Consider the following 144,179-nt stretch of genomic DNA (forward strand, 5'->3'; position numbering starts at 1 on the left):
TATTTGTAGTTAATGCTTTATCAAAATTTTCAAAACGGATATATTAAAATCACATCTATAATTAAATTATCGAAAAAGGATCTAATGCATTTTGTTTTTGTGTTGGACTTTTGGTACAACTACGGAAAAGGGGATATAATTGTATTTGAAAGTGTTGTATACGAAGAAGGAACGACGTCCACCACAGTTAGCATTCGAAATGATAAAAATAATGACACAATTGGCGCTAACCGAGGCAAAACTCGAGTTGGAGGAACATGGGGCGGCACTGCAGGCCCAATTGGAGGCAATGAAGAAGAGGCAATTTTAGATGGAGGAGCAAATGCGACAATTTATGCAATGACAAATGAGCGGTAATTAAGAGTTTGGTGGAAATGAAGAAGTTGGTGGTCTAGGAGGATGAAAATGACGAGCTTGAAGTCTTGATTTATTTTTTTAACTTATTAATTTTAATTTTTGTAAATTATTAAACCTTTTTAATTGAAATTTTATAAAAAAATATTCATTAATTATTAATTTTTATATATTATTAAATTATTATTTGGAAATATTTTCATTATTTATTAATCTTTGTGCCATAAAAATCACGAGGCTAAAGACATTTTTTGTAGAGTGAATTTCCGCTTACAGACTGTGTTGTTTAGATTGCATGTAATTTTCAATGATTTGGCATGTTGTTTCTCCTCATCTCTAAAGATGGAACCATACTTAATATACTTTATGGCTTGTTGAGAAGCGTGATTGGGCCTAACTCAACCCTACAAAACCGGTTAGTTGGGTAAGGATTGTCCCCACTTATAAAGACATGTTCAGGTCATATATTGTCTAATGTGGAACTCTTAACACACTCCCTCACGCTCAGGATTAGACAACTGGAGCGTGGAAATAAATGGTGGGTGTCCCGATAGCGGAAACCATAATAGGTGGCCCACCGGATCTTAAACCAGACTCTGATACCATGTTGAGAAGTGTGGTTGGGCCTAACTCAACCCTACAAAACCGGCTAGTAGGGTGAGGATTGCCCCCACTTATAAAGACATGTTCAGACCATATATTGTCCATTGTGGGACTCTTAGCATGCTACACAGAAAAATTAAAAAAAATGTATATCTAAAGCATTTTTTACCACATCATATTTGTAATTGACATAGTAGCTTGGGGTATTTCTTTTTTTGCAAGTGTTAAAAGCAAGTGTATGAACAAAAGTTCCTTACTTTACAGCTTTTTTCACAAAGATGAAATATTTAAGATTTTTATGCAAACGTTTGCGTGAGTTCTATCAAAAGTTCTTGTAAAAAAAATATTATCTTTCATTCTTTCAAGTCTTCTTTATATAGGCGTAGAAGGATGCGTTGGAGGATTGAATAGTAATTCCATAACTCCTGCATAACTGCCAGTGAGAGTGGTAGATAAAATCGTACCATAGTACAGTCCTTACGCCACAAAGTTAATGTAATGGAAAGAATATTTGATCTTGTACCATGTACTATTCACTCATGTAATTTTTTTATCCTATCTTCTAATCTTCAGAGGCTTCAGAATATATGTGTTGATGAACCATGCTTATAAGGATCCAAATCTTAAAGAGAGTCTCTAGAACCTTGTCTTCAGAGCCTTCTAAACTTGTTCTCCTGGACCTTGTCTTCAGAGTCTTCAGAACTTATGCCAAATGTCAGAGCTTGAAAATATTCAGAAGCTCCTTTATCAGAATTAGAGTCAGAAGCCATTTGATGAACATTCTATCAGAAGCATTGTCAAAGAGCATTCTATAACTTGACTTTTCTTTGTAGTCCACTCTTAGTTATCTCTTCAGAGCTAGAGTGTGTTAGGTTCATAAGTTGATGACGTAACACGCCACTTGATTAGAGCCAGAACTTGATAGCAAAAACTACACACTAGACAAAAATCATTAGGGTACAAATTTGTTCTCTAAGAAACAATGTATTGTTATCATCAAAACTAAAGGCCAGATGGAGAATCAAATCTTGATCTTACACAAAACTAATAAACCCAAACACTAAGAAGCTTAAAGAAAGAGGAAAAAATTAAACTAGAAACAAAATTTGAAACTTTCACTTTAAAAGCAGGAATAAATAAGTTCATGTTACACATCAAATAAGGAAGATGCGGAAAATCAAATGGTTGTTTATTAAAACCAAAAATAAATTTAATTCATAAAAGAGTATAGTTATTGAAACCAAACAATGTTAAATCATAAAAGAGGTTAAGAAAAGAACTTACATACATGTGGAGAAGAAGATAGTTGTTCTTCAAATTTTAAATTTAAACCCAAAAAAATGTTGGTTTGTAGAAGGAGATATCGGTAACAGGGGATGAAATCATCTCTTCACCCTCTTCAATGGATTTGTGACAAAGAAGAGAGAGGGGGATTTGAGATACGTTAATTTGATTTAATGGGAGAAAGGAAAAATTGGAACCAATCTGATAATCACAGGTTGCCGAAAAAGGCACTAAGTGGAGAAAAAACTTGCCTAATATGTTAACTATAATTATGGACATTTTATAGTGTATTTGTGAAAATCGAGAAGGATAAAATAAGGAGTATGATAATTGCAGCGGAGGGCATCACAAGTTTGATGCGAAATGCGTGCTCCTTGAAATATTTTCATCATTTCATTCTATTAGAATATTAAGAGTTTAGCTTATCACAATTCGTTGACGACACAATCATTATTGGCAATGCGTGTTGAGAAAATATTTGGGCTATTAAATCAGTGCTTCGTGGTTTTAAAATTGCTTTAGGTCTCTGTGTATGATTAGACTTTCTGCAAGAAACTTCAGCTTTCCTGTCGTGCAGAATTAGTTCATGCCCCTACTCTTTTCATGGGATTCCAATCGGAGCAAGTCCTCAAAGACGCTCTACTTGGGACCCCATTTTGGTTAAGATGCGTAACAGACTCTCTTCATGGAAAGGTAAAAAAGGATATCTCTTTGTGGTCGTGTAGTTGTCATTAGTTCAGTTTAGAATTCAATTTCATTAATCTATTTTTCCTTATATAAAGCTCCCAAATTATTTGTTCAAGATATGATTAAGGTTCAACATTTCTTTTTTTTTCAAGTGGGCTTGGAATATTATCTCCTATTATGATTCTCTTTGGAGCAGACTGTTGGCGTTCAAATATGGTGACATCAAAGGTCTCCTTATTAACTCATTGTGGTGTGTAAATAACAAGAACTCATCCATTTGGTGGATAGACCTTAGAATGTCCTTGGGTGTTTGGGGTGAGGAGTTAAACTAGTTTAGACACAATGTCTCGTACAAATTGGGAAATGAATCTGTTGGAAGTAATTTTATTGATATGATTACAACTTTTATCAATACAGTTATATATACTTTAATTTAAAAACTAATAGAAAACTAAAAGTCCATTTTAATGACTCTATTGAAAAATATCCTAATTAAGAATTCGGTTACAGACTTGAAAGGTCAACAAAATAGAAACAACACAGTAATTACTAATTTTAACACTCCTCCTTAATGTGTTGTTCTCTAACTCCCCTTGCTTCTCTTAGTTGTTGCAATCTTTCTTTTGGCAGTGCTTTCGTAAATATGTCTGCTAGCTGGTCTTGAGAATTGCAAAACGCTGGTTGCACATCGTCATCTTCAATCATACTTTGAATGAAGTGGTGCTTTATATTAATATGTCTTATTCGACTGTGGAAAAATAGGATTCTTCGCCATGTCTATTGCTCATTTTTTGTCACATTGGAGCACCACACTTTCTTCTTGCTTTTCTCCGATATTTACAAGTATTCTTCTCAATCGTAACGATTATTGTGTAGCCAAACCAGCTGCCAAATATTCATCTTCAGCTGAAGATTGCGCTACAATGTCTTGTTTCTTCGAACACTAAGAAATTACTCCTGAACCCAGGCTGAACACATAACCAGGAGTTCTTTTCATGTCATCAACACTTTTCAGACCAATCATTGTCAAGAAGCCTTTAACTTTGATTTTATTATTCTTTACAAATTTTATTTCGTGCTCCAAAGTGCCCATTATGTACCTCAGAACTCTATTTGCTGCTCCAAGGTGTAAGTGACTCGGTTTACTCATAAACCTTGAAAGTAAACTGACAGCGAACTCATAAACCTTGAAAGTAAACTGACAGCGAACATTAAGTCGGGTCGTGTAGCTGTTACATAAAATAGGCTTCCGACCAAACTTTTGTACAAGCTTTCATCTACCAATTTTCTGCCGTGTTCCTTCTTTAATTTTTCATTTACTACTAAGGGGATATCGACTATTTTCTATCGCAGCCACCATTGGGTCAAATCTTGTTGTCAAATTGATCATAATTTTGTCGACAATTATGTGATCTGCTATCGTATCACCATGCGACTTAATCTGATTCACCAACTCGGAGAGTCTATTGAAGTATTCATCCAGGCTCTTGTTCTCCTTCATCCTTTCATTTTCATAATCTCTCTTAAGAGATTCAATCTTCACCGTTCGTACCTTTGAGTCTCCTTCAAACTCTTGTTGTACGATACTCCATGCTTCCTTCGATGTTTTAGCTCTCATAATTCTTGGAAAAATGGATAGAGAGACTCCTCTTTGAATCATCCTGAGGACGCCAGCATCTACAATTTTCTTCTTCTTTAATTCTTCGGGTTGTTGGCTCGATTCGACAGCTTTTGAAGCTTCTAATCCTCCTGTTTCTGCCGGCGCTGGTTCTTCATACCTATTTTTGACATACTCTGGAACATCCAAAGATGTGAATAGAGTTTTCATTTTGACGACTCAAATATCATAATTCTCTCATTTAAACAGAGGAACTTTGACATTGTATGTGGCGACAATGTTGTTTGTGGAAGCTATTTTCCTTTGTGATTATTTTTTGCAGCTACCGGATTTGTAGCTCTGATGCCAATCCGTTGGAAGTAATTTTATTGATATGATTACAACTTTTGCCAATCCAGTTATACTGATAGAAAACTAAAAGTCTATTTTAATGACTCTATATTGAAAAGTATCATAATTAAGAATTCGGTTACGGACTTGAAAGGTCAACAAAGTAGAAACAGCACGGTAATTACTAATTTTAACAGGATCCCGCATTGATATTTGGAGAAATAGATGGGTGGAGCAATGCCTCTCAAACTATTATTTCCAGATTTGTTTGAGTCAGTTTAGAGTTCCACGCTTAATGTTGAAGATGTAGGGCATTGGATAAATGGCGAGTGGTTTGGAGTTTTAGAAACTCTGATGATATTAATGAGGGCAGAGAGGGGAGTTCTGTGTGGGAGGACTTGGAAAACATTGTGTTGCATACTAATCCTAAATTGGAATTACCAGATTCCTTTGTTTGGTGGCACGATACCTTAAAAAAAATTGTGTTTTATTCTGTCTGGAATTGTTGGTGCAAGATTCCAATGTGATGAAGACAAAGCAAAAACATTTGGATTATTGTGGGCTCAATTAAAATGATATCCTATATATTTATTATTTTCATCTTACTCTACCACTTACATACATTTAAACACATAAAAAACAAAAATTAAATGTATTTGCCATAAGACTCTTGATTTCAAAATAGTAGTTTTTATTTAGAGATAATAGATATTTACTCCTGTCATATAAGTCAGATTCGGGTTATCCTCATTAAATTTTTTTTTGAATTACCTCCTTAAAATATGAAAAATTCTATGGTTTACACACTTAGGGATACCCTTAAAATACAGGGATAATCCAAAAAAAAAAATTAATAGGGATAACCCGAAGGAAAATGTCTATTATCCCTTTTATTTATTTAATAATATAACTGTCAAAATTTTACCATTTATAATAAAAAAATAGAAAGATCATAAGAGAAAAATAGTAAACCAAAATAAACTGAAGAACAAGATAGAGTTTTAATGGTTGACAAGCGAGGCTGAAACCAAATATTTTGTCTTTTTTATTTTGTACTAACTTTCTAATATAACAATCCAATTTGGAATTGTGCACTAACTCTTACTTTTATTTATACACAACTTACATTTCATTTCTTGAACCTCTTCTATTCTATCACAAACAATGGGTAGCATAGATAGAGACAATGATTTTAATGACACTAGTCTTATCCAATCTCTCTTGCCAAAAGAGGTTTCAGAGAAAGAAGAGGAAAATTTTGGGAAGAAGCTATGGATTGAAACTAAGAAACTATGGCTGATAGTGGGTCCCACTATCTTCAGCCGCATCGCATCATTCACCATGAACGTCGTTAGTCAAGCTTTCGCCGGTCACCTTGGTGAAGTTCAACTGGCCTCCATCACCATCGCCAACACCGTCATCGTTGGCTTCAACTTCGGCCTCCTAGTAAGTCCTTCTTCCTAATCCTAACATTATTTTATGCTGCAACTTTCTTGATAAATGATGTGATCATATATAGTTGGGGATGGCAAGCGCGTTGGAGACACTTTGTGGACAAGCGTTTGGTGCAAAACGACATAACATGTTAGGAATATATCTACAAAGATCATGGATTGTTCTCTTCGTATGTTGTTTTCTTTTGTTACCATTCTATGTTTTCGCTACTCCATTTCTCAAACTTATAGGACAACCTGACGACGTAGCGGAATGGAGTGGTATCGTAGCTATATGGCTTATACCTTTGCATTTCAGTTTTGCATTTCAGTTACCTCTTCAGAGGTTTCTACAGTGCCAGCTGAAAACAAGTGTGATTGCATGGGTTGCTTTGTTGGGTTTGGTGGTTAACGTGGTAACAAGCTGGTTGTTGGTTTATGTTTGGGATTTTGGACTTATTGGTGCCGCTATTTCTTTGGATATTTCTTGGTGGGTATTGGTTTTTGGAATGTTTGGTTACACAGTTTGGGGTGGTTGTCCTTTGACTTGGAATGGTTTTTCAATGGAAGCATTTTCTGGTCTTTGGGATTTCTTCAAACTCTCTTTTGCTTCGGGGGTCATGCTTTGTTTAGAGAATTGGTATTATAGGATACTGATACTTATGACTGGTAAGTTGGAAAATGCAACAGTTGCTGTTGATGCATTGTCTATATGGTAAGTTATTAGTCACAAACAAGTATTTGAATTTTACAAGTTTAATATTTATTATAGTTGTTGAAGAATGAATATGGGGGATTGAATTGGTTTTGCAGTATGACTATAAATGGATGGGAAATGATGATTCCTCTTGCTTTCTTTGCTGGTACCGGGTATGCAATTTTTATTTATTTAGCCTATATATTTTTACAACATCATTTGCATTGAAATTTTTAAGTAAAATACTAGTATAGAATAGAAGTGTGTATGAAAATTTGGAAAAGAAATTTTGCACCTAATTATTTTCTCTTTCTCGTAATCTTTTTGATATATTTTTTGGGCATGAAAAAGAAGAAAATATATGGTGTGGTGTGGCAATTAGCCATGTGGCCAAGCAAATTTCCGATATTTTTTTAAAACATAGATTTCGGAATTAGATTACTGCCAGCAGCACTCCAGATCCAATTTTGTGAGTGTGAAGAGGGAGAAATTGGAAATCAAAAATAAAATTGTCACGATGAAAGAGAAAAAAATGATGAGAGAGATTGGATCTGTAGGGAAAAAGCAGTAGGTTATCCAATAGATTTCGGCTTTTTACTGGTCATTAATTAATGCTGCTGGACAAACGTTGTCTTTGATTCTAGCCGCAGTTTTGTCTGTCCTAGTTTTACTTTAGAATAGGAAAAACTTTTTCATTAATCCGGCGTTCCCTACGAGTCTACAGTACAAACGAGAGAGTTAGAGCATAAATATCAGTTAGCTTTTCAACGTTTCTACTTTCTACACAATATTTTAAAGTAACGATTGTGATGCTGCATACAAATTTTTATAGTGAAAATACATATTTTCTTATATACTTCCCTCATAATAAATTATAAACAAATTTTATTTTTTAAATTCTTTAAATAAATATAGATCAAATACATCAATTATTTAATAAATTTAAAAAGTGAGTAAATCAATGACAATTTATCGAGGAATAAAGTGAATTAGTGGTTATGATTATTAGTTTCAATTATTTTAGCCTAATTTCAGAATAGACTAATTCATAGCTAAACGGATTACTTTCGACAAAGTGATTCAAAGTTTGATTTTTTTTCAAATGAAAGTTACCAAGTGATGACACAAATTGCAGGGTGCGGGTGGCAAATGAACTTGGAGCGGGAAAAGGAAAATCAGCAAAATTTGCAATGCAAGTATCAGTGATACAATCAACAGTGATTGGATTAATCTTCTGCCTTCTAATAATTATATTCCATAGACCGGTTGCATACATATTCACCTCGAGCCCTTCTGTTCTTCAAGCTGTTAACGATATGTCAATCCTTTTGGCAGTCACCATTCTTCTCAATAGTGTTCAACCTGTTCTATCAGATAAAAAGGATCGATCAACTTAATTCAAAAAGTAATTATGATTAATAATTAATTACAAAATGCATGCTTGCAGGTGTAGCTGTTGGTTCAGGATGGCAAGTATTTGTGGCATACGTAAATATTGGATGCTACTATTTAATTGGACTCCCACTTGGAATTATCATGGGATGGATCTTCAACACTGGTGTTAAAGTAAGTAATAATATATTAACGATCACTAAATTAGTTATAGTGTGTTTGAGCTTTGAATAATATGTTAGTATCTATATGGTGACATTAGGGCATATGGGGTGGGATGATATTCGGTGGTACAACAATTCAAACATTGATACTCATCATAATAACAGTTCGGTGTGATTGGGAAAAAGAGGTATACTTTATACACTTCAATTTAAACTTTAAGTATGTTATGTAACTCTTTAGTTTAATATATTCTATGGTATTAATTAATGTGTGTATTTGTTTTGATTGTATGAATTTGTGCAGGCAGAGAAGGCTGGTTCACGTGTAAACAAGTGGTCTGTAACGAAACCTAATGACCAATTGCGGATCACTGATTAATATTTGAATTGAGCTAATTAGTGTATCAGTTGATTTATTTATGAAATTGTTGTTTTAGTTAATCAAGCCGTTGGTGTTTTAGTTAGGTCATCACTTATCAAATCTACTATAAAAATATGAATTCCTCCTAAAATAGCTTCTAAAAGATTTTCTTTTTTGTGCATTTTGTGTGTAATCTTCTTCCCACTTCGTGATGTGATCTACTTTGTTTGGATTCTTTTTTGTTCTACAAGAATATCCTAAAGAAGAAAAAAAAACTACTACTGTAAGACTCTAAATTGTCTTTTAATGTTTGTATAAATTTTTTATTTTATCTATGTAATAAATATGTGGATCGGAAATATGTGTTTGTTCTTCAAAAGAAACTTAAGATGTTGTAACACCCCATATTTTTTATTGTTTAATTTAATTGAAATTTAATTATTTAATTGGAATTATTTGGGAGTTGGTGATTTATTGGAGGAATTATGAAAAATAAGCAATTGGGCTTAGTGTAGTGGTTAGGAAAAGGGAGGTGTTAACTATGTAGGCCTTATTAGATATTTTCTATTTTTCATAAAATAAATGAATTTGGAGAGAAAGGAGATTAGAAGCAAAAGAGGAAAACTCAAGAACACGTGAAAGGGGAGAAGCAGAGGAAGAGGAAGAACCCAAAAATTTGGCTAAGATAAGGGGTGACTAATTCCTTTTAGCATCTATTATCGGTTTATGGATAATAGAATTGATTAGGTATATTGCTTCTCTATATTGTATGTATGGTGGGTTTTGGGGTTTTGGAACCTATAGGATGAATTTGGATGATTTAGGTGTGTTAATATGCAATAGAATAATAGGATTTGTGTTAAGATGATGTGGTTAATAACCATAGTTTTAGACATGTATTCAAAGACTTAAAATTGTTTAAAATGATGGAAAAAAAGGGTTTTGGGTTTCGTCTTCACTACCTTAACAAAGACCATACTTTGGCTTTGGTACATATTGTTTGTGTAGATATGGAAAAAAGTACAAGAAGCATGAAGCTATGATGAAAACTTCATCCACCTTGTATTCTTCTTCATAGCTTCACAAACAAGATGTGACAAATAAATTTGCGTTTTCACATGTTGATAACTTTCATGGTTATTGTAGGACTCAACAAGAACAACACATTTTAGCCAATGAAGAAATAACAGCGGCAACAAACTTCATCTAGTTTGAGATACAATGAGAAGAAATATAAGAAGTATAAAGTTGTTGTGTAAGCTTCTTCCTCATATTTCTTCTTCATTGCTTCACAAAGTAAATGAACTTCAGAATTGATTTATGTTCCACGATTAGTTTCAATAAAAGGTGCGTCCTGGAAATTTATAATATATCTTTTTCATTGCTCACAAATTTATAATATCTGGTTCTGTTGTATGATGTTGTTTGAGTTTATTATATTTTATGTAGATTGTTTATTTCTCTAACCCTCACTTAAAATACATTCATTTAAATTGACATAGATACTATAATCTAAAAATTAAATTGTATTTGAAAACCAATTTATAACAATCATTGTTTTCGGATTTCACGGGTCTCATCGTTCATTTGATGTTCTTTTACATATAGATTATCAGGGCCGGCCTTGGGCCAGGGCAACCAGGCCCACAGCCCAGGGCCTCAAAAAATCGGGGGCCTCGAAATCGAAAAATAGTTAAACTTTTATAATAGATAATAATTAATATATAAGTAAATGCAACTCTAGTATCACAAAGCAATTGTGCCCCAGCGGTAGCAGTGTTGGATAGATAATCCTAGATTGTGTGTTCGAATCCTACTTAACGCAGTTTTTACAATTTCACTTAAACATAAACTAAACAAATAGATAACTTGTATGCATAAAGTCAAAAACAAAACAAAACAAAACCATATAAATTATTTATTATTTTAAATAATACTGAAGCGTTTTTTTACAATTGCACTGAAATGAACTTTTTTAACATAAACAAATAAACTTCTATGCATAAAGACAAAACCATATATGCATAATTTTTTCAATTTTCTTATAAATGAATTTTGAATAATATACATTAAAATTTAAATTATTTATTATTTTAAATAATACTGAAATAAACTTTCTCAACATAAATAAATAGATGATAAATTAAATTATTAAAATTAACATTATTTTGAACAACTTTATTAAAGTTAATGAATTTAATTTGATGTAATATTTATAAGATTTTATAATTTTATTTAACCAGTTTAGTTTCTCTTATATTTTATATATTAATTCTAATAAAATCTCGAGTTTTTGAATTTTTTTATTGTTTTGTCTTAATGTTTTGAAAGTCTCATTAGTTTTAAATTATAAATTTTTAACGTTTATTTTAAAAATCATAAAATCAATAGGTATTCTTATAATAAAAAAAAAAAATTCTTATATTTTACAATTTTGAAATTTAGTTGTTTAATAATTAAAACACTTCCACGTTAACAATAGTGATATAGAAATCATAATTGGTAGCTTCGTGTTACCACCGGTATGTTTCTTTTCGTACTCCGTTTGGTCCATCCAAAAGGTTTGAGGAGGCTTTGGAAATTGTTTGGAAATTGGAGGTCCCTTATAAGATTAAAGCTTTTGCTTGGAGGCTTTTTGTGAATAGGCTACCCACTAAAGATCTTTTAGTGTATAGAGGTATTTCTTTTGCTTCTTCTAATTCTAGCTTAAATTGCATTTTTTGTAACACACACTTGGAAGAAAAAGATCATATTTTCTTTAAATGTGTTGTGATCAAAGTTGTTTGGAGGGAAATTGGTGTTTGGTTGGATTTTCCGGATTGGAGAGAGGAGGAGGGAATGTCTTCTTTTATGGAATGGTTACTCTTCGGTCGGAGAAAGGGAATTAAAGACGGTAAATTGGGGGTGTTTTGGCTTGCCGTTTGTTGGAGTATTTGGTTAACAAGAAACGGTTTTTGTTTTAGGAATGAAAAGTGGAATATAAACAATATAGTTTGGAATATAAAGTTTTTGGTGTGGAGGTGGGCTTCCATTGGCGACATTGCTTATTCCAATTGCAATTTTTACGACTTTTGCAAGGATCCTTTGTATTTTATGTCGTAGGTGGAATTGGTTTGTAATTTTGTCTTTTTGTCGGACTTTTCCGCTCTTGTGTATCAAGGTTTGGAGAACCCTTAGTTCTCCCATATATGAAATTCTTGCTTACAAAAAAAAAAAAAAAATAATTGTATTAGTCAAATTTTAATAAGATACTTAAAATTATTTTTTGTTTTTAATGTTATTTATAATTTAAATATAAAAAAACATCTCTCTTTGAATGCATCAATGCCAAAATAAAATTCACATCTCATTTCTTAATATATTTTTACATTTTCACGTATTTATCTTTCTTTTAACTCTTCACCGTCAAATTTTTGCGTCCCACGCGCCAACCACCGCAGTGCCAGTGTGCCACCACCTCTAATGACATCGAGAATCACCACTCTTCCCTTTGAGCTGATACATTGTCTTTTTTCTCTCTCTAAAACAAAAGAAAAAAACACAAACCAAGAAGAAAAAAATTCACGATTAATTGCTCAATTTTTTTATTAAGACTACTATTTGCCCAGGGCCTCTAAACACCCAGGACCGGCCCTGTAGATTATGGTATAATGACCTGGCTCCTCAGATGCATCGTTGTTTTCGATTATAGTTAAGTTTCATTAACTATAAGAAATTTAACTATAATTGAAGACAACGGTGTGTCTAAGGAGTTAGACCAATAAACCACAATATATATGTAAAAGAGCATGAAATGCTCGATGAGACGCATGCAATTAGAAAATAATGGTTTGTTTAAGTTGGTGTTCAAGAATAGCTTAATTTTAAGATTATAGACTTCTTCATCAATTTGAAAGCTTGTATTTCTTTAGTAAGGTGTATGGAAAATAAGCAATCTACATATTATATAGTAAACTCTGGGCACTTTTCACAACGGTTATATATTGTAACCGGGATCAAAGGTCATTTATGATTTACATAATTGGTGCTGATGGGTTTCGAAACCCAGTACCTATGTGTAAGTATCAAAATAGTTTAAAAGTAAAACCGTTGTGATAAGTGGCACGTGTCCTGCCTTTCAATAATGGTTTCCAAACCGTGATAAAAACAACAAACTTACAACCTCACCCTAGTTAACAACAGTATGACCCGCGTGAAGGTACCCCTTTTCCAACCGTTGTAAAAGGGGTTTTCGTAGTAGTGATTAAATTTTTTATTAGTGCATATGCCTTTTATTTCAAGATCAGATAATGATCTCTGATAAGTAAAAGTTTTGAATGAGCACGTGAAAGTGTTTTCATTTCTCACAACATCAATAATCAATGGTTTAAGGAGCTGCCTCACTGCTTTTGCTTCATCTGAAAGTGAGATCTTATGCACATTACAGGATGGAATAATATCAAGAATGTTAAACAATGTCCATCCAATTTCCTTCTTAAGTTCCTACAATGATTTCTCTTCCTTATCAAATTCAATCTTTGATGAATAGTTTAAATCTTTAGGAAGTGATTCAGGCTCTAAAGAATGTGGTTGTCCAATGGATGGTGCGGTTGGGCAGCATGATTTCAAGAGTTTCATCACCAATTTTTCCTTTGGGAAAAATGTTAACATGCTGAGCAAATGTTAGTGTTAGTACATAAATCACAAGAGTATGTATAATTAAAGTTAGACAATGATGGAAAATTAGCTGAAAACAAATCAGAATAAGTACCATCAACCAACCATAAAGCAATTCAATGTGAAAAACAAAATGTTCTTTCACGGGATGTTTCATAGCATTAAAGAAGTTAAATTTAATAATTTAAATGGATCAAAAATAAAATTTGGTAATTTTATAGAGACCAAAAATATACTTAATCCATATATATTATAATTAATATGGAAATGCAACAATGGTATAACTTGAATATCTGATGACATAAAATTAAAATGTTTCTTTTTTTTTTTGGTTTACCACCATCGGTAGTCCGGTTCGGGGGTCAGTTCTGACATCAAGTGATTTCAGCCTCCTCCGTACCAAGTTCACCGTCAATCACCACTCATTATGAATTATGCAATGTCAATAAATTAGTGAATATGCAATGTATATAACTTACATAACTGTAATTTATTTTAATGAATTTACTGTTTTAAGTATTGAATGTCATTAAATTAGTGAATATGATTTCAACAACAGAGAAAGAGTATAAATAGTTAAAGTGAATTTCTTAATACACTCATATATAGGTGAAATAAATCTTTGAAAATCTAAAAATGTCCTTCAGAGATCCATCTCCGAACGCACCCAAAATCAATTTTTAAGGTGTTTCAAAAATGCATCTTCGAAAATACCTTGTTTACACAAAATTATCATTTGAACGTTGGATTTTAACATTCAGTTGTATTTTCGGATAAGCATATCCAAAAATATCATAAATATACCACCTTGCTGCATGATCACCCATACCACTATTTTATTCTCTTCATTCCCCCCCCCCCCCCCAACCAAAACCTACCACAAAACTTCAACCATTCTCAATAAACGTTTCCACTCCAAACTAAGTTTCAAGTATTTTATCAGATCAAATATGGCATAGAAAGCTGCAATTTAAGGTAAACTTTTCTCATTCCATTCCTCATTTCTTTCCATTGATGCTGATTTACGGATGAAAAAAACAACGTCACTTTGAATATGCATATCCAAAACCCAACAACTATATTTCGGATGTGCATATCTGAAACATGCCCTGTTATAGATACAGAATTTAACAAACTTTCTATTTTTGTGTGTTTTAGATATGGTGCACCCCGACAAGTTTCTCAAAGTTGTTGTAAGAGTTTCAGACAAGGTGAATGACAATGCTAAGCCGGATGAGGTGAAGGAACACGTTAAAACAATTGACGTTGAGATAAATGTCCGACAATAATTTACAATGATTAAATTTTCAGTGCTCCTCAACATATGCTTGAATGGGTCTGAATGGAAGATAGCAAACTCGAGTTTGGCATTGTGATAGGAAGGTCTGACAATGGCACTAGTAGAAAACAAACATTTGTAACGATGAGATGCGAGATTAGTGGAAAATATATTCCAAAAATTCGAAGTTAAAACACGATGACACTGAATCGAGAAAAAGTGTGTGTCCGTTAAAATTGTGTGGATATTGTAGAGTGGATGATATCTGACGGTTTAATGTCATTTTTGGTATACATAATCGTGCCTTGGACACCAAACTACAAGGCCATCCAATTGTATCTCGGCTTAAGCCATAGGAGAAGGAAATTATTTCGGAAATATCGATAATCAAAGTTGCACCGAGAAACATACTTACCGATTTTGAAACGGAAAATACCACAACGTGTTTCAAATATTAAGAAGGTACACAATGAACATTATCAACAAAACATGGCGAATAGAGGTCCGAGATCCGAAATGCAACAACTTTTGAAACTTTTGGACGATAACCACTATGTTTCAAGGTACAGAGTGTGTGAGGATAAATTCAGTGTCCTTGACTTTTTTTGGACTCATCCAGAAAGTATTAAGTTGTTCAATACATTTTCAACCGTCCTTATAATTGATTCAACGTACAAGACCAACAAGTATAGGCTCCCGCTTCTAGAAATTGTTGGTGTCACTTCTATGGGGAAGATATTTTTTGTTGGATTTGCATTTTTGGAATCAAAGGTGAAAACCAGTAAAAACCAAAGATGTCCATAAAACGGTGAAAAGTACACAAGATGACAATTCAACAATTCGAACCTCGTCTTACCATGAAGTTGTTGATTCACATTTCCCAAATTTTCAAACCCAAAAATCGCAAAAAAGGATATTCAGTGGAGCTCTCATTTTCAAACCACCGCGTACACCGCCTATTAAAAAACCCCCCACTTACACCTCTGATTACAAAACCAATACTTCCACTACCGATTATCCATATTGATGAGATGCCACTTTTTATGCACAAACACATTGAAAGGATGGTAGATTTGAGGGTGATGGTAATTGCGGGTTTCGGGCCGTGTCCCGATTACTTTGTAAAGGAGAGGACAATCACACTCTTGTACGCCAAACACTTATTTCGGAGTTAATGCCGTACAGGGAACTTTACACACGACTATATGGGAAAAAAGGAAGAATTCAATAAAATTCACAATGCTTTCGTTCAATGTGTTAGCGGTCTCGTACCAATTGTAAAGTGGATGTGATTCCCTGAAATTGGTCATCTTATAGCAAGTGTATATGATAGGGTGTGCATCGATCTGATGAGATATGGCTTTTGGAAGACATTTTTCCCACTTCGGAGTCGCCCACTTCAAGACTCATCCGACCGCATCATTTGTATTGGGTATCTTAGATCGCTCCATTTTATTCAAGTTTATTTGAAACAAGGGTGTCCTATTCCGGGTACATCAGTAGAGTGGAAGGCACATTCTGCAAAAGAGGCGGAAACTTGGCCGGATCATTTTTTGAAAAGGAAGGCAAAGTTCACCAAATTGAAGGAGCTTGAGAGAGAATCAAATCGGGAGAAATTGAAGAAAGGACCAATTTTAGATTTAAGCAGTGACAATTCGTTCGTTGCATTTTAGAATGTAATCGAACCATTTTTTGAATGTATAGTCGTGCACAATGTAAATTTTATACGACTCAATACATATATAATACATTTATTCAACATTTTACCGTTTTAATTTTGTCATGTTTCTATGGTATTGATTATGCTAAAACAAATTTTGTTTTTGTTTCTGCATAATTCGGATATACATATCCGAAATAACCTTCATTTAAATAAAAAATAACATCGGTTATTACGGATATACATATCCAGAATAAATTTCTTTTTTTAAAAACACAACTGGGATTATTTCGGATATGCCTATCCAAAACCCTATATTTTCATTAAAAAAGAGTGAATTCAGAGGTTAATATCTAAAACATGTCTTTGTGGCAGGATAAGAATTCTTGGGTCCAAATTGCTCCAAGTCTTTTATAAATAGGGTCTCCAAACCATCTCTTTAGCATCACACACCACAAACAGAGATGAGTCAAACATATCCTCACCTTGCTTTTTTTCTACTTCAGTGGTGAGATGTCGCCACTTCAATTTAAGCTCCAAAAATATTCTGAGTCTTTATCTTTGTTTAGAGAATATTGTCTTCGATAACACTTAACAAGATAAAAACCCTTCATACACTTGATATTTCGAATGATCCTCGCAAGCTCGAATTTGCATCTTCCTTCGAAATATCTTTCATCTTCAATAATCTTTATCTCACTTTAACTGTCGAAATTCCCAGCTAACACATATTGAATTCTCTCATGCAAGATCCAAAAAATCGAAAGGTGGTCAATCTCGAGTATCGTTCGCCCTCACTTGACACTCAAGAAAAGATAAAGTTCACCCAGTTTGCACTGAAGACAGATGACAATTTAAAGGTTATGTGGAGTACTTTTCATTGATACTCTATCCGTTTATAATAATATATAATGTTAAATTTCTATTCCACTATTTATGTAATTCCGATTATCTATGCTAAATCTATGTTAAGTTGCTTTAGTTTTAAGGTTTTTGTTTTTGTCTAATACTCTATTTATTTCAGATATGTATGTCCGAAAGTTACCATTTATTGCCTTCAAATATGCATCTCGAAATCTATACGATAAAAACTGAAATATAATAAATTTGGAATGCTTATCCGCATTTGAGATGTATGACAGGAATTTCATCAAAGACCCTTGAAAACTCATAAGGATATATTAAAATTGTCATAATTAAATACACTGAGACTGTTGTACGTGTTTTTTCTTATAAAAGAAAACAATGTTCAGTTTTTTTAAAAGAACTTTTGTTTGGTCCTTATATCCTCAAAGCCCAAAATATGACCGACCCAATCTTAATTTTTAATCCAAAATTAAATAAATAAAAAATGAAACAGACAACTTTGTAAAATGAAATCATATATGAGGAAAAAATCATTAATTTCATTTCAAATAAAATTTAATATAGGTAAACTTGATTTGAAATAAAATTAATAATTTTTTATTATAAATTATTTTGGAAAAAAAATTGTATTTAAATATATATCGTTTTATAATTTCAATAAATAATTAATACTATTTTTCTTATTATATTCTTAAATATTTATTATTCTCACTCCTTTCAATTATATAAATTTATCTTCAAATTAATAAAGAATAATTTTATAAAAAAAAAATTAATTTCTCATTATCATACAATAACTATAATTTTTTTTTAATTTTTTACTTATAATAAAAAGGGAGAGAATAATAAAAAAATTAATGACTACCCTCGTAATGATATGACAGCTTAGTCATAAACAACTCAATTCACTTAATATAATTTACGTCAAAGTTACCATTTTTATTCAACATATTCCGGTCACTGCAATAAAAAAAATATTTTCTAGATTCATCTAATAATGGTAGTACATTAGTTATTCCAATCAATATTATACAAAGATAGCAAGAAATACACGGATATAATCTATTTCTATAAAAGTCTTATGGAAAAGTCAAACCCTCTCTTTTTGAATTTGCCAAACAAATCCTAATTTATTTTAATGTACATGATGAAATTATAATCTATCTGTCTAGTTTTCCACTTTAATTATTCACACAACAGCATAGAAAACCCCACTCCAAAAAGTTCTTCACACCTCCCACAAAAAAGTGCTTATTCCAAAAGAAAAATGGAAAAAAAAATTATAAAAAAATTACAAAAGCCAAAAAAGAAAAATTCTTACAGACAAAAAAGTAAAACGACGTTGCCGTATGTCATCTTACCGTTGCAAAACTCAACTGTGGGACCGGAAAATATTGTCCCGGTTCAAGAAACGGGTTCGTACACCGAGTCAACTCAGCCGCCGCCGCCGCCGTGTTTCTCTTCCCCACCACCGTAAGCCACTTCCCTTCAATCTCCTCCTTCTTCTCCACCCCTCTCATCTTCATCTCTCTAACCATCTCCCAAAACCCATTATTCTTCCTTCTATTCACAAACAAAACCACCAGTTTCTCTCTACTCTCTTCCAATCTCCTCAAATAACTCACCAACTCGTTCAACTCACCCACATCCTCAACTCTCTCTACCCTCTTCCCAATCTCCTCCAATCTCATCAATATCTCACCCTGCACGTTTCTATAATCTTCTCCCACCATTCTCACTATCTCATAAACCAGTTCATTCCTCTGAAGATCCAACGATTCCGGAAAATCACTAATTTTCTCAACAAAAACAATCAATCCTTCAAGCTTATACAGCAAATCAGCATTCGTCAACTTCATCATCATAACCGAAACCGAATCCAAATCATTCTTTACCGAATTCATGTAATAACCTAATATTCTTGAAATGGTTAAAAACTGTTCAAGAACAGCACTGTACCAACGAACCCAAGAACTCAACTGCACCGATTCAAAATCCGAGTCATCGCGAAAAGTCGAGAGGTTAAGAAAATTCCGACCGCCGTAAGAAGGGTAACAGGAGAATTGATCTTTCAGCGTAAAAGGTCCTTTGAGGATTATGTTATGGAGAGTGAAGAGACATTTCATTGCGACGGTGGCGTTTTTGGTGCCGTGGAGACGGTCCATGAGGGAGATGATGCAGGCGCGAGGGAGAGTGTAGGAGGTGTTGCCGATGGAGAGGACGGCGGCGATTTGTGACTCGGAGGGTGGGGAGGAGAGGGTGTGGGAGGTGGCGCGGAGGATGTTGATGTGGACGGAGGACACGTGGCGTTTGACGGAGAGGGATGCGATGATCACTGAAGCTTTGTCTTTGAGAATGTTTGTGAGAGTTTTGAGCCTTTTCTTTTGTTGGGCCATAGCGGGAATGATGAAGAAGAAGAGTGTTTTGGAGAATTTAAAGGCTTGTGTAGAGAAAGGTTTTTTTTTTTTTTGTGATTTATTTTATGATTTATTTATTTATATTTTGATTGGTATAATATAGGGTCGAGTCAAATACCCAAATGTCACTCGTAATTTAACACGTCTAATTTTATTATTAAAGAAAATAATTCAGGTCGGTATTTTTGGAAATAATTTAATTTTGAGTGGGATATTATTTTATTATAATGATGATATGAATGAATTTTGACCATGTAATATTTTTTTGAAACACAACACAATTTTTTTTTTTTTTTTTTTGGTACAATGGAGGGCCTAAGCCCAAACAAGAAAAACACTAAACGGGATCAACAAAAATCCCACTGATCCCTAACGAATCCGCTGCCAACAAAGGCCAGAGGAAATCAGGAGTCACCGAATGAACCGAGTCTCTCTTATCCAAACAGCCCCTATTAGCTAGAGCATCTGCACACATATTTGTAGATCTAGGCGCATACGATATAATAACCACCTCATGTAACTCGATGAGTTCTATTATCCTCCTTAGAATTGTAACACAATCCACTACCCCGATAACTCCGTCTTCAATAGCTCTAACAACTATTAACGCGTCCACATTCACTTCCACTCTTCGAAATCCCATTGCGAGGGTATATTTTAGCCCTTCAAACACTCCCCAAAATTCAGCGACAATAGCACTGCATTTCCCCAAATATTTTGAAAAACTTCCTCGCCACATGCCACTGCTATCTCTAACGATTCCACCACATCCAGCTTCTTGGCCCCATTTGCAAGCCCCATCAGTGTTGAGTTTCCACATATCATTAGTTGGTGGCTTCCACCCCATGAATTTATTACTGCCTACCTCATCATTGTGTTGTTTATTAGCCATAGTTGCATTATCATATTCTTGTTTCCTCTTGAAAATACAACTTATGGGATTAAGAGGTCTTTCAAAAGTTTGATCATGCTCTTCAAGGTTTCTCCAATACCATAATGTATGGCATGCCATGATCCAAAATTCGCTCCACCAACGCATATTCGTATTTCGGTAGTTTAAGTTAAGATGAATCCATTCATCCAGATCTGAATCAAAAAACTCTTCCATTAATTCACTAGGAACAACACTTTTCCAAATAAAATCACACTTCCTGCAATCTCTTAATGCATGCAACGTTGTCTCACACACATTTCCACACAGCAAGCACCCTGCATGTCCGATACCTCTCTTTGCCTTGTTAAAATTTGTTAAAATCCTATCGTGCTTTACCAGCCATAGGAACGTTTTGCATCTCTCCGGAACCTTAGCCTTCCAAATCTTTTTCCAATTCTCGTCTGCTATACCAACTTCACTTTCCTCCATCTCTTGATACATGACTTTTATCGAGAAACTATCAGCTGTTGTACCTGCAAAACAAAAACTGTCAGCAAAATTATCCGTGCTTGGTGGAACACACGCACGAAGTCTGTCTAGCCATAACTGAGGAAGCCACACAGAAAGTTCCTCATAATTCCACTCGCCATTAACATTCATTAAGTCGCGCACTGTTGCTCCCCTAAAGTTTTCAGGAATTTGAACATCAAGATTACATAACCGAAACTCCTCCCCCAACCAGTTATCCTCCCACGCTTGAATTCTCCTTCCGTCTCCGACACTCCACTGTCCATATTGCATCATTGTCGTGACAGCTCTAGCAATATCCTTCCACAGGCTAGAATCTGACGCCTTTATACTCATGCAGTCCTTATCTTCCCTTATATTATACTTTTGACGCAAAACTCGACACCAAAGATCATCGGATTTGGTGTAGATTTTCCATCCCATCTTCATAAGACATGCTTCATTTAAAACATCCAGCTTTCGCAGGCCCACCCCACCTTGTTGTTTAGATTTAGTCACCATATCCCAAGAAACAGCATGTATTTTCCTCTTGTCTTCAGTGTCTCCCCACACAAATTGCCGCTGAAGACGCTGAATCTCTTCTATGCAAGTTCTGGGCAGCTTGGTTGTCATCATTGGATATAGTGGTATTGCTTCAATTACACTCTTAGCGAGAGTCAGCCTTCCCGCTAAAGATAGATTGTCACGTTTCCAACTCACTAACTTTCCCGCTACTTGATCAATCAGGTATTGGAAATCATTCCTTCTTTGTCGTTTGCCATGCAAAGGAACACCCAAGTATTTTCCAAAGCCCCTCGTGTGTCTAAACTTTGAAGCTTGCAGAATTTTCATTTGCATATTTCTCCCCACATTTTTGGAGAAGAGTATACTGGTTTTTTCGTCACTTATCTCCTGCCCCGAGAGTTTGCAAAAGGTGTCTAGTGTCTGCAACACACACTTGATTTGCCTCTCTGTGGCTTCCCCAAATAAGAGGAGATCATCTGCAAACATTAAGTGTGAGATTCTCACTCCATTCTTGCCAAGTTTCAAACTTTTCCAACGCTTGGCATCCACATCTTCTTCAATAAGATGAGAGAGTTTATCCATACACATCACAAAAATGTATGGAGACAAAGGATCGCCCTGTCGTATGCCTCTCTGTGGACGAAAAAATTCATTTTGGCTACCATGCCAATTCACATTTGTCTCCACACTTGTTATTGCATGCATAATAACATTACTCAACTTTTCAGGAAATTTTGCTTCTTGCATAGTATTCCAAACAAAGTCCCACCTGAGTTTGTCATAAGCTTTAGTTAAATCAACCTTTATAGCAAAATAACCGGTCTTGCCTTTCATCTTTTCCATTGTGTGCATTGCTTCTCTAGCAATAACTATGTTCTCATGGATTATTCGCCCCGGGACGAATCCTGTTTGGTATGGCGAAATAAGCATGCTCATGTGCCTCTTCAATCTATTCACAATTACCTTGCTTACCACTTTATACAAAGTGTTGCATAAAGAAATAGGCCTAAATTGTGATACTAGCGTAGGTTTGTCAATTTTCGGAATTAAGCATATGTTAGTTTGGTTCACCTGAGATATAATATCTGGTTGTTCCCAAACCTTTGTCACAAACTCATACACACTCTTTCCAACTGTACTCCATGTCCTTTGATAGAAACCTGCCGGGAATCCGTCTGGGCCAGGAGCTTTCCATGGCTGCATAGCAAAAATTGCCTGCCTCACTTCATTTTCAGTTATTGTGTCGTCCAGCCTCCTCACATCCTCATCATTCATCCTTGGAAATGTATATTTAGTTTGGAACCAATTGCTCCAATTCTTTCCTATCTTGAAAAGATCCTTGTAGAACTGACTCACCAGTTTTTTGAGATCTTCTTCCTTGTCAATCCAGTGCCCTTCATTGTCTTTAAGCATCACAATTTTGTTACTTCTTCGTCTTGTGACCGTTTTAATATGATAGTACCGGGTATTACGATCCCCATCGGCCAGCCACTTAGTTCTTGACCTCTGAAACCACATTAGTTCCTCTTGTTTCAAAATAACATTCAACTCATGCTGCAACTTACTTTCCATACGACTTAGTCCACGAGCATTATTATTTGACTGCATGCTTATTTGGATGCCATGCAAACGTGCCAATAGTCTCCTCTTGGTACGTTGCACTTGTTTTATATTACACATGTTCCACTCCTTGGCGTCGCTTACAATTCGCTTGAGGTTTTTGAAGATATCTTCACCATTCCTCCAACACCCCTTGACTCGATTAGCATAACTATGATCTTCCAACCAAGCACTTTCGAATCTGAAATTTCTCTCTGCCCTAATCGAACTGATATTGGAAAGAGCTATCATTATGGGATGATGATCACTGAAGCTTACTCTTGTTAACACTTTAATATAACTGTCAGGAAACAATAACTTCCACTCTTCATTACTTATGGCTCTATCCAACCTTTCATATATTCTTTGTCCACCATGATATATCCCTCCCCTCCATGTGAATTTTGGCCCACTGGATCCTAGATCATTAAGCTTGCACTTATCCATATTATCTCTGAACAAGGAACACTTTCTAGATGATGCTTGAGCTCCACCTTTTTTTTCCACAGCATTAGCTATATCATTGAAGTCTCCAGCTACAATCCAAGGAAACTTCTCTGTATTAGCAATATGACTCAGCTCCTCCCACATCCTTAACCTCCTTTGGTCATTGGGGCTGGCATAAACTGAAGTGAATCTCCAGTCCACGCCATTAGCATTTTGAATATTTAAATGGATCCATTGCTCCCTTTGTGCACACCACGTGACTTTTAAATTCTCATCCCTACACGCCACTACAATACCACCAGCATATCCGTCATTCTCCACCGTGAAAAATTGACTGAATCCTAACTTCTTCATTGGTTTGTATAGCTTCGCAGGATCACAACGAGTTTCCATCAACACAAAAATTTCCGGTTTACATATATCTACATAATATTTACTGTATCTGTAGAAATCTTTCCCAGCAGCCCCTCTGCAGTTCCAGAGAATGATTTTAATGTTGTCATTCATCATTAAAAACATCTGAAACAAAAAACTATCGCATCCTACATCAAACATAGTTCAGGAGTTTCCTGAACTTTTTCTTCTTCCATTACACCATCTATATCTTGAGTCTGGTCGTTTCCATGGCATAACAGGTCCGTCTCATCCCTTCTTTCCATGTACAATATTCCTCCATTAGACTTCTCTCCTTTAGTAGTATTAATATCCGGAGGTCTATGGAAACTTTTTCTATTTTGGAATAAGACAAGGGATATGTATTTATCACATCCTTAGATATTTATTAGTATATTGTTTTGTTATTTTTATGAATATACAAATTTAATTAATATTTTATGAAAAATGAAATTTAAAAAATACAACATTTTTAATATTATAATAAAGATAAATTAAAAATTGAAATAAAAGAGAATAATAAATTTAAAAAAAAAAAACATGAATGATCTATTATTATTAAAAAAATAATTTATAATTTAATTAAAAAAATCTAACAAGATATGTTTTGATAGAGACGGAAGGCTCAGAAATAGTTATGATGTAATCAATATTTTAAAAATCGGATTGATATGGCTGGTTGAACCGGTTCAACCTTGAACCTTTGTCTAATCTGGTTCGGTTTGGACCAATAAACGGTTAGGTCTATAAAATTTGGATAAAATTGCTTCAAACACAAAAACTAAAATAATCGTAAAATCGAAACCGATTTTAGTGAGCCAGACGGTTCAAAAAATTAAAGATAATTTTTTTCTGTTTTACTTCATTTTATTTCTTTGTTTAACTCTAAAAAATTAATTATAGCAAACATTTAAAATTGTATAGATGAAAAATAAAGAATAAATTGAAAGACAAAAGACAATGTAAATGTAATAGAATGAGAAGAAATGATATAATATTTGTGGACACGGGATAACTGATATTGGTCTTTAAAGAGATGTGAAAAATTATACTGATGAAGAACTTATGGCTTTGAGTTAATCAATTAGGACAAATATATACATATTGGTCCTTAACTAATTTTATAATTTGTTATTGGATCTTACATTGCATACTTTTCATTTTGTAAGCTTGTTTATTAGTATCGTATTTATTTGAGAATTTTATTTCACAAATTATGATATAAGTTAATTTTATTATGATATATAATAATATATTTATTTATTTATTTAGTTTAAATTTAATATACGGTTCAACCACGGTTGAACCAGTTGAACCATGACCCACATATTTTAACGGTTCTTTCTTCGGTTTAGTTTTTAAAATATTGGATGTAACATATTCCTATACAACACGTTTAGATTACCTTCCAAAAGTTAATCTAGTGAGGCTACAACTGTTTATGTATCTATCAGTTGATTAAGTGATTTGAGTCGCACGTTGATGATATGCGTGAACTCAAGAATCAATGTCTTGTTTATCCCTTGGGTAGGAGGCCCCTATTTTGGTTTCATTTAATAATGCACTACAAAAAAACTCATTAGTGACGTGATTTTCATGCCACAAAGTGGAAAATCACGTCACAACGTAATTTTTGCGATGTGTACGTCTACACCGCTGGGGAGTGCGTGGATACTTAGCAGTGATATGATTTTCACATCTCTAATTAGTGACATGGAAATAACGTCGCAAAATCCATTTACATGTCACTAATTTGTGACATGTAAATCACGTCACTAAAATTAATTTTTTTTTAAAAATAATTATTATTATTTTTTATTCAAAATTAATAAATATTAAAAAAAATATTTATTTAAATATAAAATAAAAATTATAACATAATAATTAATAAAATATGATTAATCAACAAAATATGAATTAAATTAAAATTTAATATCTCACATAAATTAAAATTTAATATCCTACACAATTTCAAATAAAAATAAAAATAAAATAAAACTAATCCTTCGAAAAAATCGTCAAGCTTAATATCATCATCATTCTCTTCATCCATCGGTGCACCACCAACTCCTACGTTTCCACCAAACGTTTGATTACCGCTTATTTGGAATTACATAAATAGCTGCATTTGCTCCTTCATCTCTGCTTGCCTCTTCGCTATTGCCTCTATTTGCCATTGTTGCTCCTCCGTTTGGGCTTTTAGTGCCGCCTCACGTTGCGCTGACTCACGTCTCGCCTCACTTAGCGCCAATTGTCTTATTGTTTTCATCATTTGCGTCAATTGTGTTAGACGTGATGATCCTTCCCCATCTCTAACTCTCTGAAATAAAGTTTTATCCCCACTTCTCAAGCTGCCCGCCAAATTTCCACCACCAATGGGTGCAACGCGAGTTTGGGAGCTTGTCTTTCATTGGCTCAATGGTGATCACCCCTCCTTTGGCCCTTTTGACTTGGAGCTTCCGTTGGTTGATCAGGTGTGTGCTAGACTCTCCACCTTGGTCCATTAGTCTTTTTCTATGTTTATTTGGTTGTTGGTTTCTTGGTGTCTTTGGTGGAGTAGGAATAATCTTGTGTTCAATAATAAAAGTTGGGTAGTTGGGGATATTCTTATTAGTATTAAATCTTTTGGTTGGGATTGGTTTTCAATCATTGCCAAAAGAGGTTTAGATGTGGATAAGGAGTTGTGGTTTTCTCACCCGGTAGAGTTGGTTGTTGGTTAGTTTTTTTCCGCTTGTGGCTTTCTTGATTTGGTTTTTGTGTTTTGTATTGGGTTAGCACCCCTAGTGCTTTTTAATACAAAAGTTGCTTATCAAAAAAAAAAAGCATCTCAGTTGCCACATGAAAATCACGCCACAACTTCTCAGTTATCACGTGAAAATCACGTCACAAAGTTGCAATAAAATAAAAATATATATATAAATCATTTAAATTAAATAATTTACCAAAGCTTTCTGTGTATGCTCGTCAACAAATTTACCTGATTTTTTTGTCCGAGTCTCTTTAACCAGCTCGACCATGAGTAGTTGTCTCCCCAGCCTCTTAGCCTAAATAATAAAGTTAACTTTAATCAAAAACATATAATAAATTAAAACATAACTTTTAAAAGTGGTAATAATTGTCATGCGGCGAGAATGTTCGTAAGTACTTATACTTCCAACTGCATTAAAGCTACCCCTTTTTCAGATGCCCTCTTTTTTTTTTTTGCATTTTCAAATTTAGCCTTAAATTCTGGTGTATCCCGATAGACAAAAAGTTCATCAAGAACTTCTTTGTCTAGCCATTCGGGACGGCTACCAACAAGTTCCCAACGCTTTCTAGCACGCCGTAGCATGTCAGAAAGTCTTTTTGATGTTCTACTATAATAGTTTTTTAACAACCTTTCGCTCATTTCATCCCACGTACACTTTTCCTGATGATATTAAAATAAACAATTAAAAAATTATAATAAAAAGATTTAAATAACAATTACTCAAAAAATAAATTAATTATACCTTAAAAATTTTAAACCAAACATCTTTATTTGAAACTTCTCCAAAACTCTTCCAAACTTCTTTATATATTTGCTGAATCACATAGTTTATACACCTGGCAGCAGTCTCACTCGGCCCGAAACTAAACAACAATAATTTGAATTAGCATGCATTAAATATAAATTTAATTAAAAAGGAAATGTAAAATTGATTAAATATTTATAAATTAGATACTTACGAACTTCCAACAGGCCAAATATAATATATGTCGTCAATGATATGAATCTCACTCGAATCATCCTCCCCCTGAAGATTGTCGCCATCCAACTGAATATCATCCCCATCCAGCTAAATATCGTCCCCACCCGGCTCCACGTGATCATTCTCACGTGCAAAGTATATGAGTGATAGGTGAGGTGCATGATCTCCTAGTCTACTGAAAGGGTGGGGGAACCTGTGTCAGATGTGGGGTGTGGGATTCCCCAGTCTGCTGGAAGGATAAAGGCACTTATGTGGAATGTGGGGTGCGAGATCCCCCAGTCTGTTGGAAGCCTAGGGGCACCTGTGTGGGATGTGGAGTGTGCGATCCCTCAGTCTGCTGGAAACCTCAGGTGCCATGTGATTTTCATGCAACAACATCTTAGTTGTCACGTGAAAATCACGCCACAACTTCTCAGTTGCCACGTGAATATCACGTCACAAAGTTGTTATTAAATAAAAAAATATAAACAATTTAAATTAAATAATTTACCAAAACTTTCTGTGTACGCTTGTCAACAAATTCACCCGATTTTTTTGTCCGAGTCTCTTTAACCAGCTCGACCATGAGTGGTTGTCTCCCCAACCTCTTAGCCTAAATAATAAAGTTAAATTTAATTAAAAACATATAATAAATCAAAACATAACTTTAAAAAGTGGTAATAATTGCCATGCGTCGAGAAGGTTCGTAAGTACTGATACTTCCAATTGCATTAAGGCTACCCCTTGATAACACGAAATTATATCGTACATTTGATTCGATTAACATAGATTATGTATTTATTTTATATTAATTATATTATTTTATTTTAGTATTGTAACACCCCATATTTTTTTATATTAATTTAATAGAGATTTAAATTAATTAATTGGAGTTTTAGTATTTTAATTGGATTAAATGGAGAAAATGAGAAATAGCGTAATTGGGCCAGAGTTGTAGTTAGTAAAGAAGGGGTGTCATTGTTGGCCTTTTTACTAAAGATTGGTTTATTTTTCATAAAAGAAGGAAATTATAGAAATTGAAAAAAATAGAGGAGAAAGAGCATTTTTGGAGAAAAGTCAAGAACGTGAAAGTTGAAGGAGTTCGAAAGTGCGAAGAAGAGGAAGAACCCAAGATCAACTTCGAGGTAAGGGGTGACTCTTCCAATTACTCTCTTCTATCGATTAATAGGTGATAGGATTGATTGTGTATTATTTGTTTTGACTTGAGTATATGTTAGGTTTGGGGTTTTTGGGAGATTTATGTCTGAATTCATGATTTTGATACAATTGAATGGTTATGAATGATGTTTGGTGTTAGATAGAATTTATACATGATAGAATGGTGTTAAATTGATGGAATTGGATCTGTATTGGTGCTATTTTTGTATTGGTACGAAATAGAGATCATTGAAATGGCTGAGTTGCTGTCAAAACTGTGTTTTTGGTACTGCAGGTACGAAGTAATCGGTTACTGAGACTGAAGTAACCGGTTACCATTGTTTGAAAATGTATTTGTTGTTGTCTGGGAGGCAGTAACCGGTTACTGAAATGGAGGTAATCGGTTACCCCTATTAAAAACAGAATCCTGGGTTACGTGAGATGCAGTAACTGATTACTGGGATTAGGGTAATCGGTTACCGCTGCTCGTTTTTGAAAAATAAAGTATTTTATAAAATTCATAACTTTTTAACCGTAAGTCCATTTTGAGTGTCGTCTTGGGCGTTGAAACTGTAATTTAATTTTCTATCTAATAAAATGGCTTAGAGAGCAGTAGCTTGATTTTATTTTAAAAACCCGGTATTTTGTGGTGATGAGCTATGCTTATATGTACAAGTAATATACGTGTTTATGTATCGGTGTTATGGCTAAATAGCTTGCTCTGTTGATGTGTGGTTAGCACGATGTGATTGTTATATGATGGTTGAATAATGATTAATGGTAGATGCATTATTCGGTATTAATTCGGTGAGTTGAATTGTGATAAATAATGTGCATTTATTGTTATCGTTGATGATTAGCATGCTTATAATGGTGCATGCATACATAATCATAATGGTGGTTGTATCCTGGTGGTGTTGGATCAACGGTAGCTAATTCCCATTGTGTGGAATTGGTGAGTGGAGGTAGCCGTATCCTTGATGATGGTGGATCGGTGAGATGGGTTAATCCCATGGATTGGTACCACATGCATGTAGTTGCATTGCATTAGGTTGTGTGTATGATTATAACATGAATGAAAGATGTCCAATGTTATAATGTGTTGTAATTGACTTAATTGGTGTGTTTGATGTATCATTGTTGATTACATGAATATGTTCAATTGGGTGAATAATATGCATGATGTCTTGTTATTTATGGATTTATAATATTTATTAATTGTGAATGAGACTCTCCTTTACTGTTGACATTTTTTAGATTAAGGAGTAGCGGCTTGTGCTTGGTGAGGATAACTCGTAGAGTTACTTCGTTTAGTTCTGTTGTGTCGGTGTCATGCTCTGGTCTTGTAACACTGGGGGACGTTATTTTAGTATTTGTTTGATGGATTATTTATTATGTTAGAACAAGGTTTTGTTAGTTTGAATCGGTGAATTTTTGGTGTGAATACCGATTATTTATATTATTCAGCGGTTGAAGTATTTTCCGTTGTGTTAACATATTTACGGAATAATATGTGTTGATGTTTCCCCTAATGCATGACACGGTTTATTGTTTTTAATATTATGAAGCTGTAATACCCTTTTTAAGTTTTACTCTGAATTTTATTTGATATTCCGCGGGGTTTTAGAAGGGTGTTACAAGTATTATGCTGGTATTTTCATTTTATTTCAGGTATTTAATTTTTCCCGAGTTCGATTAAAAAGAAGCAAAAATAAAGTATTTTCGAAGAATTATTCGGTGAAGAAATGCAAAAGACTGTATTGAAGGCCCATTATCTAAAGAAAATAAGAAGAAGAAAATAAAAATATATATATATAATATGAAGAAAGTGTGGGTGCCCACCCTCTAGCCTTGGGGCCCCCACCCTCAAGCACCACACGTGCAGAACAATTATGAAGTGAAGAAGTAGGGGGCGCCCACCCTTGCTGCTTGTGGCCCTCGCCCGTTTGCCACCTCTGCAGAAAAAGAAAAAGAAATAGGGACGCCCGTCCCTTGCGCTTGTGGCCCCCGTCACAAGCGTTGTTTTAGGTGACTTTTTCCCCCACGATCCAGCAACGTTTCTTCCCACCGATTGTTCAGCGATTTCAACCAAGTCTACAACAAAACAACTCAACTGCAAGCTTCCATTTTTCTCCTAAATTTTCTCCTTCAGCAATTACAGCCTCACACTATAAAAGCAACCTAATTGAACGAAGTGAGGCTGCGCTGTTTTCTACCCAGAATTTTAATTAGAGTTCAACAATTGTATTTCGAGTTTCTTTTCAAGTTTTCCATTCCTATTTCAGCTTTTGATTTCTACACTAGAAATCAAAAGCCCCTTAGTTTGTTTTTAAACTTCCAGAATTAGATATAGGTTTATTATTCAGTTTTATTTATTTCTTCTGCAATTGGTTTGTTTTCCGAGAGATAAAGAAGCAAAAAGCCTACCGGTCTGTGGAGGATTTGCATCTGATACTCAAAGCATATTTCAATCTTCAATTTAATCTCTAGGTTTTTATATTTACACGCTTTTGCCGTTAATTTTTATATCTGATAATATGCTTGAGTTTATTTCTGTTTATCATTATTATTCTGGATCTGTTGTTAATATCATGTCTAACTAAGTTCATTAATACCGGTATGTAATCTTGAACCGAAGGAATTCGGTAACGAATTGGAACAATTTATTTTACGAATCAATTCTCTTTTCTGGTTCGATTCTTAAAGTTAATATTAAAATTGTTTTATTACGAGAGTAAAAGACAATGTAGAGGTTTAAATTAATAAGAACGAGAGTTTGAAATTTTAACTAGACAGTAAGAATGAAACGTTAATTTTGAAGACAGCGAGAGCGCTTTAAAATTAACTGAACATTACTTGTTTTCAAAAAGTATTTTTAGAATTTTTTATGACACATCGAGAGCGATCATTTAGGTCTAATTATACAATCGGAATCAATAAACACGAGAGTGTGAGACTAAGACTTTTAAACCAATAGTTTTCACTGAAAGAAGTTTTGTGACATTTTGAAACAGTGCCAATAAATTACCGAATACCTGAAGTTAGATAATTACATACTGGTGTTTCCCCATAATTAATTTTAGACTTTATTAAATTACTTCGCTTCCCTTATTCTTCAACCAAATATCATTAGCCTTAGATTTACACCGTAACATTAGATAACGGTAGGTTGATTTTTAGTCCTTTGGGTTCGATAATCTTTAAAGCTATGCGATACGACTGTGCACTTGCAGTCACGATTCTATAGACATACTAAGTCGCGATCACCCCTTTTTCAGATGCCCTCATTTTTTTTTTGCATTTTCAGATTTAGCCTTAAATTTTAGTGTATCCCAATAGACAAGAAGTTCATCAAGAACTTCTATGCCTAGCCATTCAGGATGACTACCATCAAGTTCCCAACGCTTTCTAGCACGCCGTAGCATGTCAGAAAGTCTTTTTGATGTTGAGCTGTAATAATTTTTTTAACAATCCTCTCGCTCATTTCATCCCACGTACAGTTTTTCTGATGATATTAAAAAAATAGTTAGAAAATTATAATAAAAAAGATTTAAATAACAATGACTCAAAAAATAAATTAACTATACTTTAAAACATTTAAACCAAGCATCTTTATTTGAAACTTCTCTAAAACTCTTCCAAGCTTCTTTATACATTTGCTGAATCACATAGTTTATACACCTGGCAGCAGTCCGACTCGCCCCGAAACTAAACAACAATAATTTGAATTAGCATGCATTAAATATAAATTTATATTAAAAAGGAAATGTAAACTTGATTAAATATTTATAAATAAGATACTTACAAACTTCCAGCAGGCCAAATATAATATTTGTCGTCAATGATATCAATCTCACTCAGATCATCCTCCCCCTAAATAGTGCTGCCATCCAACTGAATATAATCCATATCCAGTTCAATATCGTCCCCACCCGGTTCCACATGATCATCCTCACATGCAGGTATATGTGTGATAGGTGAGGTGCGTGATCCCCCAGTCTACTGAAAGGATGGAGGAACCTGTGTCAGATGTGGGGTGTGGGATCCCCTAGTCTGTTGGATGGATAAAGGCACATGTGTGGGATGTGGAGTGCGGGATACCGCAGTCTCCTGGAAGCCTGGAGGCCACCTGTGTGGGATGTGGAGTACGCGAATCTCCAGTCTACTGGAAGCCTTGGGACACCTGTGTGGTAGGTGGAAAGCTAGATCCCGCACTCTGCTGGTATGAATAACTAGGTCCTCCAGTGTGTTGGGATGGATAACTAGGTCCCCCAAATGGACTAGTAAAAGATGGTCCCCTAGATGGGAACATAGGACATTCTGTGGGAGAGGGGAGTAATTGTCATACCCCAATTTTTGACCCTAAAATCATACATCATTTGCATTTTAATCACTAATCAAGAGCACCATTATGAGGCTCTATCTTTGATACTGTGATTGTCTCTGAGGGGAATCATCAAGCACTTTTAGCTTTTACTTGTTTAATACTAACCAAAATACAAAAAAATATGTGTTTTGTCTCTTTTGTTTATGTTTTACAGGTAAAAGATCGGGCAAAAATCAAAACAGTGGAAGAAGAAATTTTTTTGAAAATTGAAGGTGGAAATCGATTTACCCCTATGGGAAATCAATTTCCTGTGCGCAGAATTCAAAAAAATATAAGGAGGGAAGCTTGACATCATTTTGGCACCTTTTTTATTTGATCATTTTACCAATTTTCCACCTCACCAAAATTAATCCCTTCATTAAACCCACTTAAACCTCATTTTACCATTTTTTTTACCATTTAAATGCCATTTAATTACCAATTAAACACAAATTAATTACCAAACACAAAATGACCAAATTGCCACTACTCTTGCTCTCATCCTATAAATAGAGGTCTCTACTCTCTCATTTCTCAAGCTTGGAAAGCCAACAAACCCCTTGCAATTTCTCTTCTCATCCTTACCAAATTCACCAAAGCTCTCTTTTCTTTCATAAAGTTTGTGAGTCACATCTTGAACCTCACAAATTTTGAGCTAAACCACCATCCATTTCACTCTTTTTTCTTCAATTGTTGAGAGATCAAGATTTGTGTTGGTGATTCTTGAAGTAGATCTAAACTTTGTTCAAGATTTGGTAATTTTCTTTATCTTTTTTCATCTATCATAATGTGATTCTTTCGTGCTTGTGTTCAATGCATCTTTGATGCTATATTGGTCCAATTTGATGGTGATTTGGTGGAAAATTCGTGCTACAATGGATATGTGATCATAAGGTGTTTGTATGTTTGCCTAAATCAAGTTTTAAAGTTCATAATGCTGTTTTTTTGAAAACTGTGCACAGGAAATCGATTTCCTACAGAGGGAAATCGATTTCCACTCTGTTTTTTGCGCTAGATCTGAATTCTGCAGGCAGGAAACCGATTTCCTACAGAGGTAAATCGATTTCCAGTGAGGCAGAATGCTTGTTTTTGCTATTTTTGACTTGTTTTTGGTTCTAACTCTTCTTCTACTCCATTCTTTTGATATTTTCTTTGAATCACAAATTAGAGGCCTAATTTCTCTCTAATTTCAATGGACTTAGGGCGTCGATAGGATGAGAATCCAAATCCGCAAAATTATGTGATTGAAATTATGGATGAAAGGAGCTTTTAATGTGGTTCCATCTTTTGTTTCTCTTTATTTTGATCGATGAAAGTCTTAATACCTTGAGAATTCTTATGGATTCTTGGTAAAGACTAGATCACTCACCATTTTTCTTTTCGTGCGGTATTGCTTTCGGAGAGTGATCTACATATCGCTTCTCTCGCATGCATTAGCACATAAAGTTTTGACCGGCCTCGTTGTAGGGTGATTTCTATATAAATCACTTGGCGATCTGCTTAACATAGCGCAATATTTCGTGTCCCGAATCAAAAAAGATCAAATATGGAAGAGAATTGTATGCGGTTGATTTAAGACTTATGAAGGTTTATCGTGTAGTCGCTATGATTTTATCAAGCTTCTGATAAATGTTCATTGAATTTAAATCCGAGAACATCCTTCACTCACCATCGATCTTAATTACTAACTTTGATGACATACTTGACAAGTTTCAAGATGGTTATCTTTAACATCTAACAATTGACTTTAATTTCCGCAATTTATTATATTGCTCTTTATATTTTGCTTTATTGTTTTACTTTATCATTTCATCATATTTACATTCCGCTATTTTCTCTTTGTCCATTTGGACACTATGTTTATGTTTCCGCTATTTTCTTTTTGTCCACTTGGACCATACTTTACTTTTATGCTAAAACACTAATAATCAACAAAAATCTAAAAAACTCTTAAGGCTCTCTTTTGGACTATTGGTTACTATCCCGAGCATTTTGGAGATTCGGACTTATGGACTTAGTGCCTCTGGACCCTTATTCTGTTGTTACTCTGTTGTTATTCTGTCTGTCTGGCATTGGATTGTTGTCTGTTTGTGTATGTAGGTATTTCCTTGAAAGTCCTTGATGGTTAATTCCAAGGCATTGAGATAAGGATTTTACCTGAAAACAGCCGTTACTCTGCCCGATTTTCATCAGAATTTCAATGTGCTTAATGCAAAGTGGTGCTAAGATAATAAGTCTCCCTGGATCCCCAAGTGGTAATATTTTGGTTTGGTATTGATAAGTCCAAAGGATGGTAACTCTACCTTGACTCATAATGTCAAGTGTTGGCTTCTTCTTCGGTTAGACCGTTTCTTTCCTTAGCCTTTATTTTACGCAATAGGATAGCCTCTTCATCTCCTCCCATTCTTAAATTTTCAAAATCTTCTCCCTTTTTCAAAAACCTTCTTATGTTTGCAATCTTTTCAAAACCTTCCTTTTAAAAATATCTTTTGCCCTTAGTGGTTTTTCTTCAAAAGTTTAGACACTATTAATCGTTGAAACGAGTGGTTATACCCCACGATTTTGAAATTGATTGATATAATGAGATCTTTTCCGCGTGAGAGAGCTAGTGGCATACTCGTTGATTTTATCCGAGTTGGAGCCCTTCTTTCATCTGCGATGCAAAGAACTCATTTGTTCTCATGCTCAAGATTAATGGCTGAGTATTTCTCTCCGACGATGATAAAGTGTTTATTCGGTTTTTTAAAACCTTTTCCCTTTAAAGCGGAACTACATTAGCTCTGACTTCTCCATTGCACCGAGGAGGTATGTAGGCACAAGACTTAATGTCTTGCCGAGCTTATTTTAAAAATGAAACAAACTCTCTTTTTTTAGCACACACGACACAGATTTTCAAAAAGGTTCCTGTGGAGTACCACAGATATGAGGGGTGCTTAAAACCTTCCCCTTGTATAATCAACACCCGAACCTGAGTTCTCTTTCTTGTTTTAAAAACAAACTTTGGGTTTTTCGTTCTTTTCCCTTTTCCTTTGAAAAAATAAAGCGCGGTGGCGATTTCAAACGAAATATTGAGTCGAGTCAACTCCATGGCTTTGTTCTCAGATTTTCCCCGCTACAGTAATGACATAAGAGGCTGAGTACATGCCATGGACATGTGATCTAACTGACTCTATGGAGGAGGACATAGTGTCGACTGGGGTGATTGACATACTGTTATCCTTGGGTGCTGGGTCTTCTTACCCTTACATAATTAATTAAATATATACATCAACACAGATTATAAATATTCAAATTGATGGTTCATTAGGTAAAATTACAAAAACACAATCTCATCAATATACATTTACTATTCTAAATTTGCATGCTCTTCATCCATATCATTATCATCATCTGAGGAGATATTGTCCTCGGACCCAATGCCTTCGTGCTTTCTTTCCACATTATCTTCAACCAACAATATAGACGCATCAACTTCATACCCCTCAACAGTTGTATCAGAAAAACATGTAATTTGTTCAACTGCAATCACATCATTAATTGGTTCAACTTCATCAACTTGGTAAGCAAGATCTTCCACTAGATCGCCAGTTTCAATATGACCCAATGATTTTGTTTTTATTAAAACACAACACCATTGTTTATGTAACACCCCATAATTTCATAATTTAATTTAATTGGAATTTAAATTATTTATTTGAAATTAATTAATCATTTGGTGAATTAATTAGAGAAAATTGAGAAAACGATGTTGTTGGGCCATGTGTTGTGGTTAGTGAAAGAGGGGTGCTAAGTTAGTAGGCATTTTACTAAGTTATATTTTATTTTTCATACAACAAGGAAATTGGAAAAAAAATTAAAAATAGTGAGAAGGAGAAGTTGCAAAACACGTACAAGCAGAGAAGAGGAGAAGAAGAGAAAGAGGGAAGAACCAAGATTTTGGCTAAGGTAAGGGGGGATTCTTCCTTTTAGTATCTCTTATGTGATTATAGGTGATAGATTGATTGATATATGGATTGATTCAATTAGACATATTGGGATTGTTAGGTTTAGGAATGTCATAGTTTAGGGTAATTGATGAAATTGCATGAACTATTGATTGAAAACCGGTTTTTATGAATGTTTGATGATGTGTGATGATGTATCTGATGACTATATACCTTTAATCGATGTTTAGAAGTGATTTTGGGTGAAGGGTGTGTTAAATCGTAGGTCTGTCATAGAGGTGAAACTCTGCATAATCGCACGTCTGCTAAGCGGCCTCTAGCTCGCTAAACGGATGCTGTTCGTTTTTCAGAAAATAAAAGGGCTCGCTAAGCGGACCTAGCCCGTTAAGCGGAGGTCCTAACGTAGTTCTCTTCTGCCATAGGCCGCTGGTGGGTCGCTGAGCGGGCCCTACTGTGCAAAAAATTCCTGAACTTTGAAATAGCGTATTTTTTGACCCGTGTATCCTTTTTAAGTGCCGTTTTGGGCGTTCCAAAGCTAATTAAATGTTTTATATAATGATTTGGTGAGGTGGGCAGTGGCTCGATTTTATTTTAAAACTCGATTTAATTACTTTGGTAAAATAAAACATTATGCATAAATATGATGCTGTGAGTATGATAATGTATTGGTGTAGTGAAGAATGAATCGTGATTATTGCTATGTTTATCGTGATAAGTGTGTAAATGATTGAATGATTGTGCAAGCATGTGCATACTTTATCGGTGACGAAAATGGTGAGTTATGGTGAGACGATGCGGTGCATCGGATCTGTGATGTTTTTAAGTATGTTCTATGTGTGCATTCATTCATAAGCATTTGGTGATGGATCCCTGTGATGTTGGATGGATGGTGGACATAATTCCCATTGTGTGGAATTTGTGTCGGTGAGACTGTATCTCAGTGATGTTTAGATCGGTCAGGTGGATTAATTCCACGGATTATTGGTACCACATGCATAGTGTCAATTGGTTCATATGTATTTTGTCATAACATGATTGAATGTATTTTAGTGTTATGTTAGATGATATATTGATTGTATCTGACGAACATCAAATGAGAATCTGAATATGTGGAAATTAGGTGAATGATATATTAGTGAATGAGACTCACCCTTACATGTTGACAATTTTCAGATTAAAGAGTAGCAGCTTTAATTCTCGGTGAGGATAGCTCGTAGAGTTTATCTAGTTATTTTTGGGTCGTGTCGGTCATGCTCTGGTCTTGTAACACTAGGAACGATAGAATTGGAGTTTAATTTTGTTACACTCTATTTTGTTTGGTTTGGATTAATTCTGTTGGATTTAGTTTGGGAAGATGTTTTGTTATTTCGCTGTGATAAACATAATAATGTTATTGGTGAACGTTCCTATTAAAGCATGACTTGTGACTATAATTGGTTTATTTGATTTAATTAATTGTGGCACCCTTGTTTTTAAGTTTTACTTTGATTAATTTATTTAATTTCCGCGGGGTTTAGAAGGGTGTTACAGTTTACGTGGCATAAATGAAGGATAAGGAATATAATAAACTTGCCTAACAACATATGACATTATGAAAGGGTCATACTCTTTGTACCTTCGGTCCATTTGAATTTCAACAGTACCGTATGTCTTGTCAATTTTTGTGCCTTTAGTTGGATCATATCATTCACAATAAAACAAGACAACTTTATTGTCCGAGTCCAAGTAATTGTATAGCAACTCCTACATATGTTTAACAAAGCCATAGAAGTCATATTCACCCCCATCTATAACTCCTTTTACAAATACACCACTGTTTTTGGTTTTTTTCCCTTCAGTCCAAGCCTCGGTGTGAAATTTATATTTGTTCATGAAGTATGTGTGCCATTCGTTTGCGCTTTGAATAGGGCCTTCAGACAAGTTTCTCAAATGGAGTATTTATTGAGTCTGTGTAACAATGCTTGACAATCTCTCCTTGAACCATGCTGGAAATCGAGCATGAATGACACCGGATGTTGATTGTACACCGATACTATGAAAATAGGCATTTTTAAATTCCCTAAAAATAGCATACTATAAGTTTCAAGGTAATAATATTTTCACACTATAAATAAAATTAAATAGTTGGGTATACTTACTCAGGATATGGTTTAACTTCAACGCAATTGATTAAGACATGAACATGTACGGATTGCATTTCTTGTTGGGTCAACCAATGAACACCCTTCTTTCCAGATGGACGACCTGGAAGCCCAAAGACTGATATGGTGAATTGACCTCTTTCATTAACATTTACAAGATTTCTTATGATTCTTGGAGTTAAAATCAAGTTGTTGAAATGTGACTGCAAAAATGTGATGTCTCCCGATGCAAGTAATGTACACATATTTATCCTTCAACTCTAGCTTTATTTTTCACTGATCGCTTAGAATCACCCATGAACCTTTCAAACGGATACATCCACCTATAATGAACAGGTCCTCCAAGATAAGCTTCATATGCAAGATGCACAGGTAGATGTTCTATGGAGTCAAAAAAACCAGGCGGAAATATTTGTTCCAACTTACGGAGAATGACTGAAATATTTTGGTCCAAATTAATAATCTCACACACTCTTAAAGCTGACGAACAAATATCTCTAAAAGATTGAATAATTTCAGTTAGTGGATTAAGCACATGTTTGGGTAGAGAACTGGACGAAATTGGTAGAAATTGTTCCATAAAAATGTGGCAATCATGACTTTTCATACCATACAACTTCCTAGTGTTAGCATCGGCACACCTTGCTAAATTTGAAGAATACCCATCGGGTATCCTCAATTCTTTTAACTATCGACAAACCTCTTTAGCTTCTTGTGAAGTCAGAATGTAACTAGCCTTGGGTTTTAATAATTTTCCATTTGGTTGAGGCTTCAACTCCAACTATTTTCAATTACACTAAATTTCCATATCTTGTCTAGCCTTCTCATTATCTTTTGTTCTGTCTTTAACATCCATCACTGTGTTAAATACATTATCAAAAATCTTCTTCTCAATATGCATCACGTCAAGATTATGGCGCAACAAATTATCTTTCTAATACGGGAGGTCCCAAAATATACTTCTTTGTTTCCAATTGTGTGTGACCCTGTATCCTTGAATTCTGCATGCTTTACCAATATCTGTGAATTTTGGTAGTTCACAAACTTGGTCCCATACAGCATCCAGGGGCGGATTCACATTGAGGAGAGTGGGGGCTCATGACCCCACAAAGCAAAAAAAATTCTTTTAATAATCATTATTAATTATTTGTCCAGCCCCCATATAACTCCAACAAACCCATTAATGTGTACTATGTAACTACTCAATCCTACTTTAACTCTTCAAATTCTTTTCTTAATTATTACCATTTACTATTTCTATTTTTTAAAATTGTTTTAACTTTTCAAATTCAATTACAATCTCCACTCATTCTCTCTCTTAACTTTATTCACATTCTCTCACAATTCTTACGGTTTACTCTCACATTTTGACATAACACTTTTTTTGTTTCTTCCTTTTCCATTATTTCATTCAAGTGTTCAAGTTCAACATCTATTTAGTTTTCTGAGTCTGTAACTTTGTCTAATTGAGTCATTTGCAACTGATATATAGAGGTATGTTTTTTCTTTAATAAATTTATTGTTGTCATTTATTTATGTTTAACATAACATTGTAAAATTATAGAAATAGTGTTTTTATTAGGTGTTTATTATAAGAAGAACAACAAAGAGTATTTGAATTAAGATAAATGTATGTTCTTTTTCACTTTCTGATATAAATTTCTATATATTTTTAGTGTGCTAGAAACGGAGAGATATTTTAAAAGGAAATTTACATCAGAGTCTCAAGAAAATGTTGAAAGTAGAAAGTTATCAACACCTTTAAGGTCAATTATTGGTGGGAAAAAGAGATTTTTAGAAGTTGATTTGAACAATCTTCCAGCTGATCCAGGAGAGAGGAAACAAATTTCATGTTATCATCCAAATGACCGAGATAACATTCGAAGAGCTTATTTGCAAAAAGGACCTTGTCAACCAAGAGAGCATGATTTTCCAAAAAAAAAAAATGGACCTCTTTTTAGGAGGTTTAATCCTGATTGGTTTTTAGAATTTGGAAATTGGTTAGAATATAGTGTCTCAAAAGATGTTGTATTTTGTTTATGTTGTTATCTCATGAGATCCAATATTGGAGAACAAAAAAGTAGTGATGCTTTTTCGATTGACGATTTTTCAAATTGGAAGAAAAAGGAAAGGTTGGATATACATGTTGGAAATTTTAACAGTGCTCACAATCAAGCTTGGAGAAGTTGTGAGGCCTTGATGAATCAAAAACAACATATTGAAGTTGCTATCAGTAAACAATCAGACTTAATGAAAAGAGAATATAGGATTCATTTGACTTCAGTAATTGATTGTATTCGATACCTATTGAAGCAAGGATTGGCATTTCGTGGACACGACGAGTCAATTAATTCAAAAAATAAAGGTAATTTTCTTGAGCTTATTCATTTAGTTTCAATACATGATAAAGAGTTTCATATGATTCTAAAAAATGCTCGTGGGAATCTTAAATTAATGTCACCTTCAATTCAAAAGGGCATTGTGATAGTCGCAGCTTGTAAGACCACAGAAGTTATTGTTGATAGTGCTAGAGATGATTTCTTTTCCATTTTAATTGATGAATCTAGAGATACATCAACTAAGGAACAAATGTCTGTTGTTTTGCGTTATGTTGATAAAAAAGGAATTGTCATTGAGCGGTTTCTTGGCCTTGTTCATGTTGCAAATACAAGTGCTATATCTTTAAAATTAGCATTGGAGTCATTGTTTGCAACACATAATTTAAGTTTGTCAAGAGTGCGTGGACAAGGTTACGATGGGGCTAGTAATATGCAAGGTGAATTTAATGGACTGAAAAGTTTGATCTTGAAAGAAAATAGTTCTGCATTCTATGTTCATTGTTTTGCTCACCAACTTCAATTAGCACTTGTTGTTGTTGCCAAGAAGCAAGTTGATGTTGGTTGTTTTTTTAGTTTGGTTAACAATGTATCTAACATTTTTGGAGGTTCATGTAAACGTCATGAGATTCTTAGATAAAGTCAAATGCTCAAAGTTCAAGAAGCTTTATTGAATGGTGAAATTTCTAGTGGTTCTGGATTTAATCAAGAAGCTACGTTGAAACGTGCCGGAGATACAAGATGGGGCTCACATTATGGTACATTATTTAGCTTGATCTCTTTGTTTACTTCAGTAATTGATGTCCTCAAATTTTTTGAGGAAAATGGCTCATCATCAGATCAACAAATTGAAGCTTGTCATTTATTGAAAAGTATACAGTCTTTTGAATTTATTTTTAGCTTGCACTTGATGAAAAATATATTTGGAATTACTAATGATTTATCTCAAGCATTGCAAAGAAGTGATCAGGATATTGTAAATGCTATATCATTAGTTAGAGTTTGCAAAGGCAAGTTACAGAGTATGAGAGATAATGGTTGGCATACTTTACTAAATGAAGTATCATTATTTTGTGAGAAGCAAAATATTAGCATTCCAAATATGGATGATGCACTCATTACACAAGGAAGATAGAAGCGTAAAGCTCAAAAATTTCAAATCTACATCGTTTTCAAGTTGAGTTATTTTATGAAGTGATTGATAGACAACTTCAAGAGCTTAATAATAGATTTACCGAGGTGAACACTGAGTTGCTTCTTTGTGTAGCAAGCTTAAATCCAAGAGATTCATTTTTTGCATTTGATAAGGAGAAGTCGATTCATTTGGCTAAGTTTTATCCATCAGAATTTTCTCATGTGGAGCTTATTGTGCTTGATAGTCAGCTTGAGACTTTTATCATAGATCTTCGGTCTGATGATAAATTTTCAAAGTTAAATGGAATCACTGAACTTTCTGAAATGTTGGTGAAAACTAAAAAGCATATTGTGTATCCAATGATATACTTACTTGTGAGGTTAGCTTTGATTTTACCTGTGGCAACTGCAACTGTTGAAAGATCTTTCTCTGCCATGAATTTTGTGAAGAATGGTTTATGCAATCGTATGGGAGATGAATGGTTGAATGATTGTTTAGTTACATATATAGAGAGTGACATATTTGATGAAGTGGACAATGAAAAAATCATTGAACATTTTCAAAATATGAAAACTCGTAGAGGACAATTGTAAGCTTTTTTGTATTTCAACTTTTTTTATCGTTATATTATGTATTTTGGAACAATTTGAAATATTTTTCTTTAGTCAAAATATATCCATTATTTTTAATCCCCCACCATAGAAAAGTTTTGGATCCACCACTGACAGCACCTGGTGACAATCTAGGTAGAGGAAGATTTGTTACCACTTCATCTTTTTTGAAATCTGTCTTGTTTCTTCTATATGTATGATTTCTTGGTAGGAATCTGCGGTGACAGTCAAACCACGAGTTCTTCTCCTCTTTATCCTACGTAAACGCCTTAGTGTATCCCATGCAATGAGGATAACCCATTTTGCCATGCGTACCCCAACCAGACAATATGCCATATGCAGGAAAGTTGTTAATGGTCCACAGCAATGCAGCTCGCAATGTAAAGTTTTGTTTACGGCATATATCATAAGTGCATTCTCCAATCAACAACCTTTTCAAATCATCAATTAAAGGTTGTAAGTACACATCAATTCCAACTTTTGAACTCGACGGTCCTGGAATGATACATGCCAGAAACATGTATGGTTTTGTCATGCACATCTCAGGAGGGAGGTTGTAAAGGGTTACAATAACTGATTAACAAGAATATACACTTCCCGACGCTTGTAGATATGGAGTAAATCCGTCAGAGCATAATCTAAGCCTGACATTTCTAGGTTTTATAGCGAAATCAGGATGTATCCGATCAAAGTGCTCTCATGCCTCGCCATCAGATGGATGTCGCATAGTGCATGGACTTGTTTTGTTTGTATGATGTCATGTCATTTGACTAAAACTATGCATTGAAGTAAAATTCTTTTTAACCTTGGTCTAATCGGAAAATAAAGCATGGACTTTACTGCTACACGTGTTTGCTCACGGTTAACGGCTTTACTTTGAACTTGATATCTTGGACTCCTACAGAACTTACATTCCTCCAACAATCCATCATTAGTATCAAACTCATTGTCATAAAACAACATGCAACCATTAATGCAATAAACAATCTTTTTTACACTTAAACCCAACTTCGACACCAACTTTGCATCATAAAAACTTATAGGCACGTTGTCTTTCATTGTAATTGAGTCCAACATCATTTTTGCGAAGAATTCCAAACACTGATCAGAAACATTCTAATTTGACTTGGAGGCCGATAATCTCACACACATTGATAACTTTGAGCCTGACGATCCCTCAAATAACGGTATATTCATCTCATTCAACAACTGATAAAATCTTTGCGCTTCCTCATTCGGCAACTCTTCCCCATCAAAATCTTCAGGTTGATCATAGGTCACGTGCACACCAAAAGCATCCTTAACCATGTTATCAATCAGATTAAAGTTTTCCTCATATTCCATAACCGGTCGACTACTTGAAGCATGCGTATTGCTAGTCTCGGGTGTTCCTCGGCAGTTTTTCACCATTATACGTCCATTCCCAATAATTTTTAATGAAACCTCTTATATGAAAATGGCGTTCTACTTTCTTTGGGTCACTAATTATAGGTGTACATTCACATTTAAGATAAGGACACCTAACTCCCCTTCGCTTCGACAACATGCCTGGGCAAATGCTTATGTGATAATCCATCAACTTCTTTTATAAATTTGGTTTAAGTGCACGTCTTCCTAGTTCCAATCTATCGTACATCCAACTATAATAGTAAGGATAATATTCCATACTGCACATTTGTACAATTATTGCACTAATTAATATATAACACGTATATATATATATATATATATATATATATATATATATATATATATATATATATATATTTATATTCTCACATGATATATTAACTGTAAATATTTTATAACATATTCTCACATAATATTTAAACTTATATATAAATTTTATAAGATAAACATAATTATTTTGTTTTTGTTTAAAAATAACATTTCAAATTATTCTATTTTTAGCCAACATAATCATAATAAATTTTCTTTTTTACAATCTTAACATATATAATAGTATAATATAATATAATATATATATATATATATATATATATATATATATATATTAAATTTTCTATTTTTAAAAAATAATAATATAATATAAATTTTATCTATATACATAATATAATATTTTTACATATATATACCAAAATTTTCTTTTTTACCATTTAAACATAATAACATATTATATACATATTAAATTTTCTTTTTTACCATTTTAACATAATTACATACTATATACATATTCAATTTTCCTCTTTACCATTTTAACAAATATATATATACAAATTCTGTTTGTCAATAAATTTTCTTTTTTACCATTTTAACATATTAAATATTCTATTTTCCATTAAATAATAAATATTTTGTTTTAAGAAAATATATAATATAAATTTTGAGTTACCTAGTAATAAATTTAAATATTCTGTTTTTTAAAATATATATAATATAAATTATATTAAATATTCTATATAATTTCGTTTTACCTAATAATAAATTTTATAAAACAGAAAATATAATATTTAAAAACAAACTATTATTAACTATTTTTTACCATTAAATAATATATATTCTATTTTTTAAAATTATATATATATATATATATATATATATATATATATATTATTTTATAATAAATATAAAAATACATATATTTTTTCATTAAAAATTAATTTATAAATTAATTTTTGTTTTTTAGTTTTGCAAACATTACAATATTAATCTAATCATAAATTTTACAACAAAAAAAAAACATAATTTCTAAAAAACAACCAACAATCCAATTAATATATCAAATTTAAAATTGCAAAAATACCTCTTCTTCAATCTCCTTCAATTTTTTTGTCCAATCTTTTTCTAAACCTCTTCAATATTCTTTCATCCTCTTCACTTCAATATCTTAAAGAAAAAAAATTAACATAAATTAAATTCCTAAATTAATATAAATAATACTTAAGCGAAAATATAAAATACAATTGAACAAAATTATGAAAATATCATACCTTTAGAAATTGTAATGGAAGTAAAAATGAAAGGATGAATGGAAGATATTGAGTAAAATAGAGAGAGAGAAGAAACAAGTTTTGTTTTGAAGAAACAAGTTATGGGAACGTTGAAAATGGGGAAGAATGAGCCTTTATATAAGCAAAACAGCAACGTGGGAATCACGCCACAATATTCCCATGTGCTTCCCACGTTGCAATGTCCCTAACTGTTAAAAATAATAAAGGCGCTACCGACATGGGAATCACGTCGCAACATTCCCACGTGGATGCCACGTCCCAAACTCAAATGGTCACAAACATTAACTGTGTTCCCTGCCATTACCTGCACCCAGTCAAGTCAAGGCCAGAGTTATTTCCCACTTAAAGTGTTGCGACGTGGTATTCACGTCACAACTTGAAATTTGGAAATTTTAACTTTCCCACCATATGTACGTTACAGGTTTCCATATTTTTTATTTTTAATTTAGATGTTGCGACGTGGGACTAACGTCATAACCTTTCTTTTAAAAAAATATTCTCTGACTCCCTATGTGATAACGTAGTTTTGATTTTTAAATATTAAAAAAAAGATAGTGACGTGATTCTCACGTCGCAACAACTTTTTTTTGCCACATGGTATCCATGTCACAAAAACACGTAGATGTGGAGCATGTTTCTTATAGTTATGGTAGTACATTAGTTATTCAAATGAATATTATACAAAGATGTTAAGTAATCTCCAAATAACTTATATAGAAGTCACCCTACAACGAGGCCGATCAATAACAATTTATGTGTTTTAAAAAACAAGCAAGTAAGAGAAATGATACATAATATCATTCTTCAAATACTTATACAAATGAAGAGGGAGGGGAATGGATTGAAAACAAAACCAAGTGTTCAGATGAATTCCTTTTGATCATTATGGGATTTCATCTTAATGACCCATCAGAGGAATGATAAAATTATAATCTCTACACAATGGATTTATCAAGACTTATACCCACAAGTCAAAAGAAAATAGATGGAGGGAAAAATTAAGTCACAAAATACAATAAAAGTCAGAACCAATTATCAAAAGAAATAAGATCCAATTCAAAGAATTAAAAAGAGATTTTAAATGGTCAAATAATAAGAAATTATTGATGAAATACTTAATGAGTATCTAAACATCAAATAAATTTCACATGAGACCATAATAAAATCAAAAAAACTATATAATATTTTTAGACAATGGTTTGGTAATTTTTGAAACTCAAAACTATTTTCAAACCAATTAAAATCAAGTAAACAAAGCAAAAATAGCTAAAAATCAAATATATATATATATATATATATATATATATATATATATATATATATATATATATATATATATATATATATATATATATATATCCATTAGAAAGAGAAAATTAAAATAGAATTTTAGCAAAAACTTTGGTATTTTTTAGAATTAAAATGAGAGAGATATTAATTTTTTAAGGTAAAACAATTTTGAAAAATAAAATAAAACCAAAATAATGTGGACCATCTGATCAATGTCAAAACGCGCTAGTAATCAAATCCAACAGATCTGGCGCGCTGTGAATATCATGGTCGTTAATGAGTGGGACACTGAATCACATTTAAATCAGATTTTGAAAATAAGCGTGGCACATTCTGATTGGTTAAAGACATCCATGTCATCGTCTTCAACCTCAGAACATTGTAAAGTCAACGAAAATGAGCGAATTGCAGATCCTTCAAACGGAAAAATCAACATTCATGAGTGGTATCATTGGATTCGTCTCTTCCAGATGATCTCAACCAATAGCTCGCAAAAAAATTATTCAAACTACATCTTACTCGATTTGAGGAAAAACCAGAGAAATTAAAAAAGTTAAAATCACCATAAAATGCTCAAAACTCAACCAAAATCATAACCAAAAGAAGCTTAAGCTTCAAGGATCAAAACTCAACCAAAATCATAACCAAAAGAAGCTTAAGCTTGAGGCAAAACGATCACGAATTACTATATGTTAAAACTCAAATTTAAAGATCTGAAAATGAAGTTAGGCAGCTTGATTCTAAGCACGATTTGGCTTGTAAATGGTGTGGTTAGCTTTAAAGGAGTTCAAGGATGAAGATAGAGTTAAGAGATTAGAACTGGAAAGCTTGGAAAGGTGAATCCGATTTCTGATTTTTGTGAGCTTTGGAAGAAATGTGGCAGAGTGATTTTGGCTCTCTAAAGCATGCAAAATGATGGGGATGAGATCCTTATTTATAGGATAAGTGAATGATATAATGAGGAAAGGTGGATGAGACAATTTAAGACGAATTCGTGCAAACCTGCATCATGAGCAAAGTGTGACTTGCAAATTGTCAAAACTCATCCAAATCATGCGTTTATTCAAACTACATCTTACTCGATTTGAGAAAAACCAGAGAAATTAAAAAAGTTAAAATCACCATAAAATGCTCAAAACTCAACCAAAATCATAACCAAAAGAAGCTTAAGCTTCAAGGATCAAAACTCAACCAAAATCATAACCAAAAGAAGCTTAAGCTAGAGGCAAAATGATCACGAATTACTATATGTTAAAACTCAAATTTAAAGATCTGAAAATGAAGTTAGGCAGCTTGATTCTAAGCACGATTTGGCTTGTAAATGGTGTGGTTAGCTTTAAAGGAGTTCAAGGATGAAGATAGAGTTAAGAGATTAGAACTGGAAAGCTTGGAAAGGTGAATCCGATTTCTGATTTTTGTGAGCTTTGGAAGAAATGTGGCAGAGTGATTTTGGCTCTCTAAAGCTTGCAAAATTATGGGGATGAGATCCTTATTTATAGGATAAGTGAATGATATAATGAGGAAAGGTGGATGAGACAATTTGAGACGAATTCGTGCACACCTGCATCATGAGCAAAGTGTGACTTGCAAATTGTCAAAACTCATCCAAATCATGCGTTTTGGCATTCTAATTGGCTCAGATAACTTTGTTAAACATGTTTAAGTGAAATTCAAGCATCAATTTGGTGATTAGAGGTCACATTAATCAAATTCGCTTTTGATTGTAAGTGGAAACTTAAGCCTTAAGGTATCAACTTCAACATCATGTGGCAAGCAATATAGGGACCTTTATGGTACAATCTTGGACTCTTTGGAAAGCTGGGTGATCAAGCTTTATCATGAGCTTCAAAAGTTTCCATTTGTATTCTTGTATCAAAAGTTATGGCTCCTCAAAGTGGGGAAAAATAATGCATAAAACACTAAGCCAATTTTAGCAACTTTGACATTTTTGGGCAACTCACTTCAACCTTAGGCCCCAAGAAATTGGTGTGTGCGTTTTGAGATTTTCTTCGAGCCAAATACTCTCATTATCAAGATGAACATAGTGCAAAAAGAATCACCTCCATAGACTTCATGAATTGATAGAAATGCCTTTGTCAACTTGGGCAAAAACAAGCCAATCTTGGGAGATCATTTCATCAAACCCCTTTATGTATGACTCAAATGAGTACTTTAGAGCTTGAATTGATCAAAAGTCCCAACATTAAAGTTGTAGAGAATGGAAAAATAAGCTTATAGCCAAAATTTATGTGAGAGAAAGTTAAAATTAAGCAATTTGGGTTTGTGGTCAGTCTTGCACACATGGCATGCCTTAAAGCCTAGGCATCTTGAAATGACCTCGAATGTTTCTCCTTCTTTCATGATCTTCCACTTAAAATTTGTTTTTTACCTCCAAAGATGACTTAAATTAGACCCATTCAAGCTTACTATGCAAAAAGATTAGGCTCAAAATGATAAGAAATAAGCAAGTTATAATCCTTTGAAGTGGACACACAATTCCTTGAACTTTCAATGAAGGGCCTATAGTGTCTTCTCACTTTTGATTACTTTATTCACAAAATGTATTCTTGACTTGTAAAGAGAAGTTGTTGATGGTGTCAAGGAGAATCAATTGCAAAAAGAAGCACTAAAAATGTTGAAAATTGAGGGAGTTACGCCCTCGTAATCATATAATCAAAGATTTGTCAAATTAGGTCAAACTTCTTGAACCAACTTTGAATCTCTTGAACTTTCCTTGCATTTTAAAGCATGAGGAGATATATGAGACTTTTTGAAATGATATTGTCTTGAAGCACACTTGATGATGAGGTTTATAACTTGATGAAACTTGTTGGAGAAGGCATGGAAATAAACACATGAACCTATGGAGTTTCTTGATGAACCAAGCCACGTGATCTTAAGATAAATTTGATCAAATGAAATTAAGAGATGCTCAAGATATAACACTTGATGATAAGGACATTTCTTTTGAATTCCAAGCCACTTAGCTTCCATGAATGATCAACTGATTGAGGGTTGATCCTCAAAACCCTGGTTTTAGGAGAGAGTGTGAATGCATTTGCTTCAATCACCTACAAGGCACAAAGATTTAAAAGAAAAATATATCTTTTTGTATTTTGGTTAGTGTAATATAACAAAGAAATATTCACAAGTTGCAGAAACTTGGGTGCTTGGTGATTCCCTCCAAAGGTGAAATGGGCACAAAGCTAAAAGTTAAACTCAAGATGGTGATCTTGATTAGTGGTAAGAATGCAAATGATTGAGGAATCTAAGGGTAAAAAATTGGGGTATGGCAGGGTCCACGCTCTCCACTTTGGCTACCCAAGTCTGATTTCATTTCGTACGAACTGACTCCAATTGGGCCTTTTTATTGCACTATTCCCAACTCCTTAAGCCCATTCGACTGCTTCAATTTTTAGGTCTAGTCGACTTCTCCAGTCTTCAGGCTCAATCGACTTCTCCACATTTTGTTTATGGGTCGACTCTGCTTCCAAACTTCTCTAGCTGAAGTTTACTTCTCATCAAAATTCCAGCCAACAAATCCGTAATTTTCAAATACTCCTGATTCATTGATGGAATGGAGTAGTTTGTTTGTATAACAGATATGAAATCAAGACAATAGAATTAAGGGTGAGTTTAAGGGGCCTATATACGTTGAAGTATGATGTTTGCAAGGTAAAAATATCATATCTTCTTTTTAATTAGAAAAGTGAGATATATTAATAGTTATGCATCACAATGTTTTAATTGGATGCGCCCACGTTATGTAAGTCTTGCCCATATGAATATCTTATTATCAATATTTTCATTTAAGTCTAATATTAAGATTGGATGACAGTTGGTGAACCCATAGTCTTATAAACTTGCCGGCCTGCAGGATTGATATTTTTTAACAGCCACAACGGCTCCCATCGCACACTCCAACTACCCTCTAATCCCATCTGTTTGCTCCTCAATTGCCTCCTCCATATGCAGGTTGCCTTCACTTTCTTCATAACCGATCAGCATGATTGTAATATTCTTCTTTAAACAATACATTCAATTTTTGAAAATTTAAATACTGTTATTAACTTTGCAAAACTCATTAAACTTAAATTACTAGTACTCGCTAATAAAATTATTAATTATTAGGTCCCTTTCCTTGGAATGAGACTTAGGACCAACCACACTTAATTAAACCATTACATTTTACGTGTTCTAGAACTAAATGTTGTCCCACAAAAACGATACAAGTAACTTATTAAAGAGGATCTAGTCACTTTCTAGTCTATATCCCAAAATTATTTATATTATCATTTTAAATGAAAGCGATGAAACTGATAAAAAAGATAAATCCAATAAATAAAATAAATCATAACAACGTCATTAAATTAATTTCAAAAAACAATTTCAAAAAAAATTGTAACACCATATTCAAGAACAAAAACTCTATACCTTGCATAAACAATCTTCAAATTCTTCACCAGATTCATGTATTTCCAAATTTTAACGATAAATAAAAACAATAAAAAAACTATTTTCATTTTTATCAAATAAAATCTATCCAACTAACCCCGATTACCTGCAAACAACCGATCAGAAGACCGTTCTCCCACATCATCCAATTTCCCAGGCGACTTATTCTTCAACCAACTCGAACCGGTTCGACCCATAAACGGCGGCGTCCAAGAAAATCCCCTCCGGTCCGGCCGGTTAAACCACTCATAGTTCCTCCCAGGAGCACTACTCCCCACACTCCTCGTTCTAAAACCCCTCCTCCCACTCCCCTCTCGAGTAAACGTAACACCACAACTTGCCACGTGGCTCGGTGTTGAACCCACCAACCGGTTCCTCACCTCCTCCGGTAATCTCAAAGTGAACCGCTCGTAATTCTCACCTTCTTGAACCAGAGAATGACCCGTGGAATGTGACCGCGGAAACCAGCTTCCAATTTTAAAACCGGTTGAGCTTGACCGAACGGGTCGGGCCCGGTTCGGTGTAACTGAATAATTCACTTTAGGAGAAGGTGAAAGATTAATTTCGGAATCATTGTTATTCCGGGTCGGGTTATCTGAATTGGATACATCTGGATCCGGAATTAGAACCGAAACGAAAGAAGATTCTCCGGGTTTCGGAATCAAATTGGCGCGACAAACGGGGCAAGTGGAGTGATTAACAAGCCAAGCATCGATGCATTCAGGATGAAACACGTGGCTACAATTCGGAATCAAACGCAGCGTTTCATCGTCTTGGAACTCGTTTAAACACACGGCGCATTCTAGCAGGGTTCTTCCGATTTTGTGTCCTTTCACGGCGGAGTAAACAAAGGTAGGAAACGTTTCGATGATTTCGGAGTCGAGTCCGCGTTGTCTCCGGTGGCTTCCGACGATCGGAACCGATAGGTCGAATCTTCCTCTCATCCTTTGCTCTGCGCACTGGCGAGTGTAGACGGAGAGGAAACCGAGGATGAAAAACACGACGACTAGGATGACTAGGACGATGGCCATGGATTTATCGAATTTGAGGGCGGAGATTTTGCCTGGCGGTGGTGGTGATAGGTCATTCGGAATCTGTGCGGTGGTTGGCGGTAGGAAGAGGGTGGTGGAGAGAAGGAGGAGGTAGGGGAGGGCATAATTGGAATTGAAATGAAATTTGAGAGGGAAAGTGTTCATGAGTGTTAGTTTAGGTAGGTTTCATTTGCTGCTGTTGTAAGCAAAGAAAAATAATTAGAACTGTGTTTCTGATGCTAATCATAAATATTAGTGATATATAGTGCCCGCTAATTACTCCGTTGTACTCTTTTTGTGATTGTTTATGATTTGCTTCTTTTTTTGTTTTGTTACTAAAGGGCAAGAGAAAAAGTAGAAAACTGAGGCATTGACTTTTTTTTTCTATGGGTAAGGGAATTGTTGTTCAACTATCTTGAATGGTTTGGCTCCATGTTTTTATTATTTTTCAAAATTTGAAGAAGCCCCCATGGACTTGCCTTTGGATAGAAGAGGTTTAATTAATAATTTGAAGAAGTCCCAATGGACTTGCCTTTGGATAGAAGAGATTTGATTAATATTTTATTTTATTAAGAATGTGTTTGGTTCAATAGAATGGATAAAGAGAAGTGGTGATAATGAATGTGGGGAGAGTATTTTAAGGATAACAGGAGGAGGGTGGATATTTAAATATAAATAATTTAATATTACTATAATATATAATTAAATTCAATAATTATATTTTAAAAGAATTTAATTGTTATGTATTGTCGTTATAAATTTTTTTTTTACAATGCTAACTAGTGCCCGCACATTCGTTAAGAATCATTAATCATATTATAGATTCATTATTATTCTTTAAAAAATTTTTTTTTTTGGAAATAAGAGATTATATATATATAACTAAAAAAATAGATAATACAAAGCGACCATGAGGCTATGTTTGAATACAAGAAAAACAACGGACCAGAATGGAGCGGGATGGAATAGAGCAGAACGGAGTGGAATGGAATAAATACGCCATTCCATTGTTTGGATACATTATGATGGAATAAATTAATTTTTCCATTCTGCCCAAATCGGAGGGTACGAAAAATGGTGGAAAGTGATGGAATGGGATGGAATGCATTCCATCCGATACCACACCATTCCATCCGTTTTTAATCGACCCAAATGATGGAACATAAACTTATTTCATTTCATTTCGCTCCATTCCATCCTATTCCATCAATCCAAACATACCCTGAGGGTCCAGCCAATGGATACAAGCCCACACCAACTATAACAGTAAAAAGCCTATTTTTTCTCTAAGTTTAGGAATAGCCCAAACTCTATTCACAACATTATCTATAATTTGTGTAACTATGTCACTATCCACACTCTCTTTTCTATACACTCTATTATTTCTCAATTTCCAAATAGCATATATATTTCAGCCAGGGCCACTTTGAAGAATTTACGCCTCCGGTTATTGCTTTTGCAGATTTTAATAGCCCACATCTGTTCTTGTCGCCAATCCTGTACATGGTGATCAATATGGAGTCAGTTTAACATGTCCTGCCAAATCCACTTTGTGCCTATGCACTCAAAAAACTGATGCTGCAGAGTTTCATTTGTATCACAAAATTCACACTTAACATCTTGGATCATTCCAAACTTCAGTAATCTATCTTTAGTTGCAAGTCTGTCGTGACATGCTAACCAAAGGATTATCTTTGATCTTGGCCTCACAGAGTTACCTATTAGTAGTCCCCTCCAATCAACTTTACTACTATGTTCCAAAAATTTCCAATAAAAGACCTTCATGTTAAAGTTCTCCTTTTGCAGCATATCATTCCAAATCCCCAGATTCTTCACTTGATCTCTCAGTTGCATAATGCCTTTGATAATCAAAGAAAAAGACCCCTTTATATGCATGTCCATAATGTTTCCCTCCTTGACATAATACATGTGAACCCACCTAACCCACATGTTATCTTTCTTCTTGCAAAGGTTCCAAAGCAATCTCACCATACAAGCTTTATTCCACGAGTACACATTGTTGATGTTCAAACCACCCTTTTTCTTAGGAGCACACACCTCCTGCCAAGCTATGGGAGATTTCCCAGTTTTCAAATCTTTACCTGTCCAAAAGAAACCACGACACATAGACTCAACCATTTTAATAACACATTTAGGAAGAGGAATACATTGCATCTAGTAATTGGCTATCCCAGAAATCGTGCTTTGAATCATTTGCAATCTCCCTGCATAGCTCAGGAGGTGAGAGCTCCAATGCCTCAGCCTTCCTCCGATCTTCTCACACAACTCAAGGCAGTGATGAGTGCTTAACTTTCTTCTCATCAGAGGAATCCCCAGGTATCTAAAGGGTAATTGACCCTTGCTAAAACCAGTCACTCCCTCAATTTGCTCCATAATAGACCTGTCTGTACCACCATAATATGCTTTGCATTTAGCTTGATTAACATAAAAGCCCTGTGGATCTGGAAAAGCTGTTGAAATAGTCTACCATCATCTGCACAGAGTTAATATCACCCCTGGAAAACATTAACATATCATCTGCAAAGCTTAAGTCAACCAGCTTTAACTTCTCACAGTTTTTATGAAATCTGAATTCATGTCTCTTGCTTAAATCCTTCATTTTCCTATGCAAGTACTCCATTACAATCACAAAAAGCAAAGGGGATATTAGATCCCCTTGCCTCATCCCCTTTGCAGCTTTCATACACTTTGTTATTTGACCATTAATGCTAAACTGATAAGTCACTGTTGTAACAGCCCTCATGATCCACCCAATAAATCTCCTAGGGAATCCAATCTCAGCAAGAATGTTTTTGAGAGCCACCCAGTCCAGAGTCATAAGCTTTCTTTATATCCATCTGCAACATACATCTAGGCATCCCTCCTTTTCTACTATACCCTCTAATGAGTTCATAAGCAACTAGCACATGGTCATGGATATTTTGCCCTGGAATGAAAGCTCCCTGGTTTCTGCTAATGATCTTGTTCAGAACTTTGCTCATTCTAACTTCCATTACTTTAGAGATTATCTTGTATATTTTGGTGCAACAAGAAAGGGGTCTAAAATCCTTAAGTTTACACGCTTGGTCATGCTTAGGGATCAAGGTTACCATAGTGTTGTTTATTCTCTGGTCAATCCGCCCTTCCTCAAAGAAAGCCTTTATAGTCTTCATAGTGTCTTCTTTGACTACCTTCCAAGATGCCTTGAAGAAATTAGCCCCAAAGCCATCAGCCCCTGGTGCTTTCAGGTCACCCAGGCTCTTAAGAGCTAACTCCACTTCCATCTCAGTAACAGGACTGCTCAGCATACTCCTTTTCTCAATATTCAGTTGTTTTCCTGCCCTCATAGCTTTAATATCAATACCTTCCAGGCGTGTATCAGGAGTTCCCATCAATTTACCATAGAAGTCAGAATTTCCTTTTCAATATCTTCCTGGTCATTCAATTCAGTATCATCCTCCTTACATAACTTGCTTATGGTTTTCTGATTATGCTTGCTCTTTAGAGAGGCATGGAAAAAAGCATTATTTCCATCACCTAATCTAATCCAGTCAATTTTTGTTTTTTGCCTAAGAATATGTTCTTCAGTTTCATTCAGCTTGAGCAATTCCTCGGTGTAAGTCTTCTCCTCTCTAATTAGTTGATTATTCATTTTATCCTGTCTCAAAGCTCCTTGGGTAATCTTCATATTCTCCTTGCATTGCTCAATTTTCCTCTTTATGCCAATCAGAGGTTTACTCAACCTCCTTACCACATGTTGCACCCTCGTTAGCTTATTCCACATCTGGTTTTGGGGAGGCCCCTTTATGTGCCTCTGCCAACTCATTTTAACATCCTCCTGATAGCCATCCACATTAGTCACTGCATTAATAAATTTGAATCAACTCTTACCATGCTTTCTCATCTTATCATCTTTGATACAGATCAAAGCTTGATCAGATACACCAGGCTCCATAGTACAGACAGTCTTGTTATGATTTTGTTGAATCCAGTCAATGTTGGCTATCACCCTATAAATGCAAGAGTAGATAGGATCTTTAGTATGCTTATTGAACTAAGTGAATTTATAACCTTGTCTGTCAATATCAAAAAGGCCAGTTTCCTCCATCATGTCCCTCAAATCACTAAACTCATTCTCCTTGACCTCTTTACCACCAATTCTATCCTAAACCCCTAGCACATTGTTAAAGTCACAAATGGAACACCATGGACCAACTTGGTTAGCACCAATCTTACTCATATCTTTCCACAATAGTCTCCTCTTTTCAAGCTTGTTGGAAGCATACACAGCTGTGATCCAATTAAGGAACCCACCCTTTGTATTGTAAAGACCACAATGTATCATTTTGTCAGTCATACCGACTTCTTTTACTTGGATCCTATTTGGATCCCACATGGTCCAAAATTTTCCATTTTCATGCTTATTGTAGTTGTCAATTACATGCCATTTATTTCCAAGTCTCTTCCTACAGTCCTCTTCTTTACCTTTTTTGACTCTAGTTTCTACTAAAATAGCAATATCAAGCTGCAAAGTAAAAAGACGGGAGCTAATCTCTCTAATCTTTGCTACCTTATTTAACCCCTTACATTCCAAGAAACAATCATTTATCAATAAAAGGTTCTACCTTAGGATCATTCCAATCACCTAAGGTACTAAATCCATTCTGACTAAAAATATGTATAAGGCTATCATCTAGAATAGGTCTCTCACCTCTGTCTCGATTTCCATGACTCACTGCAGTCCAAAGACCCTCCTCCTCCTCATGATTCTCTATTCTTCCTTTGGGGATAGCTATTCATACTACCAGCTTCCACTATAGGGACCTGAACATTATCAGTTACCTAATTCGATTCACCTTCATTCCCTTTGCTATCTTCCTTTGGCTTCCACACTTTCACTGTAGGCTTCTTTTCTATGTTGCACACATGTCCCACTTTCTGGCACTTTCATAGTATTTCGGTCTCCATTCATACTCAACTGATTGCTTCCTTTTGTTCCCCTCATAGTCTTTGATCACAATCTCCTCACATTGCTTCTGTGTAACATCCACTTCAACAAGAATACGTGCATATGTGACTCGAAGTTTTCCAGTTGTGCACTCATCCGTATACAAAGAATTCCAATCACACTTCCAATCTTCCCCAAACTTCTCTCCCCCCATAGGTAAAAAAAAAAACTTATTAATAGTTTTATTTAAGAGCAAAAAATAGAAATTTTCTAAAATATATAAGGAAACAAGTTAAGACGTTACACATTATTAATTATTTTCCATTTTTAATTTCAAAAAACATAATTTTTTCTTTCATATTTAGTTTGAAAATGATATTATGGATAAAGTTTTTTTCTATATATTTTTTATTTTTTTTATCAAAACCTTTGAATATTTAAATTGAATATGAATTTTTATTTGAGTTTTTTAATTATTATTTTATATTTTTCCAATATTCTATTGTTAATTTTATAAAAACAATTAATTTTATGTTTAGTTTATTTTGTTTCTAGTAAATATGTTCTCATATTAAAATGTTAATAGTTATAATATTGAAATTAAATTATACATTATGTAATGTGTGAAAGAGAGAGTAAATAAATTAATTTAAGTAACTTAATAACTAAATATATGTAATTATCATTTATTTCAAAAGAGTAAAAATTTAATTAAAGTTCATTTAATACTCTTTATTCACTCCTTATCCAGTGTCCCTGGTTAGCCTGACCCATTGTTTTATATAGTTGGTGTCAGGATCATTTGCATTTGTTACTTTAGATGTAGTTGAATTAAAAGTTAAATTACATTTAAGAGTTTTGAAATGATTTAGAAAATATTTTGTGCTTTAGATTTGAAATTTTTTATTCTTAGTATCCTTGTCAATGGTGTGGAGAAAGTAGTGGTAGAAATTCGCACTGTAATATTCGGTTTCGTTCTAAATCATTTTACTTTTACAAAGACTCATAAACCTAATTTAGAAAACTTCAACTTCAATGTCCTCAACACCTCTTAGGATAATTATTTGGTAAGTTTGTTTGTTAAAGAAAAATTAGGAAAGACAATGTGAAATTATGCTAGTTATAAAAATATCTACTCAATTCATTTTCGTAAAGGGTTGACAAATTCTAGACGGAATTCTTATTGTCAATGAAGTGGTTGACTATTCTAAAAGACAGAAAAAATCTATTATGTTTAAGGTTGAGTTTGAAAAGACTAATAATTATATTGAGTGGTGTTACCTTGAAAAGCCATGGTTAGGATGCACTTTTTTATAAGTGGATTAGATGGATAAAGAACTGAATAAGTTCAACATCAACATCAGTTCTTATCAACGGGTGTCCAACAGAATAATTCAGTTGGGAAGAGGGCTAAGACTAGGTTTCTTTTCCATTCTTATTTTTTATAGATGTCAAATGTCTTAACTCCATGTTGAAAGCTTCTATCAACAATGGTTTGTTCTCTAAATATCAGTTTGTACAATCAATCTAATCAATATAACACATTTACAATTTGCAGATGATACATTTGTTTTGTGTGAAAAAGATGGTCAAACATTAGAGAAATCAAAATCAACTTAAGATTGTTTGAATTGTTTTAAAAACTCAAAGTCATTTTTCATAAAAGTCTGCTAGTAGGTGTTAATATTCCTCAGTATTGGATGGTTGAAGTGGCACATATGCTAAATTGTAAGATTGGAGATTTACCATTTACTCATCTTGACCTCTATATAGATGGTAATCCTTGCGAATTCTCTTTTCATAAAAGTCTTCTAGTAGGTGTTAATGTTCCTCAGTATTGGATGGTTGAAGCAACACATATGCTTAATTGTAAGATTGAAGACTTACCATTTACTTATCTTGACCTCCATATAGGTGATATAATCGGGAATAAGATCTTATAGTGGAAATTTCATGAGTTACCTATGGGTGATCGGTTTGTCTTATTAAAAGTTCTCTTATCTTCTCTTCTAGTTTACTTTATTTCCTTATTCAAGACTTTAATATGTATTATTAAATTGAATCTTTGTTTAAATCTTTACTTTAGGGGGGTGAAGAAGCTAGAAAGATCCATAAGGCGCATTGGGACAAAGTATGTCTTGATCGAAAAAAATGAGGTTTGGAGTAAGGAGGTTAAGGGAGTTCAATTTTTCTCTAGTAGAAAAATGATGTTAGTCGCTTAGATCAGACCATGAAGGGTTGTGGTTTAGGGTGTTTATTCATAAGTATGGAACTGAGAGTGGGAAGGCACAAAAGAGTGAGAGAAAGACGTCGAGTGGTAGAAAGATTTGTCTTCTTTTAGAGAAAGAGTCGGTGTGTTTAAAGAGAAGTAGTTCAAAGAGTTTCTTTCTTGGGAGGCGGAAAATGGTGAAAATGCATCATTCTCGCATGGTCCATGGTTGGATCGAGGAATGTTGAGTGATAAATTTAATAGATTGTATGAGTTTCTCTAGTTAAAAAATGATTAATGGATGATATGTGCAAATAGGGTGGGAGATGAATGGTGGTTGTTGGAGATGAAAATGTCTGTTTGCATGAGAGGAAGACTAACTTTTAGAAACATTTATTTTGCAGGATATATCAAAGTAGATAAATTAAGGCTTAACTTTGATGGTGAGTATCATGTTAAAATGTTTATCGAGTATTTAATTAAAATTTGGAAATTGATTCTAGAATTCCTATGATTGTGTTTGGGACAAGTTCATTTCCTTAAAGGTGTCTTTGTTCGCTTGGAGCTCTTCCATAAGAGGCTCCCAATTAAAAATATCTTGAACTAAGATGGGATCATTAATAACAATTCTTGTTTATAAGGTTGTGGAAATGAAGAAACCTTAATTCCATCTATTTTTTTTAATTACACTTTCTTCGAGTGGGATATAGTACAACATTATGAAATGGTTGAATATTTCTAATGTTTATCTTAATGAGTTAAAGAATCACGCTTATTTGTTGTGATTTTATCTCTAAAAAAAGAAAGATCTACGTAGACCTTCATGTCATTTGAATGATTCTATGAAAAGAAAAAAAATGTTATTTAGTGAGAAGGAATTATCATCTCCGCAAATTTTATATCAAATCAAAATTATGGCTTGATGGTGGCTCAAGTAAAAAAAAATTATCTTAAATTATTTGTGGTTAAATCCTTTAAGTTGTATATAATATTTTTCTTTTCTGTCTCCATTCTTATATTTTGTATATTATAACTAGAATTTTATTGAGTTATATAGCACATTCTGTGTTAAGAAAATCTATTTTTAATAAAAAAAATCTTTATATTTTTTAAAATTGAATTAATGATTATAATTAATTAACAATGTAAATTAATAGTATAAATTAATTTTATTTTAAAATGATTCATCTTTTTTCAATAAAGAAAAAATGATGCATTCTCTTTCCATCTATGTTATTGTTTTAGAATTAATTTTTATTAAAATAATAAAAAATAATGTCGGTGTAAAATTATTTGACATGAATTTTTAATAAACATTAATTATAATATATTTCATTTGTTAAATCATAATATATTTTAAAATTAATGGCATTACATGGAAGAGTGTTGATTTTCTATTGCACGATAATATAATTTTTTTTTTGGAAGAATAGCTTTAAACTTTATTTACCAAAAACGATAAGTACAAATCGATTGTTAGGATCCAGGTCTTCAAACTAAACCAAGTCTAAGCATACTATCTCATACGTATACTTGGATTCTTATACATAGAACAACGAATCAAAATACTATTAATAATTCTATCAGAAATTGTATCCTCAAACTGTTTTTGGGAGAAGATATAATTATTTCGTACCTTCCACAATTCATAAATTGTCTCCACCACGACAATCTTTAGGACTTGTCTCTTCCATCCCTTCTTCCTTGTTTCCATAATAAGCCATTCCATTTCTAAAGTTCAGTCCAACGGACTCCTCACAATACCAATCCGGTTTAAAATACGCTGCCAAATAACTTTGAACCTATGACATTCAAAGAATAAAGTTCAATCGACTCAATGTTATTGCAAAAACAGCACCTGGTATCTACATCAATACCAAACTTCGCTAGCCGGTCTTTTGTTGGAAGCTTCTTCCATAAACTCATTCACAGGGTGAATCCTGCCCTCGGTCTCGCACGGTTGTGCAGTAGGATTTTATCCCATCTCACCTGCACACCGTCTCCACGCATCTCCTTATACATAGCACCTGTCTTATACTGTCCATTGGTCACCGCTTTGTTCTAACAATCCGTAGTATGCACGTACTCCCTGCTTTTTATTATTTTTTTCAGAATCCAAGAACAGGAGTCTTTACATTGCCATTGCATCACATCACAGCCCTTGAAAAAGTAAATATCCAGCCATTGTATCCATAGTTTGTCTGCCTTCTTGTGGATATTCTATAGTAATTTCCCCATGGTAGATGTATTCCAAGTTTTAAGAGAAATAATATTGAGACCCCCTAAATATCCAGCCATTGTATCCATAGTTTGTTTGCCTTCTTGTGGATATTCTATAGTAATTTCCCCATGGTAGATGTATTCCAGGTTTTAAGAGAAATAATATTGAGACCCCCTACCCCTGTAGCCAGTGGCGGAGCTAGGAAAAAAGAAAAGGGATGGCCGCTAAAGTAAAATAAAAATTATAAAGAAAAATATAAATCATATTTCATAGAAAGCATTTAAGTTGAAATAAATATAAAGTTGATTATCAAAAAATTAAATAACATGACTTGAAAATACCTTATAATAAAGCTTTACGTGTTCCGAGTGACTTGAAATCTTCAATAATAGACTCAGAACTAATGTTTGCACTAATCTCCCTTTCAATATAAACTGTCATGCTATCTCTTAGAAACCCAGCATCCATCTTGTTTCTCAACTTAGTCTTGATAATTTTCATTGCTGAAAAAGACCTCTCAGTTGTTGCCGTAGAAACTGGAAGAGTCATGATAAGGCGAAGTAGCCAATCAATCAAGAAATAAATTTCAGCTTGTCCAGTTTCCACTAAACATGAACATAGCTCTTGAATAGTTGATAAATTATTCAAATTTGATGCTTGGCGAGCAACAAATAGAAAATGCCGAAGTTGAAATTGCAAATTATTCTTCTCTTGATCACTAAAATCCATAGGATAATATTTTTCAACTAGAGAACAAATAGTATCAATGTTAAAAGCTTTATACTCATCCTTAGGAGGCAAAGCACAAGAAAGAGTTAACAAATCCATTGCCTGCTCACTAAATCTGCTATTCAACTCTTGCAACTGTTTGTCAATGGTAGTGAAAAAGATTTCAACTTTGAAGTAATGTTGAATTGTGACTTGATTTTCTTCAAGGCGAGATCGTCCAAATCTTGTTGCTGAATGAATATCATTAAGATCAGGAATCTCAATACCATGCTTTTCACAAAAAGATGTCACTGTACTAAACAATATATCCCAACCATTTTCTCTCAAGTCTTGAATAAAACTTTTTGTTGAACGAACCAAGTCCATGGCATTAACTACATCTTGATTTTGTTTTTGCAAGGCTTGACAAAGCATATCTGTTATCCCCATAATTTCTTTCATCAAATGCAAAATAAATATAAAATCAAATGCCTTCAAGTAATTGTAAGAACTATCTGCATCCCCACGTGTAGCATAATTTCCCCTTTCTTTTGCAATTTTTTTTAAAACTGAACAAGTTGCTTCGTACATGTTTATCAAGCTACAAATAGAATTGTAATGTGATCCCCAACGGGTATCTCCAGCTCGTTTCAAAGTACCAATTTGATTTGAACCTTTACCAGTTACAATCTCACCAATCTCTAACAAATGTGCAATCTCTTCTAATTGGGAAGCTTGTAACTCATCATGACGCTTAGTGGAAGAACAAACAACATTGACTACAAAAATCAGTTTATCAAAGAATTTATGAATTGGTTTGACTTCTCTTGATGCTGTAACCAAGGCAAGTTGCAATCGATGAGCAAAACAATGAACATAGTATGCATAAGGACAATCCTTCATAAAGAGTGCTTGTAAACCATTCCATTCTCCTCTCATGTTGCTAGCACCATCATACCCTTGTCCGCGAATGTTAGACACATCAAGGTTATGTCGAGAGAGGATATCACATATTGCTTCCTTAAGAGTTAAAGACGTGGTGTCTTTAACATGTGCCACATCAAAAAATCTCTCTTGTATTAAACCAACTTTATCAACAAATCTTAATACAAGAGCCATTTGTTCCTTTTTTGACTCATCGCGAGCTTCATCTACAACAATACAAAATTTGGAATCACCAATTTCCTCACGAATATGTTTTTTCACCCTACTAGAAAGAATTTGCAAGAGCTCTTTTTGAATTTGATGTGAGGTATATTTGCAATTTTGTGGAGCATTTTCCAACACAACTTTTGCAATTTCATCATTGTAAGATGCTAAAAGTTTTAACAATTCGAGAAAGTTACCTTGATTTCTTGAATTGCTAGTTTCATCATGACCCCTTAAAGCACAAGCTTGAAGTGTTAACCAACGAACAGTGTCAATTGAAGTTTTGAGACGAAGCCGGTTACTCATTCTTTGACTTGAACTTTGAACTTGAATAACATTTCTGATATGACAATCTTGATTCAACAAGTCTTGACAAGCTTGCATTGCATTGTTGTGTGGCGAACATGGATCCATCCCTATGTGTTTAAGAAAGGAACAATGTTTTCCATTCCTAACTTTCTTCCAAGTTCTAAATCCCGTAGAAATGAAGACATGTGATCCGGGACGTCCACTTGGTTTTTTGCTAAAAAGGTAACAAGGTAAGCAGTATGCAGCATCTTCAGATGGTGAATATTCTAACCAAGAGGGAAATATGCTAAACCAAGTGTGTTGAAACCTTCTTGGATGATCCGCATTACCAGACAAAGGATAGTTGTCTAAAGGAATTTGATATGGACCCCATTTTAGATAAGCTCTTTGTATTGCATCCACTTGATTTGGTGGATATTGCCAAATCGGACGACGCTTTCCAGGATCACGTTCCAAAGAATTTTCAAACCCATGATGCTCTTCAATTCTTGGAATCTCAAGAATTGTTTCAGGTTCAAATGTCGGAATTATAATTTCTTCATCCCTCTCCTCTCTTTCAATTTCACATGCTTTCCTCTTGAAAAACGAATCAATTTTTCTATTATTCATCTTTATTTTTCTGATGAAAAAAATGAAACATAACAATATGTCAAAAATTATCACACATAATAAAATGAAAAATAATAAAATGCCAAAAATTATCACACATGAAAAAATTATCACACATAATAAAGTCTAAAAAATTATCACAAATAGTAAAATGAAACATAATAAAATGGCAAAATTTATCACTGTCAGTATTGATACTGATACTTGAGGCAAACATTATCACTATAATATTGTAACTTCAATTTTAGTTACAATCACTCAAACTTGACACTTTATAATCTTTGCTCTACTAAGCTTTTCTCTCTAAATCTAATACTTTCATTCTTAATAAAAGAAACGGTTCTATTTCATATTTCAATCACTCAAACAGTATTTCATATTTCAACTAAACTTAATCAAGTTCCAAAATTACAAAAATAAATAAATATATAATCTCCCTAAATCAGCTTCTAATTACAATCAAGTTTCAACATTAAAAAAATACTAACATCTAAAGATTTGAAAAAGCCAGAAACTCCCTAAATCACAAATACAACATTTTAGAAATCCAAAAATGTCTCAGTAAATACCCCTAAAAACACAATACATAGAAATCTGAAAAGAAATCTAAAACCAATCTTCAGCATCCCTTAATAATTATTCAGAAGTCTAACCATTTTTAAAGAAGAAGAAGATGAAAACCCTAAAAATACAAAATTGACAAAGGAAGAAGAAGACCTTTTTTATTTGAGAATATTGCAATGATTCCTCCAGCAACCACGGCAGCAAGTCGGCAGCGTCCACGGTCCACTCAATGGGTAGATGGAACTTGGAAGTAGTGGTCTCGTTTTCGTCAATGCTTCTGTGTTTCTTGAACCGTTTCTTTTGTGAAAGAGTGAAGGAAAATAAAAAAAGAATGATTTTTAACTCACACTGAGGGCAGTTTTGTATTTTCCTCTATATAAAAAAAATATTAAAAAAAATAAAAGAGGTGGTCATGGCCTTCCCCTGTATCTACGTGGCTCCGCCACTGCCTGTAGCATCACAAATATGTTCCCACGAGACCGGCGCCTACCTGGTGATAATCTCTTTTCCACTCCAAAGAAAACTTCTACACGTGGCCTCGATGTCTTTGATAACTCTTTGGGGCAGCGGAATTATTTGCATCCAATAACTTGTGACTGTATCAGCTCACATCTCCCTAGATAGCTTAATAATCGAGCTGTCCAGTGTTTTATTCTCGCAACAACACACTCTATAAGAGGTCTGCATTGTTGTATGGTGTCAATATAAATCTATTTTACATTGTATTACCATTAAACTTTTAAAATTAGTCATTATTTTTATAGATATAAATATATAGGTAGATAGATATATTTTATAACTTTATAACTGGTAATTTAAAATAAAAATGATGATATTCTTTTGACTTTCAGAGTTGTGGCGGGCCACACGTCACGTCACAACTTATTATAGCCTGCTTTTTCTCATTTGACACAATATCAGTGTCTGTTTGTGTTGGTGTTAGAACTTAGAGGAAGTTTAAAGACAACATTAAAAAACAGCCCGAATGAATATACTTACCTCAAGTGATTTTATTATTAAGGTCTGCGGCTAAAGAGTGCCAGCTTGGACACCATAACCATATTAGTAATTACTTGTATAATTAAAAATATCATAATTAAAGTATTCTTGATTCTTAACAAAGTAATTAAATGAATTTTAATAATTAAATTTAGAATATTTACGTAAAGTAAGAGTAAAAAAATAATGATATATTAATAAACAAATAAATATTATATTAGTATTTTAAAATAATAATATTTGATACAGATAAAAATGTTGTTATCCTTGTGTATGTATGCTATGGACAATGCTAACATTCCACTAAGAACAATACCCTCTAGTATTTGGGTATATAGTCAAGTGTGGGTGTCCTAAAATTCTATATTGAAACCGTATATATACATGGTGATTTCTCATTGCTTATGGGTGCTGCATCTTTAAAAATTCAAAAATATTTTTGAATGAATTTAAGCGCACTAAATATAACTCCCTCGTTCTTTTTTAATTGTCATTTTAGCAAAAAAAACTCTTAAATCAAGACAGTGGATTGTTAGAGTTACTTTTCCTATCATACCTTTATTCATTTTTCTCTTTCCAAATAAATTCATTCATATACTCTTTTTTCCAATAACTAAATGAAAAATGTGGGGTGGAGTTATTGAGAAAATAAGGGTATAATTGATAAATTATAACTGTTCTGGACCGACCCAATCATTCTAATTGGGTCAATCCAACCTTCGGCCCAGGCGCCTTAGACCACGCGTGGCAGCCTCCCCCGGACCGCTCCAGGAAAACGGCCAAGATAACAGACCACGAGAGAGCCTCGTGCCCGGTAAGCAGCCGGCTCGCGCGTCACCTAAATCCCCGCCTTAGAAGGATGAGTCAATTCCGCATGAGGACACCCTATAAATAGCCCTCTCATCATAGAGGGCAAGATAATCTTTTCTTACCCCAAAATTCTCTCACTTTGTTGTACCTTGTGGAACACGTACTTACTTTGGCATCGGAGTGCCTTGCAAGTACAACCCCTTTTTCCCTTTCTCAACCGTTCCGAACTTCAAGCCTTCATTGTTGCTGGCCATCTGATCTGCTCAGTAAGATCAGTGGCGGCGTCCGTGGGAAAATCCAGCTCCCCCGTTCCTCTTCTTGCACCTTCTTGATCCATTCTTGCCTCCTGCAAGAACCCAAGAACCAAAGCTCTAATCAACTATTACTCATGGATGGCAATAACGAAGACTCCTCTTCATTAGACGGTACGATACTCAACAAAAACGACATATCTGTCGTCATACCTCCATCCAGGAACACCGTCCCTCGCGACGGTGCAACAGCATCTCCTTCCCCAAGAGATCTCCAAGACGATGCACTCCAGCGTCTCGAGAATACAGGCGGAAGAGACACCCACGAAGAGATTTTGGGCAACCTTTTCCCCTCCAAAGGTCAGACTCCCCAGGATCAGACCATGACCGCCGTTCTGGCCGCTCTTGCCCAGACCAACGCGCTTATTCAGCAGCAAAACGACAGGATCGGGGCACTCGAGCAAAAACACCGTCCGAAGACTCCCCTCGGTCACAAACCTCGCTCTCAGCGTGACATGGTTCCCAAGAAACGTCCTCGTTCACCCTCCCCCAGGGAGAACGCGGGTCCCGCCTCCAAGAAAGGATCAAGCGACCACCGCTCCTGACACCGATCACAGTCCCCTCGACCAAAAAGAAGATCTCGGTCACCTCCGGCAAAGCACGACAATAACCGGAGGCGACACAGGCCAAATCGCAGCCGATGCTCCACTCCTTCCGCCAGCGACGGCGAAGAGGAGCGCAGGGGCCCTCTGTCCCACTCAATCCTGGAAGCCCCCCTGTCGGTCGGTCTCGAAAAACCTCTGCCGCTGAGGACATACGACGGGACCACTGATCCAGACGAGCACATAGAGAACATCGACGCCCTTCTAGATTACAGAGGGGTGCCCGGTGCCATCAAATGTCGTTTGTTCCCTACCACCATGCGCAAAGGAGCCATGACTTTGTATAAAAGCTTACCCGATGAATCCATCACTTCGTGGAAGGTGCTCGGGAAACTTTTTTCCAGACACTTCACGGCCTCCCGAAGACACCCCATGTCAGAAGCCTCCTTGAAAGCCATCATCCAAGGAAAATACGAGTCCCTACGGGCTTATATAGAAAGATTCAACAAGGAAGCCGTGCAGGTATCCACAAATGCCCATATGAAGAAATTCTTGCTCGAGCGAGGCCTCCGGCCACGCTCAGACTTCGCCAAAGCCGTCGGGATCGAAACACCGGCCACTCTGGACGAATTCTTCCTCAAAGCCCAAGTATATATACAATATGAGGAAAAGGAAGCCGCTCATGCAGTCCGTAACTCCAGACAGGAAGAAAGCAGTAAAAATGGCCGCCAAGACGATTCCCGTCGGGGAACGGACAAAAAGAAAGACGACAAGGGCCGAGATCCCAAGGACTACAAAGCCCCAGCAAGGAAGTTCCGAGAGTACACCCCGCTCAATGCTTCGAGGGAACGCATCTTAAACGAATGCACAAATGCCGAATTTCAGACGGGCAAGGTCCGCTTCCCTAAGACCATGCCGGTGCGACCAAACGTGGACAAATCGAAGTTCTGCCGATTCCACAAGGGCCACGGGCATAACACTGAGGACTGCATCCACCTGAAGGACGCCATAGAAATATTAATTCGGGAGGGACACCTGAAGCAATACACGAAGAAGCAAGAGGCTGCCAAAAAAGCCAAACCGATCACCAAGGAAAAGCCGACGGAGGATACGCCCGCTATGCAAGTAGCCATGAGCATCACCAGGCCAGAAGACTTTTACCTCCCTAATTGGGTCAGATCGGCAACCGCCCCCTCTCCTCACAGCTCATGGGAAATGTTCCCCTCCGCCATGGTCATATCCGGCGGGGGGCTCAGCAAACTCACCGTCGGATCCGTAAAACGAAAATTCGACGAGCTACTCTTAGCCAGTTCGAGCAAAGTCGCTGCTCTCGACCACGCCAAAGGCAGCCCATCCTCTATATCTTTCTACAAAGAGGAACTGCCCGGCGGAGCGCCCAACGCGACCATCCCCCTCCTCATTCGGGCTCGGATGGCCAACTTTGACGTGCGAAATAGTGCAGCTCAACGACAGCCACCTTACCCCCTATGTAGGATCAGACCTACAAGGTTTCAACTGTGACAAAACCATGGGGGTTCGTCGAGCTCATCGTTTCCATTGGATCGGCGGAAACCGCGAGGGTCGTCAAAGTCCAATTCCTGGTCATCGAGTGCCCTTCAATCTACCAGTGCATCTTAGGGCGCCCGACCCTGGACGAGTTAATCGCGGTCCCCTCAACCGTGCACCTCAAACTCAAATACTACACGGCCAAAGGACATATCGCGACACTCAACGGCGTTCTCGAAGCAGCCAGAAAGTGCTTCGAAGCCTCCGCCAAAGGTCTAAGTTCAATGAAGACAGCTCCTCAAGACAAGACAGCAACCATCACCTTCTCCGAACCCAACAAACCAATCCCTCGCATCGACACCGTCGACCTAGACAGCCGCTTCCTTAAGGAACCCGAGCAGAGCACACGCTCGGGGACATCGGAGGAGGGCTTCCGGCCGATTCCGGACGGAGATTTCGAGCTCGTAGCCCTCGGGGGGATCCGGCCAGGGGAGTCAAGATTGGAGCAGACTCACTAGAGCTCGCCAAAAGACAACTCAAAGCTTGCCTCCGCGAGAATGCCGACCTGTTCGCCTGGAGCGCAGGCGAGATGCCCGGACTCGACCCAGAAGTGGCTTGCCATCACCTGACTATCGACCCCGCCTGCAAGGCTGTCGCCCAGAGGAGGAGAAAGCAATCACCAGAGAAAACGGTTGCGGCCGAACTAGGATATATTTCCCTTTCCCTAGCTATTGACTCCTCGAGTCGGGATTCAGGTCACAAATGCTCTTATGTACTAAGGTGTATAAATTTTCCCGACCAATAACTCCTCGAGTCGAGATTCAGGTCACAAAAATTTACTATTCAACTCCTTTCCACATAGGTAACCAACCAGAGGTTCTAAATCGGGTATTCTCAATATTAACCTCTATTAGTCCATCAAGAACTATAACATTCACTATACAATAACTCATGTATGTCCACGTTTTTTAGGTAAGGATAATGGACCCGTTTGTTTTAGCTTTTCTTAAAAATGATTTTTATAGTGTTACAAAATTTTGTATAAAAAATTTTTATAAAGAAACTCTTTATAAAAGTTTCAAATGAAAATTTGGTTTGAATAGTCATTCTTAAAATGTGATTTTAAGTATTTCATCTATTTATGGAGAGAAAAAATTGGATATCGAAATTTCAAAAAATCACTTAATTTTGAAGTTATTTAAAATAGATTTTCATAAAAATCATTTTTGAAATACAACTTTTTAAAAAAATTGAAATTTTGACTAAGTTTTGGTCTTAATAATATATGTTTATGTTATAGGATGTCAAAATAAGGGTTTCATTTTAGAAAAAATCAATATAATAAAATTTGTAATATTTTAAAAAACGGTTTTAAAAAATCTATTTTCAAAAATACAAAGAAAATATCTATTTTTTTAAAGCCAAAACTGACGGGCCCAATAGCTTATCCATTTAAGGAAGTCTTCACAACCCTATTCAATTGAACTCGTGAACGATTGAATTGATTCAGTTCACTTTTGAGTTTTGACGATAAAATTACAAGTTGATTTGATTCACTTTTGACGATAAAATTACAGGTTAAAAAATGAACCAAATCCATCTTTTAAAGTGAAATGATTAGCCTAAACCCGGCCCAATTTAACATGTGTACACCCATATTTAAAGTGTTCTCAACATATTCTTACCATGTTATTATGTTTCTTTCATCTTAATTTAAAAGTGAGATTAGAGATATGTTAACTCTAGAAATAATTCATTTGTCAAGAAATTACAAGAAATTTTACTAATTAATTTGTCAAATTAAAAACTCTTATGAAGTCTGATTTACTATACATTTATTTTTTATAAACTAATAAAACTATGTAGTACATCATTAAATAATTTCAAATAAGTTTACTAATCATAATTCATCTAACAAAAATCCACATTGCTAAATTGAACCATAGACCTTATGATTGTGCGTTTCTAATGGCTTATTACCACTATATGATGATAATTAAATCGTATAACTGGTTTTTATATAAAATTTTATGTATGACAATATACACTTAAATTAATAAAATTCAATGGTAATAAAATATTATCAAGTGAATTAAAGAGTAGTTCTTTTTTTTTATCAAGATAAAGAGTTATTCTTGAAATCAAGATATCTACACTCTTATAAATTATCATCATAATAAAAACTAGAAGATACCGCGGTTAAGTAAGTGCTCTACAAGACACCGCAGTTAAGCTAATTTTGCCAAAATAAGCCTAAAATCTTCACATCCAAAACAATGCCTTCGACACCAATCAAACATGGTTCAGCATGGTTCAACAAATGAATTGCAGTAGCAGATTGTCTGAACTGCAGTTAGCTATTACTCCTGACCTGGTACTGTTGACTGGCTCCCCAAGAGCCTGGATTTCCATCTTCCCAGTTATCCCTGAATTTATTTTACCATCAGAATTCATAAATCACATACACTATACTAGTAATATGATGACGGTGCACACTGTAAACTGAGCCCGTTAGGTAGCACGTATTAAGCTCAAAAGGAAGGATGATGTTAGAACAAACCTAGCAGGACTCATTGGTGCATAAGGATTCCAAGCACGATCACGCATAGGTGTCCTCATTCCTTCATGAATTGGAGTTGCTGTAAATAGAAGTACATTTAACAAATATTAGCAGTTTATAGGACACTCAAATGTTTTAGCATTAAAAAAATAAATAAAGCAGAGTCGTAAAAATGTATATAAACTATACCTCCGGGATCTCTCATTGGAGTCATATATGGACGCAAAGGAGTTCGAGGTGGATGCATTGGAGTTTCACTTCCCATCCCATATCGAGATGTTTCACTGGCAGAACACACGATTCATGATTGATTATCTTCTAATACATACAAGAAATCACAAATTTTATGTAGATATAACTTACCGTTGTGGGGTAACAGCCACATTGTCAGTTATATGATTGCGATCAACTGCAAATAACCAAGTCAGAGACCGCGTAAAATACAAAGATGCAGCAGCTCAGGTGTTTGCCAAATTACAAGACTAACCTGTTACAACCTTCATCTGGGACTCCAATTCAACACGAAAAGATGTGCCTTTAACTTCTATAACACGCCCACGATAACCTTTATACGGACCCTGGCGTACTTTAACAGTTGCACCAGTCAAACCATCATGCCCCCTTCCACCCCTATACCTCCCTCCAGCTTTACCACATACATATAAAGCAACATCAAACAACTTTCTTACGAAAGCATATTACAATAACAGATTGATCCAATGTTAAGCACACAAGAAAAGATTTAAACATACAATCAGACGGATGCCCTCCTCGAGAAAAACTCTTTGGGGACTGTGGAACACGAGGTGGATTTTTAAGACTGGAGATTCTTCCATAATCATCACCCTGAAGTGGAAGCAAAAAAAGCAAGCAAAACATCACATTGATTATAAATGCAAACAAAATTGAAAAAAGCTTAAGAATCAAAAAAGGAAAAATGGATACATTTCTGTCACCATTGGAGCGGAAACCTCCCACAACTACACATGAGTGGGCCTTAACACATATAAAGCCTGCATTTTCAAGATGATGGCGATCAAAGATGAACAAGATTCCTCTGTATATATGGTCCACAGGACCTTGTTTGCCCTAACAAAAAGGAAGTGTTAAATCTGAAAAATAACAACTTCCATGAAAGAAAAGAAAGCTAGCCAGCAGTCAGAAACTCACTCTGCAGGGACCATCAACTATCTTCACAACATCTTTTGATGATATTGTGTTCTTATGCTTATCCTGCACACATATTTTCTTCTCTATCTTACACTTGATCTCTCTTAATTTAACAAGCGCAACTTCAGATCGGTCAGGAACCCCCTTAAGAACCTAACAAAGGCAAAGAAACAATAATATAATGCCAAAAAGTCTTAACGTTAAGTTAGATAGTCTTGAACATCTGATTCATTGAGATACTAACCTGAAAGGCCTCGCTCTCTACACGGATTATAACACCAAAACTCAAATTACTGCACCAGGTTAAGTCAGAAGTAAGAAAAGTTTGAACCACAACGCAAGGGTAAAAGGTACTTTGGCTTTATCTCAGGCATAAGAAAAATGCTTACTCTAGCAATACAAGATCATGAAGTTCATAATCCCCAATTCTAGTCACACCGGTGGTTACTTCTGAACTCTCTACAACATCATCTGCAAACACACAGGTCTAAAGATAGAATATTTGTTGTCATTTCTGCACTAAACGTAAGTAGAAACCCAGAAGTATTTCAGTAAACCAACCAAAGGACTATAAAACTCACATGCTCCTTTGTGTTATCAGATATTAAGATTAGAACATGCTGCTCCACCTTTACAACCATGCCAGTCACACCCTCTTGAGCCCCAGAAACAACTTTAACATGGTTTCCAGGTTCAAAATATTTAACAAGTTCCTTTTCATTTACTGCAAGAGTTTTCTAAGAAAATGGAAAAAGCGAAATAAAACCAGATAATTAGATCATCATTAAAGCAATTTATCACTAATCATCAACAGGCAAAACTGGCAGACTATACAGTGAAAAAAACCAGTCAAATATCAATTCATACTTACAGGAAGACCCTTTATTTCTGGCCTTATATGAATATTATCATTGTCCACTTTCTCCACCCATCCCTTCAAATTCTTCAAATCACCCTTGACGATAATAACAGTGTCACCCTTCATGAAATGCCCTTTCTTTCTGTTTGCAAAACTGGCTACAACTCCATTCTCGCCTGGTTTACGAAACTTTTCGAGCTCGTCAAACGTCGGTTTGATGTTCTGGGCACTAATGGATTTAATAGATACAGTTTTGTATAAGAACCCATCTTTGAACTTCATTTTATCAATGATGTCAAACCATTCTCCACAGGCATCACGCTTATGCTCCACACGGATATGCAGTTCCCTGATATAAAGCTTAAGCTCTTTAAGATCAGGAACTGAAAAGGTTCATAGAGAGTAGAAACATATTAATAGCTATGAGAATCAGCATTACCTAGCTTCATCAACATTCATAAAACGAGGAGGGGGGAGAAATGCCTTCTTTTTCACAACCTCTCTACCTTCCTGCGTGATAAATAAATTTTGCACAAAAAATAGGGAATGGAGTTATTTCATTCTTGAAAAAAGTTAAAACATTCAACAAATATAAAACATGAACTCTACAAGACAAAAAATCATTTCATACCAATTTGTTTGCGAGAGCCTGAAAGTCTATTCTCGGAATTAGTTTCACAGTAACCCTCTGCCGTACATTATCAACATCCACTACCTTTTGAAGAGATATAAAATAGGTGAGAAATTAAAAAACACGTGAAAGATAGAATCATAAATTTTTCAGAATATGGTGCATACTTTGGCGAGGTCCCCCTTGTATGCGACTATCTTCATTCTAACCCATGCATCTCTAGCAAGATCAATGGCTCTGCTTTCAGCTGACAGCACATCGGTCATTTCTCTTATGGGGACGAGAGTTATTTTTTGTCCAAATATACTTCGAAGACCTTTGCAAGCCTAAAAACACACGTAAAAAAAGTTGACAATTTTATACATGAATTATGTGTGATGAACAATGGATATTTCACACAATACCATACCTCTCTAACATGAGCTTCTTTATTTGCCTCCACATATATATAGTTTTTGAGATGATCAAGAGCAATAGCTGATCTAATTTGCAATTCAGATCCCTTGTCTATGTACTTTTGCATGAGGCAAGCAGCTGTTTCACGCTCTCGGCCAATCTGAGGAACATAAATCAAAGGATGAGACAATTTCTATGTCCTTGGCAGTAGTCCGAAGAAATAAAACAACAAAAAAATAAATGAGGAACGTACCGCACATTTGACCATCCACAGCTTTGGGTCTCTCACAGACGGCAAAAGTGCTTGTTGTTCTACATCTGTAATTTCTTCATCATAATCTATGAACCGCTGCTTTCCAAATCTCTCCAGTATGCTCCTTTCCAGTGCTTCAAGATCTTCATTATCTTCTTGGTGGGGTGGCAGTCTGTGCCGTGGCCTCCCTGCACTATCATCTTCCTCTGGCAGATCATTTTCAGGAACAAAGAAACCTGCATGATTTAAACAGTTATCAGCCTATCTACATAGTTATATGATATAGCATAGGGCCTGAGCTTAACAATGTCATAAAAATGTCCAACATTGAGCAAAATTCAATCCTTTCCCAGCATTCAGTAACAAACAAAAGTATGAACCCGGCATTGTAAAAATATGTACTTGTATATCAAACAAGTTAATGGACTTAGAGCGCTTGAAGCAATCTATATATATTATGAACTAGTGTATCACAAAATGTACAACTAAAGTTACTAGGTATAACTTGAGTTCATAAACGTAAGATAGTATATTCAAAGCACGAGTATTGTATAGCCGGATAACAAAAACTCTAATGTGGCAATGAACAATCAGAAGACAGTGGCAATGAACAATCAGAAGACAGTGTCTATGAAGACTACAAGTGTAATAGATATATCCCTTGATCGATCATAGTTTTGAGTCATATACACGATCAGGTCCTATGAAAATGTTTTAAAGTCACATTCACTAAATTGATTTTCTGATTGCAACACAAATGCTTGCTTCGATAATCCTATTTTTTTATCTTATAGTAGCCTTATCTAAACTGCAATCAATATAATTGCAACAAAACACCAATAATTAACAATGATGACTTCCAATCTCATGAGAAGTCATATCACAAATCACCCTCGAATCTCGTGCATCCTAGTTTCAACCCTAATTCAATACCATTACCTAAGCATACCGATGACCTAATGTCGTTGATGAAAGAAAATAATAAAAAGCTATGAACACCGATAATTCAATACCAATACCATTCACTTGATTGATTTCTTGATTGCAACACAAATGCTTGCTTCGATAACCCTTTTTTTCTATCTAAACTGCATTCAATTAATTGCAACAAAACAGCAATAATAACAAGCGTGCCTACTTAGTAACAATGATGACTTCCAATCTCATTAGAACCCTAATTTCAACCCTAATTCAATACCATTACCTATGTGAAATTGAAGAAAATAAACAAAGAAATAAAAACTATGAAGTAAGAACATACCGTCTTCGCCTTCATCGTCCTCCTCCTCTTCATCATCTGTATCAACTTCAGCCTCTTCATCAAAGAAATTAGAAGCCGAAACTTTGTACTGGCGCTTGCGGCTGTTTTTTCCTCCGCCGTAATCATAATCCTCATCATCCTCTTCTTCCTCGTCTTCTTCATCTACCTCGTCGGCATGATCGTCTATAAAACTCGGCCGTCTCCGCTTCTTTCCACGGCCACTGTCCTCTTCATCGTAATCGACGATATTCTGGTTGTCGTAATCGTCGTCTTCTTCGTCGTAACGGTTCATTCTTCTGTGACTCATTGCAAACCCTAATTTTGTGATGCGCGAGTGATTGTGTGAGCAAAAAGTACTGAACTCGAGTGCTTTTATAGAGTAACAACATCAAGGGAATGGGCTTGGGTTGATTTAAGCGCCAAAGGAATCGTGATGCGTTTCCGATTGTATTTTCCATTGTTGATTGAAGAGAAGAAAAAACCCTAATCGTTGAGATTGGGGCGATTTGGGTTCTAGGTTGAACACCTTCACTCACCATGCCCTAGAATTTTCAACAATGAAAAACCCTTTCGTTTCTCATACACTATTTAAATAATTTATCAGCCTCTGTTTTTTCTTATAAAAAATAGTAATAATTTTTATAAATTAAATTCAACAAATAAATAAATTTTAAAATTTCAATAATGTAATTGTATTTAATATTAATTTATATAAAAATAATAAGTAAAATTGTTTGAAATGTGAGAATTTGTATGAATTTAAGTTTTAAATTTTATAAATATTTTAAAATGATTAATATATTTTACTCAATCATAATATATTTTAAATTTCAATAATGTAATCAACGCCTTTTATTTCCTATTGTAGTAACATATTATGTATTTTGAAATTTAAGTTAAAAGCAAAAAAACAATTATTTAGAAGAAAAAAAAGTTGATAATTGTATGAAAAAATCAAGGATAGTTCAAAAAGTCTTAATTTTAAGTTAGAAAGTCTTAAACTTCTGATTCATTGAGATACTAACCTAAAATGTCTCGCTCTCTACACGAATTATAATACCAAAACTCAAATTACTACACCTGATTAAGTCAAAAGTAAGAAAGGTTTGAACCACAATACAAGGGTAAAAGGTACTTTGAATTTATCTTAGGCATAAGAAAAATGCTTATTCTAATAATACAAGATCATGAAGTTCATAATCCCCAATTCGGTGGTTACTTCTGAATAGGGTCGGCCCAAACAAATTAGGGGTCCGTTCTATTTTTATTTATAATAAATCACTGATAAAATAAAATGCAATTTACTCTCTAATTTGTTAGTCAAGAAAAATATATATTATTAGTATAATAGTTTTTTTTAGTTCGCATTCAATGATAACAGTTATAAAAGAATAAATAAATAACAAATATTCAAATTTGAGTGAAGAGGTATTAATATTAAACTGTTTAAATAAATCTTATTAAGATTATTATAACATTCTAATGACTTTACAGATTAGTCTAAATTAACAAATTTTTATTAATATTTATTTAACAAATTTATAGCTTTAATAGTTAGTTTAAATAAATTAAAAGATATGAAAGAAAAAAATTCAATTATATATATTATTATTGAAACTAATTATATATGGGAAGGGATTATTTGACACCGGTGTCAAAGTTAGGGGTGGGAATAGGTCAGGCTGGCCTACAGGGGCCTACGGCCCAGCCTACATAGGCCTAGGTCAGGCCAGACCTATTTAATAAAGAGTCTAGGCTTAGGCTTTTTTAAAAGCCTATTTTATTAAATAGGTCAGGCTTAGGCTATTAAAAAGGCCTGTGAAGCCTTATCGGTCGGCCTATATTTTCATATATATTAGAGATATGTTAAATAAGTTGGTTCATGTATGCATATATATTAGAAAAAAAAGCTAAATAGGCTACCTATATATATATATATATATATATATATATATATATATATATATATATATATATATATATATAACAAATGCTAAATAGGTTCACTTATATATGTATATATAGGCCGACCTACAAGACTTCTTAAGTTATATAGATTAATTAAAAACTTTAATGGAATATAGGCTTTTTAAATAGGCTTTCAGGCCAGGCCAGGCTTTTAAAAAGGTCAGGTCAGGCCAAAAAACTGAGCCTATGATAGGCCTTAGGCCAGGCTTAGGCCTTTTAAGTTTATCGTAGGCCAGGCTCAGGCCTTCTAAAGCCTAGCCTAGCCTAGCCTATTTCCATCCCTAGTCAAAGTATTAATTTTGACACCAAATCCTACCCCTTTATTCTTAACAATTAAATGGTAAAGATAAATTCCATTAAAAAATTCATGTATTAGTTTTAAGTGAATGTATCTTAACCATTGAATTGTTAACAATAAAGGGGTAGGATTTGGTGTCAAAATTAATACTTTGACACTGGTGTCAAATGATCCTCTTCCATTATATATATATATATATATATATATATATATATATATATATATATATATATATATATATATATATATATATATATATATATATATATATATATATATATATATATATATATATATATATATATATATATATATATATATATGAAATTTGCAACACATTACACTAGTGAAATGCTGTTCATTGTTTTACAATATTAAATATAAAACAAGATATATACTATAAGTTGCAGATACTATAAAGTTATATAAAATTACTGATAGATCAGTGAAATGCTGTTCATTGCAGCTTAGTCATGGTAAAAGTAATAAGTATATTTCACCAAAATACAATACTAATAGATCATCCCAATTCCTATACTATATTACGATAGTTTAATTTTGAGGCCCCTCAATATTTGGGGCCCTGTGTTATGCCACTGGTTGCACATATACAGGGCTGGACCTGCTTCTGAACTCTCTACAACATCATCTGCAATTACACAGATCTAAAGAGAGAATATTTGTTGTCATTTCTACACTAAACGTAAGTAGAAATTCAAAAGTATTTTAGTAAGTCAAACAAAGGACTATAAAACTCACATGCTCCTTTGTGTTATCAGATATTAAGATCATAACTTGTTGCTCCACCTTTACAACCATGTCAGTCACACCCTATTGAGCCCCCAGAAACAACTTTAACATGGTTTCTTGGTTCAAAATATTTAACAAGTTCCTTTTCATTACTGCAAGAGTTTTCTAAGAAAATGGAAAGAGAGAAAAAAATCAGATAATTAGATTATCATTAAAGCAATTTATCACTAATCTTCCACAGACAAAACTGGCAGACTGTACAGTAAAAAAACCAGTCAAATATCAATTCATACTTGCAGGAAGACCCTTTTATTTCTGGCCTTATAAAATGACCACTTACAGATTGTATTTTAGTTATCCTTAAATCTTTTTATATAAAATTAATTTAGATTTTTTTTTGGAAGTAATAAATATTTGAGTGAATCTTATCTCATCCACCACTTCAAAAATATTTGTAAAATTTATTTTACTTTACATGATTGTTTGCAAGGTAAATATATAATTCGACTAAAAGAGATAAATTCTCATGTAGATCATACCTACTAAAAAAATCTTCTCTCAATTTTTCTGAAGTAATTTTTGAAAAAGATTGAAGTTAAGGGTGACATTAGTTATATCATACTTGTTAATGTTGATTATTGTGATTTTACCAGTCCACTTCAACATGTATTCGTGATCATATGCCTTAAATAACATCTTATTTTTTTAGGACTTGAAAATTAGATAGTGTAAGTATTTTTCTCAGCAGGGATCTTATCAAATGCATCTTTTAATCTAGTTGGTAAAATCAGTTGAATATTAGCCCTCTACAATGTGAAGAAAGGGACTTATTGAATAATGGAACGCAAAGTGAATTAATGTTTTAAACAAATTAATAGATTAAGAATAAGGAAATGACATATTGGAGCATAAAGGATGCTCCTTATATATTCATCTATAATGATCATCTTCAAATGTTATTTCTTGTCCTTTAAAATACTTAACTTATATTTCACTTTGGTAGTCAGTTTTCCACAAATATCAACTATTTACCTAAGCTTGGAGGATACTACCAATATCCCTAATATACCCTTGCTAACAAATTAATTTACACTAACAAATGCCCCTAATGATAATTGACTAAATCAATAAATCTAAACCAAACAGATTTTCCCTTTTGTACACTTGGCTTACAATTTTTTCAAATTTGCCTTGAAACATAGCTTTAACCGGTAAAGCAATAGATTATGCATTAACCTTTTTCATTCCTTTAACTTTTCACCTCTATCCCCTCTCACTTGACAAATTTGTTTCTCTCTCCAATAACATATTTTTATCTCTCTCGTCTCTTTCTTTCCAAATCCTAGAACCGTCGCCGCCAAAGAAAAAATCCACCACCAGTTGACATGTCGCAGTAGCGGCTTCATACAACAACAATAAGGTAACACCATTACTTTTTGTTATTAAAACTCGAAAGTTTTACTTGATTTACTGTTGTTTTTCGTGTTTCATCTTCAACTGCAACTTCATGTGAAACATATTCCCTCCCGTCTCTTTTTTCTGTTTTGATGGTTGCCTATTTGTGTTCATGTTTCTGACTTCTCGTGTTTAACTTCTCGTGCTTTTATTTTTAGTTTTATTTTTCTGTCAACATTTGTTGCTTTGGAAGAACAAATATAGTGTATTAATATCGAGGCAGCCTCAAATGGTTTTCCCTGTTTAGGTATTTCCTCTATGAGGTTTTTGACGTAAATATTTTGTAAATAATGCTTTTGATTTCACTTTGGCAGTGTGTTATCTTTTATAGAATACACGACCACAATAACAACGGGAAAGGTCAGGTTATGCGTTAACGTTTTGTTAATTAGAAATGAACTGAAATCATGATTCTAACACGATTCTTGCACTTCAGGTGAGTATTAGTGGATATGCAGTGTCAGGTGGTAGCAAAGGCATTGAGAGAGTGTACGTGTCTCTTGATGGAGGGACATTTTGGATGGAAGCTTCAAGGTTTCAAAAAAGTGACATTCCTTACATAGCAGACGATGATGGCAACTGTGACAAATGAGATTGGGTGCTATTTGAGGTAATAGTTGAAATTCAACAAAGCACTGAGATTATCGCAAAAGCAGCATGTGACATTTCTTCTGCTAAGATTCATCTAAGAGTAAGAAACAATCTCCTATAATGTCTATTAAATTCCTTGGACTGATTTTGCAAAGTTACATTCAAAAGATAGGTACCAAATTGGTTCATTCACATTCTGAATTTCCTTTTGAAAAATTTAATTAATCTCCTCTTTTATATAGATGGAAAAAGGAAGATAATAATGAAGTACAAATGCCCTTATTTCATTTGTATAACAACAATTATTTGGTACATTTTGTTCTATTACTGTTTCTACGCCTTCCATGTGTTGACTACGGTTTTCTTAGAAGAAACTTTTCACAGTAAGAACAAAATTTGGTACAATAGTGGAATTAATCGCCTTCTTGAATCTTGATATGTTTGATAATAATTTGGTATTATGTATTTTGAGAGTTTGCGAAAAGAGAGTTTCGTTGTATCTTGAATCTTGATATGTTTGATAATTAATTGTCTTCTTGTATCTTGATATGTTTGATAATAATTTTGTATTTTGTATCTTGATATGTTCTTTCTTTTCAATTCAACTTATATGGTTCTTAAAACTTCCACATATAATTTTAATCTTTGATATCACATACTACTTAAAAAGGTTTAACTCAAATTGTCATGTTCCTGGTTCCGTAAGGTTATAAGACAATTTTAAATTATAAATTAGACATACCATTATTTATAAATAGTGATCTAATAGTGTATGTATGATTGATCACATAATTATACCGGTTTTCCTACTTACGCTTCAAATGTAGAACTCTGATTACATTCCTACCGTGCATGAATTGAATTATGGCTTAAATCAGGAGGTAGTTTCTAAATCATTACTATAGCCAAAAAATTATTGTTGAGATGATTACTCTTGATGATAACATTTCTATAAATCAGGAGGTAGTCTTCTAATAGTTTTTTGGGTCATGCTAACATGTGCCCTTAGGGCACATGTTAAGGATACTATAATTAAAAAAAGTCAAATGTAATTAAATGTAAAAAAGTCATATTTAAAATTTCGAGCAATTGAATGCACATATTTCAATAAAATATTTTTATAAATAGCTTTAGGGATGGCAAACAGACCCAAACCCACGGGGCCCACCCGCACCCGAACCCGAGTCAACGGGTGAAAACCCGAGTTGACTGGGTTTGGGTTTGGGTTCGGGTGCAACCCGATATTTTGGGTGTGGGTTTGGGTAGTGTGAAACCCGCACCCGAAACCCGAAATCACACCCGAATATATATATAATATATATATATATATATATATATATATATATATATATATATATATATATATATATATATATATATATATATATATATATATATTATGGAAAGTTGTAAGAAAATTGTAGGAAAAATATATTTTATGTATTTTGTTGCGGGTATGGGTTTGGGTGAAAAAACCCAAACCCAACGGGTGTGGGCGTGGGTGTTATTTTGTCACCTGAATAGCTTTTGGGTTTGGGTTCGGGTTCGGGTGGTAATTTCGGGTGCGGGTTTGAGTAGTATAAAACCCGCACCCGCGGGCACCCGTTGCCATCCCTAAATAGCTTATTAAATTGTGTCTTTGGGGCACATGTTAGCTTTTCCCTAGTTTCTTTTCATTAATATCCGTGAATTCAATTTTTTTTTGTCATTATGCAAGAATGAAATAAAAAAGAAACATTAAATTTGTGTTGGTCAGTGGATTATGCAACATCCATTTTCTACAGCAAATCCTCCTTAAATTTTGTGAAAAATTAATGGGACATCATAAACCACAAAAAAAAGTCAAAACATGTCCATTTTTAAATGATGTGTTGTTTCAAAATTAGGATGAATCATCATATAAGAATCGTTGCAGAACTTTTAAGATTAAAAAAAAACATATATTATATGTCTTCAAAAAATAAATACTTAATTTTCAATATAAATATATATGAAAATTTGATCAATACTATTGAGATTTAAAATAAAATGAATAATTCTTGAATAAAAAAAGTAAGAAAAATATAATTTAACATAAAAATTATGGTTACATATCTCAAACATTTAGGAATAACAATTTATATTTAGGAATATATGTGTAATTTTGATACATAAAAAATACATACTTCACCATAATTTAGCTTAAAATACTTTATAAATACCTATTTGATGTGATTATATTAGATATAAATTACACTACATTAGATATAAAATTTAATTTTCACTTTAAGAGAGTAGTATTGTGTTTGGCAGATGGGTAATTTAACACGCCTTGCTTCTTCGTTTGGTGAAGAAAAGATTAAGAGTAAATTAATTAAAAAAACATTAAAGTGCGTTTGCCGGGAGTCGAACCCGGGTCTATTGCTTGGAAGGCAATTATCCTGACCGTTGGACTACAAACGCTTGCATGTTATCATACGTTTGATTATACATAAAATCGTTGTTTTCGTCAATGGTTTATTTGCTAGCAGTTTCATAGCCTACTGAAAATTAAGACTAACCAACCAAACCTTTTAAGAATGAATTGTTCGAATTCTTATGCTTGAACTTGTATTACTTACTCTAGTTTTGTTTTAATAAAATGGGTTGAACCCATAAATCATGAATGTATGAGCTGAAATTTGAGAATTTCCTATCTCACCGATATATATATATATATATATATATATATATATATATATATATATATATATATATATATATATATATATATATATATATATATATATATATATATATATATATATATATATATATATTGAAAAATATCTTTAAAAAGTCCAACATATTATGTGGATGTGTATATTCAAACATAATTTTTAAGAAAACGAGATTTCAGATGTACATATTTAAAATAATCAATATTTCAAATTTTTTGAATTTTATTTTAATTTTATTTTGAAAAGATATTTATTTATAATAAATAAATATTTGATTTTATTTTGAAAAGAAATGTTTTTATAATAACATTCAACTTTTGATTTTAATATAAATATCTTTTATTTCTCCAAATATAAGTGTCACCTAAATTAAATAAATATTTTAAATTTCTTTTGATTTTATTTTGAAAAAATATTTATTTATAATATAATTAAAATGAGTTATTATTAATAAAAAATAACTTAAATTTATAATTGAAAACTAAATTTGTAATAATTAAATTCATAATTACGATCGGGAGGGGGTTGGAACTATTTGATGTCAGAACTGACCCCCGAACCGGACTGTACCGGTGGCGATAAATCAAAAAATAAATTATGAATAATTTTTGGATAAAAGTTATGATTTTAAAAGTTAAATTTAATTTAGATTACTTTTATTTAGAGAAATAAAAGATATTTATATTATAATAATTATTAATAAATATCTTTTAAAAAAATAAAATATTTATTTATTATATTATAATTATATTATAAATAAATATTTTTTTAAAATAAAATCTAAAGAAATTTGAGATATTGGTTATTTTGGATATGTACATTCGAAACCATTTTTAAAAAAAAAAAAAGAAAATTCTTCGAATACACATATGCAAAGTCACATTTTTTAAAAGTGACTTCGGATATGCACATGAGAAACCATCTTTTTTTTTTTTTAGAAAAAAATACGTTCGAATGTGTATATCTAAAATTTGAAGGTATTTTGATATTTTCGTCAAGGCCTTTAAAAAAGTATATGGTGTTTTAAGAAATTCTCCTGATATTTTATCTCTTGGGCCACATAATATTTTGTGATCCATTAGTTTGTTTTGAGAATCACCAAGTCCAAATTTTATTAATTGATCTCTTAAAAATATTTTATGGAGTTTATTGTTTTTGTCTTTGCCATTAGAATATGTTCATGTGCACTTTGAAATCGTTTAAAATGAATTCTAGAACTTGAAGAAACAATCATCTCTTCTAGAACTTTAGTCAATCGATTTCTAGAAAAGAAATAGTATTCGTGAGATTAAATATGTTTAACTTTATCACTTTAGGCCTAAAAAGAAATAAGTTCTAACAATCATTAAAATTTCTGTTCATTGAAAAGCTTTTAGAATACGTTTGTTTCTAGAAATAAACAGTGAAGGGAGAAGAAATTGGTAAGATATAAAGCATTTCTTTTATTCGGTACAACTAAGAACTAGGAGAGAGACAAAGAAAGAATTTTGTGGGACACATCATCTTTTCTGGGTTGAAAAGAGATTCAAAGGCCAAAATGACACTACCACAACTCTTTTCTTGGAGACTCGCTCCAAGTCTTCTTTAAACATTCTAAAGATAGTTAAGGGACAATTATCATACATTTGATAGCTTAAGTTAAGCCTAGCGTCTAATTTCACCAAAACGTCAACACATAAGCCCGTCTTCGCAACAAGTCACTGACATCTTCACCAAACCATTATACCATGGGCTGTTTAGCTCTCTTGTTTCCAAACTTGAAATGACAAACCTCCATTCCAGTTTGAAGGAGGGGTATTAGCCTTAATAATAGAACTTAATTAATTTTTATGTCATTTAATTTTGGTCCATTCTTTTAGCCTATAGTTTAGAACGTATAGGTTTTCTGTTATATAATTCTTGTATATATGCTTATGTAAAAGACCCTTTTAAAATAATGAACTGAAGGGTTAATACCATTTCACCCTTATAATATAGGCGAAATTTGATTTACCTCCCGATAATATTTATATATATATATATATATATATATATATATATATATATATATATATATATATATATATATATATATATATATATATATATATATATATATATATATATATTCCCTCTATCAAGGTGGCATTAACTTACATGTTTTTACATATTTATCCTTTATAACTATTAATATAAAAATATTTATTTTTGTTAGGCAAATTAAATAAAAAAAAAATTATATAGAAATATTAGTGAAATTTTGTAAGATTTAAATTTAGAGATAAAGAAAAACTATTAAGAGATTTAAGAATAGAAAGACAAGGAGGTACTTTACAGTAATATCTAGACCAAAATGATGATTGTAGATTAGCAAAAGTATTAAGAACCGACAAACAACAACCTTGAAGTGGCAAAGAGCTAGTAAAACTTGGTGGCTAATGGTTCCGTTGGTTAGACGGTGATGTGATGACAAAGTTAATTAATTAGAAACTTACTTGGAGAATCTGTGAAGAAAGACACCAACATATAAAACAAAACACAGGTTTCCAGAAATTGAGGTAACCTACATGGTATTGTTACTAAACAAGTCAACAAAGCTATGAATAAACAGAGGTTTTAGCAAATTAATAAAACCAAATCTCTGACCAAACACGCGTTTGCTTAGTACTACAAATTGGTATATATTATATGTAATGTACCTTGTGCCCGGAGGTTGCGGTTGGAGGCCTGCAGGTACCGTGTTTTGTGGTTCATGCACATGCAATCATCCAATTAAGTAAATAAATTAAAATTAGTAACTTAGTTAGTACAAATCTGGATTATTATTATTATTTTCATTAGGTACCAATAGGTGCAGCTGTGTGTTCCAAATTAGGGGAGAAATATATATGTTATCATCATAATATAATACCTGGAGCTATACGTGTCCAAATCCATATTTAATACTTTAAGTTAATTACTGGCATCAGATCTTAATAGTATTAGCCTAGTTGTTGTAATTAAGACTTAAGTATTCATGGAATCATTCATAGTGACAATTTTTTTTTTATGATAGTTGCGTGTGGAATGACTCAAAGTTTAATAGTAATAATTTTGTACTTGGCATGGATCGAGAGACTAAAAATGTGATTAGAATGGGATCGAGTAATAAACAAGTGCCACTATGGTGTTAGCAATATTCAGCTTGAGGGAGAGAGACCCAAGATAAATGGGGAAAAAACTTGGAGAATGTCTTATCGAGATGGGGTCAAATGCTTAATTTATTTTTCCATGAACAACATGACGTTGGAAACAAATATAAAATCAAATAGAGATTTTTAATAAATGTAATAATTATTTTATAAATGTATTGAATAGATTTACTAAACATAATTTTTTTTTATAGATCCCTTAACCTCTTCAAGAATCTCTGTCGAATTTTTTTTTTAAAAGATGCATTTTCGAACGCGCACCACAATTTATTTTTTAGGGGTTTATTCAGAAATGCATCACCAAAACACATTTATTTTTTAAAATCAGGAGTGTTTCGGAGATGCATAACCGAATAATTTTTTTTTTAATTTTTGAGTTTTTCGAAGATGCATTTCTGAATCAGAATATATAATTTAAACTCACGATATAAACCCCCTCATTTGGTCTCTTTTCAATCTTAAAACCTTAAACACCCTAGAACCTTAAAATCTACACTTTCAAAACTTGTTTCAACTCATTTCTAATTATTTCCACTCATGGTAACTCATTACAACTCATTTCAACACATTTTTCAAATTTGAGTAAGTTTTCATATATTCTTTTTTCTATTTGCATGTGTATAATAATTTGATTTGGATCAGTTAAAGTTAGTAGGTTGAGTAGTATATTGTAAAATGTTGCTTGTTTGATGTAAAAAATGTGTAAAAAAAATAAATAATCATTTTTTTAGTGATTGAGGTTGAAGGTTCACAAATGGCTGTCGCAGGAGGTTTCGGAAGTGCATCTCCGAAAACACCTTTGAGGGGTTTCCGAGATGCATTTTTGAAATGATGCCTGAGTTGTTTTCTTATTTAATTTTTCTTTGCTATTCTTATTCTTTCCCTTTGAGTTTGATTAATTTTTTCTCAAGAACAAGGCTGATAACACGAATAGAGTTAAACTCGGCAGGCCAACCTAAACTGCTTCCGCTCGGCATGAGAGAGCTTGAGAATACGGTCGGGTACCGCAGGAGAAAGTGGAGGGACCAACCACTTCTGCTCCTAGGAGTTGTCTATCCCGAGCGTCCTCATCTAGGGGTAATGAGGAGGCACCGGAAAAGGTTCACGTTCCAAAACCCAATGAGGTTCGTGCTCTGGCACCCTGTTAGTTGAAGTTTTCGACGCCATGGTTATCTTAATAAAGAAGAAAAATATCTTTGGATATATTATGAGCTTTCGACGAGAAAAGTATAATGGAGAAGTCCAGTCGAAGTCACCTATGCATTGGAGGGACATGTTGGATGAGACTTAGAAATATTTTTTAAGTGTTAGATGAGTTCAACGAACAACATATGGCATTCGATGGAGCTTTTGAATTTGAATGAGGAGTAACTGAATTTCGTTCTTATCAAATTTCAAAAGAAGACACATGGAGCTTCATGGTAAAAAAAGGACATGCCGAGCGAGACGTGTCATATTCTAGGAGAAAGACCGTCAAAAACAGTTGTTTCGATTTAGTATATATAGGAGTCTTAATGTTAGGAATCGGGGTGTTCATTCATTTGTACAAAATCTCACAAATTTTCAAAGTATTTGCGCTATTGAGAAAGAGTTCTTGAGAAATGTACGTGTAAACACCATACTTATTCAATTTACACTTTACTTTATATTTCCTGAATTTATTAACTTCTTGAAATTTACTTTCAATTGCTTTTACTGCATTTCTTTACAAGTTCTGTAAAGTTACTTTAAGTTAACTTATAATTAAACAAACAATATCCAAAATTATGAATGTTGTCGAAGTATTCTTAGTTTCAAAGAACATAATATAAAAATAAAAGCACATGATCACGTGAGTAGCTAAAATACATTTGTTTTGGAATACTAATGCTTGTTTACCAAATTTCAGGGTAAACAAATTGGCATTCCCAGTGGGACAAGTGCTATTTATTAGAATATTTGTTCTTGTGAATTTTTTGTAGAAAGTTCTTCATTATTTTCTTTGATTAGATTTCGTTGCATGAGACTGAGATGTTGTAAATTAGCCACATATAACGAAGAAATACCTAAGAGAAGATGCATTAGGAAAAGGGCTAATCAAAGTCAGGAAATTAGTCAAAATCCACCTAACAATAATGAAATACCTTCCCCAGTCTCTTCGACTGGGGGAACTACCGTATCAACATCCGCGTCTGATGTTATACCAAACAATTAACCAAATCCAACAAAATCAGAGAGATACACCCCAGCCGAATGTGGTGAATCCAAGAGTGGCAGTCGAACAACCTAGGGTCAAACCTCTAAGGTAGGAACAACAGATTCCAAGAGAGAGAGAACCAAGGGCAGTAATGGTAAATAAAAACCAGAATGTTGATGGAGTAATACATAAGATTCAATGTGATGATATGGAAGCAGACAATAATCTAGCAGCCATCGTCAAAAAAAATCATGGCTCGAAATGGTGTAAATGTTGGCCTTTAAAGGCCAAGTTACACTTCGCCATTGAATGAGTATATCTTACAATCAGATATACCCCTAGGTGGAAAGTCCCCAAGTTCACCAAGTTTTTTAGGGACATTACCGAGTCCACTGTGAACATGTAGCTAGAATCCTAATAGTGGCAGGAGAAATTTCCAATAATGAAAATTTTAGGATAAAATACTTCCCAAGTTCACTAACAAAAAATACCTTTACATGGTTTACGATGTTACCAACGAGTTCGATACATAGTTGGGCTCAATTGGAAAGATTGTTCCATAAACAATTTTACATGGGACAAACTAAGATTAGTCTAAAAGAATTGGCAAGTGTAAATAAAAATTCACTGAGCCAATAGATGATTATCTAAATCGATTCTGTTTTCTCAAGTGTCTGAACATAAGTTGGTCGAAATGGCCGCCGGGGGTCTGGACAATTCCATTAGGAAGAAGTTGGACACCTAACACTTGAGAGACATGGCCCAGTTGGCTGATAGGAGAGAATGCTTGAAAATTGAAAAATCCATGGCAAGTAAGAATAATAGAAAATAAAGAATAGCCTATGTCAAATTTGACGAACGCGACCAGTGGTTATATGAAGATCCTTTAGATTTTGACGAAAGCGAAATCGACCTTACTGAACTCAAGCAACGACCCCCTATTCCTGTAAGGATTTGGCACCTTCAAATAGAAAAATTATACTTTCAATGTCACCAAATGTAACAAAAGTTTTTATTTATTAGTCAAAGATGGCCAAATTATAGTGCCTCCTGGTGCTAGGATACTCCCTTTAGAGCAAAGGAAAAGAGGGGTTTTTATAAGTATCATAATTTTTTGGGCCATAAAACTTCTCAATGCTTTCTTTTCAGGGATCTCGTTCATAATGCAATCAAAGAAGGAAGGCTCAAATTATGGGAGAAGTCGAAGCCTCAGATGAGTATTGATGCTGACCCTCTTCAAGTGGATGAAGCTCTACAAGTATCATAGTTTTTTGGGCTATAAAAATTCTCAATGTTTTCTTTTCAGGGATCTTATTCATAATGCAATCAAAGAAAGAAGGATAAAATTTGGGGAGAAGTCGAAGCCTCAGATGAGTATTGATGCTGACCATGTTTAAGTGGCTGAAGCCCACTATGCTAAACTATCTTCTATTAACTGAAGGAGTGAAAAACACTTAGAAATGGGGGATTGAATAAGTGTAACTTCAAAAACTTGGAAGATGAAAACAATGAACACAATTATTTTTATCCTGGTCCGTTGTTAACCAAACTACTCCAGTCCACCCCTAACAAGGTGATTTACCTCAACTGAGGATTTAATCCACTAATCCAACTAATTACAATGGTTTTCCACTTAGATACCCTCTAATTCTTCTAGAGTCTACAGATCACAACTTGATCACTCTAGGAATCCTTTTACAATCAATGTAAAATAAATTTTACAAAAGTTTGAATGCTTCTAATAAAGCTGTAATCACAACTGTGATATTTCTCTTAAGTTCTAAACTTAATACTCCCTAAATATTACAAAGAGTTGGTGAGGTTGAAGATGAAGTTCTTTATCTTTTGTATTTGACAACGTTTCTGTAAGTTTTGCGCAAGTGTTGTATTCAACTTCTGATCAGAACTTCTATATATAGGCGCTTGAGAGGAAATGACCGTTGGGGTGCATTTAATGCTTTGCGTGAATAGTACAACGCTGCATTTAACGTTTCACACTTTTGTCAACTACCTCGAGCATTGCTTTTGCTGCTTTTACTGAGTTTTGCCTTTTGTAGCTTCTAACGTTCCTCTTGTCAGTCAGAGATTTGACGTTACGGCCTTTCATCTTGTACTTTCTTCTGGACTCAGATTTGTAGATAACAACGTTTGAATATCAGAGCCATCAACTTTGGTGCAGAGCATCTTCTGTCTTCTGACTTTGAAGAGCTTTGAGCATGATACCATCAAAACTTCAGAGCTTGTACTTTTGACTTCCATTCTTCTGATGCTTTCCAGTTCATGTTCTGATTTTGCATGACCATCTTCTGATGTCTTTCCAGAGCATGTTCTGATGAGGCCATCCAGAACTTTCTGAGTCAGTGCTTCTGAGCGCTGATTTGTGCATACTCTTTAAATATTTCCTGAAATGGAAAATGTAAAGGATTAGAGTACCACATTGTCTTATACAAAATTCATACATAATGTTATCATCAAAACAAAGAATATTGATCAGAACATTTCTTGTTCTAACATTAATATGGTGAAAGTCACTGGACACTACGCTAGAGAGGTGATGATGGTCGAAGCTGAAGGTTTCGCTAAGGGAATCACTAAGGATTCCACCCAAATTTTAACAACAATAGAAACTACTAAAGGTTTTGTGCAAGTTGATAATATGACAGAAGTGAACAAGCTCGAAGTGTCATAGGAAACTGGGATGGAAGTTAACAAGGGGGCAAGAGGCATGAAGAGTACAATAAAGTAGCATTTCCCAAACAGACTGAAATTTTGTTGGAGTTTCTCTAGAGGTGCCAAAGAAATAAATCTGAAGTCATGCTATGCCCTGGGTGTAGTTCAGTCTTCGACAAGAAGGCTGCTGAGAACATCGAAGGATTTCAGAAGATTGGGTATAGAAGAAATCAGAGAAATTCAAATTATATGTTCACCTTCGTCAAGAGGGGAGTACCAAGAAACCAGGGAGGACAAAGGTTTTGTGTGAAAAATCAAGCCACCTTCAAACCAACTGTTGAAGCCCCTAAGGGGAAATGGGTGAAGCATGCTCACAGGTGGGATTAAGACCAAGCAAAGTGTAAGAAATGTAAAGTTGAAAGAGGATCTTCGATCAAGTATCGAAAGGAATCTCAAGTTACCAAACAACAAGTCTATGGCTAAAATAACTATAAAGGGAAAAATCCTATGTCTTGTTCCCAATGGCGTAGGGAGCAAAGAAGGAGAAAAGCGGTTGCAGAATCCAGTAGCAACATGCCATCAATATGCAACCTTCTCCTTCATCTCTACTCAATCATTAACCTCCATATCGTTTGGTTTCATCTCACACATCGTATTTTGTAAACTTTGTTGAGGCAATATACGCTTAACCCTCATTTGCCATAATCTAAACTTACCCATCCTGTCGAACCTTGTTATTTTGAAATTTGGAAACAAAATTAACCAGATTATGATACCAATTGTTAGAAAAACAATTAGAGTATAACAGAGCGAACAACAACTAGATTAAAGATAAACAAAAGAAAACAGAGTAGACATAATCTATCTCTGTTAATGCAATTTGTCAATGGTGTCTACCTATGCGACTATGAGTAGTTATAATTCCCTTTATTTATGTGTTATGAATTGATTAGATTACAATGTTCCAAGCCATATAAATAATTTTATGGTTCATTTTATCTAAAACCCTAATCTCCAGTTTCCCTCAACAAACAATTATCTTTATCCATAATTATTTCAACAATATGAGTTATACTCTCGACAATCTATAATTATCTCAACAACACGTATTTATCTCAACAGTATGAGTCATACTCAATAAATCCATTCAGAGTTTTTCTCTGAATTTAAATAGATTCATCTAAATTAATCAACTTTACAAATTTTAATTATTTATCTTTCGTGTGTATTTTTTTTTAAAGTTGAATAACTCTTTTTCAATTTTATTAACTGAACTAATTTTATAATGTCTCAATTTGTATTAATAAAAGTCGTGCGAGACACTCTTTCAAAACATCAAATTTTAACTATACTAGTAACAAACTCGTGCATACGCACATGTTTTGGTTTGGTACACGCATTTGTTTGCATAATATATTTATTTTAAATCAAAAAACAAAATTTGAATCAAATTTTTTGAATCATTAATACTATTTTTCGTATATAAAAATATTTAGATTAATAATAGATTTTTTCTCGTATACAAATATTATTCATGTTTAGGTATCATTTAGAAAAATATCTGGATCAATAGTAAATTTTCGCCTATAAAAATATTTAAAATAATAATAGGTTTTTTCACATATAACATTTTTTAATCAAATTTTTTTGGATCACAAATACCATTTCATATATAAAAATATTTAGATCATTGATAGATTTTCCCATATACAAATATTATTTATGTTTAGGTATCGTTTACAAAAATATCTGAGTCAATTGTAAATTTTCGTATATAAAAATATTTATATCAATAATAGTTTTTTTCTCATATACCTTTTTTGAATAAATTTTTTTGGGATCATAAATACCATTTTTCATATACAAAAATATTTAGATCATTAATAGATTTTTCCCATATACAAATATTATTTATGTTTGGGTATCGTTTACATAAAAATATTTGGCTAAATTACAGTTTTGGTCCTCCTATTTTAGTGTTTTCGCGATTTTAGTCCCCCTATTTTGTTTTTAAATACTTTTGGTTTCTCATCCCCATTTTGGCTACAAAAAAACACTTATGTGTCACTTTTTAAAATACATAGCTCATCCTCAAGTGGGGATGAGGACCAAAAGTGAGGATGAGGACCAAGAACCCTATTTTAAAATGTGACACATAAGCATTTTTGTAGCCAAAGTGAGGAAGATGGACCAAAAGTGTTTAAAAAAAATAGGAGGACTAAAATCGTGAAAACACAAAAATAGAGGGACAAGAACTGCAATTTAGCCAAAATATTAGATCAATAATAGTTTTTTTCCCGTATACCTTTTTTGAATAAAATGTTTTTTTATCATAAATTCCATTTTTCGTATATAAAAATATTTAGATCAATAATAAATTTTTTCACGTGTACAAATATTCTTTTTGTTTAAGTATCATTTACAAAAATATCTGAATCAAAAGAATTTGATACAAAAATATCTGAATCAAAGTATCATTTATTAATATTTTCTTAAAAATATTGTATCTTAAAATTAAAATTATTTCAAATTATATTTCTTCGTTATTAATATTCAATTACTAAAGTTAATTTTTAAAAATTAAATATTATTTTAAATTTAAATTAACAATCATTTAAAATGATCTTAATAATCTTTTTATTAAAAAATAATTTATTGAAATATTTTGATTAATAATTTATTAAAATAATAATAATAATAATAATAAAGTAATAAAAAGTAAAAAATAAAAGTGAAAAAGTGAATTAGAAAAAAATCAATAAAAAATATTTTTTATCCTCAAATTATTAATTTAGACTAAAATAACAAAAAAGTATTTTTTTTTATTCGAAGAATATCAAATACCAAGTGTCTTAAACAATCTAAAGTTACCCTTAGTATGTAACATAAGAATAATATTTTAAGATCTATATTTTTAAATATAGTATAATCAATTGAAGTTGCTTATTAAAAAAAATTGAATTTGCTTATATTTTAGATACCTAGGCAATATTTCCATGCTTGAAATGAATGACACCTTAGCAAATTTTCATTAATATGATTGAAACAGATTGAGTAGTTAACAACACAATCAAGATGATGTGAAGACATGAATGATGATGAAATAGAATTTGGAACTATGCTTAAAAGACTGAAGCAGTACATATAGTACTAACAAGGAGTATACAAAATTAAAATATGGAGTAACATTAACATGAAATACTAAAGTATTATGCATACACTCCTAGAATTGCAAATAAGAGAAAAACAAAGTACCACACACAAGATTCTTGGGAAGGGAAACATGGTAGATGATTACGGAATGGTCACATGGATTCCTCTGAACTTGCCTGTTTTGTTCCTGTTCTTTTATTTTTTATTGTCTATTTTTTCTTTCTTTCTTCTGCTAAAGGATCCTTCTCTGAATCTGTGATTCATCCACAAACTTTTCGTCTTTTTTCTCTTTTTCATGTACTTTACCACCCTATTATTACCATATGAACCCAGATCCAGGCACATGCATCGAAATTATTATTATTTTATCGTAAAGTTGATTAGTTTATATTTTTGTACAACATATATGTATAGTACAGAATATTTTTTTATATGTAATATATAAATTTTCATATGTTTTATGTTAAATTTTTTAATTATAATTCTTGTTGTGTATTGTAAGAAGAGAAGGTTGAATTTGGCTATCTAAGTAGTTTACAATTTGCTTAGTGTTGTAGTCTTGTAGAGTATGTGTCTTTTTATTGCGTTGCCAACAACCATTTTTTGTTGTTGCATAACTCTGATTATTTATAGTATTGTTTTCATCTTTTATTTTGATTATTGATTATTTTTTTCCTTATGTATGATAGTTTAATACTGGTCTTGGTGAAATTGAGGATACGGTGTTCACGAACTAGATTGAAGTTTGATATTTTCTATGATAACAATAATAATAATCTGTCTTCAAAGCATTTGTTGGAGAACGAAGAGGAATGTGTTTGTTTAGGAGAAGAATATGTTACTATCTGAATAATAACTCGAGAACTAGGTCTGAAATAATACTATTTTAATATAAATTAATTAACTGATCACATGCAGCAATTCACATGTTTAAAATTGAGTTTAACCTATCTAATATTTCAAAATGAAATTCTTTATTTTTTTTAGTGTTAAATATAAATATTAGTGAAATTTGATTTTAATCTTTGATAATATATTTTTTTAATCCCCTATGTAATTTTCAGATTCCTTGAAGTATCTCTGACTACCACATTGCAGTAAAGATTCTCTCTGGCAGTCTATGTGGTATTTTCTTTAGTTTTTAAATTCACGTGGATTTTTTTTTTTAATTTAAAAAAATATTTTAAAATTTTGTTTAAACTTTTTTTTTTTGAAATTTTTTATTTTATAATTTTATTTATGTTTTTATTATGAGGGAGTAAATCGAAATTCGCTAATATCACAGAGGTAAAATACATTTTTTTTTGTTTTGTTTTGGATATAAAAACAATTATTTATTTAAATTTTTTAATTAAATTATATTTTTAGAAGGGTATTCTTGATTGTCTTATTTAACCCCCTAATATTCCATGAAATTATCATTTATTCAGTAATGGTGTGTTTGGTTGAGAGAAGAAATTGAAAAGAGAGAAAGAGGTGAGAGAGAGTTTACTAAGAGAGAAAGGTAAGAGAAATAGAGTAGATTTGTAGTATTGTTTGGTTTAAAAGAGAGATGAGAGAAATAGAGTAGAGAGAAGTTTTGATTAAAATTGAAAGTACTAAAATATCCTTCTATTTAAATCTTGATTGGATTCACATTTTTATTTTATTTTTTAAATTAACTTCAATTAATTAATTAAATTATCATCTTGATTTATTTTGTTTGATAATATAAAATATAATTAAATTAATTAAATTGTCTAAATCGCTTTAAACAATTTATTTTGTTTTAAGAAATACTATCATTAATAAATAGAGAAGGATTGAGAGATTACGTAACAGTAATTTATGTGTGAAAAAAATTGATATATGCATGCACAATTATGATTGAAACACTAAAAAATAAAATATCTTTAAAAATAAACATACATGGAATATTGAAAAGGGTATTATGGAAAAGTGTAACAAAAGTAGCGTTTCTCTTCACTTTAGCGAAGAAAGTTAAAAGTGGTGGGTCCCACTATAATTCTATCTCTCTCCTCTATTTCTTTGGATACCAAACAGGAGAAGTTAGCTACTTCTCTTCAACTTCTCTCTCGTTAATCTCTCTCTCTCCCCTATTTCACTTGTAACAAACAAAGTGTAAGGGATCCTTTGAAGGGTCATCCTAAATCTTCAACAAGCCAAATCCATTATCATGAGTGATTGAAGAAGCTGATGATAAATAAGAGATGCGATTCTGGGAAACCTTACTGATTATGTATGTCATTGGGGCTTCCACGACCATGAGTGATGTATATGCTCAAATATTGAAATTTCGTCCAAATGCTTGCTATGTACTACAACGAGGAAGGATATTTCATCCTCAAATTCAATACGATGCAAGATATGGATGCAGTGATGATGAAGGGCCCTTATATGGATCAAACTACCACATTTGTCTTTCCATTTGTGGGGAGCTAGGAGATTGGGAAAGATAGGGAGTGCTATTGGTAACCCTATATTCACATATGAGTGCACAACGGATAAACTGAGAATAACCTATGCTCGAATCTTGGTGGAAGTGGATGTGACACAGGAGCTGTGTGAAACGATCAACATCAAGGACATTGAGGGAAAGAAAATTCAACAAAATGCGGAGTTTGAATGAAGGCCTCAATATTATGATAAATGTCAAAAAGTAGGTCATAAGTGCCATAAAGAGAAGAAGCAACCTATCTATGAATTTGGTTCCTTGGAGGTTTGGGAGGACCCCTCAAAGGGTCTCTTACTGAATAAATGATAATTTGACAGAATATTAGGGGGCTAAATAAGTCAGCCAAGAATAGAGGATGACCTTTCTAAAAATATAATATAATTAATAAAATTCAAATAAATAATTGTCTTTATATAAAAAAAAGTATTTTACCCCTTATAATGCTAGCGAATTTTGATTTACCCCCTCATAATAAAAACTGTAATAAAATTATGAGTTATTACCATTTTACCTCCTTGCCATATAGGCTATTTTTGGTTTACCTCTCTGTAATTGTTTTTTGAAAAACAACCTTGCCATTTCAAAATACTAACAATTTAGTCCATACAGTCAAAATCCGTAGGGAAATTCGAAAGAAAACCTGCGGATTTTGACTTTAGAGACTAAATTGTTAGTATTTTGAAATGGCAAGGTTGTTTTTCAAATTTTTTTTACAGGGAGGTAAATAAAAAATAGCCTATATGGCAAGGGGTAAAATTGTAATAACCCTAAACTTATAAACCAAAATTCAATTTTTTTTTAAAATTTTTAAAAAAATATCCACGTAAATTTAAAAGATAATTAAAAATTAAAAGAAAATACCACTTGGACTGCCACGTAGGTAGCTAGAGAGAATATTTGCTGCAATGTGGCAGCCAGGGGGTACTTGAAGGAATATGGAAATATGCATCTCAACATTCTTGCTATCACAACATTTCAACATTTCAACATTTATAAATATGCATCTCTTACATTCTTGCTATCACAACCTTCAAACTTTAGAGTTGTAGACAAAGATAAGGGCTAAGTGGTAATCGTAGAGATAAAAGGATAAAATTTTAAGAGTGTGTTATTGTATTTATTATCTTTACTTATCCTCTTCTGCCAAGTTAAATTGTTGTCTTATTGCATAATGAGTTAATTTTTGTTGAAGGTCGTTTATTTTGGTTGTCATTGTTCTTTGTATCCACACATCAAATTTCTTGGTATGATTGAACTCTGAATAATTCAGCTGAAGTACTTTTAATTATTTTATCAATTTCACAACAAGTGGCGCCCTCTTGGGGAAAAAGAGTTTCATTTACAAATGAGCATCATGGATTCTAAATAGCAGATCAAGAGGTTTTTCAGAGACGACAATTTTGGATTGTGGAAAGTGAAGATGCAAACAATTTTAACTCAAGAGAAGTGCATTGAAGCATTGAAAGGTGAAGTTTCGATGCAAGCATACCTAACATAAGAAAAGAAAACCAAGATGATGGATAAGACCTAAAGTCTCATTATCTTGTGCTTCAGGGATAAAGTTCTAAGAATAGTTTCCAGAGAAAAGGCTATGACTTCAATGTGGGCAAAACCTAAATTATTGTATATGACCAAACCTTTGGCTCACAAATTGTGTCTGAAACAATAAGGCTTGCAAGTGATATTAGTATGATTAGACTTAAAATGTTTGATCATCGTGAGTTTCTTCTTTACAACATGAGGTATGGTGTATAGCTCAGGAAAAAATTCATCCATAAGCATTTTTAATAATCTAGGCTATTACACTAGATTTGAACATTGGGTGTTGAAGATTTCTCATGTTGAAGTAAACTTAGTTAAATGATCTAAAATATGTGATTTATGTATTTTAGAAGGTTTCAAAGTTGTTGTTCATTCATCATCAGATAATAAATACTTTTATGACAAGAACAAGATATGGGATTTGAGGCGAAAGTATGTTGGATACATGAAGGTTATTTTAAAGAACTTTAATGAGTTTTGCAAAAGACAAGGGATGAGAATGCATGTGACGACTTAATTATCATTGGGTTTTTGGGGTAAGGCTGGTGCCAAAGTAGCTTAATTGGTTGGTAGATTTTTTTTACAAGAATAGACTTTCTAATGGTTCTGGAGCTTTGTAGTAGAAAGACTGTAACCTACTTTATTTTGAAGATCGTCAAAACTTTACTTATTGATCAAATAAAGCTAATTCACCTTGATGATAAAGTTAAGAATTGTGTCTTCAATGACTATCCAAAATATAGGAAATGTATAAGATGTTGGGAGTTGAAATAGGAGGATTGAAGTTCATCAGTCATAGATTTTTTACTTTCAGCGAGCATCGTTATGAGAAGAAAAGTAAAGACCATGGGATGAAGCTTTTAGATACTATGGAGGAGAAGACTCAGTTTGACGTGGAGGTTCCTATTATGGGTACTAGTAGTAGAGAAGGAACGACTACATATGCCTCTAACTATCATCTGGTTTGTGATAAACTGAGGAGGGAGCTTCCACCATCTCAAAGGGAAGATTATGCATGCCTTGGGTGTTATAATTTAAATGTGGCTGAAGGGTTGTGCAAATCATAAATAGAGGCTTTCAAGGAGGCATTTGAAAGCATGTGGAGTCAAAGATAGTTGAAGAACCATATTTGTAGGCTTGTTAGACTACTAAATAATAAAAAATGGTTGAAAGCAAATGGATTCAAGTGGTAAAATCAAGGTTCAAGCAAAACTTGAATTTGATAAAAATGGTTCAATAAATGTTGAATTGGAAAATAGCTACAAGGTGGTTGATGGATAAATTGACATTACGACGACTTTAGGTGAAGGTGGAAATTACTGAAGTATGCGTTAAAAAATTAAGTGATAAAGAGAAAGAAAATACATTTCGAGATTACAGAAACCACAAATCAGTCTGGAATTCGAAAGAAAACATAACATAAAGTGAGGCTCGTGGTGGAGCCAACGTTTCAGGATGTTGGCGTTGGCATGACAAAGGGTTTGGGTTTAGCGAACGGGTCAGTTCGTTAGAGCTCGAGGTACTATTTTCTCAGTTTATTTGTATTGGGCTTTGTTGTTTTGGTTCAAGGATATATTTGTTTATGATTTGGGCTTCATATGGATCTGTTGGATTTCAGTATTTATAAGTATGTATCTCTTGCATGCTTGTTATCACAACCTTCATAACTTTAGAGTTGAAGATAGTGACAAGTGTTCGGGAATACTAGTGGTAATCTTAGATAGACAATGGTAAATTTCTAATAATGTGTTCCCAGAATTAGAGAAACCCTTTGAGGTATCTAAGGGCGATAATAAAACACTTTTAAACACCTTGAGATTGTGTGATTTATGTATAGAAATTTAAAGAGATTAGGAAACTCTTGGATAGAAAATAAGGTTTATTTTTGAGAACTTGTGTGACTATTTTCTTGTAACTCATACATAATCTTTTGTAATAATTCTTGGAAGTATAGTGAATGAGAGATATGCTTTCTCTTATAGAGTAAATCATTTAATCGAATTGGGTAAACACGTTATTGATTTTTATCCTTACTTTATCTTATTCTGCCAATTTAAATTTGTGTCTTATTGCATAGAGAGTTTATTTTTAGTGAAGGACATTTATTTTGGTTGTCATTGTTCTTTCACACACGTCAAATTTTTTGGTGTGATTGGACTTTAAATAATTTTGTTAAAGTGCTTTTAATTATTTTAACAATTTTAAAATATTTTCAAAATAAGGAGATAAGAGAGATATACTCATTTACAATTATCAGATAACTACAAAATTAAAGAAGGTTGAGGAATTGTTAACTCTATCAAACAAATCTCTCCATTATGACACATATTTGCAAAGCGATATGCAAACAATTTATAAGTTCGATCAATGAAGATTATGAGTCTTCCGAAAGATAATCATATTTACTATAACAAGAGAGTCCATCTTGGAAAGTAAGGAAAAGAAACTTAGACTATTCACCGCTCTCAAAATACACGACCCCAGAGCTCAGCCAAAATAGAAATTGATCGATCAATGTTGTAAGAAATAGTAGTTACATAAATTCTCTTACACTATGTTTGGTTGGTAAAAGAAAGTTGAAGGAAAGAATGTAAAAGGAAAGAAAACAAAAGGAAATAATGAGAATAGAAAGTGGGATGAATAATTTAATTGTTTGGTATGAAAGAAAATAGAAGGAAAGAAAGATAAAAGTTTCTAGAAAGTGAAAAGAAATAAAAATACATATTTACAAAATGACAAAGATACCCTTAGAAATGACAAAAAAATTCAAAAGAATATTATTAAAATTAAAATGGAAGAAAGGGTACATTAATATTTTCAACCAACATTGATATACTGATCCCACTTTCTTCTCATTTTGGAGTGGAATATTTGTTTAAGTGGGACCCACCAAAATGTAATCCTTCCTTTAACTTTTTGAGAGAACCAAATGAAGGAAGGATATCGTTTCCCGTGCTTTCTTTCTTTCTACAATCAATCCTTCCATCTTCTTTTAAAACAAACACACTGTTAGAGTTCCTAATGAGATTCATACAAGGTGAAAAGCGTGTAGTATGTAAATAGGACTAGTCGATGTTGAGAATGAAAAAAATTAGTAACTGGAGGCTTCCTTTTACTATTCATTTCATGCTTCATTTTATTAGCATAAGATGAAGGATAAACAAAAAGATGATGATGAACAAAACGTATGTATCTTTGAAAATACTCAAACAGTGCTCAAGATCAAGGAAAATCCTTGAAATAACTAGTTTGTTTCTATTTTGTCACAATAAATTTGTCATGATACCAAAAAGAGTTGGTCAGTTCCATTGTTAGTATCAACTAATGACAATTGACAATTAAAATTCACCAATTAGAATAATCCAAGACTAAAGAAAGTACTCCAACTATCATCATACATGGTAATAAGCTTATACCATAAATTCTTAACGATACATCACAATCACTAGGACGTGGATAATGGTCTTAGAGGATTGCATATACAATGCAGAAAAATGTTGGAATCTACTATGCTATGATGCTTCCTTTTGACATTAATAAGAAGCTTTCCATGAGACTACTTCTAAAAAAAAGTTTGGATTCTAGTATAACCTTTCTACATACAAATGAGTTTTGAAGGATGAATATAAATTAGAATCACCAACCAACAAAGTATGATATACTGGTTTTATAGAAAAATATTCATCCTTTAAAAATTTGCAGATGGAAAAATTATCATTAAGAGAAGTAAGAGACTTAATATTAATAATTTTTTAGTAAGCATAAGAAGGAAGAATCTGCTCAACTAAATTCCAATTCTAACCTTCTAAAGAAACACAATCATTAATAGTATATTTACAAAAGTATGAAGAATTATAATTAACCATGTCTGATAGCTTATCAAATCTTAGAATCTATTTTTCATGTCAAAATATGACATTATGACCATAATGAATTACATAAGACATATAATTTTCCACTATTTGTTATAACCTATGAGATGCGTGTATCTTTATATCTACAATGCATGAAAAGTGTACTTGCAAAAAGTACATCGTTGTAACTTAACTAGTGTAGAACAAGTGAAGCCTCTATTGTATCTGATTTTTGAATGAACTCGTTCCTTCCTTGTGAGGCTATAAATATATGTCGGAATATCCTGCCTCATTATTGTCTTCGTATGATATTTTAGTGAATTTGTTCCTTTGTTTGAATGAGATCTTTATGGTCTTTTTATGACCATGCCTCCTTGTCAGAGTCTGAACTAGGGATGACAGGCAAACTCAAATCCACGGGGCCCACCCGCATCTGAACTCGAGTCAATGGGTGAAAACCCGAGTTTACTAGGTTCGGGTTCGGGTGCCACCCAATATTTCGGGTGCAGATTTGGGTAGTGTAAAACCCGCACCCGAAACCACACTCACTTAGACCAAAATTACATAAGTGGCCCTAAATATACATAAGTTGTAGGAAAATTGATGGAAAATTTCAATGTTGTTGTTGTATTTTATGTGTTTTACTGCGAGTTCGAGTTCGGGTGAAAAAACCTGAACCCAAACGGATGTGGGCGTGTGTGTTATTTTTCCACCAGAATAGCCTTTGAGTTTGGGTTCGAGTTCGAATGGTGATTTCGGGTTCGGGTTTGGGTAGTGTGAAACCCACACCCGACCCTATCCGTTGTCATCCCTAGTTTGAACATTTGTTATTAAACCGACCTTAATTATGTTAGTTTAGGTGTTTAAGTCTTCTTAATGAGATTGTTATCCAAGTCACCATTGTAATAGCAAAATTGAGCCGATCTTTAGGCTTAGGGTCGCCCTTATATCTTTGTGGCAGCTCCTTTGACCTTTTTTAAATTGTTTCAAGCTCGTCCATCAATTGATGGATAGTCTCTAGGGTGTTGGCGAGACTCCAACTTAAATGATTGGTCGTATCGTAATTTAATGGCCTTATACAAAAATAGACATACCGATATAAAACAAAGGGTAATGCTAACGAGTGCCCCAGGGGCACTGGTTAAGAGATTAAAAAGGTAAGTTGAGAATTGTTTAATAAAGTAATAAGATATGTTTTTATCCAAAATATATGTATTAAATGCATTGAAAACATAAATAATTAACTTTTTTAAAGAAGATTAGATATATTCAATGTGTTGAATATAGAATATCTTCTTTATTTGATATGCTTAACCAGTGCCCTTGAGGCACTCGTTAGCATGACCCTAAAACAAATATCTAAATTGTCACAAAATTGTCACAATTATAATGATCTTGAATGATTCTAATGTAGATATTATGTATTTTAATCATCGAATATCAACTTAGTTTCATCATGATAATAATACTCTTTAGACTATAAAATCCAAAACTACCATCCTATTTTAAACCTAGAAGGAAGAATACTTATACCTTAAAAAGAATTTAAAAAAACATTATTTTTGAAAAGGATTGAAAGAAACCTAATTTAATTATGAGTATAATAATTAGAATTATTAAGGAATGAATAAAGTGGCAAGAGAATCTATCTGTCAGCTATCTCTATACATTGGTGTATGTTTCATTTCTCTTTAGGTGTGGTCAAGAAATTGGTCTACAATTACAAAGAAACCTCACGTGCAATAGGCTGTAGCTTTTTGTCTTTGTATGTGTTTGATTGAAACTTTGATACAATCCTATTTATAAAACCCTCCAACCTCTCTTCACAACAAAACCATAATAAAAAGGGTCACTTTGTTTTCTCTTTTGAGACTCTTATGTTCTTCTCTTTCCCCTCTCTCTCACTCTTGTATAATTTTTCTTAGTTTCAATGGCACTTGAAACCGTTGTTTTTCCTCAAGATCCATTCAATTATAGTTTTAAGGATAATAATTACTTCAACTTATTAAGTAATGACTATGGTAATAGTACTTTACAAGCTGAAGAACAAGAGAATGTTCTCCTAGGAATCATCAACAACAACAACAACAACAACGTAGTACAACAACAACAACAACAACAAAATCTCCATGCAAATTGGGATTCTTGTTCTGTTAAGGATCAATGGGAATATTCACACTCTTCTTCTCCTGAAATCTGCACCGTTGATCAAACTATCAAAGCTCCAACGGAATCAGCTACAGAAACTGCCACGTGTCGGAGAAAACGACGTCGTATTAAGAGTGCGAAGAACAAAGAGGAAATTGAAAACCAAAGGATGACTCATATCACTGTTGAAAGAAATCGTAGAAAACAAATGAATGAGTACTTGAACGTGCTAAGATCTTTGATGCCTTCTTCTTATGTTCAAAGGGTTAGTTTCAATTCAAATCACTAATTAATTAATTACTTACTTTTCTTCTAATTCATTATTTTATTAAACAAATCATGACATAGTATGACATGACATGAGATGAGTTCTCAACTAATCACAATTTTATTTTTAACTTTACTTAACTAAGGTTAACTTTTCATCATCACTTTTTATAAATCAGATATATCGGAATATTTTTCTCTGATTTTATTTATAAAGAAAAATTATTTTTCAGATATATTGAATAACTAATGTATTTAGATAATATATTACTTTTTTTAATTAATTTAAAAAATAAATTTTTTTTTATTAATATAATGATTCTGTCTATTTAAATTTTAACATTGATACATTATTAATACTGCGATAGCTCGTCTTATACGCTTTTAAAAGACGGTCAGACTAATTATTTATGTGTATATTTGGAAAATAGGGTGACCAGGCTTCAATTATTGGGGGAGCAATAAACTTTGTAAAAGAGTTAGAACAACTTTTACAGTCGATGGGGGGCCAGAAGAAAACGAAGGAAAACATATCCTTAAATGGACAACCTTTTTCTGAGTTTTTCACTTTTCCTCAGTACACAACTCACAACAACAATAACAACAAACTTACTATGGAACAAAAACAATGTGCTGTGGCAGACATTGAAGTCACCATGGTAGATACTCATGCCAACATCAAAATACTGTCCAAGAAACAAACCGGACAGCTTATGAAAATTGTTGTTGGGTTGCAAAATCTTAGACTCACCATTCTTCATCTCAATGTCACTACTCTTGATCAAATGGTTCTTTACTCAGTCAGTGTCAAGGTTAGTTTGGCATCTCCATTTAAATAATTTTAATTAGTAATTAGCCGATTTTAAAAACTGTCTGCGACTGTGAAAATGACCACGACAAAACTGCTGATACTGACACTAATATCACCATTTTTATGTCAAACAAAAAATTGTAATCAATTTATCAATCAAAATCGCAAAAATCTTTAGGCCGTCCGAAATTTTTCTAAACTAGGTAATTTGTGGTAATTTAATTTTAATTAATTTATGTTTTGATTGGAGCAGGTAGAGGAGGGGAGTCAGCTGAATAGTGTGGATGAAATTGCGGCTGCTGTGAATCAACTATTAAGGACAGTTCAACAAGAGTTGGCTTATCAATGAACTTGACAAAATTAATTTTAATTTCTTGCTTAATTTATTTTAAAATTTTCACAATCAAACCTTCTCCTTTGTGCCAATTATAATGGAGAGGTTAATGTGTGTGTAGAAGTTTAATTATTGTCTCCTAATCTTTTATCTAATAATAACATTTGTGGCTAATAACTTCAATACCTAGTTGAAATGTGTTAATTAGGCTCTATGTACAACAAGTCTATGTGAATTATAAGTCTATAGTAATGCTTGATTAAAGTTGACATTTTAGGTTATTATGAATCATAATTAATCAATATGGACTTTTTGATGGTCTACATATGGATCTATATATGCCTTAGGCTATTAAAAGTCCGTGATGTGTGTGTTTAATTATTGTGTAATTTAATTAGATCTTGATATAGCTCAAATATTAGTGAATTAAGGGTTTTTCTAATCTATGTAACCTTACCTAGAATAAGAACAATTAATATATTATTTCCTTCCATAAAAGTATCATATTAATTATTTTTCTTTTGAAAAGTAATCTTTTATATTTTTTCTCTCCCACCTAATTAATGGATCAACATAAATAATAATTAATATGGTAATTTATATTTAAAAAGTGGTGTATTAATGGTCCCTTATCCTATGCAATGTTGCATAGGTTAAAAAAATCTTAAGGGTCTGTTTGGTTCAAATGAGGGGGAGGGGAGGGGAGGGGAGGGGAGGGATTTCAATGGAGGGAAGAGAAGGGGAGGGGAGGAGAGAGATTTTTTGTAATTATATATATTTGGTTCAAACGAGGGGAGGGGAGGGATTTTAATAATAATTTACAATTTTATCCTTGTAATTTTATATATGTGATATGATATTCAATTGTAAAAATTTCATAAATATTTTCTTGGAAATAATATTTGTATAACTGAGTGACTAAAAAGTCATAACTTATAGCATAATATTAAAAAAAATTGAGTACACTTGATTCGTATTATATCTCTCGACACAAAATAAACTATGCGTTGATAACAACTTTTGAATACATAAAATAAATTATAATAAAACACAAAAAATTATAGTAGATATATTTTTTATTAAATAAAAATAATTTGAAAGTGAAGAATAACTATAATAAATTGATGGAAGACTTGGAAGCAAGAGGTAAACAATCACAAAAAGAAAAGTAGTAACATGAAAAGAAAATAATATTTTTATAATAATAAAATAAAATTGAGGATATTTTAGTAAATATATTAATTTAATTAATATTAAAACTCAGATTCCCTCCCCTCCGAATCCTCCGATTCGGGGAAACGCAAAAAGTATCATTTGGAGGAATTTTGCTCTCTTCCCCTCCCCTCCTCCCCCTCCTAAAAATTAAACCAAACACATTTCATTTTAAATATTTCCTCCACTCCCCTCCCCTCGCTCTACCTCGAACCAAACACATCATAAAATTAATTTATGCTTCGATAACACTATACTATAGGTTAATTTTTCAAACACTTATAACTCACTCTACTTCATTTTATTTTAATGCATATAGTACGTTTTAAGGAATCATTATTCCCTCTATCTCAAAATATTGGAACTATTTGTAAGAATATTATTTTAATTTAATTTTTAATAAAATTAATTCTTTAAATTGTATTATTTAATTAATACTATTTGCTCACTTTCCATAGATCACTTTTGACATGTTTTTAAAATAATAATTGAGAACACAATAATATATAATAAAGATTAATATTCTTTTTAAATTTTAATCTTATATGTCAACTTTAAATTTATTTTGATTTTTTAACTTTAAAATATTCATATTAATACCTTAACTTTTTAAAATCTATATTATATTAATAATTTTGGTTTAAATAGTCTTTTTGATCCATATAAATTAACGAGTTTTTATTTTTCATTCATGTATTTTTTTTTTGAAATAATTTTTTAATGCTAAAATCATGTCCTTAAAGTTAAAATTTGTAAGAAAATCCGAAAGAAAATCCACAGAGTATCTACAATTTTTCTGCGGATTATTATTTTAGGGACTAAAATCAAATCAAATATAATATTTAAGGATTTTACTCAGGAAAAAAAAATACAGGGACAAAAAGCAAAAAGCTCCCTAATTTACATTGATCAAAAGGCTATTTAAACTTATATTATCTAATTAGTAATAAAAAGTTTAAAATTAATTACTAAATTCGTTGTTAATTAGATAAAAATAATTAGTATGATACATTTTGAAGAGTTAATAAATTAATATAAATATTTTATAAGTTAATGAACAACATTAACATATGAGACCAAAAATATACAAAACTTATAATAAAATTATTTTTGTAAAAATATTATTTACACTAATTCTTGTTTTTTAATAAGTGTGATTGATAAAATAAAACAAATTTTTTGAGGTGTGAAGAATAGTTATATTCATTTAATTTTTAAGTTAAATGTTATTTTTTTAATAATATTTATCTATAAGTATCAACTTAATTATATTTATTTAATTCAGCTAACAAATATCAATTAAATTAAAGTAGAAGTTGTTAATGCAGTAAAAGTTGGTAGGAGAATTCATTATAAAAAGTGTACATTAAAATATCAATGAATAATCTTAAAGAAGTAAAAAATTGTAACATTGTCACATTTTAAAATATAAAATTTAGAGTGAAGATGCATTTTGCTCCCTCACAGATATTACATAATCGAATTTAAAGGTGATAAAACGAGCCGTCTGCTCCGCCTTAAGTCCGCCAAAAAGTAAGCGGGGCGGGCAAATCCGTCAAGTAAAATGTGCATAAAATCATATCTGCCCCGCCAAAATGGCGGGTAAGCGGACGGTGGGTTTGTCCGCCTATTTTTTATATACTTTACTTTTATTTTTTTAATAAAATAACTAGTCAGAGACCCGTGCTTACGCACGGGTGATTTTTTTTCTGGTGTAGTATTTTTGTAATGATATGAATAATATAAATAAAAGGAATTATAAGCATTATGCATAATTAAAAGGAATTGTTTTACTTGAATAGAGTTAGAGTTTTATTGATTGCTCTGTTATACTCCCAATTCTTTGAAAACCGAATATCCATAGGAATCGTTTTGAAATTTGAAAATAAATATTTTAGTTTTCAAATAAAAGTTATTATTGTTTAAAATAAAATAGGCATTGTATTGAAAGTGGCCCTTAAGATTAAACATTATTATCGTATTCATGTGCTAATTTTGTGTGTAATAAATGACCATATAAAAAGGGACATGTGAGTTGGAGAAAAAAATAAAATTTTAACAAATGCAAATGTAAAATTTTAAATATAAATGAAAAATATGAAATAATTTACTTAATTGTAAATTTAACAATAATTATATAGAAAACAATGATCCACAAAAAAATGTTTAAGATAAGTTAAGAACACAATAGCAAAATTGGGTCAGGTAATTTAATAATTGACGGTCCAACAAAAAATGTTATAGATCACTATGGTTTAATTATAAATGAAAAATGATCATATAAATTCAATTATATTAAATAATCATATAAAAAAATACTATATGATGGAGATAATAAAAATGAAATATTTAAAAATAAAAATTATCTCTCAATTAATAGTAATTGTTGATTAAAATAAAATAGCTACTATGTTGATAATGACCCGTGAAATAAAAAAATAATTTGATGCGATATAAAATATATTTAAAAACAAATGTAAAATAAACAATAATCATGGAAATTTAATTGTATTAAATAATGATAAAAATCGTGAGATAGAGAAAAAAATAAAAATAAAGATATTATCTCTTAAATAAAGACAATGATTGATTAAAATAAAATAGACATTATGTTGATAGTGACCCGTGAGATAATAAATAAATAAATAAATAGAGAAACAAATTAAAATGAAAGTAAGAAAGTGTGAAAAAATGTGAGAGAATTTTGAAATTTTAATTAAGATAGAGAAAATGTGTAATGATCGATTAAAAAAAATTAAATATTGAGTTGATAGTGGCCCGTGAAATAATTAAATATTTTTGGGAATAATAATTAAATGATCGATTATTAATATTTTTTGCGATAATAGATAAATGTAGAAAAATTAAAATGAAAGTATGGAAAAATGAAATGTGAAAGAAATTTGAAATTTTTAGTAAGATTAAAATTTAAAAATATATTATTAATATTTTTTGTGATAATAAATAAATTAAGAAAAATTTAAATGAAAGTAAGAAAGTGTGGGAAAATGAAATGTAAAAGAAATTTAAATATGACTTCCATCATCCATGGCTTACATGTGATGTCATCATTCATGCAATAAAGTTGTAGGAACAATGTTATTTAATTCGGACCAATGAAAAGCTAACACTTGGGGCATTCATTCAATAAAGTTGAAAGAGTGAATACTTAATTTGTTAGTTACAAAAATGACCTTTTATTAGTGCAAATAAATTTTGGTGAAAGGGTAATTTAGGCAATATGGTAAATCTATTATTAATGAATAGATAGTAGATAATCTTTTTTATCTTTTAATTAAAAAATTTCACTTATTTTTTAGAACATTTTTTTATAAAGCATCTTTTAAACAATTTTACCTAAAAAATATTGCATATATTTACAAATAAATGTATAAAATAAAATCATCAAAAATTTGAATTACTAGAGTTAACTAAAAAATGGTGAGCTTAAGACGAGACGAGCTTAACGAATAGGTGAGGCGGGCTATAGCGGGCGGCAGACTTTGACAGGGTGAGCTTAGGCGGGTGACGGGTTTTGGTGGACGGCGGGCACAAAATCCCAACCCAACCCGCCATTTTTGGCGGATGCGCGGGTCAGCCCGGCGGACCACCGCCCGTTTTGCCACCGCTAACCAGATCATATAATAATATCAAAAAAACCAACAAATATTACATAACCGGATCATATAATAATATCTAAAAAACCAAAATTGTTTCTTATAAGGAATCGAAGGCAAAATCTTTAAAAGACATCTCTTTGTTTTTACCACAAGACCAATGTACATTCATGATAAATAATTCTCATGATTTCTACTAATATTAACAAATTTTGTACATAAATTTTTAACTATGTGGTCTCAACTCCAAGTTCATTCAGGTTAAATGATATTTACACAAATTAATTTCTATTGTTAATAAAGTGACTATCATTTACAACTAGAAAAACCAATTTCTATTGTTAGTAAAGTGATCATTATTTAAAACAAGACAAATCAATTTTTATTGTTAATTAAGAGACTATCATTTAATTTACAACTAGACAAATCAATTTCTATTATTAATAAAGTGATTATCATTTACAACTAGACAAATCAATTTCTATTGTTAGTAAAGTGATTATCATTTATAATGTGACAAATCAATTTCTATTATTAATAAAGTGATTATCATTTACAACTAAACAAATCAATTTATACGGTTAGTAAAGTGACTATCAATAACAACCAGACAAATTAATTTTTATTGTTAGTAAAGTGACTATCATTTACAAATAGACAAATCAATTTCTATTGTAGTAAATTGTCTGTCATTTAATTTGAAGAGACTTGAGTTCGAGACCCTATTATACAAATTTTGTATTTTTGTTTTAAATTTATAATTGTTTAAGATTACTAGAAATAATGGGAATTACTTATTATGAATGTAATAGGTCTAGTGATAAAGATGTAAGATGTGGTTTAAAGGGCCTCCGTTAAATTTTTTATAAAAAACAATTTTGGCTTTTTTATATTATTAATTCATAAATATTTAAAAATAAAAATTAATTTAGTATTTTAAAAAATGAAAAATTAATAAAATCTAATGTGGCAGTCCAGTCACAGTTTAAAATTAAGAAAAAAACGGTTAAAAAAATTAACAGAAAGACTAATATAGTCCAATTATTTTTTAAGGGAAATCTAACATGGCAGATCAGTCACTGTTTAAAATTAGGAAAAAAATGATTTAAAAAAATATTAACAAAAAGATTAATATGGTCCGGTTAAAATTTGTAAGGGATTAATTCAAATCTATTTTATTGTGAAAGACTAATTTGAATTGTGTAATTTTTGTGAGGATCAAAATAAATCTTTACTCTCAAATTTATAAAATGAATGAAATATAACTAAAGTATAATAAGGCAGAGTATGTAATGCATGTTTGAAAAATTAATCAAATTGTATGTTGTTTGACTTCATAAAAGAATTGTGAAAAATAATTATAAATGATTTAAGAATTCTAGGAGATCGGCCTTAAGATGAAGGGAAGCAACAATTCTTTTATAGTTTAGATCTCAAAGAAGAAGAGTATTTAAGAATGAGAGATTTTTACCTTATTTCTTTAATCAGATGCATATGTAAAGTAAAGTAATTGGTGAATAGATTCAAGGTAGTAATCGAGAAGGCAATCTCATAAAATCAAACAACAAGATTAATATTGGAAGAGATATTGATGGCAAATGAGATGTCGGATAAATCTAAATAAAGATGAAATAAAACAATTTATTTAAGTTCAATTTCGAAGAAAAAAATAATAATTTTGTTAAATTGGAAATTACTACAAAATATATCTTTGTAACATCATATCACTATGGTTATTTTGTCAACCATAGTATATCTTACTTTTAATGTATCTGATTTTTTTTTTTTTACTAAAAGACTTTTCATCACAGTTCATATCAATCGAGGTTATGGATTAAGGATTACAAACTTCGAATTCCAACATCAACATTTTTTTTAATAAAAAAAGTGTGTGTCACTTAACATCTATATAAAAATTGAAAAAATTTCAACTACAGTTGTTTTATCAACTAAGGTTATATGTTCCATATTTCATTAATCATTACGGTTGGTATTTGCAATCGAGGTGAAATTCTTTCCTACAAAATTAAAACACAGGTTCTTTTATTTCCTTCATAACACATGCCCTAGCGAGTCAGATGATAGTGATAGCAAAATCTTCATCATCTTCACATTCATTTCTTGGAACAAAAATCATTTCTTGGTCTCTTCCTCCTCTTTGAAGTACAGTACGTTAACTTTCTGTGTTTGTTATTTATTGTTTATTGTTCAATGTTCGTCGTTAATTTCTTGATCTCTCTCGTGATGTGGTGACATTTTTCGTTATGCGGTGTGGATTTGTCGTTTTGTTGTAGTTTGATTACTTTGTTTTTTGGTTTTATTCAGATTTACTATTCTTTTGTTGCTATAAGGCTATGTTTTTGTTTTTTTCGTTTTGTTGTTATAAAGAAAAAAGATTTCTAATGAGTGAAGAAAAAATATCCTCGAATGAGTGAAAAGTGATTTTTGACAGTGGATTTGAGATAATTAAATGTTTTTCATACATACCAAAATTTATCCCCGAGTGAGAGAAAAGTGGTCTTCAAGCACATTTCTATTCATAAGTTGGTATAATAAATGGATTTCTAATGATGATAGTGCATCTAAGAAATTAAATGTTTGTCGTACAGGCCAAAATTTAATGTGATAACTTGGACTGCATACGACCTTAGTAATTTTTCCTTTTAAACAAAAGTAAAATATGACCGTAGTACAATTAAAAATTGTGGGGTTATGGTTGAGGTTGAATCAATGTATTTCTCTATTTCAAAAGATAAGAATTCTATATTGGCATCTAAAGCATTCTATGGTGACATTGAGGAGATTTTGGAGATTGATTATGTTATTTTTAAAGTACCTTTATTTAAATGCAAGTGGGTTCCAAATTAAAATGGTCTACAAATGGATGAATTAAGATTCACACGGGTTGACCTTGGCAAGACAACTCATATGACCAAACCATTCATCATGGGTACTAGAGCAAAACAAGTTTTTTATGTGACAGACCCTTCGGACTTATTGAGGAGATGGTCAATTATTCTCCAAGGAAAATACATTTGTCACAGTGATACATTTTCTGATATTCCTTCCACTCCTTCTTACACAACACAAGTACGTACTTCATATGAAGAAGTCGATAGAGATGGCGTGCATGCTATTCGTAACAATCATCAAGAAGTCATATGGGAAAATTAACAGGTAAGTATTTTTTATTCTTTAATTATAATTTATTGTAAGATATAATTTATAAGGTTATTTACTAACAAGTATTATTATTTAAAATTATAAGTGTTTAAAGTCAAGACACCAAGATACCAATATACTATTATTTAATGTAATGATGAAATTGTAGGTTATTTTGTGTCATTCTGGTTTTGGTGTAATATACAATTTTTTGTTCTTAATGCAATTTTTGGTCTTATCACTACTACAAATAATGAGGAATGCTATATGTACACTCCAATCATGACACCATATGTTAGAACATGAAATGTTCTGATCATATTTTCTAGTTTTGATGATAACATGAGATATGAATTTTGTATAAGACAATGTGGTACTCTAATAGATTACGTTTTTCATTTCAGGAAAAGTACAAAAGAGTATGCACTACATTTGCTTTCAGATGCTCTGACCCAGATGTTCTGGATGACCACATCAGATCATGACAAGCAGAAGCAAGTTCTGAAGCTATAAAGGTATCACGCTCTGAAGAACTTCCAAAAAGCTGAAGCGCTGAAGTTCTAACAATGCACCAAACATTGGAAACTCTGATATTCAAAGAGACATGCAAAGTCTGAATCCAGTACAAAAGCAAATGATGAAAAGCTAGAAAGTCTAGTCTGTGCATTTGACAAAAGGAACGTTGGAAGTATGGCTACAAAAGGCAAAGTCAAAAGTAGCATTTAATGCAAGGCTCGAGGTAGTTGACAAAAGTGTGAAACATTAAATGCAGCATTGTACTGTACACGCAAAGCAATAAATGCAGTACTATTCAACGGTCATATTCTCATGCCTATAAAAGGAAGAAGTCAGCAAGGAGAAATGTTAGAAAAACCTACGTTCATTCTTTACAATCTCATCATCTGACTCTGAACTTTCTCACGCAAAAAGCTCACTATCAAAGAAGCAATCTTAATCTTCAAGTTCACATACTTTTGTATACTTAGTGAGATTTAGAACTTAAGCTTAAGAGAAAAATCACTTGGTGATTACAGCTTTATTAGAAGCAACATTAATCTCTTGTATTTGATTATATCTTTGTAAACCAACATTCCTTGAGTAATCAAGTTGTGATCTGTAGACTCAAGAAGACTTAGAGGTTGATCTAAGTGGAGAACCATTGTAATCATTTTTGATTAGTGGATTAAATCCTCAGTGGAGGTAAATCATATGTGAGGGTGGATTGGAGGTAGTCTGAGTTCAAACAAACCAGGATAAAAATAATTATGTTTATTATTTTTAACTGCCAAAAAGAAACAACCCTTATTCAATCCCCCTTTCTAAGTGTTTTTCACTCCTTCACCATATGCTACACATACTCGATCTCCATACTTGGAATAATGTCATGATGTTGAAGCTCTTGTGGAACCTGAGTACGGAGGCCGATAACTTGTGGGTGAAGTGGATTCACATTTACTATATGAAACATGTTAATCTTATGGAGATGCAAATCAGGCCGAGCTATTCATGGATCATGAAAGCCATCCCGCATCAGCGTACTAGTGTGGATAATTTGAGGAAAGATTGGGACAACATGGTCACTGATTAGTGCATTTTGATGCACATTATCCTATGTTTGTACTTAGGCATTTCTATGGTTTGGTCTGTTTATTTTTCTATTTTATAATGTTTTTATAATTCAGTTTATTTTTATTGTTATTTGATTTTCGCACTTTATTTTCGGCATTAGTAGTCTGCACTAAAATGATCATAATTGGAGCTACGTGAATCAGATCGTCGCGTTCTAATAATCTCCGGAAAGCTAAGAGAAAGAGCTACAACTTTCATGTTGGAGTCAAAGGCAGATTCGGAGTGCATAATTCCTAGAATTCCGTTAAAGTTGCAGCATTAAATATATTTTTGTTTTGGGGTTATTTTTTATGGGCATGGGTCATGTATTTGACCCATTTAAGTTGTAAACCGAATTGGTTGTTTTCTCTAGTTCCTATGTCTGGCCGTACTGTTCATTCACGTTGAGTCACTATTCACGAAATTATTTTGAAGGCTTGTACGAATTCCTATGGAGAACTAATTCCTTGGAGTTGATCTACTGTATTCAAGTTCTAAACTTTGAGATTATTATAATGCTCAAATGAATTTTGATTTCCTTTCAAGTTCTTCCTATAAATCGTTTGCTAAATTCGTATACAATCGTTTGCTTAATTCGATTGTTGTTATAGGATAGAGATTGTTTAATTCAATTGATTGTGTTCCTTAAATTATAATCACTTTTTAACTTTGCTTAGTTGTTAATTCGCGTAATGTCTAACCGAATGCTTAATTCGGCAAACAAGAATATAATTGAAACAATATCTTTCGCGCTTGTTTGATTGGTGTTATAATCAAATGGGATTGAGAAGTCATTTAGGGAATTGAACATATAGTAATCGATGATGAGTAGGAACCCGAATCAGTAGAACAACTTATTTTATAATCACTTATTTCATAATCACTTAATTGCATTGTTTATTAAATTCGATCCTAAACCCCACCCCCTAAATTGATTTACTGTTGGTTATAAGTAATAATCAAGAATCCTTGTGAGAACGATATTCGAGTTATCGTTATCGCTAAATTATAGTTTTTTTTTAAAAATACTCGCTATTAATCCGTGCGCGACAGCGAATCAGTCACAAACAAGAAATTCATTACGAAGACGATGTATTTGCAGATGCGGACTATAGATTTAATACAGGATAGATGGAAAAAATTTGATTAGTGGAAATGTTGTGAGACCTAGAGTGTTGATGATTTTGTGGCTCACGTGTCATGGGATATTGCCCACAAAAAATAGGCTTTGTGGTTTAGTGTTTTGACCGATGATCGACGTAGCTTCTACCTTCAGACTGAAACAATAAACCATTTGTTCTTTGGATGCACTGTGATAAAAAAATATTTGGTGCAAAGTGTTGGCTTGGGTACAAGTACTACATGATCATAGGGAATGGCAAAAAGAGTTAAGTTGAATTATCCAACACTATAAAGGCAAAAGGTGGAGGGTTAATCTTCTCAAATTGGCCATTGCAGAGACAATTTATGACTTATAGAAGCATATGAATGATGTTTGCTTTGGTAATAATATAGATATTACTAAAATAAGAGATAATAATTTAGAGATGATTATTTATAGAGGATGTTATAGCAAAAAGTTAAGAACACACATAGCGCGTCTAATGGTTTAGTGTTGTTAGATTTGATAGTTTTGTCGTTTTAGGGGGTTGGATCCGAGCGATCGTCTTGTATTTCTTTGTTTCTTAATTTATACAAAGTTTATTTTGATTAAAAAAACTCACAATAAAATATTATAATATAAATTTAATAATCATATTTTTTTATCAAAACTAATTTTTAATAAATTTAAAATTCAATAAAAATAAATAAACTAATTTACATGTCTTTATCTAATTCATTCTTTAATTTTTAAAAATCTCAAAATAAATTTTTGATTTTCCAAAACTTTTGGATGACTCCTTGATCAGTGGTTTTCACACATATATTTATCGTTGTTTTTAAGTATGTTTAAGTTATGTTATTGAGCGTTTTATTTCTTTATTCGTCATTTTATGCTTTGGTTGTATGTTTTTATGTTTTCAGATTCATATGGAGAAATCGGAGTAAATCAGTGCAAAACTCGGAAGTTTTGAGGAAGTTCAGAAAACATGCTACAGGAGGCCTGACACGGGTGGCCGTGTTGCCCAACACGGGCCGTGTCAGGAAGAGAGCTGGGAGCAAAGTTTGAGAGAAAGGAAAAACAGTGAAGCAACACGGGTGCCCGTGTTGCACAACACGGCCCGTGTTGCACATCCTGGGACCAAACAATAAAAATAAACATAACAGGGGACCAACACGGGTGCCCGTGTTGCTCAACACGGCCCGTGTTGGTGGATGACGCTGATTTCAGTGATTTTTATTATTTAGTACAGTGGTTGGCCTGCAGGGGTGTTTTTGGGATTTCCAACAAACTTAAGTGAGTCTGCACTATTTAGGAGGGTTTTCAAGATGAATTAGGGGACTTTTGGCATCAGACGATAGAAAATCACAGAAGAGAGAAGATAGCTTCATCAAGGATTTCGGAGACGGAGAGATTCAACGGTGGACACCATTGAAGATCAAAGTTCTCAATTATCTTTGTAATGTCTAAATTCTTTACTATGTCTTTCTTGAATATTATGAGAGGCTAAACCCCCCAATGCTAGGGGGGTGGTCCTGATTTGGTTTTTGTAATAACGATGAATTTGTGATCTCGTCAATACATTGGTTTATATTATTCAGTTAAATTATGCAATGTTCTTCTTGTTTTCTTTATCGGTCAAATAAGGATTAATCTATGGCTAACAAATACAGGACTGTAGTTGTTAGGGTTTGTGCATAATTTGATTATAGTAGATATCACCTAGGACTAGGGATACCCTATCATTACCACATAATCTTGATTATATAAAAGCTTGGTTTCAATTTAGGTTCCTAAGGACTTAGGATTTAGGTTGGAAGACCAAAGGTTTCCTCACTAAGGACTTAGGAGGAAACACCCTAAGGATGTGGTAACTGAACGTTATGAACTTGTTGAAGAGATCTTAATTCTGAAGTGTTACATGCCAAATCAACCACTCACCCTAGCATCTCATATATTTGATAACAAAAATCAATTTATTTTCTCATCATTTTTTCTTTGCAAGGATTTCATCCACCAAAACCAAAACATTAATCTTTTGTTCAATTGAATCATATTTTACGAATCTGTATTTCCTACGCAGTCCTTGAGATCGACATTCGGGGAATTTTCCCTTTATTACTACAAAGGCAAAATAGTACACTTGCTATTTTTCCGATCAAGTTTTTGGCGCCGTTGCCGGGGACTGCCAAAATATAGAGTTTTAATTTTAGTTCAATTGAAATTTTGTTGCTCTGCGACTAAAATTTTATTTTCTGCACTTTTTATTTTTTTTCTTTTCTGATTTCAACTAATCTGCGCTAATCATTGTATGCGAGGAAAGTCCTCAGCTGATTTATCTTTTGACACAGAAATTGAAAGAACCTTGCACGCAAGGCATAGACAAGCTCGTCAAGAGAAACTTGAATCCGAAGAAGTTGTGACAGTTCATTCAGATTCTGAAAGTGAAGAGGAAGTTATGGGCGAGAATCCACCTCCACCGGAGAGACTTCTCGGAGACTATGGTGCTACGAACACACCGGGTGGTAGACTAACAATTGTCAACCAACCGGTAAATGTGGAAAATTTTCAATTGCATCCGAGCACAATAAATCAGCTGGAAAGAAAACCTTTCACCGGAAAGGTTAATGAAGATGCAAACAAGCACCTACAAAGATTTCTTACCATGAGTACAACGTTAAAAATTGAAGGGCATACAGAAGAGGCAAAGAAGCTGAGAATGTTCCCGTTCACCTTGGCCGAAGAAGCAGAAGAGTGGTTCTATTCTCTTCCAGCAGGAAGTATCACATCATGGGAAGAGATGGAGAAGGCTTTCTTGGATGAGTATTTTCCCGCATCTGTTTTTATAAGGAAGAGGTATGATATCTTGAACTTCAAGCAGAAAGAGGGTGAACCCTTAGGAGATGCCTACAAAAGATTCAAAAGAATTCTAGTAGCATGTCCCACTCATAATATGGACAAGACTGAACAAATGCAAGTATTTGTCAATGGGCTCAAAATGAAGACAAAGCAGTTGATCGATACAGCAGCTGGAGGCTCAACAAATTTCACAACAGCCTCTGGTATCATCAAGATCATTGAAGCAATAGCTGCAAATGAGCATTTGGAGTTGTATGACCGGTGTACGAGAAAACCTGAAGGAGTCATTGATCTGAAGCTAGACACCAACAAAATTCGGGTTGAAGAAGCTATAGCTGCAGAGGTAGAAAAGAGATTAAAGGCTAGGAATATTGGTACTCAACAGGTTGCTCAAGTCCAACAAGCTCAACCTATAATCTGTGAAATTTGCCAAGGCCCTCACCAAACTGTGTGTTGTGTTGCTACTCCCAAGCAAAGTGAAGAAATCAAATTCTTGAGGCAAAACAACCCGTATTCTAACACCTATAATCCAGGGTGGAAGAATCATCCCAACTTTGCTTGGAAAGATCAACAACAAATTCCTCAGAAGGCGGAGTGGGAAGTAGCTATTGAGAGATTGGTTGGACAATGCTCTCTGTTTCAAGAAGAAACTAGAAACAACCATAGGAACACCACAGCTTCGATAAAAAATCTGGAAGTTCAAGTGGGTCAAATAGCACAGCATCTCACTCTACAGGCACAAGGTACTTTTCCGAGTTCAACTGTGAAAAATCCGAAAGACGAAGAGAAGATTAATGTTGTTACTACAAGGAGTAAGAAAGTGGCAGAACCGGAAAAAGAAAAAGAGGAAATAGATGATCCCATGGTGATTGAGGTAGATTTGGAGATAAGAGAGAATGTGAAAGAGCCCAAAATTGTGATACCACCGGTTAAGCAACTTGAAGAGAAAAATAAGAAAGATGCTAAACCGGCAATCAAGCTTCCTTTTCCTTCTAGAGTGACAAAGAAGAATTCAACAGAAAAGGATTTTGAGAAGTTTGCAGCCTTGTTTAAAAAATTAGAGGTTAATCTACCTTTCTTTGAAGCACTTGAGCAAATGCCTTTGTACAAGAAGTTTATGAAGGAGGTTATCGGTAAAAAGAGGCCAATGGGGGGAGAACCAGAAATTGCAACAGAAAAGTGTAGTATAGTCTCTCCAGCAAGGAAGATCCCCATCAAGAAGAAAGACCCTGGAGCGGCGGCGATACCATGCACTATCAAGAACAGAATGTTTAAAAAGGTACTCATTGATTCGGGTTCTAGTGTGAGTTTAATGCCACTATCTATCTTTAAAAAGCTTGAATTGGGAAAGATAAGTGAAAGTGAGACAAAGTTGAAGTTCGCTGATCACACCATCAAGAAATCATATGGGATAGCTGAAGACGTATTGGTGGAGATTGACAAGTTTGTATTCCCTGTTGACTTCCACATCATGGACATTCCTGAAGATGAAGAAACTCCTATCCTTCTTGGGAGACCATTTTTGTTGACAAGTCGTTGCAACTTTGACATTGAGAAAGGGACTCTGACGGTGAAATCCTTTAATGAAGAAGTAACCTTAAAGATGCTAGAAGTCAAGAAACTAAGTGAAGGTGTACATAATCAAGCTTCTGTTGGTATGATCAAAAGTGAGGGAGAATACAAAAGCCCTAAACATCTCCAGGAAAAAGTTTCAAGCATAGCTTCTCAGGTGGAACTAGCTCATGTTGCTATCAAAAGTCCTAAGGTCGCTATAGAAGTTAAGAAGAAAAAGAAAGAAGAAAACCAAGGTGAGAAGATGAAGTTTGAAAGTAAGTTACAGAGAAAAGTGATCCATGCTTTTCATCTTCATGAGTTCTCGGTTGCGGAAGTGATGAGCAACAAGGTTTGGAAAAGGAAATACCCTCCATAATAAAGGGTAATGGACCGTCGAGCCATGCGACGTTAAACGAAGCGCTTCGTGGGAGGCAACCCACGGTTTTAATAATTAATTTTTCTGTCTGTTTATGTTATTTTCAGGAAATAAAAGAGGACGTCTCTAGTGAAAGCTCAGAAGTGATCATTGGAGTGCAATACCCTCTGTGAGTCACCTCTCTCGAACTCGTTCTGAAACATTGAGGTCAATGTTTAGTTCAAGTTTGGGGGAGGCTCTTCTCTTTGCATTTTATTTTTATGTTAGTTTTATGTTATTGGTATGATGTGAAACCATTAAGTGAATTCTACCCAAATTTTTACCGAAATTTTAAATTTTTGTTGAAGAAGTTTTGATCCTAAAGAGCGATCGGGAATAGTATATAGAGATGAAGCGAGGATTGTTTGAGGACAGGAAGTACGGAATAATGTGACAAGAGGTTTGTGTAAGCACCCTTGGTTCCCTGAAAGAGATACGAGTCTAACGTGTAGATTTGCACCATAGTACTTGTCTCCTGAGAAGTACTTCTCGAGTAGTTTATTGATACAGTCTGGCATAATTCGGATTCACTTGCATGATGGCTGGTTAAGAAAAAAAAAGAGATATAAAGTTGGCACCAAATGATGAAAAGGCGGTAAAAGGCAATCGGCTCGCTAAGTTGGGTAACCCTCATCCGGTTATTCAGCCCAAAGGAGATTGATCCCCAAACGTCGTCCAAAAGGACAATATATAACTGCAAGGTTTGAAAATTTCATCGGTAATAAAAAGTAGCCAATGCTGCTAGTTTGGTGCCAGGAAAAAAATAATAAGAAGCCTTGATCCGTCTCATGCAGGTGATGATTATTATAAGAAATGCAGTTCCTTAATATGATTGTCCGAATGAAAGAGGAGGAAAATCGGAAAGAGACTTAAGTGCAAAGCATAGTTAGAGAGGTATCCGAAACGGGAGCTTGAGGATTAATGTGGTAACAAAACTCGTTGCGTCATGTGAATGCCGAACCAACTGTTTCTTGATCAATACAGACAGATATCTCACGTATGAACACCGTGCGCTTTGAGGGTCATTAACTTTTGTAGTTGTCGCTTGAGGTCAAGCAACGGTTTAAGTTTGGGGGAGTTTGATCAGTGGTTTTCACACATATATTTATCGTTGTTTTTAAGTATGTTTAAGTTATGTTATTGAGCGTTTTATTTCTTTATTCGTCATTTTATGCTTTGGTTGTATGTTTTTATGTTTTCAGATTCATATGGAGAAATCGGAGTAAATCAGTGCAAAACTCGGAAGTTTTGAGGAAGTTCAGAAAACATGCTACAGGAGGCCTGACACGGGTGGCCGTGTTGCCCAACACGGGCCGTGTCAGGAAGAGAGATGGGAGCAAAGTTTGAGAGAAAGGAAAAACAGTGAAGCAACACGGGTGCCCGTGTTGCACAACACGGCCCGTGTTGCACATCCTGGGACCAAACAATAAAAATAAACATAACAGGGGACCAACACGGGTGCCCGTGTTGCTCAACACGGCCCGTGTTGGTGGATGACGCTGATTTCAGTGATTTTTATTATTTAGTTCAGTGGTTGGCCTACAGGGGTGTTTTTGGGATTTCCAACCAACTTAAGTGAGTCTGCACTATTTAGGAGGGTTTTCAAGATGAATTAGGGGACTTTTGGCATCAGACGATAGAAAATCACAGAAGAGAGAAGATAGCTTCATCAAGGATTTCGGAGACGGAGAGATTCAACGGTGGACACCATTGAAGATCAAAGTTCTCAATTATCTTTGTAATGTCTAAATTCTTTACTATGTCTTTCTTGAATATTATGAGAGGCTAAACCCCCCAATGCTAGGGGGGTGGTCCTGATTTGGTTTTTGTAATAACGATGAATTTGTGATCTCGTCAATACATTGGTTTATATTATTCAGTTAAATTATGCAATGTTCTTCTTGTTTTCTTTATCGGTCAAATAAGGATTAATCTATGGCTAACAAATACAGGACTGTAGTTGTTAGGGTTTGTGCATAATTTGATTATAGTAGATATCACCTAGGACTAGGGATACCCTATCATTACCACATAATCTTGATTATATAAAAGCTTGGTTTCAATTTAGGTTCCTAAGGACTTAGGATTTAGGTTGGAAGACCAAAGGTTTCCTCACTAAGGACTTAGGAGGAAACACCCTAAGGATGTGGTAACTGAACGTTATGAACTTGTTGAAGAGATCTTAATTCTGAAGTGTTACATGCCAAATCAACCACTCACCCTAGCATCTCATATATTTGATAACAAAAATCAATTTATTTTCTCATCATTTTTTCTTTGCAAGGATTTCATCCACCAAAACCAAAACATTAATCTTTTGTTCAATTGAATCATATTTTACGAATCTGTATTTCCTACGCAGTCCTTGAGATCGACATTCGGGGAATTTTCCCTTTATTACTACAAAGGCAAAATAGTACACTTGCTATTTTTCCGATCACTCCTTTACGTGGTTATGCACTTGCTCGTGCCTTATACTTAAAAAGGACAAGTAGTAAATGGATATTCAAAGATATTGAGATGTATATATGGGGTTGTGATTTTGTAAGCAATCAAGTACTCTAGAGAATCATCACATATTATTGAAATGAAAATTCAAATTTCATAGTGATTCCTTCAATGAAATGGTCATAATATATAGTACACCTTCCTTATTGTCTTTCACGTGTAAATATTCTTCAACACTCTTTTTCCTTGTCTGCTTCACAATTGCACAGTGTATCATCATGCCTTGGATTGGAATGTGAAAACACAGAATGGGAGGGTCTGTCATCTGTGTGCCTTGTAGATATTGATTCAACAAATATTTTTTCTGCATCAATAATTACTCTTCACAACTAGAATGGGGTGAAATAACTCCCACGTTAAGAAAAATAAGATATAAAAAACAATACACTTCTCATTTTATAATTAAAATTTGTGTTTTATAAAGTATGCAAAGCAAGGGCAGAGCCAGAAAACATAGGATATGGGGAATGGATTATTTTTTAAATATATATAACAATGTACATACCAATGTGAAATATATTATTTTTTAATGTAAAGTATGTATTATTGTAAAAAAATACACTCCCTCCGGCCTTATTTATAAGCATTCTCTTTTTAGGTTCATTGAATAATGAATGTATCTTGTCTTTTATGTAGACTAGATACAATCATTATTCAATGAACCTAAAAAGAGAATTTTTGTTTATAAATCAGGCTGGAGTAGTATATTATTAGTATAATAATTTTCGAAAATATCTTATCTCCACCTTTGGATATCTTACCCATCATCGAGTTGTCAAAATTGTCCCTCTAATTCTGTAGATGTACCTCCTGAAGAATTTTTAGTAAAAAATTTTAGTTTTTCTTATAGGTGTATTTACGGAAGCTTAAAACATAGTAAAATCTTCAGTAGCTAAATCTACGGAAGGTCTTGAAAATAGAGTGTTATGTAGATGTATCTACGGAACATTCTATTATATTTTCAAATCAATTACATTTCACTCCTAAACTCTATTTTTTTAAACAAAAATAAAATATATCAAATTATAAAGAATCAAAGTAATTGAAAAACCTCAATTACACTACTTTGATTTACTATAATTTGATGTTCTAATTTTGTTATAAAAATTGAATTTTAGAATAAAATATAATTGATTTAAAATATAACAAAATATTCCATAAATATATTTAAAGAACACTCTATTTTCAAAATGTTCCGTAAATCCGTAAATGTAACTATTATTAAACTAGATGACTGTAATTATAAAATGTTAAAACTATAAAATTTTAGGATCGACTGAAACTATCAATATTTATTATGGACACTCTTATAACATTCTTACTGATATAATACATAATATAGTTTATAATGTAAAAAATATAAATAAGTTAATAAATTCAATTTAAGTGTTGAAATAACATTGCGTTTTAAGAGTCCAATATTAATTTGGCTTAATTGCAACTTTGGTACTCCTATTTTGTCTTTTTCTCGATTTTAGTCCCCCCATTTTTAAAATCACGATTTTGGTCCCCCTTTTGAGTTTTCTATTGAAAAAGAGATAGGAATAAGGACTAATTTTGCAGAAAAAAGTAAAATAGGGGGACGAAAATTGCACAGAAAACTTAAAAAGGGGACTAAAATAGTGATTTTTAAAATAGAGGGATCAAAATCAAGAAAAAGACAAAATATGGGGACTAAAGTTGCAATTAACAAAAAAAAATTGATATCAATTGACATTAAATATTACAATACTAATGGAACTACATTGTATGGTATTTTAGCATGTACTTTAAAGTAACAGTCGCATATTAAAAACCTGAATCAACTGTATCATTGTTCTTTTAACAAATAGGTGTAAATGAAACATGTATATATTAATCTTATAATAAAGGTTAAATGACATGTTTGGTCCATCTATTTTTGTGTTTTCACGATTTTAATCTTCTATTTTGTTTTTAAATACTTTTGGTCATTCATCCTCATTTTGATTATAAAAAACACTTATGTGTCATATTTTAAAATATGTTTTTTTGTCTCTCATCATCACTTTTGGTCCTCCATCTTCACTTGAAGATGAGCTACATATTTTAAAAAGTGACATATAAGTTTTTTTTAAGCCTAAATGAGGATGAGGGACCAAAAGTGTTTAAAAACAAAATAAAAAGACTAAAATTGTGAATACACCAAAATAGAGAATCAAAACTGTAATTTAACCTACTATATATTAGGAACCTGAATATATTAATATTATATATATGCATGTGTGGAAAATTAGTGGGGGCAAGGGCCCACATGATGCTTCAAGTAGCTCCGTCTCTGATAGTAAGGTCTAACTTGCAGAGCCGACTCACCAAAAGTCTTAGAAAAATAAGCTAATTAACAAGGAGATATCAAACTTTAAAGATACATAAATCAGGGTTGACTGACTTTTATAGGTTGACTAATGATAAAGATTTGTAGGATCCTCTAACATATGTCCCTAAGAAGATTTTAGGACCCCATACACTAAATTATGACTATAAAGCCTAACAAATGTCATAGATTCAGATGCTCACTATTCAAATCTAAATAATGAAGAAACAATGTTTCGACAAAATGTAGAAGCATTACTACAAAACGCGCATACATTAACGTCCAAATCACCACGATTCTTTCAAACATCATGGTGACATCTCTAAATTTAAGCGTTAATTTTTCTTAATTAAAAATTGTTAGGATATAATAATGATTGTTGACTTCACTGTGGTGATACAATCAAGCTTTCATGGGTTCGAACTTCAACGCCCTCAAATATTTTATTTCTTTAGTGAAAAAGCACAAACCAACACAGGATCCAAGTCCCATTGTTAGAATCCCATTTGTGCATATTTTGTATATAAGTTTTGTGGTATTTCTTAAACTCTTGTGCCAAATTTGATTACCTTTTGATATGTTAGTATGTAAATAAATAACTTTGTGTTTATTTTCTAAATTAAGTTAGTTTATTAACTCTTGTAATGTTTTCTTTAGGTTTTAACAACTTTTGGGCAAGATGGAATGAGAAGAATGATCAAAACAAGCTTGCAATGAGGGTGGAATGCAAAAAGAAGGAGTTTTGTGCAAGAAGGTCCGCTCAGCGGAGTCCAAGCGGACCCAGGCAGAGATTTTTCCACCAACAAGTCCGCTCAGCGGAGTTGAAGCGGACATGGGCAGGGACGAGCAACAAAGTTGGCTCCGCTCAGCGGACCCCCTCCGCTCAGCGGACCTTGAAGACAAATCAGATATTTTGGCTGCTCCGCTCAGCGGACCTGCTCCGCTCAGCGGACCTACTTTTCCAAATTTTGTTCTTAACCACATAAAATTGATGATTAAGAGGATTAGGATACTTCTTATCATAATATACACTTGGAGAAAAAGCTAGGGCAAGAGAGGAAGAGAAAAAACATTTTTCTTAAGAGAAAATCAAGATTTCTAAACATCTTTCTTTGATCTTCTTGAGTTTGATGTCACTAAATCTTGGTTTGTTGCTTGTTGTTGAAGCTTCCATGGATATGGAGGGCTAAGTTTCATCTTGTGTCAAGATTAGAGGTAGTTAGTTTGTAAATATGTACTTTCTTTGATCTATTATGTATGAACTTAGTTAATGATTAATACATGGTGAATATCTTGTTATTTATGTTTCATTTGTTGTTTTGGATCATTATTGAGAGATATGTTTCAAAGCTAGACCTAAAAGATATTCATCTATCAATAAACAAACTCTAGAGATAGATTTGTGAGTTGATAATCACAAGTATCAAGCTTTTAAGATTATCATGTTGATTGTCGGCATGAGAGATCATCTGACGGTGAATATGATAATAATCACGATATTGCTTTAGAGATAAACGGTATCGAGAGGATACGTGATTGTATTAATCATGAATAGGTTCATATATATAATCGGTAGAGTACATATGAAGCAAACTAATGAACACTAATCTTGACACAGTTTTACCAAACCGTTTTTAAATCCTAAGTTATTGTCTTTAATTTCTTTTCATGCTATTTATCTTTCATGACACTAAAAACATCCAAAACCTTAACTCAAAATACACTAAGCTGTAGAACGGCGATAATATCGCATCAATCCCTGAGGAGACGATACTAAAAATACTTATCCTATACTTTCTAACAAAATGGCGCCGTTGCCGGGGATTGGCGTTAAGATATTATAAGCATAGCAATAGTTTTTGTGTGTTTTGAGTATAAATATTATTATTATTGCCTAGTCTTTGCTCACTTTTTGGTTAGTGTTTCAGCTCTGGTTTATGCGTGGGAGTGTACCAGCAGATCAACTTCTTTTTGATCCAGAAATTGAAAGAACCGCAAGGAGATTGAATAGTAAAACCAGAAGAAGAAGGAAACTAGCCAAAGAACAAAGATTAGCCCAAGAAGCTACTACTTCATCAGCACCACAAGTTATAGAAGAAGAGATGGCAGGGCATGGAGAACAAGATCCACCACCACCACCACCACCGCCAAGAGCACCATGTGCTAACAGTCCAAGAAGAGCAGCCCAGTTTGCACGAAATGACAACAATGCAAGAAATTCTTAAATGAAGACTGGCATTCTTCAGCTACTTTATGCTAGTCCCTTTGCAGGTCTTGATCATGAGGACCCATATACACACTTGACAAAGTTTTATGAAATTGCTGGAGCAGTTGGAGCCCCTGAAAGAGAGGAAGAGCAGGTGTTTAAGAGATTATTCCCTCACTCCTTAATTGGCAAAGCAAAGGATTGGTATCCAGACCAACCCACTCAAACCATGACAAATTGGAATGAGTTAGAAGAAAAGTTTCTTGATAGGTTCTTCCCTCAGTCACGGTTACTTGAAGCAAAAACAGCACTTTCAGTGTTCTCTCAAGGTGTGAATGAAACTCTCAATGAGGCATGGGAAAGGTATAAGTCAATGTTGAGAAAGTGTCCTAGTCATGGATTTGATGAACTTATTCAGATTCACATTTTTCGTAATGGCTTACAACCACAACCTAAGCTTCTGCTAGATGCTACAGCTGGAGGTTCCTTGATGGCTAAGACAGCAGAGGAGGCAATAGAGATAATTGAGAAAATGGCCAGAAATGATCATCAGGTGCAACATAACCGAGGAGTTGTTCAAAAGAAACCGGGGCTTATTGAATTAGGAACCAATGATGCTATTCTTGCTCAGAACAAGCTTCTTTCTCAACAAGTGGAGGAGCTTACAAAACAAATGGCAATGTTACCTCAACAACTCAAAGAGCTACAAGATCCTAACAAGAATAAACAAGTTGCTTCGTGTCAGCTTTGTAGTGGAGACCACCCTACCGGATATTGTCCACCGGTGAATGAAGTGAATTACATGGCGAATCAAAATCAAGGAGGCTATCAACAAAGAGAAGCTCCTTACCAAAACCAAGATGGATACCAACAAAGGACTAATGCACCACAATATGGCCAAGGGTGGAGACAAGATAATTATCAACAAAGACAAAGTCCTTATCAACAACAACCACCTTCTCAAGACAAGCCTTCAAAGTTGGAGGAGACTCTAAATCAATTCATGCAAGCATCAATGGCGAATCAAAAGAGTAATGAAGCGGCAATAAAGAATCTAGAGACTCAAGTCGGCCAACTTGCAAAACAACTAGCCGAGAAGCAAACCGGACCATCATTCACGGCAAACACTCAAACCAATCCTAAGGAGCATTGCAAAGCGGTTGTAACTAGGAGTGGGAGGGTGCTTGAAAGTGAAGTGGAGAGGATATTGAGGAGGAGGAAGTTAGGATAGAAAAGGAGAAAGAGGTAGAAAGTGAAGTAGAACCAAAGAAAAATGAGGGAGTTTTAGTTGAAAATGAGAGTGAAGAAAAAAATGAGGAAGAAAAAGAAAAAAATAGAGAGAAAAAGAGAAAGATTTCAAGAAGGAAAGAAGAAAGTTATGAGTCCTCCCGTTCGTAATCTACCTTACCCTCATGCTCCCTCAAAGAAAGATAATGAGAGGCAATATGCTCGCTTTCTGGACATATTTCGGCAATTGCAAATTAATATTCCTCTTGGTGAAGCTTTAGAGCAAATGCCAAAATATGCCAAGTTTATGAAGGACATCCTCACAAAGAAAAGAAGTTACACTGAGCCCGAAACGGTTGTCCTAGATGCTAAATGTAGTGCAATCATTCAAAGTACTTTACCAAGAAAGGAAAGAGATCCGGGAAGAGTGACTTTGCCGGTTACTATTGGTGACATTCATATTGGAAGAGGTTTGGTTGACACGGGTTCAAGTATCAATTAGATTCCTTTATCCATGGTCAAGAGGTTAGGCATTATTGATATGAAAAATACAAGAATGACACTTCAATTAGCCGATAAGTCTACAACTATGCCTTTTGGGATAGCGGAAGATTTACTTGTGAAAGTTGACAAGTTCTTTTTTCCAGTTGATTTTGTTGTCATTGATATGGAGGAAGATGTTGATACCCCATTGATACTAGGAAGACCTTTTATGAAGACGGCAAGGATGATGATAGACATTGATGATGGTTTGATGAAATTGAGGTTCCAAGACGAGGAAGTGTGTTTTGATCTCTCAGAAGCAATGAAATATCCAAATGATACAAGTGATTGTTTTAGAATTGATGCTATGGAGGAAGTTATCATGCAAGTTGAAAGTCGAGCTCATGTGTTCAATCCTCTTGAGAAAACATTAACCAAAGCTCTTGATGTCCTCAACGAAGAAGAAGAAAAAGAGATTGAAGAGTGTTTGCGAGATCTTGATGTTTTTGAAGAGATAAGTCCTTTTGAAGCAAAGATGGAGGAGTTGAAAGATGAGCCAAAGGTGGAGGAAACTAAGTTAGAATTGAAGATATTACCACCCCATTTGAAATATGTTTTTCTTGAAGAAGGTGGTAAGAAGCCGGTGATCATTAGTGGTTCATTGTCAAAGAAGGAGGAAGAGAAATTAATTCATGTGTTGAAAGCTAACAAGGAGGCGATAGGATGGGTTCTTTCCGATCTAAAAGGAATTAGTCCAGCCTATTGTATGCATAAAATTATGATGGAGGAGGATTTTAAACCGGTAGCTCAACCTCAACGCCGGTTGAATCCTACAATGAAAGAAGTTGTAAGAAAGGAAGTGGTGAAACTATTGGAAGCCGGAATGATTTATCCTATTTCCGATAGTGCATGGGTGAGTCCAGTCCAAGTGGTACCGAAGAAAGGAGGAATGACCGTGATCAAAAATGACAAAAATGAGTTGATTCTGACAAGGACCGTGACGGGTTGGAGGATGTGCATTGATTACCGAAAGCTTAACCAAGCTACTAGGAAAGATCACTTCCCTTTACCTTTTATGGACCAAATGTTGGAAAGATTATCGGGTCAAGAGTTTTATTGTTTCTTGGATGGCTATTCCAGGTACAACCAAATTTCGGTCAATCCGGAAGATCAAGAGAAAACGGCATTCACTTGTCCTTTTGGAATTTTTGCTTATAGGCGAATGCCGTTTGGATTGTGTAATGCACCGGCCACTTTCCAAAGATGTATGCAAGCTATCTTCTCGGACTTTATAGAAAAGACAATGGAAGTTTTCATGGATGACTTCTCCGTTTTTGGAGCTTCATTTGATCTTTGTTTGAAGAATTTGGATGCCGTGTTGAAAATATGTGTTGAAACCAACTTGGTCCTCAATTGGGAAAAATGCAATTTCATGGTTACCGAAGGCATAGTTCTTGGTCACAAAGTTTCTTCCAAGGGAATTGAAGTCGACCGAGCAAAAGTGGAGGTTATTGAAAAGTTGCCACCGCCAACAAATGTCAAAGGAATTCGAAGCTTCTTAGGCCATGCGGGATTCTATAGAAGGTTTATCAAGGACTTCTCAAAGATTGCAAAGCCTTTGAGCAACTTGCTCAACAAAGATAAGTCTTTTGTTTTTGATAACGCATGTCTTTTAGCTTTTAATGAATTGAAACAAAGATTGACTACCGCACCCATAATCATAGCGCCCGATTGGAAACTTGATTTTGAACTAATGTGTGACGCTAGTGATTATGCGGTAGGAGCGGTGTTGGGTTAAAGGAAAGGAAAAAATTTTCATGCTATACATTATGCTAGTAAGGTTCTTAATGAGGCACAAGTTAATTATGCAACAACTGAAAAAGAGCTACTAGCCATTGTATATGTATTAGAAAAATTTAGGTCCTACTTAATTGGTTCGAAAGTTGTTGTTTACACTGACCATGCAGCGATAAAGTATTTGCTTACCAAGCCGGATTCAAAGCAAAGGCTAATCAGGTGGATATTGTTGCTACAAGAATTCCACTTAGAGATTAGAGACAAGAAAGGAGCGGAAAACTTGGTGGCGGATCATTTGTCAAGGTTGGTGAATGAGGAGGTAACAAACAAAGAAGAAGAGGTTTTGGAATCATTCCCTGATGAAAAGTTGTTCATGGTGGAAGAAAGACCGTGGTTTGCTGACATGGCTAATCACAAGGCATCGGGATGGATACCGGAAGATTGGAGTAAAAGTGCAACAAAGAAGTTCCTTCATGATGCCAAATTTTATGTGTGGGATGATCCATACTTGTTCAAAATTGGTGTGGATGGTGTGTTAAGGAGATGTGTGACAAGGGAAGAAGCAATGAGAATTTTGTGGCATTGTCATAACTCACCTTATGGTGGACACTATGGTGGACAAATAACGGCGGCAAAAGTTCTCCAATCCGGGTTCTATTGGCCGACGTTATTCAAAGATGCCTACTTGCATGCACAAAGTTGTGACAATTGTCAAAGAAGTGGTGGAGTGAGCAAAAGGAATGAAATGCCATTGACAAATATGTTAGAAGTGGAAGTGTTCGATTGTTGGGGAATAGACTTTGTAGGACTATTTCCTTCGTCTTTTGGTTGTGAGTACATTTTGGTTGCGGTTGATTATGTTTCAAAGTGGGTGGAAGCAATAGCATGTCCGAAGGCGGATGGAAAAACCGTAATCAAGTTCTTGAAGAAAAACATTTTTACAAGGTTTGGAACACCAAGGATTCTCATTAGTGATGGTGGCTCACATTTTTGCAACACACAACTTGAAAAAGTCTTACAACAATATGGCGTGAAGCACAAAGTAACAACGGCCTATCATCCGCAAGCTAATGGTCAAGCCGAAGTTTCCAACCGAGAAATTAAAAGAATCTTGGAAAAAACTGTTTCTTCATCAAGAAAGGATTGGTCACACAAGTTGGATGATGCTTTATGGGCTTACCGTACGGCATACAAGGCACCGATTGGTTTTACTCCGTTTCAAATAGTTTACGGGAAGAGTTGTCATTTACCCGTGGAATTGGAGCATAAGGCAATTTGGGCCTTGAAGTTGCTTAATTTTGATCCTAAGGCAAGTGGTGAAATGAGAAGATTGCAATTGCTTGAAATGGAATAATTGCGATTACAAGCCTATGAATCCAACAAAATCTACAAGGAGAAAGTGAAGGGGTATCATGATAAAAATATTGTGGAGAAAGAGTTCAAAGAAGGCCAAATGGTTCTATTGTTTAATTCAAGGTTGAAGTTATTTCCGGGCAAATTAAAGTCGAAGTGGTCGGGTCCGTTCCGAATCAAGGAAGTAAAAGACTATGGAGCGGTTGTGTTAGAAAATCCGACAACAAATGAAAGTTGGACTGCGAATGGTCAAAGACTCAAGCCGTATCTTGGTGGTGAAGTCGATCGAAACTCGGAATCCGTTCCGATTTTTGATCCGTAAAGCCGCCTCGGACCGTCGAGCTAACCGACGTTAAACAAAGCGCTAGTTGGGAGGCACCCCAACGTTGTAAGTATTCTCTGTTTTATGTGTTTTGGGATATTTGAAAAGTCGGTGGAAAAAAAATCGGGTGGAGCAGACTGCTGAAAAACCAGAAAAACCAGGTTTTCTGTCATCCGCTCAGCGGACCCCCCTCCGCTGAGCGGACCTGCTAAAAACCAGGAAAAAAAAAAGGGGGCCCAATGGACCAACCTGGTCCAAAGGCCCATTTAGGACAGGAGACTGTGGCTGAGCGGGTTCAGAACCCTAACTCACCACATTTGTGTCTCTCATTTGTTCTCTCATCCTTCTTCACCATTTTCAAACCTTCAAGCTTCAATTTTTTTCTGTTTACTCAAGTTGCTACACTTTGTTCTCTACCATTTCCAAACAAGGTATGTGGTGTTTGATGTGATAATTTTGTGTTTAATGTATATTAGGGTTTGTATAAGTTTGTTCCTTTTAGGAATTAGGGTGTGATTTAGTGATAGGGTTACTAATAGATTGTGTTTTAGGTTGTGTTTATGTAAGAAATTGTGTAGATTTTAGGATTAGATTTGAGTAGGATTTTGGTTTTAGGGTTTGCTATCTATATCCTTTATCCCCTAGAATGTTTTGTTAATTAAATGTATTTTGGAGTGGGGTTTGAAACCCCATGGTTGTTCTGATGCAGACCTGTGCTCTGTAGTTTTTTTTATTTTCTGCGCAGGTCCGCTGAGCGGACCCCCTCCGCTGAGCGGACCCTGCTGAGTACAGAATTTTATTTCTGTTGTCTGTGGGTTGTGAAATGGGTTAGGGCCTTGGGCAATGCTACAGATGGATATGTTATATTCTATAAATGTTGTTGACGATGTTTGTTCGATGTTATGTTGTATTTTTTGTAGATGTCGTCAAGAAGTGATCGGGGAAAGCGAGCTAGGCAATTGACAGGTTCAAGCTCTGGAACTGCTCCACAACCACCCTTCGATTCACATAGGTTCCTAGGTCAAGAGCAGCAGGCAAGGTTTGAGAAGTTGGTTGGTCGAAAGATTTGGCCTGAAAAGGTGTTTGACCTCCCACAAGAGGTAACTTTAATCAGTTTCTGGAGAACATTGCGGAACGCAAGTGGGAAGCTTTGATCTCTCCTGATACTCAAATCAATGCGGACATCGTGCGTGAGTTCTATGCTAATGCGATTCCGATTGAGGGAAGGGTGTACACTTACACCTCCTATGTGAGAGGTAGGGGAATTTCTTTTTCAAGGGATGCAATTAACACCTTTTTGGGAAGACCTTCTCCTCGTGCTGCAGGTGATAAGTGTGAGTATGCAAGGAAAAAGGTTGCAAGAACTTGGAATATGCAGGAGATTGCTGATCTGTTATCCTTTGAGCACCGAGGGTTCACTCTTAACCCTTCCGGTTATATTCAAAAGATGGATAGGAAGAATATGACTCAAATGGCGCAACTGTACACAATTTTCCTCCTGAACAATGTCATGCCGAGGAGCCACACTTATGACCTGACCATTGACATGTCTTGTCTTTTGTTTTGGATTATGACAGGTGGAGAGGTGGATGTGGCTCAAATCATTTCTGAGGAGATTAGGATCGTGGCTTCAAGTGGTACCAAGTCAAGGACAAAGCCTTCTGCTCAGCTTGGTTTTACAAGTTTGATAATGGGACTTTGCAGGAAAGCAGGTGTGGAGTTTCCTAATGTGGCAAGCATGAAATCCACTAGTGTTGTGGACACCGGCCATGTGCACAGGCATTGCTCTTCTAAGCTAGGTGTCCAACAGCATCCTCAGCCACAGAACATGGCTCCTCCTGCTGGTGGTAGGTATAATGAGGAATTAGCTTGCAGGTACAATTGGGCGTATTTTGATGCCAACAGAAGATCACAAGCTATGATTCATGATTCTCTCTGCAAGCTCTATCGCCACCAAGTCAATCCGGCGGATGTTCCCTCTTTTCCTACTAATGAGGAGTATGAGGCTCATTGTGCATGGCCTGCGGAGAGGCCATTTTTCAGAGAGGGGGATGGTGAAGAGGAAGAAGAGGAAGGAGATGGCATGGAGCAGGATGAGAAGGAGGATTGAGGATATCCAGTGTTGATTTGTTATTGTTGTTATTTAGTTTATGTTTAGTTCTATAATACTTTGATTTTACTTTTTGTTGTTGAACTAGTAGCATAATTTTCTATTGCTTTTGTTAGTAACTACTTTTGTGCCATCCATATGAGGATGAGGTTTGTTGTACTTTGGTGGCCGTGGGTGCCACCCGAACATATTTTGTAGGCAACTTATGCCTTTGTTGTTTAAGTATTTTGTTTAAGTAATGTGTGCTTGTGTGGGCAATTTATGCCCTTGTTGTTATAATATTGTGTTTTAGTAGTAGAATAGTGTACATATATTATATGTTAAGGTGTATATAATTTTTTGTGTTTGTCTTAGAATAAAAGTGATGCTCTAAAGAAGAAAAAGTGATAAGGTGTGTCAACATCAAAAATTTGGATGGTGATGATAATATTCTTGATGATGTTCATACCAAGGTAAGTATTTTGTTGCTTTGTAGATTATAAGGTGACTATGAACTAAGGGCTTTACACAAAGTTTTTGTCACATTGCATTCTAGAAATTTTGTTTGTGTTTGAATCAAAATTAGGACAAAACTAGATAAGTGAGTGGACTTCCATTGTGTACAAAAATAAGAGTGTTCTAGTGATTGATGTTAACTCTAATGATTCATGTTTAATCTTGCTTTGTATGAGACATTAGAACTTAGAAGGGATCGAGGCAAATTTTTTGAGTAGTATGAGAAAAACCACCTTAAACAAGGCTACCCGTGAGTGTGTGATCTTTTGTAACCAATTTTGAGCCTAAATTTTTGTTTTGTCAAGTGAATCAAAGGAAAACACAATGAATTTTGATAAAGAGAAGAAGTGATTCACTTGACAATTTCTTTGACAAACGCTTAACCCAATAGTACTTGAACCTTGAATGGAAAGCATTGATGTCTTTATAGATAGAAATGTTTAAAGTTGGGGAGAGATGTTTCTTAAAGATAAAGAAAAGAAAGAAAATGGTGGTGCAATGCATTCTTTGAAAAAGGAAAATAAAAATAAAAAATTGAGAAAGAATGAGCATATGATAAAAGAGGAATATTTTTATGATTTAAAGAAAAGGAAAGAATGCATTGTATGGTGAAAAACAAAAGGGTAACATATTAGTAGTGTTGTACATAAATAATGCTTTCCATGATCATTCACCCTTTTTATTTCAATGGCCGTGTACATATAATATCACTTTTTTGGAACCCAGGCCAAGGTGCAACCGAATGAAGTCCTCAGTGATCTTTGTCTCTATTGTCTCGTATGCATAGTACAGATGAATATATGAATTGTTTTGGATGTGCATCATTGCTAGTGAGTGTGATTTGTCCCTTTTGCTATCATGGCAATTGTCCTTCAATTATTTTGTGAAGTGAAACCTAGGTGATTCATTCATGAACATTATCTTTTTAATGCAATTGTGTTGAAAAGTTTGTGTTCAGAAAGTGGTTCATAGTCATGTTAGAATCTTGTACAAGCAAGGAAGACTTATCTTGTAGGTATGTAACTCAAGTTTGAACCATTCAATTGATGTTACTAACCTTATGTGATTTGATGATGTATGTTTTTGAGCTAGCTTTGTTCGAGGACAAACAAAGATCAAAGTTGGGGAGAGTTGTTAGAATCCCATTTGTGCATATTTTGTATATAAGTTTTGTGGTATTTCTTAAACTCTTGTGCCAAATTTGATTACCTTTTGATATGTTAGTATGTAAATAAATAACTTTGTGTTTATTTTCTAAATTAAGTTAGTTTATTAACTCTTGTAATGTTTTCTTTAGGTTTTAACAACTTTTGGGCAAGATGGAATGAGAAGAATGATCAAAACAAGCTTGCAATGAGGGTGGAATGCAAAAAGAAGGAGTTTTGTGCAAGAAGGTCCGCTCAGCGGAGTCCAAGCGGACCCAGGCAGAGATTTTTCCACCAACAAGTCCGCTCAGCGGAGTTGAAGCGGACATGGGCAGGGACGAGCAACAAAGTTGGCTCCGCTCAGCGGACCCCCTCCGCTCAGCGGACCTTGAAGACAAATCAGATATTTTGGCTGCTCTGCTCAGCGGACCTACTTTTCCAACTTTTGTTCTTAGCCACATAAAATTGATGATTAAGAGGATTAGGATACTTCTTATCATAATATACACTTGGAGAAAAAGCTAGGGCAAGAGAGGAAGAGAAAAACCATTTTTCTTAAGAGAAAATCAAGATTTCTAAACATCTTTCTTTGATCTTCTTGAGTTTGATGTCACTAAATCTTGGTTTGTTGCTTGTTGTTGAAGCTTCCATGGATATGGAGGGCTAAGTTTCATCTTGTGTCAAGATTAGAGGTAATTAGTTTGTAAATATGTACTTTCTTTGATCTATTATGTATGAACTTAGTTAATGATTAATACATGGTGAATATCTTGTTATTTATGTTTCATTTGTTGTTTTGGATCATTATTGAGAGATATGTTTCAAAGCTAGACCTAAAAGATATTCATCTATCAATAAACAAACTCTAGAGATAGATTTGTGAGTTGATAATCACAAGTATCAAGCTTTTAAGATTATCATGTTGATTGTCGGCATGAGAGATCATCTGACAGTGAATATGATAATAATCACGATATTGCTTTAGAGATAAACAGTATCGAGAGGGTACGTGATTGTATTAATCATGAATAGGTTCATATATATAATCGTTAGAGTACATATGAAGCAAACTAATGAACACTAATCTTGACACAATTTTACCAAACCGTTTTTAAATCCTAAGTTATTGTCTTTAATTTTTTTTCATTCTATTTATCTTTCATGACACTAAAAACATCCAAAACCTTAACTCAAAATACACTAAGCTGTAGAACGGCGATAATATCGCATCAATCCCGGAGGAGACGATACTAAAAATACTTATCCTATACTTTCTAACACCCATTCCCCGCCAAATCGAACCATGACTCCGATACTACATGTTGACGAGTCGAGAAAAGCGAGAGCAACAACAGACACTCAATGTTGCAGGACCACAAGATAGGGAAACACTACATTTTTATCAAAAACCTTAAGACATCAGGCAGAGCCGACTCAATCAGGCAGAATGCCCTGTTCTAATTTAAAAAATTAGCCTAAATTTTTTAAAAAATACAAGTATAATAAATAAAGATGGCACATATAAAAAAAATACAATTATGTATTAATAAACCAAATTTAATTATAATTATTTGGATTTTGATCAATCTCATTTTTTGATTATATTGAATTTTTATTATAATATTTTTTTTTTATTTATTGAATTTTTTATATTTATTAATATTAATGTAAAAAAAGTTAAAATTTTTTAAAAATTTGGGGTCTCTAAAATTTGAGACCCTGTGCTGCAGAGCCTCTTGTTCCTGCACAGGATCGGGCCTGACATCATGTATATGAATTTTCTCTCTTATAAATTTAATATTTAACTCATTTATAAACAATATAAAAACTCACGCTCGCAGCTAATCGTAAACATATTAGTACATTTTATCTTTCTATAGTACGTAAATCAAGAAACAAAATAAAAAAAAAAGAATGAAAAGTAGACCGGAGAATTATACAATTTGTATCTTTTTATATTTATTTATTTTTCCTTGCATTGCGCACATTCTCATTCATTTTATATTTTATACTAGTCAGAGACCCGTGCTTCCGCACGGGTGATTTTTTTTCTGGTGTAGTATTTTTGTAATGATATGAATAATATAAATAAAAGGAATTATAAGCAATATGCATAATTAAAAGGAATTGTTTTACTTGAATAGAATTTGAGTTTTATTGATTGCTCTGTTATACTCCTAATTCTTTGAAAACCGAATATCCATAGGAATCGTTTTGAAATTTGAAAATAAATACTTTAGTTTTCAAATAAAAGTCATTATTGTTTAAAATAAAATAGGCATTGTATTGAAAGTGGCCCTTAAGATTAAACATTATTATCGTATTCATGTGCTAATTTTGTGTGTAATAAAGAACCATATAAAAAAGAACATGTGAGTTGGAGAAAAAAATAAAATTTTAACAAATACAAATGTAAAATTTTAAATATAAATGAAAAATATAAAATAATTTACTTAATTGTAAATTTAACAATAATTATATAGAAAACAATGATCCACAAAAAAAAATGTTTAAGATAGGTTAAGAATACAATAGCAAAATTGGGTCAGATAATTTAATAATTGATGGTCCAACAACAATTAAAAGAAAATGATATAGATCACTATGGTTTAATTATAAATGAAAAATGATCATATAAATTCAATTATATTAAATAATCATATAAAAAATACAATAAGATGGAGATAATAAAAATGAAATATTAACATTTAAAAATAAAAATTATCTCTCAATTAATAGTAATTGTTGATTAAAATAAAATAGCTACTATGTTGATAATGACCCGTGAAATAAAAAAATAATTTGATGCGATATAAAATATATTTAAAAACAAATGTAAAATAAACAATAATCATGGAAATTTAATCGTATTAAATAATGATAAAAAATCGTGAGATGGAGAAAAAAATAAAAATAAAGATATTATCTCTCAAATAAAGACAATGATTGATTAAAATAAAATAGACATTATGTTGATAGTGACCCGTGAGATAATAAATAAATAAATAAATAGAGAAAAAATTAAAATGAAAGTAAGAAAGTGTGAAAAAATGCGAGAGAAATTTGAAATTTTAATTAAGATAGAGAAAATGTGTAATGATCGATTAAAAAAAATTAAATATTGAGTTGATAGTGGCCCGTGAAATAATTAAATATTTTTGGGAATAATAATTAAATGTTCGATTATTAATATTTTTTGCGATAATAGATAAATGTTGAAAAATTAAAATGAAAGTATGGAAAAATGAAATGCGAAAGAAATTTGAAATTTTTAGTAAGATTAAAATTTAAAAATAGATTATTAATATTTTTTGTGATAATAAATAAATTAAGAAAAATTAAAATGAAAGTAAGAAAGTGTGGCAAAATGAAATGTAAAAGAAATTTAAATACGACTTCCATCATCCATAGCTTACATGTGATGTCATCATTCATGCAATAAAGTTGTAGGGAAAATGTTATTTAATTCGGACCAATGAAAAGCTAACACTTGGTGCATCCATTCAATAAAGTTGAAAGAGTGAATACTTAATTTTTTAGTTATAAAAATGACCTTTTATTGGTGTAAATAAATTTTGGTGAAAGGGTAATTTAGGCAATTTGGTCAATCTATTATTAATGAATAGATAGTAGAAGTAGAGTAGATTTCATATTTATATTTTCCTTGCATAGTTGCATTGATAGTATGATGCAGTAAGTCAGTAACAATGGGAGATTCCATTTTGGATTCCATGGGTACATGCACACAGACACACCCCAACACACGTCATTTACATTTTTAAAACCAAAAACCAATGCATCATTGTAACAGTATTTTTGGTTGCAAACATACAATTATGGACCAATCCATCTCCCATTAGGATGCTAAAGACTATAATATAGTTCAATTCATGAATCAAATATAATATATATAATATTGCATGCTGCGTGGAGCTAGCATTTGGTAAAATATAAAACCGTCATATGAAAAATATGCCAATAGAAACAACACAAAATTTCTTACGTAATATTCTGAAACGTGCCATTGGCAGATTCGTATACTTTCATGTTTTTGCTAAGGATAGAATACAACGTGTCCTCAAATCAAGATTTCATGTCATTTTCTTTCGTTTTCACTATACACCAATGTGCTACTCTATACCATATATAGCTAGAGAATATATAGCATTCATTTTTATCAAAATAAACATTGATTGCTGCTATGTATTATTCGGGTTTATATATGTAGACAAATCAAGGTCAAGATTAAGATTGAAGGAGATTTATTTGTATTCATAATGATGGTCTTATAGCCAAATTAATGTAACACTTTCGAATCCAAGTCATGAAAGATGCATAATATTTTGTTGTTACTTTGGGATAAAAAGAAAGAGCTATAAAGGCATATCTAGATTGCCTTAAGAACTTTCCAAGGGTTGATTTTGATCACATCTAATTAATTTATCTATTCCAATTCAATATTCATTAAGTATGCATAATATTTTACTATATTTATCTAGGTGAATTCTTATTTACCCAACTCAAAAAGTTGGGTAAGGTTACGTTCAGTGTAAAATATCTTGAAAACAACAAACAAATGTATTATTTAATAAATAATTAAATATATAAAAGTTAAATGGTGTTATGTGATTGGTTGAATGTACACTACCCATCTTTTTGTGATGGGTAGAAAAGTTGTCCCCATTTATCTATTGTAAATTATCCGAGTCCAATAAATGAATACTGTTGTAATTCATTAAGGAATTTTATAAGTTAAGGAATTTTATAAGTTGCGTTCTAAAATGACAAAACAGGAAAAGTGAGTAAATGCTAATAAATGTATGAAATAAAGTCTCACATTAAAAATTTCACTCACTTTAAAAATCTTTCAAGCCTGGATCTGTTTAACTTTGAAGTGTTTTCTAACATATACTATAATATAGATTTCTAGGGATGTTCAAATCCAAACCAATCCAAATAAAAACCGCAAATCGATCCAAAAAAAACCAATAAAAACCGCAAACCGATCCAAAAAAATCAA

At 33.4% G+C, this 144,179-nt stretch overlaps 5 protein-coding genes, 1 non-coding gene and 2 pseudogenes across 8 annotated transcripts; 3 read left to right on the forward strand and 5 right to left on the reverse strand.

Annotated features, from left to right (window-relative positions):
- Positions 1-5,966: 5,966 nt before the first annotated feature.
- On the forward strand, positions 5,967-9,104 carry LOC131660958 (protein DETOXIFICATION 27-like). Its single transcript, XM_058930335.1, has 7 exons — positions 5,967-6,322; positions 6,396-7,024; positions 7,123-7,179; positions 8,142-8,377; positions 8,451-8,572; positions 8,661-8,750; positions 8,867-9,104. The coding sequence occupies exons 1-7, from the start codon at positions 6,041-6,043 to the stop codon at positions 8,939-8,941; spliced, it is 1,491 nt and encodes a 496-aa protein (XP_058786318.1). The 5' UTR covers positions 5,967-6,040; the 3' UTR covers positions 8,942-9,104.
- A 9,367-nt stretch (positions 9,105-18,471) lies between these two features.
- On the reverse strand, positions 18,472-19,842 carry LOC131655381 (putative clathrin assembly protein At4g40080). Its single transcript, XM_058925263.1, has one exon. It carries the CDS (start codon positions 19,779-19,781, stop codon positions 18,738-18,740), a length of 1,044 nt encoding a protein of 347 aa, XP_058781246.1. The 5' UTR covers positions 19,782-19,842; the 3' UTR covers positions 18,472-18,737.
- Positions 19,843-26,522: 6,680 nt separating this feature from the next.
- Positions 26,523-43,530, forward strand: LOC131657864 (uncharacterized; annotated as a pseudogene).
- Positions 43,531-49,103: 5,573 nt separating this feature from the next.
- Positions 49,104-53,784, reverse strand: LOC131660960 (RING-H2 finger protein ATL11-like). Its single transcript, XM_058930336.1, has one exon. The coding sequence runs from the start codon at positions 53,459-53,461 to the stop codon at positions 52,358-52,360; it is 1,104 nt and encodes a 367-aa protein (XP_058786319.1). The 5' UTR covers positions 53,462-53,784; the 3' UTR covers positions 49,104-52,357.
- An 8,150-nt stretch (positions 53,785-61,934) lies between these two features.
- Positions 61,935-66,733, reverse strand: LOC131655382 (uncharacterized). Of its 3 annotated transcripts, XM_058925266.1 has the most exons (4): positions 66,167-66,733; positions 64,729-65,459; positions 63,016-64,533; positions 61,935-62,898 (listed from the first exon to the last, which is right to left on the reverse strand). In XM_058925266.1, exons 2-3 carry the CDS (start codon positions 65,447-65,449, stop codon positions 63,017-63,019), a joined length of 2,238 nt encoding a protein of 745 aa, XP_058781249.1. In that variant the 5' UTR covers positions 65,450-65,459; positions 66,167-66,733; the 3' UTR covers positions 61,935-62,898; position 63,016. The 3 variants fall into 3 exon arrangements, with proteins under 3 accessions (XP_058781249.1, XP_058781248.1, XP_058781247.1); XM_058925265.1 differs by having other exon boundaries at positions 61,935-62,872; positions 63,016-65,459; XM_058925264.1 differs by having other exon boundaries at positions 63,016-65,459.
- Positions 66,734-72,546: 5,813 nt separating this feature from the next.
- LOC131660961 (putative transcription elongation factor SPT5 homolog 1) lies at positions 72,547-77,884 on the reverse strand (annotated as a pseudogene).
- A 6,859-nt stretch (positions 77,885-84,743) lies between these two features.
- Positions 84,744-84,815, reverse strand: TRNAG-UCC (transfer RNA glycine (anticodon UCC)). The gene has a single exon. It is a non-coding gene; the product is annotated as a tRNA-Gly (tRNA).
- Positions 84,816-105,912: 21,097 nt separating this feature from the next.
- LOC131655383 (transcription factor bHLH94-like) lies at positions 105,913-108,042 on the forward strand. Its single transcript, XM_058925267.1, has 3 exons — positions 105,913-106,505; positions 106,939-107,319; positions 107,572-108,042. Exons 1-3 carry the CDS (start codon positions 106,023-106,025, stop codon positions 107,665-107,667), a joined length of 960 nt encoding a protein of 319 aa, XP_058781250.1. The 5' UTR covers positions 105,913-106,022; the 3' UTR covers positions 107,668-108,042.
- Positions 108,043-144,179: the final 36,137 nt, after the last annotated feature.

This window comes from Vicia villosa, linkage group LG3 (genome assembly GCF_029867415.1).
Source record: "Vicia villosa cultivar HV-30 ecotype Madison, WI linkage group LG3, Vvil1.0, whole genome shotgun sequence".
NCBI lineage: Eukaryota > Viridiplantae > Streptophyta > Magnoliopsida > Fabales > Fabaceae > Vicia > Vicia villosa.

Bases quoted from the DNA above. Each gene is read 5' to 3' on its own strand.
- LOC131660958 (XM_058930335.1), top strand. From the start codon at position 6,041: ATGGGTAGCATAGATAGAGACAATGATTTTAATGACACTAGTCTTATC. The intron at 6,323-6,395 runs GTAAGTCCTTCT...GATCATATATAG, and splicing joins GCTTCAACTTCGGCCTCCTA to TTGGGGATGGCAAGCGCGTT. The intron at 8,378-8,450 runs CAGATAAAAAGG...AATGCATGCTTG, and splicing joins TAGTGTTCAACCTGTTCTAT to CAGGTGTAGCTGTTGGTTCA.
- LOC131655383 (XM_058925267.1), top strand. From the start codon at position 106,023: ATGGCACTTGAAACCGTTGTTTTTCCTCAAGATCCATTCAATTATAGT. The intron at 106,506-106,938 runs GTTAGTTTCAAT...TTTGGAAAATAG, and splicing joins CTTCTTCTTATGTTCAAAGG to GGTGACCAGGCTTCAATTAT. The intron at 107,320-107,571 runs GTTAGTTTGGCA...TGATTGGAGCAG, and splicing joins TTTACTCAGTCAGTGTCAAG to GTAGAGGAGGGGAGTCAGCT.
- LOC131655381 (XM_058925263.1), bottom strand. From the start codon at position 19,781: ATGGCCCAACAAAAGAAAAGGCTCAAAACTCTCACAAACATTCTCAAA.
- LOC131660960 (XM_058930336.1), bottom strand. From the start codon at position 53,461: ATGAACACTTTCCCTCTCAAATTTCATTTCAATTCCAATTATGCCCTC.
- LOC131655382 (XM_058925265.1), bottom strand. From the start codon at position 65,449: ATGAATAATAGAAAAATTGATTCGTTTTTCAAGAGGAAAGCATGTGAA.